Source organism: Microtus oregoni, unplaced genomic scaffold, assembly GCF_018167655.1.
Source record: "Microtus oregoni isolate MIOR12 unplaced genomic scaffold, Mior012 000021F_ref0000039, whole genome shotgun sequence".
Lineage (NCBI taxonomy): Eukaryota > Metazoa > Chordata > Mammalia > Rodentia > Cricetidae > Microtus > Microtus oregoni.
Genome location: NW_024543080.1, coordinates 9,007 through 124,038, shown reverse-complemented (window position 1 = coordinate 124,038; position 115,032 = coordinate 9,007). Strand labels below are relative to the sequence as shown.

The 115,032-nt window shown below is 43.9% G+C and overlaps 3 protein-coding genes and 1 non-coding gene across 9 annotated transcripts; 1 reads left to right on the top strand and 3 right to left on the bottom strand.

Annotated features, from left to right (window-relative positions):
• Positions 1–27,385: 27,385 nt before the first annotated feature.
• LOC121460927 (helicase POLQ-like) lies at positions 27,386–70,245 on the bottom strand. Of its 5 annotated transcripts, none has more exons than XM_041671613.1 (18): positions 69,914–70,245; positions 67,622–68,330; positions 65,793–65,971; positions 64,883–65,083; positions 64,465–64,537; positions 60,755–60,852; positions 57,904–58,002; positions 56,559–56,704; positions 53,541–53,780; positions 50,272–50,413; positions 50,032–50,136; positions 47,775–47,994; positions 42,462–42,619; positions 39,930–40,028; positions 35,915–36,088; positions 33,924–34,037; positions 33,193–33,327; positions 27,386–28,150 (listed from the first exon to the last, which is right to left on the bottom strand). In XM_041671613.1, exons 1-18 carry the CDS (start codon positions 70,091–70,093, stop codon positions 28,043–28,045), a joined length of 3,180 nt encoding a protein of 1,059 aa, XP_041527547.1. In that variant the 5' UTR covers positions 70,094–70,245; the 3' UTR covers positions 27,386–28,042. The 5 variants fall into 5 exon arrangements, 4 of the variants coding, with proteins under 4 accessions (XP_041527547.1, XP_041527548.1, XP_041527549.1 ...); XM_041671614.1 differs by having other exon boundaries at positions 35,915–36,085; XM_041671615.1 differs by lacking the exons at positions 60,755–60,852; positions 64,883–65,083; positions 65,793–65,971; positions 67,622–68,330; positions 69,914–70,245 and having other exon boundaries at positions 64,465–64,499.
• Positions 60,131–60,235, bottom strand: LOC121460985. Its single transcript, XR_005976130.1, has one exon. It is a non-coding gene; the product is annotated as a U6 spliceosomal RNA (small nuclear RNA).
• A 63-nt stretch (positions 70,246–70,308) lies between the features above and the next one.
• On the top strand, positions 70,309–76,124 carry LOC121460928 (28S ribosomal protein S18c, mitochondrial-like). The gene is made up of 6 exons (XM_041671618.1): positions 70,309–70,460; positions 71,172–71,227; positions 73,573–73,656; positions 74,523–74,580; positions 75,680–75,739; positions 76,013–76,124. Exons 1-6 carry the CDS (start codon positions 70,370–70,372, stop codon positions 76,087–76,089), a joined length of 426 nt encoding a protein of 141 aa, XP_041527552.1. The 5' UTR covers positions 70,309–70,369; the 3' UTR covers positions 76,090–76,124.
• A 1,850-nt stretch (positions 76,125–77,974) lies between these two features.
• Positions 77,975–92,741, bottom strand: LOC121460961 (BRCA1-A complex subunit Abraxas 1-like). Of its 2 annotated transcripts, XM_041671660.1 has the most exons (9): positions 92,631–92,741; positions 91,368–91,458; positions 90,596–90,632; positions 87,126–87,192; positions 84,043–84,236; positions 82,032–82,151; positions 81,835–81,919; positions 79,693–79,804; positions 77,975–79,369 (listed from the first exon to the last, which is right to left on the bottom strand). In XM_041671660.1, exons 1-9 carry the CDS (start codon positions 92,715–92,717, stop codon positions 78,945–78,947), a joined length of 1,218 nt encoding a protein of 405 aa, XP_041527594.1. In that variant the 5' UTR covers positions 92,718–92,741; the 3' UTR covers positions 77,975–78,944. The 2 variants fall into 2 exon arrangements, with proteins under 2 accessions (XP_041527594.1, XP_041527595.1); XM_041671661.1 differs by lacking the exon at positions 92,631–92,741 and having other exon boundaries at positions 87,126–87,175; positions 91,368–91,454.
• Between the last annotated feature and the right edge of the window lie 22,291 nt (positions 92,742–115,032).

The following is a 115,032-nucleotide window of genomic DNA, read 5'->3' as shown; positions in this document are numbered from 1 at the left end:
CTCCCTGCACTTTTAGACAACTGAAAGCCCTGAAAAACACCCTGAGAGCACCCTAACATGTTAGACTTGACTGCGTTTGCCAGCACTGTGATGTCGCTCAGTGCTCACCTCATCTGTGGGCTTATAAGGCTCTGGAAAGCAGAGATGGAGGTTGTGGTGTACCTATGCAGGGTAAGGTGATGGGTCTTTAGTGGGCATCAATTCGTACTTATTCAGGAAGCAAATGATACCAGAGACCTTAGAATTTTCTGTCAGATTGCACCACCAAAAAAAAGCAATAAATAAAAATGGATTGGTATGGAATGTGTATCTGTCCATCTGTCCATCCTTAGGCAATTTAAAAATTACATCACGGTTAATGCTGTGACCTGCATTGCGTTGGTATGCTATAGCTATGGGATACAAAAGGAGAAAAATTCCTGTTAGCAGCAAGCTGTCTGGAGTGTGTAACCCCATGTAATTGGGAAGCAGAAGATGGGGCCTTTTCCCACCTCTGTCATGACACAGATATCACATCTCACCCCCCCTTGCAGTGTCATGGGCTGAAGTCACACCAATTCCTTTGGAGTGTTTGGGTGTTTTGGAAAGGAGGCCACTGCAAGTTTTCCATGTCCTGCACTTGTGACATCCTGAGATGCGGGCAAGTAGGATCTATAGACATCGCTAATACGGGAACTGGGAAACAAACAGGAAACAGAGGACTACCGGCTGGTGGTGAGCTCTTGGTGGAGTTCAGTTCCGGCTCCAGACTCTAAGTTGATTTGTCCTGTTGTAGCAGAGGAAGATATGGTCATGTCCGGAGAAACTGCCACTTCAGAGACACTTTGTAACAGGACTCTCCCCGTAAGTGTAACAAGGTCAGGTCCATGTCACCTGGACTTCGATAAAGTCCCTACTAGCTCTCTAGCCCTCAGTAGGGTGTAGAATCTTGGACCAGTTGCCAATTATTTGGGGTTGTTTGTTTGTTTATTTGATTGGGTTTTCGAGACAGGGTTTCTCTGTGTAGCTCTGGAACTAGCTCTGTAGACTAGGCTAGGCATATGCCACCACCACCTGACAATTATTTTTGCTTTTGAGACACAGTTGTCTTGTCGTCATTGGCCTGAAACTTACTACATGACAAGGCTGGCCTGGGACTCTGCCTCCTGAGTGCTGGGATTAAAGGTGTGCACTGCCCTGTTAGGCTTTGTCTTAGACAAGTTTGGTTTTGGTTTTTTTTTTTTGTTTTGTTTTGTTTTGTTTTTTTAACTTTGAAGAGCTTCAAGTTCATCTGTCAGATGGCGGTATCAGGCATTCAAAGTTCATTTCTCTTTTTAATTGACTGAATTAACGACACACCTAGCTTCCCTCAGAACCTACGATGTGTCTTCAGATGAAAGAATTAAACACTATCTCCTTACTGATTTGAGTTTTGAGAGACAGGATTTGCTCTACAGCTCAGGCTAGCCTTGAACTTGTACTGATTTCCTACCTCTGCTCTGGAAAACTAAAATTACCGATGTGCGCCTCTTTGCCCAAATCTCTGTGCCCAATCTACCCCCAGGTAATCTTCACAATGGCTTTATAAAGCAGTTAAGATCCAGGTTCCAATTCCTAATTCTAAGTTTTCCTACCATCCCACCTAGATTTGTTGACTTGAAAAAAAATAAGATTTCACAGATCTTGGCTAGGCAGTAGTGGCGCATGCACTTTAGTCCCAGCACTCAGGAGGCAGGTACAGGTGAATCTCTGTGAGTTTGAGGCCAGCCTGGTCTACGGAGAGAGTTCAAGGACATCCAGGGCTACACAGAGAAACCCTGTCTTAAAAAACAAACAAAAAAGATTTTATAGATCTGCACTTCTCTGTAAACATAGCCAGAATCTCTGGAGCACTCGCTGTGCTGTTGCTGTCTTTTTAGTCGGTCCAAGCTGGCTTTGAACACTCTTTTTTTTTTTTTTTTTTTTTTTTTTTTTTTTTTTTTTCGAGACAGGGTTTCTCTGTGGCTTTGGAGCCTGTCCTGGAACTAGCTCTGTAGACCAGGCTGGTCTCAAACTCACAGAGATCCACCTGCCTCTGCCTCCCGAGTGCTGGGATTAAAGGCGTGCGCCACCATCGCCCGGCTGAACACTCTTTGTAGCTGACGATGACCTTGAACTTTTGGATTTTGTTTTGAAACAGGGTCTCACTGTCTGAGTTTAGCTGGCCTGGAACTTGCAGTATAGGCCAGGTTGGTCTCAGATTCATCCACCTGGCTCTGCCTCCCCAGTAACAGAACTGAAAATGTGTACCTGCCCAGCAACCTTAAATATCTGGCCCTCCTGTATCCACCTCTCAAGTGCTGGGATTACAGCGGTGTGCTACCAAGTCTGGCTTCTGTGGTGCTAGGATCAAACCTAGCAAGGCCCCCTGCATTTTAAGCAAGCATTCTACCAACTAAGCCACATCTCCAGCCTCTTCGGATGCTTTTTGTTAAGCTTCTACATGTACACATTGCTATAATGTATATTTTATACTATTTAATGATTCTCTCTGTGTGTCTGTAAGGAAAATGGGTACTAGAACCAGAAAATGAGCAAAGCCTGTGGAGCGAATGCATCATTAAGAAGAAATCAGCCACATACAATAAACAAGTAGGTATTTATTTATTTATTTATTTATTTATTATGTATACAACATTCTGACTCCATGTATGCCTGCAGGCCAGAAGAGGGCGCCAGATCTCATTACAGATGACTGTGAGCCACCATGTGGTTGCTGGGAATTGAACTCAGAACCTCTGAAAGAGCAGCCAGTGCTCTTAACCACTGAGCCATCTCTCCAGCCCACAAGTAGGCTTTTATATTGTAATCTAGGTAACCATTCAAAAGTCCCATGAAATAAGCTGAGTGGTTAAATTTGGACACCTGCCTCTGGGATGATAAAGGCTCTGGGAGATCCTACTAATTATACTCACGTCAAAAAAAAAAAAAGGTATAATTTGGGTTATTGAGTGGTACATTATTTATGGCAACGAAGGCTCTGTAAACAGCGTGAATGAAATAAACGTGGGGCAGAAAGAGCCCAGGAAATACATCAGGGGGGAGAAAGCAGGCTCACAGATGGCATAGTTAATCTGGGCTCTCTGCTGTGTTTGGGCCGAGGTCAGGTCACTTCAGGTAGACGTGAGCCATAAACTAAATGTGTAAGGTCCTGGTTCTGAATCCTGACAGCTGAAGGGTACACACACACACACACACACACACACACACCCTCACATACATACACACACACACACACACACACACCACTCACATGCACACACACCACACTCACGACAAAAGAATGCAGGAAGGAAGAAAGAGATAAGGGAAGGAAGGATAGTACTCTGAAGGTTGGCAGAAAGATTTCGTGAGTTGTTGGTTCCAGATTCTGAGTTACCTGAGGAGTTATTTGAGGCTATGCGGCGAACGGTGCTTGGCTGGAACTCAGTCCACTGAGGAGGTCTTGTACTGACTGACGTTTGCACTGCAATTTTGGATGGAGGGAATGTTGGAGAGGTCACTAGTGAGCTAGGTAACTGCATAGGTGCTGAACATTTTAATTTCTTAGCATATTGATTTTATTTATCTATGAAGGAGATGAGACAGGGTTTCTCTGTGTAGCTCCGGTTGTCCTAGAACTATACTGGCCTCGAACTCACAGAGATCCACCTGTCTCTGAGTTCTGGGATTAAAGACATGCACCAGTATCCCTGACATGAAGTTTGATTTTTAAGACTATTTGTGTGCATACGTGTGTATGAGAGCAAGCACACATATGTCACAGTGCATATGAGGAGCTCTGGGGAAAGCTTGGAGAGCCAGTCACCTCTCGGCTTTCAAACAGGGTCTTTGTTGTCTGCACTGTGTACATCAGGTTAGTTGGTCAAGAGCTCCCAGGTACCTTCCCGCCTCTGCCTCTCAGCTTGTAGGTGCGCTGATATTATAGACACGCAGCACCTGTGCCTGGAGTTCTATGAGTTCTGGAGGTCTGACCTCTAGTTCTCATTCCTAAGGGGTGAGAACTTTGCCCACTGAGTCACCTTCCAGGCCTGATGGAGTTTAATCATCATTTACGAAGAGGCGGGGTCTTTAAGAGGTGGCTGTGGAGGAATGGGGAGATGGTTCCACTGCTCAAGTGTGGAAATCTGATTTGACCCCAGAACTCACATAAAATATCCAAAGTGCAAGCTCCAGCACTAGGAGGCAGAGGCAGGGGGAATCTCTGAGTTTGAGGCCAGCTGACTCATAGAGAAAGTTCCAGGACAGCCAGAGGTATACAGAGAAACCATGTCTCGAAAAACAAAAGGCACGGCAAGTTGGGAAGACGGCTTGTTAGCCAGCAATTGAGAGTACTTGGCAAGCCTTGCCTCAGAACAAATGAACAAAAGATAGAGAAGTTGCTTGAGGAGCCACAGCAGAGCTTATCTTTTGACCTATGCACACATGTGCATGAATGCACTTGCACAAAGACACACGTACAGGTTATCTTCTGACCTATGCACACATGTGCATGAATGCACTTGCACATACACACACGTACAGGTTATCTTCTGACCTATGCACACATGTGCATGAATGCACTTGCACGTACACACACGTACAGGCACACACACAGTAGTGGTGATGTTATAGGAGTTGGATATTGTGGGAATGGGTTCTGTATAAGAGGATGCCCACCCCGCCTCTGCTTAAACCCCTCACTGTGGGGTGCTGCTGTAAGAAGGCTTCTGCCTGGCGCTCTCCTGTCGGTTCTGTTGAAATATGAGTGGCGGGGCTGCGTCCCTGGCACCCGGCCGCCCCCACGGCTAGCTTTACTCAAAATAATTACACGGAAACTGTATTCTTTTAAACACCGCTTGGCCCATTTCTATCTAGCCTCTTCTAGGCTAGCTCTCGCACCTGGACGAGCCCATTTCTAATAATCTGCTGTAGCCCACCAGCTGGCTTACCAGGAATGATCTTAACCTCTGTCTGTCTGGAGTGGGAGAATCATGGCGACTCTCTGACTCAGCTTCTTTCTCCCTGCATTCTGTTCTGTTTACTCCACCCACCTATGTTTTAACCTATGAGGGCCAAAGCAGTTTCTTTATTGCTTAACCAATGAAATCAACAGATTGATATATGACACTCTCACATCACGGTTCCGGCTCCAGAACAGGGAGAAATACATTTCCGTTCATTAGAGATGACCCGTCACGGGTGTTCTGTTAGAGCAGCACCCAGAAGACTCAGGTTGTCACAAATGTGCAGTCACTTGAATACTGTATTAGAACTTGTCATTATTTCATGCAGCGACTATAGTGATATCTTATTTGTGTTTTAATAAATAAAGCTTGCCTGAAAATCAGAGTTCAGAGCTAAGCCACTAGAGGCCAGAGAGTGGTGGCACACACCTTTAATCCCAGGACTCAAGGCCACCCTGAGCTACACAAGATTGAATCTGTCTGAAAGAGAAACAGCTCACACAAAGGTGATCCCGGTACTTGGGATCCCACACCTTTAGTCCCAGTACTAGGGAGATGGAGACAGGAGTGATATGATTGGGCAGAGAGAAATATAAGGCGGAAAGAGACAGCTGTGGACTGAGGGCTGGTGGAGAGCATTGCAGTCTGCAGTCAGGCTGAGGACAGGATCGCCCCTTTGTCTGTGCCTTGGTAGAGGTAAGATCTCTCTAATAGTTGACTGCTTTGCTTTTCTGATCTTCGGCTCGAAGGCCAATATCTGTCTCTGGGTTTTTATCGTTTGTGCTGCAGGCAACTAGAAACGGAAACCATTAGCGTTTGGAAACCCGAGTTGTTAGCGTCCCTCTTCTGCATCCCAGTGGAAGCCATCAGTGACGCCGATGGAGAGGGCTTTTCTTACACTGGCATATGCGTTAGCTTTCTGTATCTTTAACAAAGATGAGGTAAGTCAACTTAAGGGATGGCATGACTGCTGAGTGAGCAGGGACTCGCACCATCCAAGCCTGGAGATCTGAGTTCAGTCTCTGGGTCCACGTAAGGATAGGAGTAGGGAACCAGCTCCACAGCGTTGACCTCTAACCTCTCCATGTACTCTCTGGAGCATGTATACACATTAATAACAACAAAAACATTTTAAAATCAACAAAAAGGGAAGCATTTCCTTTGGCTCACATTCTTGGAGGTCCCAGGCCTCTTTTCTTTGGGCCAGGGGTGGCAGGCTATATGAAGGTGGCAGAGGGGGCATGGTATATCAAGGTGGCAGTGTGCTGCAGAGAGGCCCATTCAGCTTCCAGCTCATGTGGAAGAGAGGTGAAAATGAGAGAGTAGGTGCCCACACACCTTAGAGGGCATGCTTCCTGGCCTCAAGTCTCTCTCTCGGCCATGCTACCTAGAGTTTTCACCGCTTGCCACTGAAGCTGTAGGCCAGTGATCAGCTTATACACATGGACCCTTGGAGGACATTCCCCTCCTACGCCAGAAATGGGCAGAGCATGAGGTATTAGAATCCCAGCACTTGAGACAGGAGGATCAGGAGTTCGAGACTCAGCTACCTAGAGTTTGAGCCGCCTAGATATGAATACTTAGCTCAAAAGACAAAAGAGGAACTGGAGATATGGCTCAGTGTTTAAGAGAACCAGATGCTCTTCCAGAGGACCCAGGTTCAATTCCCCAAACCCACATGGCAGCTCATAACTGGCTGTAACTCCAGTCTCGGGGGAACTGACACCCTCACACAGATGTGAGTGCAGGCAAAAATACCAACGCACATAAAAATTTAATTATTTAAGAAAAAATACGATGCAACCAGGATCAGGTAGACATAATTATGAATAACATTAATGTTTTAAAGGAGGTCATTGGTATTGTAGCTGTTTTTCAAGGACCCTTGATTTCCAGAGCTGTCTGCTGAAGTGTTTGCAGGTAAACTATGAGATGTTTAGATAATCTTAGAGGGATGGGGCTCATTTGTTAAGTGTCTAGGTGGAAGCTCTGCCTCAGCCCCTTTCAAACCCTGCCCCTCAGAAAGCCCACCAAGGGTCAGCTCCTCTCCCAGAGATGCTCAAGGCCACACCTGATGGGGGAGAGTCTTCTGTTTTGTGTTAATTTTATTGGTTAAATAAAGAGACTGCCTTGACCCTTTAATAGGACATAAAATTAGGTAGGCGGAGTAAACAAAACAGAATGCTGGGAGAAAGAAGCTGAGTCAAGGAGTCGCCATGATTCTCCCACTCCAGACAGACGCAGGTTAAGATCTTTCCTGGTAAGCCAGCTTGTGGAGCTACACAGATTATCAGAAATGGGTTAGATCGATATGTAAGAGCTAGCCAATAAGAAACTGAAACTAATGGGCCAGGCAGTGTTTAAAAGAATACAGTTTCCATGTAATTATTTCGGGTATAAAGCTATCCGTGCGGGCGGCTGGGTGGCAGGACACAGCCCCACTGCTCCTAATTCAACACACACCTACAGGGTATTTAAGACCTGGCCCATAGACCTGCCACGTGCTCTCTCTCCTGCTTATCTGACTTCCCGAGAGTCACCTGGGAGTTGCTTCACTCTGCCCTGTAGGTGGAGACTTCTTGTTAATTTCCCAGTTGCCCAGACCCGAATAATCACACAGAAACTATATTAATTGCAACACTGTTTGGCCCATTTGCTCAGGCTTCTTATTAGCTAACTCATATATCTTAAATTAACTCATTTCTATTAATTTGTGTATTGCCACGAGGCTGTGGCCTACTGGTAAGTTTCCGGGGGCAGTGTCTTTCTCCTTCGGCAGATACATGGCATTTCTCTGCCTACTCTCTCTATATACCTCTGTCCTGATTTCCTGCCTGGCTTTACTCTGCTAAGCCATTGGCCAAAACAGCTTTATTTATTAACCAATAAAAGCAACACATATACAGAAGAACATCCCACATCACTGCTTTGCTTTGTCTATTAAATCTGGATTTATCAATTCAGTCTGATTTGGCTTATCGCATCAACAGAGGAACCCGCAAACAGGGCATCCAAAACTTATATTTAAGAAGTCCTGGGTTTGGTCCCCAGCCCTGCATGAATCCGGATGTCACAGTGTGCACCTAACCCCAGCATTTAGGAGATGGAAGCAAGAGGACCAGAAATTCAAAGTCACCCTAGTGACACAGTGAGTCTGAGGAAGTTAGTGACCCCAACTTTAAAAAAAAGATCATCAAGTTGTGCCATTGTGTGTCTGGATTCCTTCACTTTTTTTCATAGTGCTTTTAAGTTTTGCTTGTATGGTAGCATACAACTGGACTCCTGCTTCTTCTTATGGCTGAACAACACCCCTTCCATGACTATGCCACACTGGACCAGGAATAGAACCTGCCCTAGGTTCAATCCCAGCTTCTCAAACCAAAACTCAAAAAAACAAAAGCCCACCTTGGATTCCCTGCCTGCATGTGTTTGTCCATTCATCCACCGAGAGACAACTGTGTTTCCCTTTCTGGCGCTTACAAAGAATGTTCTTACAAAGATCTGCGCACAAACTTTGTATAGCAATATATTTTCCTTTGTTGGGGTTTATACTAAGGTGAGAAAATGGTGAGTCCTGTGATAATTCCACACTTAACTTGTGGAGGGACTTTGACCAAGCTGTCTTCTGTACTGGCTTTGTTTCCACCGGCAGGGTGGGAAGGATCCGTTTCACCACGTTTTCTCCAGCCTTGTTATTGCAGCCACTGTGACCGCTTTCTGCCTTCTTAGGTTCCCTGTGGTACTGAACACGAGCGTTTCCCATGGAAACAAGCTAAGGCGACTGAAGGCACCGGCAGAGCTTCATCGAAGTCCTTTCCTGAAGAATCGGAGACCAGTGCCCAACAAGTGAAGGAATTAGTGCCCCTTTGTGGGGTTGCTGGTGGGTGTCCAGGGCTGGTCATGAGTCTGGCACTCAGAATTTTCTTGTCTGTCTGTTTCCGAGACAGGGTCTTACTATACAGCCCTGGCTTTCCTGAAACTCACTATGTAGACCAGGCTGGCCTTGAGCTCACAGAGATCCACCTGCCTCTGCTTCTCCAGTGCTGGATGAAGGCCTGTGCCATCACATCCTGTTAGGTACTGGTTCTTAGATTGAAGGTTGGCGCATTGATGGTGCTACCCTGCTACCCTGAGACGAGAAAGGAGTGCTCTCTAGGAGGGGGGCATTATATAGCTAGTTCCAAGGAAAGGCAGGACTGGGAAAAGACACACTGTTGCTTCTAGTGGGTAACACATTAGGATTAAAGACAAGGAATGTATCAGCCTCTTAGCCTACCGTGGCCTCCAGTATCTCTTCTGGATCCAAGATTTAAACCGCTATGATGCACAGGAGCAGGAGAGAAGCATCCAAGCCCAGTCAGCATCATACTCGTTTATCGGCTGCTGTGATAAACACCATGACCAAAAGCAATTTCTAAGAGTGCATTTTAGTTTGCAGTTCTAGAGGCTAGAGGGCCTTTGCGGTGGGGAAGACGCTGCTGCGGGAGGCCTGCGAACAGGAAGCTGAGGGAGCACAATTCAGCTGTACACAGGAAACAGAGAGAGCGGGCGGGGAAAGGGTCGAAGCTGTGGCCCTTCCAAGTCCACCCCCAGAGACCACTTGCTCCAGCAAGGCTGAGCCACCCTCACGTTTTCTCTGTGGTAAAAAGGAGTTATTGCTGGGCGAAAAATTGCTAAGAAACTGTCAAAAATTTTGTTGTTGTTGGCTTGAGACAGGTTCTCCCTGCCTAGCCCTGCCTGTCCTGGAACTTACTCTGTAGACTAGGCTGAAATCACAGAGATCCACCAGTCTCTGCCCCTTAATGCTGGGAGTAAAGGCGTGCGCCACCACACCCAGCCCCAAAACAGCTCTTAAAGCATTACCGTTTTGTGTTTTGTTAGTTGGAAATATTTCAGCTATTCTGAGGGGTGCACGATCCTGCCTCACTGTGGTTTTAGCTTCCATGTCTCTGGTGACTAATGATGGCTCTATGTGCTTATTTACCATTTGAATGGGTGCCTTCAGAGCGTCTTTGACTATTCAATTTTTTTTTCTCATTGGACAGCATTTTAATGTGTGAAAGAATTATACATCCTTCAAGACTGGGAAAAAATACTAAATTCTATGAATCCAGATGAGAAAAAAAAGAGACAAAGAAATGCAAAATATATTGGCTTGGTGACTCATTCTAGGTGGGTGTCAGAGCACTGTGAGCCGACTTAAGAATGAGGTCCCAGCGAGGGGTCGCCATACATGCTAATAATCCTAACACTCCAGAGGCTAAAGTTCAAGGATCATGGGTTTGTCTTAGCTACAGAATGAGTTCAGGTCACAATGAACTGGACTGGGGTAGTAGCTCAGTGAGAGAGGGCTACCTAGTCTTAAGCCCCATGTTCCATCCCCAACACTATAGAAGAAAAAAGTGAGGAAGAGGACGAAGAGGAGGAGGGGAAATAAAAGAAAGACCAAATTAGGCTCGGAATGTGGACTAGGGTGACCGGTGATACAGTTGACTTTCCAGTCCCTAGGCGGCCCCTCCCACGGGAGAAGCACTGAGGTCATAGTTTACCATGGCATCGCAATACGAATGATGCAACACCAGCTGAGGGCTGGGGACGGAGCTCAGCCCGTGGAATATTTGTCTTTCATGCATGAATTTCTAGATTCCGTCTCAGACCCTGTCATGCTCAGGTTTTTCCCCTTTTGGCTTTTTGAGACAGTTTCTCTGTGCAGCCCTGACTGTTTTGGAACTCACCATGTAGACCAGGTTGGCCTAGAACTCACAGAGATCGACCTACCTCTGCCTCCCGAGTGCTGGGATTGAAGGTATGCGCCACCATCACCTGGCAACAGCTCATATTTTTTATTTTTTTGGTTTCTCGAGACAAGGTTTCTCCGTAGCTTTTGAAGCCTGTCCTGGAACTAGCTCTTGTAGACCAGGCTGGCCTCGAACTCACAGAGAGATCTGCCTGCCTCTGCCTCCCGAGTTCTGGGATTAAAGGTGTGCACCACCACCTGGCAACAGCTCATATTTTATGTTGAAGCATTACCAGTGAAGGTTTTGTTTGTTTATATAATAATGATGAAGAAAATCAAATATAATGAATGAATTAGTCTACCTGGAAATAGCCAAGAGGAGATACGTAGTTAATTAAAATTTTTAAAAATGTTGACATCGTCTGGACTTCCAATGTACTTAACATTGGCTTTTTAAGAGCATAAGAAATAATTAGGGTTTGAATAGTTTGAACGCTATTTTATTTACTATGGTAGTGTATATGGTCTGTGTCTCGAACTCACAGAGAGATCTGCCTGCCTCTGCCTCCCGAGTTCTGGGATTAAAGGTGTGCACCACCACCTGGCAACAGCTCATATTTTATGTTGAAGCATTACCAGTGAAGGTTTTGTGGCCATGTCATGTGAGTGGAGGGCAGAGGACAACTGGGGGACTGTATTTCCTCCAACTGAGGTCGTCAGGCCGTGTGACAAGGGCTTTACCCACTGCGGCATCTCCTTGTCCCCAACACTAACTTCTAAAGAGAAAATAACATTCCCTCTGCGAACACAGACTACCCACGAAGACACAGAAAAACACTTCTCTGTTGGGTCAGCTGTGAGGGGAGCAGGCATGTAAGGTAGGGCGCCAGGAGGGGCGTGCTTTCCAGACCTTCACACACTTCCTTCTGAGGGTCAGGTTTCTCATGGTTGGGGTCTCTGTCCTCAGCTCAGCCCTGACCTGAGCTAGGGATATATACATAAATTCATTTGCACACTTGCCCTTGCTGACCCTGGTGTCAGAGCTGATCAATGTGCCGTGGTCACCTTCCTGTGACATACGTTTGAAATGCCCATCAGTGCCTGCTCTCTCAACTCCGGCTTCAGTCTTGGCCCAGGCGCTGCTTTTGCATTATTTATCTGGCTATTTATTCCATCCAGATTCCTCCCCATAATCCCCGGGTGCAAATTAGAACTTTTGAAAACAGCCTCAAGTTTTCCAGTCACTGGGGTCCTATTTAGCCTCATTTACTGGAGTAAGACTCCCTTCAATGGTGCCCTGGTGGCTCCAGAAAATGGATGCCCCCTCTCAAACTGCCTATTTGCATCTTGAGCACAACTTGGCCATTGGACAACTTCCAGAGTTCTATTTTTATTTATCTCATATTATCTTGGTAGTTACTTCGATAACTTCTCAGAGTAACCAGATGGTATATTTGGATAAGCCACCCAGCCTCGGCTGTGAGCTATTCCAGGTGCCTATATGGGGATACACATCATATGCGGAGAGTACCGGCTTTAAATGGGAAGGTCATGATGTTCTGTGCAGACATAGCCATCACAATGTCTTTCTATTAAAGCCACAAAGTCTTGTGAGAAAATGGAAGGTAGGGATAGGAGAATGTGCTCAATGTACAATGTATCCTTGCATGAAAAGGAGGTTTTTACACTTACAGTCTTTGTTCCCTGCGGCATTGTTTCCTCCTCCACACAGTGTCTACCTTCTCTCACGCCTCACTTCCTTTTGCCTTGCTAAACCATTAGATTACATCCCTAAAGCTGGCCGCCAAGGTCCATTCCCTTATTTGAGCACTTCTTCTTCCTGAGACGACTACCAAGGTCCAGCAATGGAAGTATTGGAATCTAGCAATCCAAAGCCTCCTTTTGGCTACCCTAATTTAGCTGTCCAATCAAATTTAACCAACTCACTGTAACACGGTTTTCCCCTTTATCTTTATAAACTGCCGTTTGCCTCTGGGTATTGTAACATGAAATGGATACAGAAGACATTCCATACAACATAAAAGTGAATAAAATAAAATAAAGCAAATAATGGAAATGCTAGACAAAACACGCATAGAGATGAGTGCATTGTAATTTCTCCTTGATTATCTCAGGAACTTTTATTTTTCAGTGGAGATTTATAAATCCCATCATCCATTGAGCTTTAGAGCCTAGGCATTTGATAAGTCTATGGCAGACTGTGCTACCTGGAGGCACAGATCAGTCTCTGGCATCTAAGGAGCGTGCCAACAAATAGATAACACCACTGCCATCTACTAAATACTTGTGTCCAAAATTCACACAATGAACCCAAGTGCTCAAAGTCATCTGGAGGCCAGGGCTTCAGAAGGTGGGTAGGCCATGGAGGCAGAGTCCTCAGAAATGAGATTAGTGTTCTTACAAAATGTCCCCTAGGAGGGCTCTCCTCTTGTGAAATGTAGGGTTTTGTTGTTATTGTTCTTCTCAGACACAGTGATTTTTTTTGGGGGGGGGGGTGTTCAAGACACGGTTTCTCTGTAGCTTTGGAGCCTGTCCTGGAACTAGCGCTTGTAGACCAGGCTGGCCTCGAACTCACAGAGGAGGAAGGAGGAGGAGGAATAAGAGGAGGAGGAGGAAGAAGGAGGAGGAGGAAGAGAAAAGAGAGGAATAAGAGGAGGAGGAGGAGGAGGAGGAGGAGGAGGAGGAGGAGGAGGAGGAGGAAGGAAAAGGAGGAGGAGGCTGAAACTGGCTTGTTGCCTGCTTTTATTTTGTGGCAGAAATTAAAAATTTAACATTAATTTTGATGTTTAAGTGTCATTGACTTTTGGCACAATAAGAAACAGTTTCTTTAAAAAACAAGCCAACAGTCCTAAATATGAGCTCGGTGGACTTCTGTAGGTCTCCTTCATGTTTGAGAACAAGCTCACTGTCACCGCTTCGTAAAGGCTGTCCCAGCTCTCACAGAAAAGGGGTTAGAAATAACTTTGGGGCTGCAAAAGAGAGATCACCGCTCAATGGAGGTGTCTCAGCACCGCCAAACTTCAGAAGGGGGAACAGGAAGTCACTGGTTTGTACTCTAACACAGGTGGTGAGTGGGTTTTTTCCCCATTGGCCGGGACCGAGTGCAAAGGAAATGAAACAGGGAGGGGGAACCACTTTAATAGAGAATGTAGCAGAACCTTTGTGTAAACAAAGGTTTTATTGGGGGGGGGGACCATGGGTAAGGAAGATAAAAATACTTAAATTGCTTGTTGTAAACACAGGTTTTATAATATTTGATAGAAAAGACTCATTGATAGTTAATGTTTCTTACAAAGAGATAGTTTACTCTGGAGCCTAATTTAAGTGACCAGGAAACAGGGAGCTAGGTTACCCCATGTTCCACGTTCTACCATGGAAGCAGCTTCATGAAGTTTTTCAGTAACTGGACAAAGCCATAAATCAAGGCAGTGTAGAAATCCATCAGTGGGTACGTCTGTTGCGGAACATTCCTTTATACTGTGTGAAGATGTTTCACTGTGATCGGTTTAATAAAGAACTGAATGGCCATTGGCTAGGCCACACCTCCTAATCTTTTCAATAGTGCCACTCCCTGGTGACCAAATATTCAAATCTATGAGTCTATGGAGGGGAGGCCATGCTCACTCAAGCCGCCACCCCTGGGACAGGTCTCTCTCCCCTCGAAGGGGGAGCTGAGAGGCCTGTCTAGAACATATCTGACCAGCCTGGTCCATCCAACACGCCTCCCTGTGTTGCACGTGTATGTGTGCGTGCGTGTGTGCCTGCCTGCCTGTAAGCTCACACTGCCTGTGAAGGTCAGAGACCAACCTCGGGTGTCCGGGTGTCTGTCCTCAGGATCCGCCCACCTTTGGTTTCTCACCAAGGCAGCCGCTCCCTCTTTTCAGCTCTCATCAAGCCGACAGTGAAAACATGAAAGCGTGGCCGCTCTGCCACACACAGAAAGGTGTGAAGCTGCTGTTCTCATGAGCGACTTGCGACTGCGGCACTCTAAACCACAGATGCCACACTGGCCTTGCTCCCTCATGCAGGACCAATGATAGGAGCACAGTCGAGTGCATTGTAAACATGCATGTGTGTGAAGCAAACACAGGAAGAGCGCACGCTGGCGTCAGCATGAATTACTTCTGGATGGGGAAATTTTTAATCTTCTCTGTGTTCTGAATTTTTAGTGGGTGATTTTTTTCTCATCATAGTCATGCTTTTCTTCCATAATATTATTAAGTAAATGACAGAAGTCATTAAAGGAATAAGATGGGCAACATCTAACACCTTCTGGGTCACCCCCATTCTCTGTGTCCATTGTCTCCTCTGATACCTTTGTGTTTGCTACCCCTCTGCAAGCGCTGCTGGGCACTCAGCGTTTCTGTTCTCTGGCTGAGTGTAAGCAAAAAGAAAGGTAGTCTTCCCTTGGGGATTCTGGGTCTCTGCAAGGGGTCAACGCTTGCCTCCTCACCTGGAACTCATTTTTCTTGACTTGTTTGGCAGATGAACAGTTAATCACCACTTCATATAGCTAAGGGAATTATTTTATTAAGCAAAGCTGCTGCTAACAAAAGATAAAGGACTATATTTTTTTTCTTTTTTAGGAAAATCGATTGTGTTGGTTAGCTTTCCATTCCTGTAGCAAATACTTGGAACAATGAACTTACAAAAGTAATGGGACATGCGGGCATCAGTGCTAGCTACCAAGCCTCGTGTCTCCCACACGCTGGGAACATACTGTTTCGCTGATGTCATCAATTTGAGAGCTCATCCCTTCCTTTACTATTCATTGAGATAGGAGGTCTTGCGTTGTAGTCTAGGCTGACTTCTCTTGAGGAGCTGGTGCGTCTGGCCAGAGTTTGTTTTGAGTCATGGTTTTGGAGAGTTTGGCCCTTGAATGACTGATTGCTCCATTCCTTTGGGTCCTGTACCACACTATCCGGTCATAGCAGGAACACGTGATACAGAAAAATCTCTCATCTCAAGGCTACAAAGTCAAAGAGAGTGAGGAAAGGACCAGAGTTCTATGACTTCCTTTAAGGACAGACCTCCAGTGGCCCAGACACCCATAACTAGGTACCACTTCCCGATGGCTCCATTACCATCTCCATGCTGGAGATTAAGACTTTAACACGTGGGCCTTTGGGGAAACATTTAAGATCCTAACTATGCAGTTAGTAGAAAAATGTAAGGGAGAAGCAGAAGTATCTTTCAACTGTCACCTTAAGGAAATGTTCAACATCCTTAGTCGTCAGAGAAATGCAAATAAAAACAACTCTGAGATTCCATCTTACACCTGTAAGAATGGCCAAGATCAAAAACACTGATGACAACTTATGCTGGAGAGGTTGTGGTGAAAAGGGAACACTTCTGCATTGGTGGTGGGAATGCAAGCTGGTACAACCCCTTTGGATGTCAGTGTGGCAATTTCTCAGAAAATTAGGAAACAACCTTCCTCAAGTAATACCACTTTGGGGTATATATCCAAAGGATGCTCAATCGTGCCACAAGGACATGTGCTCAACTATGTTCATAGCAGCTTTGTTTGTCATAGCAGAACCTGGAAAAAACCTAAATGCCCCTCGACCAAAGAATGGATAAAGAAAATGTGGTACATTTACACAATGGAGTACTACACAGCAGAAAAAAATAACAACAGCTTGAATTTTGCAGGATAAATGGATGAAACTAGAAAACATTATTTTGAGTGAGTTAATCCACACAAAGAAAGACAATTATCACATGTACTTACACATAGGTGGTTTTTAAACATAAAGCAAAGAAAGTCAGCCTACAAACCACAATCCCAGAGAATTTAAACAGCAAGGAGGACACTAAGAGAGACTTACATAGATCTAATCTACATGGGAAGTAGAATAAGACAAGATCTCCTGAGTAAATTGAGAGCACGGGGACCTTGTGGGGGGTTTCAGTGGGGAGAGGAGAGGCAGGGAGGGGAGCAGAGAAAAATGTAGAGCTCAAATAATATCATGGAAAAAAACTGTCACAATGTTTACGGCTGGCACTCCGATGACAAAAAAAAAAAAATAAAAAGAGAAAAGCATGACAGATATTTTGAACACAGTTACTCTCACAGACAAAAGGGGGACTCCTCTCGTACAGTTTTATTTCTGAGGAGATATGTAAGTTTTTATGATGCCACTTCACCATCATAAAAACAATCCCAAAGAAAGCAGAATTGAGGTCAAAGAGCTCCAATTCCATGGGCGTGGTACTTGCACCTGCATGCACACGCCCCGCCCCCACATACAACATATAACTAAAACTAAAAATAAGTCTTAAAAAATAAAAAGGAGTTCGGCTAGGGTTGTATCTTAATCGATGGAATGCTTGCCGAGCAGACATGAGGCCCTGGGTTTGAAACGAGGCATAGTGTAAAAAACATAACCAGCCGGGTGGTAGTGACACGGGCCTTTAGTTCCAGCACTCGGGAAGCAAAAACAGGCAGATCTCTGTTCTGAACTCAAGACCAGCCTGGTCTACGGAGTGAGTGCCAGGACAACCAGGGCTACACAGAGAAACCCTGTCCTGGAAAACAAATAAAGAAAAACAAACACACCCCAAACAAACAAACAAAAAAATTTGTTTAAATCAAAACAATAAAACCTTAAAAAATAAAAAAAAAAGTGTCATCACCGGGCAGTGGTGGCGTGTGCCTTCAGTCCTAGCTCTTGGGAGGCAGACGCAGGTGGATCTCTGTGAGTTCAAGACCAGCCTGGTCTACCAAGCAAATTCCAGGGCAACCAGAACTGTTGAACAGATTAACCCTGTGACACTTACCCTTAATCCCTGCACTCAGGAGGCAGAGGCAGGTGAACCTGGGCTACAGCGTGAGTTGTAGGTCAGCCAGGACTATTTACAAGATCCTGTCTCAAAAAAAAAAAAAACAAAAAAAACAAAAAAAACAAAAAACCAAAAACAAAAAAACAAAACCAAAGACGAGAAAACAAAGAAAAGTTAGGTCTCCTGGTAACAAAATTTGAGTCCTCAACTGCTTACTGAAGCAGGAATTTTCCTTAAGCCCCCAGGGATGGAGGCCCTCATCCAGATGCCTGACCTTGGGAAAGGCCTCTGGGGAGCAGACACTACGCTACAGTTTTGTTTCCCCATCACACTGCACATTCTGATTTCTCTGTATTTAATAACTGACCTCTTGCCTTTCACGGCCTCCGGCTCTGGATCTGGATTGTAGGTTTTTTTCATCCTTGGAGTCAGGGGTGTCTGGAAAATCTCTAACTTTCCTGTTCTTGGTGTAATTAGGAGGGCACAATGGAATTCCTGGTTCCACGGGGGTGGGAATGTTTTTTTCTAAAGAATTATGTTGTTTAGAGAGGACACCATTGTACGCATTTTCATCCTTTACAAAGATATAAACAATCCCACAGAAAATTTCCCGAACGGAAAGGTATTAATAATGAGAATCGTTAAAAATGAAAGCAAAAGGGGGCTGGAGAAGTGTGGGCTGCAATGCTGAAATGCTGGACCGTTGTCAAACAGCCATGGTCGCCGTGAGGTCCTCACAAATGCTCCCTATGCAATCATCATAAGAGGGTGCTGGATCCCCTGGACCTAGAGTCACTGGTTGTGAGCTGCTATGCGGGTGCTGGGAATTGAACCTGGGTCCTCCAAAAGAGCCATCTCTGCAGCCCCGGGTCAGGGTTTCTGAGAGTCCTTCACAGCTCAGTCATGCATGACCCAGGGACCTAAGGTGCTAGACACCCGTGGTCATCACAGATTGGTCCGGGATGGTGGTTCCGAGTTTATTATCTCAGGACAACGAAATGACATAGACTCACAGGAGTCTGCAAAGCAGAAACAGGCGATATTAAGAATTGTTACAGGTCAGTGAGAGATTGCGGAAAAAGTGAGGGAAACGCCCAAGAGAGGAGGGATTTCAAGAGAGAAAAAAAGCCATCAGATTTCCTATGTCTAGGGGTTTTAAAAGTCATTTAAATTACATTCTCTCTATTTGTGTGTGTGTGTGTGTGTGTGTGTGTGTGTATACTTTGTATGTGCAGGTACACAAAGGCCAAGATATTTGTGAGGAAGTGTTAATCCCATAGGGTAAGAATAAGGGGAAACAGGAGAGTCTGGGACACAGTGTGTGGTGTGTGTCATCTGTCTTCTGCCTGCCCGTGTTGTCCCTAGAAAGGGAATCTACAGAGATTTCTCCTGGCTCAAGGAGATCTGAAGTGGCTTCATTTCTTAAGTCTCTCCTTTTGGCTAGATAAGAGAAACTCCTAGAAGACTTCTTCCAGCTTCTGCTGGATTTCATGTGTCTTCCAATTAAAATATCTTTTTATCAACTCTGGGATTCAAGGGGGGGTCCCCATCGGCTAAACCTGAATACCATTTGGAGAAGAAAGCCTGGAGACTGCAAATGTTCAGACACCAGACCATGCGCTTCAGAGAAGCTGGAATGGGTATGAGAACTAATAGCCTATTTAGTTCTCTTATAAATATGTATTTATGGTGTGTGTGTCTGTGTGTGGGTATGTACAGGAGTGAGGGTACCTTTAGAGGCAGAGGACATTGGAGCTGAAATTATGTGTTATAGGCAGTTGTAAGATGGGAGTGGGCAGGAACTGAGCCTGGGTCCTCAGGGACTGAGCCTGGGTCCTCCACAGGAGCATCAAGTCCTCTTAGCGACTGAATCATCTTCCCAGTCAGTAAAGAGTTAAGTTTTCGTAGCTTTAGACAGGGTCTCATGACATAGCCCTGGCTGACCTGGAACTTGCTATGTAGACAGGCTAGCCTCAAACTCAAAGGCCACCATGCCCAGTCCATCTCTTTTTCACGAGTCCTGTGTGACAGTTTTTCCACATGCCTCTTGTAAGAACCTCACGCAGAAGGACTCAGTGCCTACCACAAACAGCCACTCCTGACTAGACTCAACTCGAGTGGTAGGCATTGCCTGAGAAGCAAGAACAGCTGCTGCTACTTCCTCTTCTCTCCTCCTCTTCCCTTTCCTCTTTTTTCTTTTTAAATATGTGAGATCTCCACTGCCCCCAGTAACCACACATGTGAAATTCTCATGATGATTTAAGAGTTCTGGGTTAGGACTCATTCCTTCGAGGCCACTTGACTCACCAGGGAAACAACCACACAGAGGATCCAGGGTTTGTTCCAAGGCTGGGGGACCAACGCTCCTCACACAACAGACCCCGTTCTGGAGGAGTAGAAACCTGGAATGGTGTCGGAGGCCTCAGCTTTCTCTGTGGCCTGTATCAAACACGGGAAATCCAGACGGCCATTATTTGTGAATGAAACCATGGGTCCTGAAGGATCCATAGCCTGCAGTGATGCATTCGGAATAAATGTTGGGCAAGAGTGTCTCGGTGCTCAACGGGCAGGAAAGTCGCAGAGTGCTGGGATATCTCATTCTATAGGAAAGGGCAACAAACGTGTCCATGATAGGCCTGTGGGGAAGCCGACCATCCCTGAATCATGGGCTGATCACAGCTGCTGCAGGGCAGCCTCAGCAGCTGCCTGGGAATGACATTATTTTGGGGGACATAGGACCATTCTGCTTTTTTATATCTGTTTTCCGTGTATCAATGCCCTCCCTGTGTTTCTCTCAAGGACCTTCAGCCTCTGCAGGAACACACTCCTCCAGTCTGACCTCTCGACGAGGGGAGCATTTCACACGACATGACCATTATTAGGTGTTGATGTAAATCCTGAGAGCCCAGGCTCGGGAGGAGGCAGTGGCCCGGTTACTGGCAGCTGTTAGAGCCTCGTTTCTCTGCATTTTAGTTTCCCCAGCAGAGGGGCACAGACATTGCCAGCATTAACATTTAATTTTGATTTAGTAAGGCTGCACAGGCTGGGCCAGCTCAACACAGCCTGTTGCCTATCAAAGCTCAACCCCTCTTGAGGTTATTCTAAACTGCACCTGCTCTGGCCCAAGCGATGGGCAGAGGAAGGTTTTCAAGGTCACTTCAGTTTCTGAACGGTTCTGCGGAATTCTTGAAAGTGGAACCAAAGAGCTATGCCTGCCCCTAGAATAATTTCCAAATACAACTTCCCTGAGGTTGTATATACAGAGAAGAGCAAACCCTCAGTTAGCTATCCAGGCTGTGACGGAGAGAAAGCGATAAAACATCTGTCTTAGGATGTCATTTTAAACAGTGGTCTAGGCAAAACATCTGGCGCTCTATTGGAAGATGGCAAAGACTCTCTTGACAAACTTTGGACAGACCCTTTCCCAGTCTGTCTCAACTTGTGTCTAAAAGTGACACATGATTTTACACACCCCCATCCCCACTCACAAAAAAGCTTAACACAGTTTCTAAGCTCAAGGCTACACATTTAGGATGAACCCAGATCCTCTTTTTTTTTTTTTTAAAGAAATCTTATTTCCTTCTTTGGTTAAGTTTGCTTTATTTATTTATGGTTTATATAGGAGTGCTCTGCATATATGCCTACATGCCAGAAGAGGGCACCAGATCTCATAACAGATGGTTGTGAGCCACCACGTGGTTGTTGGGAATTGAACTTAGGCCCTCTGGAAGAGCAGCCAGTGCTCTTAACTGCGGAGCCACCTCTCCAGCTCCCAGCTCCTCTTAAAATGTCTGCATGACAAAGACTTCTGCAATTCTATTCCAGTTAAACCCGGTAGGAGATGAGCCTTAGAATGGCTTCTTTAGAAAAGCTTGCAGTTGTACATCCCTTTCTTCCACTCTGAGAGGCTGATCTTCACACACACACACACACACACACACACATACAGACACACACACATACAGACACACACACATACAGACACACACACATACACACACACACTCGTGTATGCACTCCCTCACACATGCACATGCAAACACACAGGCTCACGTTGTTGTTTTTAGGACCTCGGAGACTTTAGAAATGCCAGCATGCAGGGAACCAGCTCCTGCTCTCATCTCCTGTCCACAGGGCCTGATGGGGATGCTTCTCCCCCAGGGAAGTATCAGTTAACACACTGTTAACTGTGCCCAAGCCTCTACTTGTGCCTTACTCCCATAGGACGCCCCCCCCACACACAGAAGCTGCCACACGGAAGCTGAGTTGAGACCCCTGCTTGTTTTAAATCCCTTGCAATGGGGTTAGCACAGAACCCACTATTTGGTTCACATACAGTGTTTTCGCTAGTGCCCAGCTTTCCTCAACAGAGGGGTTCATCTAGAGAGACCACACTAAGAAGGCCGAGGTTGTGAACTTAATCTCCATATGGTCCTGCCTGTATTGTGCTCATACGTGCAGGCTCTCAGCTGTTTTGCAAATGGCTTTCATCGATCACAGGGGACACCAGATGAAAGGACAGAGATGGCTCAGCACAAACCATGCACCTTTTGGGTTTCTCGTGACTGTTTAAGAATCCGGTGTACAGATGGTGCGGCTCATTGCCCCTTTTGTGTACCTCAGCTGGGAGAGCACGTAGGCTCTCTCCCCTGCAGACACCTTTCTCGTGATTCGTCACAAATGCTCGACGTTCTCCTGCTTTTTCAGCATCTCTTTCATGGTCCAGCTCTTCCACAGATCCTTTCCGGGCACTCTGCCTATCGCTGCACCCAGTCTGGCTCACAAAGAACTTATCTTCCATGCTCTGACATACTCTGTTCACACCACAGCTTGCGGTTCATGGACTTGTGCTTTACTACATTTCAAGGAAATGAGGACAAGATAGCCCCCCTCTTTATTTGATGTTGTGGCCAGTATCAGGCTAACTGTACTGTGACTATCGTATTCAGTAAGATGCACTTAAATGTTTTCATTAGGTTCCAAGTGACCTTGACAAATTTCAACAACATTATGTTGAATCCCTTCATCAATTCAAGGGCAGACTCTAGACCTTTATTCTAATTTTCAAAATTCTTACCAGTTTAAACACTCAAATTAGTATGTGATTGTACTTTTTATAGGGATGTCCATTGCCTTTCAATTTTCCCCAGTTTATGTAATCATAAGAGTAATACATCTAACTACAAAACCTCCAGTTAATAAGGTTATAGTAGCTCCTGTGACTGCTGCCTCTCCTTCCTTCCTTTCTTCCTTTTTTCCTTCTTCTTTCCTCCTCCTCCTCCTCCTCCTCCTCCTCTTCCTCCTTCTTTTTCTTTTGTGACAGGGTTTCTCTGTAGCTTTGGAGACCATCCTGGAACTCACTCTGTAGACAAGACTGGCCTCAAACTCACAGGTATTCACCTGTCTCTGTCTCCCAAGTACTGGAATTAAAGGCAAGCACCACTACCATCTGGCTCTTTCCTTTTCTCAAGGGTCTCACAATGTCGCCTTAGCTGATTTGGAACTTGCTAATGTAGACCAAGCTGGCCTCAAACCACAGAAATTCTCCTGTCACCTGAGTTATGGTATTAATAGCACCACACCTGGCATTATTTTTATTTTTAAATTTTATGTGTGTGAGTGTTTTGCCTGCATGTATGTCTGTGTAGCCTATATATGCCTGGAGCCCATGTAGGACATAAGAGGGCATTGGATCCACTGAAACTGAAGTTACTAATGGTTGTGAGCTGCCATGTAGGTGCCGAGATTTGAACCCAGTTCTCGGGAATAGTAGCCAGTGCTCTTAACCACTGAGTCATCTCTCAGTTCAACAGTGGTTTCGTTACACATAAGTTTCTGTTGGCTTACTTTTCATAGCTTTATGAATATCTTTTTATAATAACGTACTTTCTGCCCATTTTAAAGAAGGGGGAATATCTTTGAGGAGATGGCCTGTACCAGATGGAAACCAGTCACTCAGAGGCCTGAAGAGTCCCTGCTTCAGGAGAGCAGCACCATAACAAAAGCTGTTGAGAATATGGTGGGGGTGAGGCGTACCCACTCCAAGCTGGTAGTCAAATTGGCAGTGCCATCCATGGGCATCGGCTTTGGAGGTGAGGTGTGTCCATTCCAAGCTGGTAGTCAAATTGGCAGTGCCAGCCACAGCCATGGGCATCAGCTTTGGAGGTGAGGTGTGTCCATTCCAAGCTGGTAGTCAAATTGGCAGTGCCATCCATGGGGTATCAGCTTTGGGTGTGAGAAATGCCCACTCCAAACTGGTAGTCAAATTGGCAGTGCCATCCATGGGGTATTGGCTTTGGAGGTATGAAAGATTCAAGGGTGAAGAGGTTGTAGATCTGTCTTCATGGTTTCAGAAGAAAGCTTCTGAGGCCAGGCAACATGTAACAGGGATGAAACCCCTGCAAGGCTGTGAGAGGCCATTGTGTGAAGCTGGGTTGGGGTGAGGATCCCAAGACACTAGGGATATCAGAGCTGAGAGAGCTGCATATAGCCAAGGAGAGCTGCATATAGCCAAGGAGAGCTGCATATAGCCAAGGAGAGCTGCATATAGCCAAGGAGAGCTGCATATAGCCAAGGAGAGCTGCATATAGCCAAGGAGAGCTGCATATAGCCAAGGAGAGCTGCATATAGCCAAGGAGAGCTGCATATAGCCAAGGAGAGCTGCATATAGCCAAGGAGAGCTGCATATAGCCAAGGAGAGCTGCATATAGCCAAGGAGAGCTGCATATAGCCAAGGAGAGCTAGATATAGCCAAGGAGAGCTGCATATAGCCAAGGAGAGCTGCATATAGGGAGTGGAACCAGCTCAGGAGAGGAGCTGTGTATATAGCAAGCAATATATAAATAACTAAAAAGACTGAACATCAAGAAAACAACCCAATTAAAAGTGGGGACTAAGCGTGAACTTCTCCAACGATGAAACACAATGGCCGAGAAACACTTAAAGAAACACTCCTCCATTGTCCGTGGGACTGTAACTATATAGTCACCATGGGAATCAGTGTAACAATTCCTTAGGGATCTAGTGTAAAAGGAGACTGTGCTTTCATTTCCTGGCTGCCCAGACTCGAATAATCACACAGAAACTCTATTAATTACAACACTGTTTGGCCAAAGGCTCAGGCATATTTCTTGCTAGTTCTTACATCTTAAATTAACCCATTTCTATTATTTTATATTTTACCATGAGGCTTGTGGTTTGTTACCTCACATCTTGCTTCTTGGGTGGCTACACGGCATCTGTCGAACTCTGCCTTCTTTCTCCCTGCATTCAGTCTAGCTATATTCTGCCCCACCATAGGTCAAAACAGCTTCTTCTTTAACCAATGGTAATAAAACATATTCACAGTATACAAAGGGGAATCCCATATCAACCTAGGGACAGATCTACCTCAAGCTCCCTCTGTGCCACTCTTGGACACACACCCAAAGGCCCCTGAACCTTACCACAGAGGTGCTTACTCAGCAGCTCATTGCTGCCCTATTCATAATTGCCAGGGATTGGAAACTAGATTCCCATTAACTGGTGAATTGATGATGAACTGTGATACATTTCATTGTGACAAGGTGACAATTCATACAACAGCATATTATTCAGCTATAGAAAAATGAAATTATGGGGAGTGGAGATAGTCTCCCATAGGAAACTGAGTTCATTCCCAGCATCCACACTAGGCAGCTCACAACTGCCTGTAACTCTAATTGTAGGGACATCCAACGCACTGGCGTCCGTGAGCACCTGCATGCACATGCAAGTACACGCAAGCATATAAGTAATGACAAAAATATATCTTCAAAAATGAAATTATAAATTCATAGGTAAATGGATGGTATGAATGGGAAGGATATTCCTTGATGCTTTGGAACAGGGGGTGACACCATAAAACTCTCCATATCTAAATTGCTATCTGAAAACTTGGCTTAAGTGGGTTAGCTTACTTTTCTGAACACTGAGGCAGTCTTTGTTCTAACATGATGGACTGACTTATGCATTTTCCCCCACCATGAAGCGTCACCTGTTTAAGAAGCTACAAATGGTGTCAGTCTAAGAGTAGCCTGAGACAGGAGAGGCGGCCAGCACTGATGGAGAAGCGTCTCTGCTTCCAGCTGCCCTTAGGCACGTCTGTGGCTGCCAAGAGTCTCAGGATCTGGTCAGTGAAGGGACTCTGGCCAGCTTGAGCAGGGCGAGCATGGCTTGACAGGCTTTCCTTGCCTTTCTCCCCCATCCCCCCCCCACCTTGCTACAGCTGTTAGATTACATTTTTAAAGCTATCCACTAAGACCTCTTCCCTTCTTTAGCCGCTTTTCTCCTCCTGAGGCTGACTACCACAATCAAAAACCCACTTTCAGCTCACTTAATTAACCTGTCCAATCGAAATTAAACACTTCATCCTAACACGGGGTTTTCCTTTGCACTTTATAAACTGCCCTTTGCCTATGGGCCATGTTGGTCTCCTCTCTATCCAGAGGTAGTCCTTTGTCCCTCTGGGACAAATATCCCTTCCCCTTCTCCCTCCTCTATCTCCTGTCTTTGTCTCTGATTCCTTGCCCTCTGTCCTTTTGGGGTAAATAAATCTCCTCTGTGCTGAGAACTCGGTCCTTTGAACAGTATTCTATAACAAGCGTGTGGGCACCGTTGTACTACACGGATCTGGATTTCTGTTTAGCAATTAGCGGTCAATGGCCTTGGAGGGGGCTTTAACCCTTGCTCACCCTTGCCATGGGGACAACAGCAGTACCTGCGTTACCGTTCTGGGATGTTGTTGGTTACTCTGCATGAGCAGCAGTTACTGTCACACAGTAAGTACTCTGTCAGTAAGTACAGTGCTGCCCTCTACCATGTTAGGACACAGAACATGGCTGTGAACCCCTCTGAAAACATTCCAATGCAAGTCGCTTAGGTAACCAGAACTGACCCTAACCATCCAGTGTTTGCAATGCTGGCTGCATTTTCCTTACCCTGAGCTTAGCTGCTAAAACCATTTCTAACCTTTATTTTTATTTATGTGTGGGGGTGTTTTGCCTGCAGATATGCCACGAATATTCAGTGTCCATGGAGACCAGACGGGGGCATCAGATCCCCTGGGGTCAGAGTTATGGGTGGTTGTGAGCTGCCATGTGGGTGCTGGGAACCGAAGCCCAGTCCTCTGCAGGGACAGCCAGTGCTCTTAGGCACCGAGTCCCTCTGCAGCTCCAGGTTAGCTATTTTTCACTACAATTCTGATAAAGGAAAGTTGTATTTAAAGTCATTCTTGGAAAGAAATCATTTCTGTTAATCTTGGTGTGTGGCTTTTTAAAAAGTTATTTGCAAGGTTTTTTTTAAATAATAAAGTTTATAAAATTAGAAAATAGGCCCTTCAAATTGTTAATCCGGTTCTTTTCCACAGACATTCTTCTGTGAGCTGTGGTGGATGCTGTGTGGTGCACACACATGATCAGTAAGAGGGTCATATGCTCTTAAAGCAGTAGCAAAAAAGAAAAAAAACAAAAGCCTGTAATACTTAGAGCAGAGGGCATCCTGTGGATGGGTATGGAGTACTTTCCTAGAGATCCCACGGGGGGGGGGGGCAAGCTCTGCTGACTGTGGTCCAATGTGACGAGAGAGATGAGAGAGACGGCTGGGCACACAACTCACCATCAGAGAAATCACACAGAAGTCTACATTAACTATAAACTGATTGGCCCATTAGCTCAGGCTTCTTATTAACTCTTATAGTTTATATTAGCCCATTATTCTTGTCTATGTTAGCCACGTGGCTCAGTACCTTATTTAGTTAGGCAGTCACATCTTCTTCTGTGGCTGGATCACAACTTCAGACTAGGATTCTTCCCAGAATTCTCCTGTTCCCAGAATTGATCTGCCTCTACTTCCTGTCTGGTTGTCCCACCTATACTTCCTGCCTGGCTACTGGCCAATCAGCGTTTATTTAAAATATAACTGACAGAATACAGACCATTGTCCCACACCAAGAGCATGTGGTTAGCCGGCACAAAACACTGGGGAAATGGTAGAAAAACAGTGAAAGATATTACCAGAAAGCTAGGCTGGGGTATGTAGAGGAAGACACAGTGCACAGAAGTGGAAGAAAATGGGTTATTAGTGGGCTGTTCCAGCAGTTACTGGTGATGGTAGAATCAGTCATCCAGAGGCCGCTCTTAGAGTTCATCCAGTCTTTAATGTATATATTTATATATTTCATTTATAGAGAATCTTCAATAATAAGACATATATATAATAAATAACTCAAATTTGAATACATACATCAGACAGCTTCATGGTTTTTTTGTTTTGTTTTTTTGAGACAGGGACTCCTGCAGCTCAGGCTGGCCTCCAGCTCTACATGCAGTTGAAGGTGACTTTTAATGTCCAGTCTCCTGCCTCTGTCTCCCAAGAGCTGGAATTACAGGTGTTCACCACCGTGCTAAATTATAATCCCTTTGGCCTTTTCTTCTTTCTTGATGGTACGGAGGGTTTAGCCCAGGGCCTTGGGCATGTGAGGCAAACGCCCTACCACAGAGAGGTATCCCCAGCACGGTCACGCCTTCTCGGTGTTGGAAGCCCCCAGCCCAGGGAGGTCGGCAGGCCATCTCAGCAGTTCTTCAGCTTCTTCCTGCAAAGTCTGTGCCTTCTCGTGCAGCAGCATCTGCAGTAAACACCCAGTCGTGAGGCCAAATGTACTTGGCTAGAGAGTTGCCAACATTGTATGTCTGCTAAAAACCCGAGCTTGACACATCAATATCCAACGTTAGAGCTAAAATAGTGGGACTGAAAAACAGCCACTTAAGAACAAGCGATTTCAGTAAATGAAGCTGAGGAATTCTGTTAAAAACCATTTTAGCTGACCAGTGTTCAGTGTACCAAAAAGAATGGCGCTTTCCTACACTAAGAGATTTGCTTCACAGAAGACCTGGGCACTTAAAACTTAATTTATAATCTATAAAATTTCAGAGAATTTTGCAAAAATTTAATTACCTCTTGAAACTGCTATCCTTTCATATATGTTCAATTAGATCTGGAAACTGTTATTTTACAGATATATTTTATTCTCATAATTTAGTGTGCTTTTAGAAGCCCATCAGTATTACAAAACAGATTTTTTTCCCTAAAGCTTCTAAAGTAAACAAAGTCTGATCTTTCTTCCCTTCATCTCCCCCCTGTCATTTTTCCCTCATGTATTTTTTGATTAATTACTTAGTTATTTAATGTGTATGGGTATTTTTGTTAGCATGCATTGCATGTGCATACACCATGTGTCCCTGGAGGTCAGAAGAGTTGGGTGGATCCCCTCGAACTGCTATTATAGAGGGTTGTGGTGGCTATGTGGGTGCAAGAAATATGAACCCAAGTCCTCTGGAAGAGCAGTCAGTGCTCTTAACCACTGAGCTACCTCTATACCCCCCCTCCCCCACCTTATACTTTGTGAGCTAGGACTTCACTATGTAGTCTAGGTTGGCCTCATATTTGTGATCTTCCTGCTTCAGGGCTCAGAACGTGCATGCTGCCATGTCTAGAAATAGGATAATTTAAAGACAGCGTGCAGGGAAGAGAGTATCCCAAGCACAGTGTGGAGGACATGTGCTGGTTTGCCTTAGTTCCCACACACAGGAGGCAGAGGCAGGGGAATCACTCCTTTAGTTCCCACACACAGGAGGCAGAGGCAGGGGAATCGCTCCTTTAGTTCCCACACACAAGAGGCAGAGGCAGGGGAATCACTCCTTTAGTTCCCACACACAAGAGGCAGAGGCAGGGGAATCACTCCTTTAGTTCCCACACACAGGAGGCAGAGGCAGGGGGATCACTCAGTTTCAAATCCAGCCAAAGTCACTGAGTCAAACAGCAAAACAAAATGGCATTTTAGAATATTTCAAGAAAAAATTTGATGAACAGTGACTTTTTTCTATTTTCTAAACATGAGAAATAAAATGTTGGGATTAGTTGCAGGTGGATTTTGTCTAGAGAGCAGAGAAATTTATTTGTAATGCTGCTTATAATAAAAAGCTTAGCAAAAACTTCATAAAGGGAAAAACCCTAAGAAACCAAGTGGAAATGAAAAAGAACACAGTGCTCTCTAATGAGATAAGGCAGAGCATTGCACAGGGAAATCAAAATATAAGCCAGGCTTTCCAGTATCTGAGGTAATGGTAACCATATAAATGTCCTATCGTATCTTCCAAAAACTACACAGATCGCCGGGTGGGGGTGGCACACACCTTTAATCCCAGCACTCTGGAGACAGGCAGGCAGGTCTCTGTGAATTCAAGGCCAACCTGGTTCACAAAGTGAGTTCCAGGACAGCTAGGACTACACAGAGACCCCATCTCAGAAAACAAAACACAACAAAAATAATACAACAACAAAAGAGAGAGAGAGAGAGAGAGAGAGAGAGAGAGAGAAGAAAAAAGAAAAGAAAAGAAAAGAAAAGAGGAAACTACACAGACCATAAACTGGGAGCAGTGGCGGTGGCGCAAGCCTTTAATCCTGGCACTCAGAGGATCTCCATCAGTTTGAGGCCAGCCTGGTCAATATAGAGAGTTCCTGGCCAGCCAGGGCTACACAGTGAGACCCTGTCTTTTTTTTTTTTTTTTTTTTTTTTTTTTTTTTTTTTTTTTTGGTTTTTCGAGACAGGGTTTCTCTGTGGTTTTGGAGCCTGTCCTGGAACTAACTCTGTAGACCAGGCTGGTCTCGAACTCACAGAGATCCGCCTGCCTCTGCCTCCCGAGTGCTGGGATTAAAGGCGTGGGCCACCACCACCCGGCGAGACCCTGTCTTAAAAACAACAAAGAACAAAACAAAACCGTACATAGATCAGCAACAATGATACAAAATCCATAGTATCACTGGATACAGAATGTTGCCATCCTCACACCCTGTGTCAGGAAGTAGAATGAGCTGGCTGGAAGGTGGGAGAGCTGGACTGAGTACTGGGGTAAGATGGAGCTGTGTCCGGAGAACTCAGGGTGCTGAAGGCAAGAGTACAGCCCCTGCAGACACCACTGGCTTCCTGGGATATGGTCAGCGCCACAGTCCTGGCTCAGTAAACCGCTGTATTTCTTTGGGTCGTGTTTATTTCTTCCTGCAAACACTTGGTGCACAGGTACTATCAACTGATTGTGTGCTAGGCAATATAAAGGAGATGACTGCAGGCTGTCCCTACCCGCCCAGGGACACCAGTCTACTGGACAGTCTGTCCCGCAGGCTGCCCCTACCTGCCCAGGGACACCAGTCTACTGGATAGTCTGTCCCGCAGGCTGCCCCTACCTGCCCAGGGACACCAGTCTACTGGACAGTCTGTCCCGCAGGCTGCCCCTACCCGCCCAGGGACACCAGTCTACTGGACAGTCTGTCCCGCAGGCTGCCCCTACCCGCCCAGGGACACCAGTCTACTGGACAGTCTGTCCCGCAGGCTGTCCCTACCCGCCCAGGGACACCAGTCTACTGGACAGTCTGTCCCGCAGGCTGCCCCTACCCGCCCAGGGACACCAGTCTACTGGACAGTCTGTCCCGCAGGCTGCCCCTACCTGCCCAGGGACACCAGTCTACTGGACAGTCTGTCCCGCAGGCTGCGTCTGTGAACCCCGAAACTGTCTCTCTCACACCACTGCAAATATCACTCGAGGCACTGAGCATCATTCAAAAGCTTGAGAAAGAGATATATTTTAAAAACAGTTCTCTTTCATATAATGACAATAACTGTCTTAGTTAGGGCTTCTTGGGGAGGAAAGGGCTTGTGGTAGTTTGAAAGAAAATGTCCCCTAAAGGGAGTGGCACCATAGAAGGTGTGACCTTGTTGGAGGAAGTGCGTCACTGTGCAGGTGGGCTTTGAGGTCTCCTTGGCCCAAGCTATGCTCAGTGCAACACACAGCGGCTTCTGCTGGCTTCAGATCAAGATGTAGAACTCTCAGTTCCTTTTCCAGAACCACGCCTGCCTGCATGCTGGCACGCCAATAACAGACTAAACCTCTCAACTGTGAGCTAGCCCCAGCTAAATGTTTTCCTTCTGAGAGTTGCTGCGGTCATGGTGTCTCGGCAGCAGAACACTAAATAAGGCAAAGCTTATTCAGCTTACACTTCACATCACTGTTCATCATTGAAGGAAGTCAGGACAGGAACTCCAACAGGGCAGGAATTTGGAAGCAGGAGCCAGGGTGCTGATTACTGGCTTGCTTTCCCTGGCCTGCTCAGCCTGCTTTTCTTTTCTTTTCTATTTATTTATTTATTTATTTATTTATTTATTTATTTATCTATTTATTTATTTATTTTGGTTTTTCGAGACAGGGTTACTCTGTGGAAGCAGGAGCCAGGGTGCTGATTACTGGCTTGCTTTCCCTGGCCTGCTCAGCCTGCTTTTCTTTTCTATTTATTTATTTATTTATTTATTTATTTATTTTGGTTTTTCGAGACAGGGTTACTCTGTGGTTTTGGAGACTGTCCTGGAACTAGCTCTTGTAGACCAGGCTGGTCTCGAACTCGCAGAGATCCGCCTGCCTCTGCCTCCCGAGTGCTGGTATTAAAGGCGTGCGCCACCACCGCCCGGCTATTTTTTTTTTAATTTATTTATTTATTAAAGATTTCTGTCTCTTCCCCACCACCGCCTCCCATTTCCCTCCTAGGCAGTTTGGATGCTCACCTTACTCAGCCTGCTTTTCTATAGAATCCAGGACCACCAGCCCAGGGATAAGACCATCCACAATAGACTGGGCTCTCCCTCCAATCACTAATTAAGAAAATGTGTTACAGCTGGATCTTATGGAGGCATTTCCTCAATTGAGGTTCCCTCCTTTCAGATAACTCTAGTTTGTGTGTCAAGCTGACAGAAGACCAATCAGCACAATTATGCAATAATGAGGTTGTAAAAGGCCAAGCAATTTATATAATTGTGACCAAGAAGGACATAACCCCAAATTGCTGTGTATGGCTTCACCCACACAAACAGAAGCACAATGGCAGTCTTGAAAAGAAAACTGAAGCCCGTGAACGGCTTAAAGAACTTAATATGGGAAAGAGAAAGTCTTGCCCAAAGGAAGGGCTGGCCTGCCTCTGAGGGGCAGACCGCCAGACGCAACGGGAGAAACGAGAAGAGGCAAATTAACCCCAACATATCGTGGTGACTTCAGTAATGCTAAAAGCACCAAAACCAACGAGAACCGATTCTTGCCAGCGAAGGAGTCTGCAAGCGGAGAGGCTGGATGCTGGGCACCTGAGGAGGACACTTCTGTGAGGAGGCTGTGTGGGGAAGCTGCATGGCTGCCCGGTCCCCCAGTGTGAATTTTTAGGTTGTCTCTCGCCTCTTCTCAGCACTCCTGTGTCAGCAACAGGTACAGTATCTGTACCTACAAATTCTGAGTATGTGGGGTTTTTTTAAAATTTACATTTGATGTGTCTGGATGTTTGCTGCATTTATTTATGTATGTCTGTGCACCGTGTGTGCGCAGTGCTCTTAGAGATCAGAAGGCATCAGATCCCATAGAACTAGAGCTACCAAGTGTAAGTTACCCTGCGGGTACTGGGAATCGAGCCTGCAGTCCTCTGGAAGAGCAGCAAGTGCTCTTAACCACTGAGCAATCTCTCCAGCCCCGAGCACGTTTTTGTAACTATGAACTATTCTATGACAAGCAATGCTTTGCTCTGATATCAGAAGCGTAAGGACAGTATGCTGTGGCATATTCTCACAGCTTGCTTGCTCACCTTTGCTGAGGAAACAATCTGCTTGGCCTGGCGTCTGGACAGATGCTCAATTGTCCTCACTAGCACGTCTGGATTGGCATTGGCTAAGTGCATTATACTCTTGTAACCTGCACCGTATAACTGTTTTGCTCGACCCTAAAGACATTAAAAAAAATTAATACTATGAGTATTTGTGACTATAAAAAAACTACATTCAACAGACAACAGATGAAGATACTAATGTAAATATGAAGAGACAACATGGCAGAGTACTGCAGAATATTAAGGATGTGTCTGGGAGTCTGATTTGACTCGGGAGTTTTCCACACAGTGGAAGTCATCAGGTGTGCTAAAAGTCTGCTCTCCGCGGCTGAGTGCATCTAAGCTGCCACCGCCACTGCCACCATTCCTCACTGATAAGAAACCCAGCTTCTTCAACCTTCCCCATGAAGACCAGCAGCGCTCCAGGAATCCCCGGGCTTTCCACACCGGACTGGGACCTCTGCACATGCAGTCTCAGGGACTGAGCGGCTTGTGGAGACCCCTGCTGTGGGACTACCCAGAGATGTCAGCCGATGTAACAAGTACCCTTTGTTGATATATATTGAGTCTATCAGTTCTGTTCCTCTATAGATCCCAGAGCGACAAAGCTCTTTCTATTCCCCATTCTGAAGCAGCCTTCACAAAATGGTAAAACCTAATCTTCCCATCAGTAAAAACAACCTGAGCTGGGGAACCAGAGCAAGGCTGACCTCTAAGACCCCGGTCACTTCCATGAGCGGGATTAGCTCTGCCTTCACACAGTAGGTCAGTTTCTTGGTAAGTTCTACCAACAGGGCTCTGTAAACCCAAAACTCCTCCAGCTCCTGAGAAAAGAAAGATACATCAAATGTTAAGCTGAGCAAGTTACCTCTAAGTTTTTTCTGAAGTTTGGGTGCAGCGAGGGAGAGGACCATCCCAAGCACAATGTCAAGGAGGGATGGTGGGCACCCTGGCAGCTCGATGAACTAGCTTTTGGGGGAGGAGGCATGGTGGGCACCCTGGCAGCTCGATGAACTAGCTTTTGGGGGAGGAAAAAGATTGAAAATAAAAAACCAAGTTATTTCTAATCAAAATCACAGGAAATGTACGGCTTTGTTTGTCAAGTGACTACAGTTTTTACCTCTGGGAATTATCCCAGAGACAGAGTTTTAATAAGGAAAAATTTAAATGCAGAATAATATTCAAGGAAACATTGTCTAAGCTAATAAAAACAAGAAATACGAATTGTGAGCATTAAACCTGGCTTGGAGGCATTAGTATCAATTGATCTTCTCCAGATGTACACTCAAGGTGGGGGAGTCGGCTCTGAGGGAGGTGCCTGCTGCACAAGCGTGAGGGCCCTCAGCACCCACGTGAAAGTCAAGTGCAGTGGGGGAGGTCTGTGACCCCAGCACCAAATGTCTGTGTGGATGTGTGGCCAAAATGGGGAGCTCCAGGTTCAGTGAAAGATCCATTTTTTGTGTTTTTCTATTACCCATTCTGTGTAATTTTTCTGCTAGAAGAAGTAACCTGAGCTGGGGAACCAGGACAAGAAGGAAGAAGGAGCAATTGAGAAAGACACCTCTGATGTTGACCTTTGACCTCCACATGCAATTGTGGCAAGTGCATACACATGCACCCAAACAGGCATGCATGCACATGCACACACATAGTGTGCACCCCAACACACGTTTAGTTTAGTGTACTACAAACTCATACACTAAATATGTTTGAAATGTTAATTTTAAAAGGCCCCTTTCTAGGCTGTGGGTATCACCATAAGAACATGTAATGTCACCCTGACATCACCGAGCAAGCAGCTGCTGCACTAACAGCAGAGCTAAAGGATGTTGGTGGAACCGCCAGACAACCAGTGCCGAGCTGCCTGGGGTGGGCCTTCCCGCTACACCGCTACACTGGAGGGCTTTCCCGCTACACCGGAGAGCCTTCACTAAGTTTCCACGATTATCTGTGGTTAAAAGCTGCCTTCACAGGTGGACACTGATATTTTTTTGTATCTGTGGAGGTTTCCTTTGTTTCCGAGTATGTGGTCAATTTTTGAGAAGGTTCCATGAGCTGCAGAGAAGAAGGTATATTCTTTCCTATTTGGGTGGAATGTTCTATAGATGTCTGTTAAGTCCATTTGCTTCATTACCTCCAATAATTCTCCTTAAGGAAATGCTACAGTTTTCTAGTTTCAAACTCATCTACTTCAAATGCATATATGAGTTTATTTATATACAAATATTAAGTATATGTATATGCAAAGCCCTATACTTGATGTGGATTCCTAGCCTGCCTGCCAGGCACTAGGACTGGCATATCACCGTGGCTGTTCAGAAAACACGGCACCGAATAATCCCACGGCAGCTAATGGTCACGGCTCACTTAACCCGCTCATCACTCATAGGTCACCATGTGGAAGCCGTGGGTTGTGATGGACAGCTTGAAACTATTAGCAGTGGCCCTGGGAACAGGCCAGCTCTGCACCTTCTACTGACTTAAGTGTTGTAGTAGACTCGGTAATTTCTGCACTAGCCCATAAGCTCACATGTAGTAATCTTGTAAACAGGCAGAAACAGAGAAATGCTTTCAATAATCCGCATGCTTTGAAATAACACAGTAACTCAGCAGAGAGGAAAGACTGACACCTGCTTTGCAAGCTTAATAACAGCGAAAATGAAAAGACCAGAAGTACATGTCACACACGTAAGTGAATTACCTCACAGAAGTGTAACACGCTGGATGAGAATGAGGCGGCTCCCGTGAGCAGGCTTTGTACGTGTCCTCGGGGCATATTAAATTTCTCAGACACACTCCAAACGTTGGTCTCTTTCAGCAAGGAATAAAGGACAAAAGACAGATAGAGCCTGTTGACGATGTTCTTGTCCACCTTCTAGAAAGACACAAGCGCATAAACTCAGTTGGTAGCTGGGCAAAAGGTCAGCAGGGACAGAATGAGCGCACAAAAGCATTGTGCCCTCTACCTCAGCTCCCCGATTTTTCTGTCCTAAGGAGATAAGGTAGAGGTTTCCAGTGAAACGCGCATGCTCTAACACCTAGACCCGTGACTGTGGCAGTCGGGAAGGGGACCTTTGCAGATGTTGTTAGCTCAGGACGTGTAAAGGACGCCATCCAGGATTCACCTTGGGGCCTGAACTGACTGGAATCCTTATAAAATGAGGAAAGGACAGAGACACAGAAGTCAATGAAGAGCGAGGCTCGGGTCAGAGATGTGCCGGTGAGCCTCGCGGCTGGGAGAGAGCAGGTGAGGATTCTTGCGGTCTACCCAGAAGTCAGCATTGCCCGTACCTTGATTTCAGATCTGGGGTCCTGAACTGCGAGGAACCGAGCCGCGGGCCTCACATACGCAAAGGCAGGGCTCTATGCTGAAGCCGGCTGCTTTCTGTTGTTTAACTCGCCCCGTGGTGTTAGAAAATGAACACGAAGGGGGAAGCAGGAGTGTGGGAGGCACGGGGGTCCCTGTGCTCACGGAAAAGCACTAGGGGAGCCAGGAATGTTCCAGACAACCCGCTGTTTAACCCGTGTGACACACAGAAGGCTGGGAGCAAATGTGCCTAACAGCCTGGTGACCTTAGTCATGCTTACTAATCGGGGGAACCCATCTTCCTGGGAGATGTCACACGTACTTTACAAGGGGCTTGATGTTATGTTGTGCATGCAGGATTGAGTTATGTATCACGAGGAACATTTTCACCAAATTGAGCAGTACTTAATTAAATATGACCACTCGGGGTCAGACTCTGAAAGCTTGAGCCAGTACTGCCTGCATGTGGAGCTGAACTCCCTTCCTGCCTCCCAGGGAATAGTACTCTGCTGGAAAGGGGGGCGACCTCCACACTGACCGCACTGTTTGCGTGTGGATGGAAGTAGACAAACACGCTGGCTAAACGGCGAGCTTGTCTATACTATCCACTGCAAGGAGATAGGCTATGGCTCACATGGTCGTGCCAGTCAGTGTCCCAAAGCGGAAACAGACACAGAAAACGACTTCTGTCTGATATTCTACTTTTGCCAGTGATGTTAGAGATCTGATTTTTTTTGTGCAAACAATTTCATCACTAGTATCAAGTTAACTTGGCAGGTGGTGTTGTACTCCTTGAATCGCAGCACTTGGGAGGCAGAGACAGGCAGATCTCTGTTAGTTTGAGGTCAGCTTGGTCTACAGAGTGAGTTCCAGGACAAGCTCCAAAGCTACAGAGAAACCCTGTCTTGAAAACTTAAACAATTTTACAGATGGACTTGGAAGATAAAAAAATAGTTGTAAAATATGTTATTTGAGCATGATGGTGTGCCTATAATCCTAGCACTTGGAGCCCAAGTTAGGAGGGTCATAACCTGAGTTACATAGCAAGTCCCTGTCCAAAAAGAAAAACATAAATAAGATACAGAAACGAACTTTGAGATAAACGCTACTGATCCATGGATTTTGAGTTACAGATCCAGCATGTATATAATGGGCCATCCTTTTAAAAGCATTAAGCTGAAGAAGTATATTCAATACTGGGCAGGCAAGATAGCTTTTTAATTTGTCATTTTTAATGTGCTTTTACCAGTAACTATAAATTGAGTAAATGGAGGCTTTGCTTAGAATGTAATTCCAAAGCCAGGAAAAACGAGAATTATTAAATGGTTGGATGGATGCTCTAATGACAATTTCAAGCGTTTGCAAGAAATGTCAATGATAAGGGGTGGGGCCACTGAGATGGCTTGGTGAACAAAGCTCTTGTACAAGCCTGACAGCATGAGCCCGAGCGCTGGGGCCACAGAAAGGGGAAAGGAACCAAGTCCACACTCCTGGACCTCCACATGAGTGCTGCGGGATGAATGTGCGCACACACACGCACAGTTTTAAAGGAGTAGGTGTGGGATGGAGCTTTGGCTTTTTCTTTTTCAGATTGTATTTATTTGTGTGTGTGACTGTGCATGACTGGGTGCAAGTGTGCCTTGGTGCACACGAGGAAGCCAGAGGACAGTTCTCTAAGGCTCTTGTTGTTTCTGGCACACTGTGTAGTCTAGGCTAAGGCTTTTCAGGGGACCCTGAGGACAGAACTCAGGCCGTGAGGCCAGTGTAGCAAGAATATTTTCCATTTTCCATGGAGCTGTTTTGCCTGCCCAACTTTCTTCTTCAATATGGAGAAATAAATTATGGTTTTTTTTAAAAGATTTATTTATTAGGCATACAATGTACTGCTGACAAGGAAGGTACCAGGTCTCATTACATTACAGATGGTTGCTGGGAATTGAACTCGGGACCTCTGGAAGAGCAGCCGGTGCTCCTACCCTCTGAGTCGTCTCTCCAGCCCCAATATAAATTATGTTTTAAGTAAATACCTTTTTCTTGGTTTTTGAGACCAGGTTTCTCTGTAGCCTTTGGCTATCCTGGAACTTGCTCTGTAGATAAGGTTGGCTTCGAACTTACTCACAGAGATCCACCTGCCTCAGTTCCCTACTGCTGATATTAAAGGCATGCGCCACCCCTCACCCATAAATACCATTTTCTTTAGAATTTGAAATAGTGATATGTCTAAACTATAAGTAAATAGATTATTAAATATTTAGTTATCACACAACAAACATTGACTATATATGAAAATGTAACAAAATTAAATTCTAGATTCAAATTTTCAAAGATATCTTATTCTAAGGAGATTTTGTATGTGGTATTATTTAGTAGTCTCCAATTAGTATGATTTTGATTTTCCTTTACATTTTTGAAGTTAATATAAAAGGTCTTTTTTTAAATGTAAAATTTTAAAAATTTTATTTAACTTTATTTTATGTGTATTGGTGTGAAGGTACCAAATCCCTTAGAACTGGAGTTAGAGACAGTTATGAGCTGCCATGTGGGTGCTGTGAATTGAACCCAGGTCCTCGGAAGAGCAGCCAGTGCTCTTTAGGACTCTCCAGCCCCAATATAAAAGTTTTTAAAGGAATATTTGTATTCGTCATTTCAAAAATCTAGCCATAGACAATTCCAAAGTAAAAGATCAAATCTGAACATTGTAAAGTCTGTCTGTCTGTCTTTTTCTCGTTTTTGTTTTGTTTTGTTTGTTTTTTTAGAACAGGGTTTCTCTGTGTAGTCCTGGCTGCCTTGCAACTCATTCTGTAGACCAGGCTGGCCTTGAACGCACAGAAATCTGCCTGCCTATCTCCAGGGAGCATTGGGAGCTTTTTGAGACCAATAAAATAACAACAACAACAACAACAAAATTCAGATTCCTCCTGTGCAGAATTTGTAACATCAGGTAGGACAGCTCATATAAAGTTTCTGGAAAATAACTTTATATTGGTGTGTTTAGGAGCTGGAAGCTAAGTGGCAGAATACTCACCTAGTCTGTGCAAGTATCTAGGTTTCAACAGCACCACACACACACACACACATACACACAAGCTACATATATAAATCTGTGTGCATAATATATATTACAAAACATTCATTTCAAATTGAACTTATATACAGTTATATGATATTGTGAAAATATTTTATAATAAGCCAAACAGATTAATAATTTTTGTTTTTATTTAAAGGCGGGGTCTCACTGTGTAGCTCTAGCTTGCCTGGAATGCACTGTGTAGACCAGGCTGACCTCGAATTCACAGAGATCTACCTACCTCTATCTCCCGCGTGCTAGGAAACAAAAGGATCAGGTCAGTAAAGGGGGTGATGCACTAATTTTGTTGAGCCCATTGTTAGGAGACAAGAGACGCCGCACCTTTCTGATGGCTTGTCCTGATGCCTTCTTCCCGATGAAGCTTTCTGAGACTCCAAGGAGAGCAGCTACATTCTGCTCTGCTGGACTGAGCTGACTAAACTACACAGAAAAGGAATAAAACACACACAAAAAATTGTAGCTTTACAAGTCTGTCATCTGAGCCAAATCCAGTATTAATTTTGAAGTCACATTTTCATAATTGTAATGGATAAGAAAAAAATGACACTTATTTACAAATATTACAAACTTTAAAAATATAAGATCAGAAGACAACATACTTTATAGAATTATCATCATAAGCAGAACAATATTTCATCAACACCAGACTATACATGATGGTGTATATGGTGGTTCCATAGAACTGCGCAGCCTAGAGATGTCACAGCTGTCTTGGTGTGTGAGCATGCTCTAATGACCGTCTTACTGCATTCCTCAGATCGCATCTCCATCCTTGGTGCTGGAGATGGCAAAGCACAGCCCCCTCCACATGTGGTTCCTGAGATGCAGGAAGCAATTCCCTCTATACAACCCAGTGGCAGCTAAATGAGCTTGTTACTTGAGGGCCAAGGAGAACACACCTACGGTCCCAAGGACTGCTTCTATGGTGTCTGCATACGCATTTGTCAGTGTTACAAATTCTGGTTATAGCAGTTCTACTAGTGCACTTGTTCTCCATGTTCTCTTTCTCTTTCCACACTAGTGGCGTCTGAAAATATGGATGTGCTGTACAATATGAGTCTTCTTGATCTGATAGAGCAGGCAGGCATTAAAGCTGTAAAGAAGGTCATGGGGGGGGGGGCTGGAGAGATGGCTCAGTGGTTAAGAGCACTGCCTGCTCTTCCAAAGGTCCTGAGTTCAATTCCCGGCAACCACATGGTGGCTCACAACCATCTGTAATGAGGTCTGGTGCCCTCTTCTGGCCTGCAGACATACACGCAGACAGAATATTGTATACATAATAAATAAATAAATAAATAAATATTTTTTTAAAAAAAAGAAGGTCATGGGGGAAAACCTGATTGATGAAAGAATTAGGGAAATTTGGGAAAAATGCAGAAATTGTTTTTTGCCTGACTATAAAACTTGGCAAAAGAATTATACTGAAACAGAAAAGAACTTGGCCATGATGAATAAGGTTTCTGAAGAACCTAGGACTTTATGGCCTTATATATCAAAATTGGAATTATGAGGCACAACAATGGGAAGGGTACGACAATGGAGTGAAACCCACTGAACTATGCTTCTGTAACTGCAGGTAGTTAGCCTCTGAGGTGAAAGCCTCAGAAGTTGTTGGATGATTAACTCAGCTAAGAATTAAGAATATAGTGGCTGGCATGGGGCTTGGGAACTGGGGAAATGTCATAGTAAATGATGATGATGTTCTGATTTCAAAGTATCTTTGTACTCCCTGTGAACTGCTCTGCCCAGGTAATGATTAACCTGTGGCAAGGAGAAAGAATCATTCTCCTCATGTAAAATTCACAATAAAAGACTGAGGTGTGAAGCTCGGGGTAGAAGAACCTGCCCTGCAGCTGTCAGCCTGTCAGCTTGCATCAGAAGCCTGGGCTCCTGTATGCATTTCACCTTCCAAACATCCCAGGTTCGAGACCCACTTCTCTGCTCGACAACCGTGGTAGCAAATGACTGTGCATGAAGACATGGCCACAGCACTTCTGAGGGACTGTGATTATGTTTAATATTAGAGTGAGCTACAAGAGGAAGAACAGGCACAGGGGCTTTGAAAAACCTGCATCATACAGTACCGCTTCAAAACTCATGCAATGACTAAGTGACTAACAACTATAGAAGTTAACTTCCTGAGATTAAAACGCTGAGGGCAGAGCAGGGCTTGGGGCTGTAGTTTCATGGTGGAACACACACTTATTATGTACAAGGCTTTGGGTTCAAGCTTTAAATGGGGGTAGAGGGGGAAGTCAGCAGCCATTTTTGCCTACTGTAATCCTGTGTGTTCATTCAGCCAATCTATGCACAGAAAAAATTCCTAACACCTTACCTACCAATTGATTTCATTACACATAGGGCTAGTTCTCCTGTGTTACTGGCTATAAAATAAATACTCTTTGTGAAGCTGGGAGAGAGTTCAGTTAGTGCAGTTCCTGCTGCACAGTGTGAGGGCCCGAGTTCAACCTCCAGAACCCATGTCAAAAGCCAGGCGTGGCGGCTGCTGAGCTCATCTGCCGGTCAGCCTAGACTAAGAGGGGAGCCACAGGTCCTACTGAGAGATCTGTCCAAATACCAAGGTGGATGGCTCCTGAGGAATGCACAAACATCCACACCTCCTGAGCACACACAGATAAATATTTAAAAGAACCCAACAGACATGTGTGTGTGTGTGCGCGAATATCGTAAGAGCCACAGTTTTGCATAATTGATATGTGATAGTCTAAATGAAGAGAGGCAGAAGCCCTGAAAGATGAAAGGTCTAATCCCAACGCTTCAATAGAGGAGAGGCAGTGGCTAACACTTGACAAAAGTCCAAAGTGGCCAGAGCTGAAAAGTCCTGTTTCTTACCTGCCTGAAGTACACCATCCAGTCAGGCTCAGACTGAGCAGCAAGGTCGTAGGGGGTTGTTAGGTAGACCAGATGGAGAAGACTTTCCAGTACAAGTCCTTCAAGACCTTTCTTCAGGTCTCTATACAGAATGTCACAATAGGCCAAATCAATGGCTCCTAAAGAAATACAAACACATCCAGGAATGACTGAATCTACTCTCAGCCACGTGTGTTGTGCCTGTTTGGCCCAGCACTCAGATGGCAGACTTGGATGGTGGGGGCAGGGGAAGACCAACCACAGCTACCCAGCACTCAGATGGCAGACTTGGATAGTGGGGCAGGGGAAGACCAACCACAGCTACCCAGCAGTCTGAGGCCTGACTGCCTCTCATGAGACCCAGTATCAAAAGTCAGTTTAGATTAGTTTGAATTTGAAAATATTCAATGTCTTAGAGTTTTAGTTTGTTCAATTTTAAAAAAACAATAAAACGTAACTGAGTCATAAACAAGAATACATTGAAGCTTTGTAAATTGGAATAATTCCTACATAAATAACATGAATGGATATGAAACATACACAGATATCTATGATATTGGTCTGTTTGTGCCTCTAGTATGTAATGAAATAAAAACAAACACTTTGAAAGATTGAAAATAACAAATACAAAGATTTGTTATTCTTGTTGGCTGAGGATCTCAGCCAAGGTCTCTTCTATGACTGCACTAGAGTTCAGGTCCTAACTTAAATCTTATGTAGCAGTTAAATAAATATGGGAACTTCAAATATTTGTAATGATTTTGGAGGTTATTTTAATACTATATACCAATTTTTAGACAATTCTGATATAACAACTCAATTTTTGGTAATCTAGCTAAAACCCGATTTCAATGTGGGCCCAAAGTAAGTTGAGATGAGCAGTCTATAAACCATGCGGTTGTTTATGATTAGAAAGATCATAACAATACAAGTGTTTATAAATAAAAGGTGATTAAATACTTTATGTTCTTATTACAGATGGCTACAGTATAAAAGGAACGTGAGCCTGGGGTCTTAGTACAGGCCCACATATAATCCCAGCTACCTGAAGGCTGAGAAAGGAGGATTGCAAATTCAAGGACTGCCTGGGTTACAGCTGACCAGCTAGTTTGGTCAACTTAGTGAAACCCAGTTTCATAAACAAAAGAGGGAGCTGGGGGTGTAGCTCAGAGGCAGTGTGCCTGTCTGTCTAACATGTGTGATGATGCCTTCAGAGGCAGTGTGTCTGTCTAACATGTGCAATGCCTGTCTTGGTGTGGGAGATCCTTCTGTATATATGTTGCTTTTATTGGTTAATGAATAAAGAAAAACTGCCTTGGCCTGTTGATAGGGCAGAACAGAACTAGGCAGGGAAAACTATACTGAATGCTGGGAGAAAGAAGACAGAGTCAAGGAGACGACATGTAGCCATTGCTGGGAACAGACGTGCCAGAACCTTGCAGGTAAGCCACAGCTACGTGGTGATATACAGATTAATAGAAATGGGTTAAATTAAGATGTAAGAGTTAGCCAAAAAGAACCTAGAGCTAATTGTCCAAGCAGTGATTTAATGAATAGTTTCTGTATAGTTAGAGTCTGAGCAGCCGGGGAAAAAAGAAGCAGCCTCCCTACAACAGACTGGCACTGCAACATGTGCCAGCTAAATCCACATAAAACCTGAGAGGGCTTGGAAAGGAATTCTAGACACTAAATAAAGTTTAGCTGCATCCCCCCCCCCCCCATGGGCTCTGTTTGCTGGCAACAGGCTCCTTTAAGAGAGGTCTTCCTGATTAGGCAGTAGTAGCAAAAGGAAAGAAAAGGTGCTGTTTCAAAATGGCAGCACAAACTGCTCTGGCTCTTTCAGGAGGCCAAGCACTTAAATGGCATTTGTGGACCTGGGTGCTTGTGTGCCCACTCAGGGTAAGGAGGAAAGTAGCTGAGACTATGCCCACGGCTCAGCACTCCCTGCCTGAGCAGGCAGTAAAATCAGGTCTACTAGGCATGCAAAAGGAGGAGAGTATGTTGGATTCCTGCTGCCACACACAGAGATATTTCCAGGCCACGCAGTACACTGCATGGCATATTTAACTATTATTCAGATAAAAAGGGTTTATATGCTGCATGCTCATTCTCAGAGTTAAAGTGGTGAGCACAGTTCCTACCTGGAAGTCCCAGAGCTGGCAGTAATGGTACTTCTGCCATATTGAAAGGAAGAGAGGCAGAGCCAGCATCCAGGGCCACTATGACCAAGCTGCTTACAATTTTAAAAGCTCTCTAGGACAGAAAAGGATTACAGATACACAATAGTACAGATTCAGACATAAAAGAACTCTAAACAAGTCACAGTGTTGGATAAATGTATGTAGTCTTGGGAGAGAGAAAAAAAGAGTAAAGAGACAGTAAATGTAATATAAAAGAGCACAGACAATCATAGATTAAATGAGTAAAGATAATAAAATAAATATTAAACCTTTATAAAAAGTAATAAGAAAAATAATCCATGTAAAGATGGAATATACACAGAGAGTTTGGATTATGTATATTATTGTGTTTTCTTTGAATTTTTTGACTGTGAAGGAGCTAAGTACAGAGGGATAGTTCATTGCATGGGATGCTAAGATAAACCAGCATAGATATTTTAAAGATATCATGACTTCAGCATTTGGGTTTAAGGATTTGTTGCTTCTTTTGTTTCTACAGAGGATGAAAACCTGTGGAATCCTTCCAGATTAATGTGGTTTGATAGACCAACACCCGCCCGAGGTCACTGTAAACACCCCCAAAAATTACTTCGTCCAACAAAAAGCAGGAATCAGTTTGGAGAGAACTACACCCAAATTTCCTAAATGATTGTTTATAAATGTTTGTTTACATTTAAAGGGGGATATGCTATAGAGATGGATACTTTGCACTGGTATGGATCTTGGTCTATTGATACAAATTTAAGGTCAATTTTATTATATGTATATTTCTGCTCTTGATTAAGGTATTGTGTTAGTGCAGCTCATTTAAAAATGTAATGTATATTTAAGAAATACAAATTAATCATTAGTCATCTATAATAGTCAAGCTTATAGTCATGTTAGGTTTTCTAGATATATAGAGATATATTTCAGTTAGATAGGCATTCTTCAAATCTTTCAGTGACCTTCAAAATATGGCATTTAAAATGTTTTGATAACTTAGACTTTTCATGACAATGAGACACATCTGCTCTTGGCAGCACCAATAACTTCAAAAGGAAGATGGGCACCAAAGAAGCTCCTTATGGAGTTTGCTAGTCACTTGGGCAAGAAACTGCTCTTGCCTGGACTGCCTGATGTTATGTTGTATGAACTGGACATGCAGGACCCACAGAGAAATGACTGCTGAACTTGCCTAAAGGTGAGATGGTCCTTTGGGGTTTCTGCTTCATGAAAGAGTCTGCCAGACATTTTGCAGGACGTAGAAAAAAGCAACTGATAGACTTTGCCATTACAAGGCAGAACAGATCTTGAAATTCCCTGCTTTGTGGAAAATTCTATGGGATACTACTGGTCTGTAGGCTGAAGATGGATGCTACAATGATATAGAAGAACTCTGGGTGACTGTCCAGGCAGCCAGATGTCTCTGTCAATTCTAGAGTTTTGGAAGTTGCTTACAATGCACTTCTTCTTTACTTAGGTAATATTATATCCTTCCGGAGTCTTTGATGGAGTTGAAGAATATATAATCATAGTTATAGTTTTCCCTAGTTATGACAAAAGATAAAGTAGATATAAATATTGTAACTGTAACTTTTGCTTGGTATCCATTTTGTTATATGTAATTTTACTATGTTAAAGTTAAAACCTTCCTTTTTATTTAAACAGAAAAGGGGAAATGGTGTGGGAAGTCCTTCTGTATATGTGTTGCTTTTATTGGTTAATAAAGAAGTTGCTTTCAGCCAATGGCTTAGCAGAGTATAGCCAGGCTGGAAGAGATATATAGAGAGTGGGCAGAGTCAAGGAGATGCCATGTAGCTGCCGCCAGGAACAGACAAGCTGGAACCTTGCCGGTAAGTCACAGCCACGTGGTGATATACAGATTAATAGAAATGGGTTAAATTAAGATGTAAGAGCTAGCCAGTAAGAAGCTAGAGCTAATAGCCCAGCAGTGATTTAATTAATACAGTTTCAGTGTGGTTATTTCGGGGCTGAGCAGCTGGGAATGAACAAGTGGCCTCTTACAAGACTAATGTGTGCTGCCTTGGCTTCACTGTATTTCATAAGCACAATTACATTAAAAAGCAAACAATGTACATATATATACATGTATCTATGTAGAAAAATACAGTCAGGCGCCACCTGCCAGGGACACGCTGCCCTTGCCTTGCATAAACATCCAAGAGATGGCTAACACCACCATTAAGTGTTGTGATCTTTTTGGACCACTGCAATGTATGTGGTCAGTGTAGGCTGACGTGTTATGTGGTGGGTGAATGTATTTGGAAGAGTAAATGTTGAATTGGGAACAGTGGGAGTTCCTGAGGAGTGGAAATGGGACAGGAGTATGGGACTTCTAATAACACAATCCTGACTTCTTGGGATAGTTTCCGTGTGTGTGTGTGTGTGTGTGTGTGTGTGTGTGTGTGTGTACACATGTGTGCCAGGGGATGAAGGGAGGTTCTTCAGTCATGCTCCACCTTACTGTATAAGACAGACTCTCTCACTGAGTCAGGAGCTCACTGGTTGGCTGGGCCAGTTTCCTCGGAAGCTCCAAGGACCTGCCTGCCTCTGCCTCCCTACCGCTGAGACTGCAGCCCTATGCCGCCATGCCTGGCTGTTTATGTGGGAATCTTAACTCAGGTCAGGTTTTATGCTTGCAGAGCAAAGACGTTACTGACTGAGTCATCTCACTAACCTCAGATTTTTTTTTAAACAGTACACATGTATTATTTTTCAATAAGTAAATTACAATATACTCATTAAGAAATAAATTCTTTGTTCAGATATAATCTATAAATTATGCAAAGAGCAAGTTCTAGAACAAGAGAAATTACTTAATTAAAAGCAAAAACTTAAGCCTATTTACAGCATATACTGAAAACTGAAGTAAAACACACAGAAAGGTGCTATTAGTAGCAGGTTTAAGTAGTGTGCCTCTGCGGGAGAAGACATGGCCATCTCCTTCTCTATACACTGCAATTACTTACAAGTCAAAATATTTCCTCATCTTCTGAAAGCTGAAAGTTTGTACGATTAACGTTTCTAATATGAAATCACAAATTCAATTTAAAGAAAGAAAACAACATAATTTTTATTGTTTCCAATGGATTCCTAGATTAGGTAAACTTACCCTTAAAAGAAGCGTGGCCCAGTTTTGTGATGTGGAAGCAACACTGTGCCTCCTCCGAGGCCCCGCAGCTGTCTCTTCGGAGAAGGCCTTTCTCTGTCAGGTAGCTAAGTGACTCGACGGTTATTTCCCAGAGACTCTTTTCTTTCAATAAAATCTTTTGCTGAACACCGAAAAATGTACTGTTCATAAACTGATATAAGTCACCAAGACTTGTTGCAATCTGAAAGAGTTCAGGACATCATTGGAAATTTTCCTTAGTTTAAGGAATGAGATTGTTCACTATTATTAAAGCTACTGGAAGAAAAAATTAACACAGAATCTACACAAAATCTACATCATTTAAAATTAACAAGGAAAACAGCAAAGGGAAAATACATCATCACGTTCACACCTGGTACACACATTTCTCATCATAACACTTTTAAAAAAAGAGAGGTCTACAAGAGCTAGTTCCAGGACAGGCTCCAAAACCACAGAGAAACCCTGTCTCGAAAAACCAAAAAAAAAAAAAGAATTGTTATTATTTTTTACTATTATTATTATTACTATTACTATTATATGTTTTGCTTTGTTTTGAGACAGGGTTTCTCTGTGTAGCCTTGGCTGTCCTGGAACTTACTATGTAGACAGGCTGGTTTTGAACTCAAGAGATTCACCTGTCTCTGTATCCTGACTGCTGGGATTAAAGGTGTGCACCACCACACCTGGTTCCTATTTCAGTATTTTTAGTTGCTGCCTGTGTGTGGTGAGGTCCGTGTGCAAGGGTACGGGTGCCTGTGGAGGCAGAGGTGCTGGATCCCCTAGAGCTGGAGCTACTGGTGCTTACAAATCGCCCAATGCGCTGGGAACCGGACATGGGTCCTCTGCAAGGACAGTACTGGCTCGTAACCTCGGCGCCGTCCTCCAGCCCCCAAATGCTGCAGTTTTTATATTACCTCCGAAGCTGTGCTGTTTGCCCTCCCCAGCTAGTTCCCCATTCCACTCAGACCCTTTTGGAACCCTCTCTTCAGCCACACTACTACTCAAGGAAACATCCTTCAGCTCCAAACACTGCATTCCTTGTCCTGCCCTTGGGCTCCTTGTCCCTCCACTCCTGTGTGTCATTCACAACTTACAGCAGTGACCCTAACACCCTTCACTTGGTATTCAGTCATAAACTCACTCTGAATTAGAATATACTTTAATTAGCTATTTTCACCAAAATCAGCATGTTATAGTAAGATATGATCGATCAATGGCTCTCTCTTACAAATCTGATGATATCTCAATGGGAATATTTAAGTAGTCATCTTATATTAAACCGATATAAGGGATAATAAAAATGTTATGGGCATTCATTTTTGTATTGCTTCTCTCCTTCCTTTTATTAACAATCACTGGTAATATCCGATCAAGCTCTAGCACACTCGGAAGATATCCTAGAACTGTGTCCAGTTTGTGATCACCAAAGGGCTTAAGCTCTGGTGTTTTGGATAAGATGCTCCCCATAGCCTCAGGTGTTTAGATACGGGGGTCTCTAGCTGGCAGTGCGGCTTGGGTGGGGCCTCGCTGGAGGAAGTATGTCAATGGGGGTGGGCTGTGATGGTTTAAATGCCACATCCATTCTCACTCAATCCCTCTTTGTCTTCTGCTTGTTTGAGATATGAGCTCTCAGCTTCCAGCTCCACGGACGTGTCTGTCACCTGCTGTATCCTGTCCCTACCATTATAGACCCTAACCGTCTACAGTATTTTTTTAAAACTGATTCATTTATTTTTATTTTAATTGCATTGGTGTTTGTCTGCATATATTTCTGAGTGAGGGTGTTGGGTCCCCTGGAAATGGAGTTATAGATAATTGTGAGTCAACATGTGGGTTCTGGGAACTGAACCCAGGTCCTCTGGGAGAACAGCCAGCTCTGATTCACTGAGCCACCTATCCAGTCCCAGATTTAGAGTTGTTTTTGTTTTTGTGGTTTGTTTTTTCAAGACAGAGTTTCCCTGTCTAACAGTCCTAGCTATCCTGGAACTAGCTCTTGTAGACTAGGCTAGTCTCGAACTCACAGAGATCTACCTGCGTCTGCCTCCCGAGTGCTGGGATTAAAGGTGTGCGCCACCACCGCCTGGCTAGATTTTTTTTTTTTTATGTCACAGATTGTTCCTGTTCACATTACATTAGAAGCTAACATTTTTTTATATTTTATAATTTGCCTGAACTTTGAAAAACTGCTGTTATCTCAGGTAATAGCTGTCATATTTAAGAAGACCTTTAAAAATACCTTCAAACTAATTAAAGACAGAAACAAAGTCTGGATTCCCCTGGTGAGCTCCTCAACAAGATGGCTGTAGCAGTTTTCCAGGGGTCCATTTATCAGCTCCAGGACCTACAAAGGTAAAGCAGGCGTATGTTTGCGCTGTTAGTTTTTAACAGATGGTTTCATGTGAGGGTAGGCCAATGACCAAGAAAGAAAAGGAAGAAAGACGGGGCAACAGCACAAGTTGGTCAGGTGGGACGTTACCTGCTGCTTGTCTTTTTCTTGCAATAGAAGAATACTCTCGCCAACTGTGTCAATCCCAGCGCGGCCAGCCCTGCCAATCATCTGCTTATACTGATTCCTCCTTAAGAATTCTCTCGCCACGTAGGGGGCTCTTAGGATGACTCTACGGATGGCACAAAATTAAAGGAATCCTCTATGTCAATGACACCACTTTTTAAACACAATCTATCTGTAACTAAATGTAATGACATGTCAGCTTTAGACAAAACTGCATTTAAGTAGATCTTTGATGTCCTAGGTTCTCGAGTATATCTTCTGCTTACTAAATATTTAACAACATCCTTCTTTTCTAATGAAAGAATCAGTTGAAGTTCAGTGAGTGGCTTATCTTAAGCCACGGGTTAGTACAAACCACAGCCATCCCTTGCACTCAAGTCTCTGGAGTTGTGAGGTCTATAGCAGTCTATAGCAGTGTTCGCCATAGTTTCTGGATTTTATACCTAGAACTGAAAGATTTGGCACACAATCTATGAATTGATATTATCTTAACTGTAAGGCATTGCAGATTTCAACTGGATTAGTCTACAAAAACAGCAGTTCCAATCCTGCCTAGGTATAAACAAGTCTGTAGTCAGCTTTCTTCTTCAAAGGGAATTGAAGAATCTGTCATCGCTTATAAATCATAAACCTTTATTTATAAGTCTCAACAGACTGTTAGGATTGATGAACACTTAAAGAAAACAAACATAAAAGAAGTAAGGAGAGCACCCAGAATCAGTGAATAAATGTCCACAGAAGATCCCAGAGGGACTCACAGCCCCTGGATTAAAGCAGACTGCTACAAGAAGTACAATACAAGAGAATACTTGGAAACTCACCTAAAATCCAAAGAGATAACAGAGGAACATAATTAAAAGAACAGTAAAAACTAACTTTGTATCTTCTGACAACTCCAGACATGTATACAGTGTATCGCCATTCTACATCATCCACTTCCACAGCCTCCTATCCCCTCCCAGGTGGGCTCACCTCCTACTTCTGTGTCTTAAAAATCTGGGTTTAGGTGGTACTGGGGTTTGAACCCAGGGTTTTCTTGGTGTTAGGCAAGCACTCTGACACTGACCTACCTCCCAGCCCACCAAGAAATCTGGATTTTACACAGAAGGTAGAACAGGAGTAGAAGTATGCAGATGAGGGCCAATAGCTTGAGGCACGTGTCAAGCCCGAGTCACAAGAGAAGACATTAAAGATGAAAGGGGGAAATGCAGATGCGACTACCAACAGTTCTAAGATGGAGAGGACCACCATGCTCAAGATGGAGCCACTCAGCAGGTGCCAAGCCCTCACTAAGAGACAGGTAAGCCGGCACTGTTGAAATCACACAATCAGGCTGCTTGGGTTCCAACCTTGGCTTTGAAACTCATTTATCTGATGTGACAATAAACTAGTTAATTACTTTATAGATTTTTAATTCCATAAAATGTCAGTCATAAATTGTGAGGGTTGAATAAATAAATGCATGTTTAGCAGTTAGGTGTGGGGAAGAGGGGGATAGTGATGTGGGACTAGGAGGAAATGATGTAGTGACTTTGATTAGGGTAATCACACACCATGAGGATTAGGCAAACGGGAAAGCCTAGAAGCTGTTGGAGGGGCTGGTCCCTGGACAAGGGTCCTTGCCTCTAAGGCTGACAACCTGAGTCCTATCCCCAGGTCCTGACCCACATGGCGGAAGGAGAGAACTGACTCCTGACTCGTCAAGGCTGTCCTCTGACCTCCACAGTCATGAGGAGACATACATGCTCCTCTACCCCACAATAGAAATAACAGCTGTGGGAAGGAGAAAACCAGAAAACCATACAGAAACAAGAAGCTGGCTCCATGCTGCATGGTAGCTCAGGCGTTAACCTCAGCACTTGAAAGCAAGGGCAGGAGGATTTCTGTGTGTTGAGCCAGGTCTACACAGTGTGGCCCTGTCTCTAAACAAACAAACAGATAACTATGAACATAGGTGACAGCACAGTCAGCGGCTATGACGCTGAGCCTGCCGTAAGTACACCAGCAGAAAAGAATGCTTCTTAACATTCAAGAAAATCTTGTGAAAATAAATTATTTGCTAGAAAACAAACAGTCATGAATTATAAAGAAGTCAGTTATACAGTTTTACAAGCTTGGTAATATATGAAGCAGTAACCGAGGCTCCGACCTTAAAAACCTATTGCATTTAGGCTGGGCAGTGGTGGCATTTGACTTTAATCCCAGAACTCAGGAGGCAGAGGCAGGCAGATCTCTGTGAGTTGGAGGCCAGCCTTGTCTACAAAGTGAGTTCCAGGACAGCCAGGGCTATTACAGAGAGAAACCTGTCTCAAAAAATAAAAATAATTAAAAAAAAAAAGCTATTGCATTTAGGCTGGGCAGTGGTGGCATATGACTTTAATCCCAGAACTCAGGAGGCAGAGGAGGAGAATCTGAGTTCCAGGACAGATAAAGCCTGTCTCAAAAAAACAAAACAAAACAACAACAAAGCCATTGAATTCAGCACCTCCCCTGCAGACTGGACGCAGGGCCTCATTCAGTCAGGTGATGGAGGAAGGTCATTGCATTGGTTAAATAAAAAGAAACTGCTTGGCCCTCATTGGTTCGAAGATAGGTGGGAGGAGTAAAAAGAACAGAACGCTGGGAGGAAGAGGAAGTGAGCTCAGACTCCACAGCTCTCCTCTCGGGAGCAGAGGCCTCAGAGAGACGCCATGCTCCTGGCTCCTGGGCAGACGCACGCGATGAAGCTCCGACCCAGGATGGACATAGGCTAGAATCTTCCCAGTAAGCGCACCTAGGGGCGCAACACAGATGATTAGAAATGGGCTAAATGAATATGTGAGAATTAGCCTAGAAGAGGCTAGATAGAAATGGGCCAAGCAGTGATTAAATGAATACAGTTTGTGTGTTGTTATTTCGGGCATAAGCTAGCCAGGCAGCCGGGGTGCTGGGGACTCAGTCCCGCCGCCCCTTATTACTACAGTCAGGCAGGGTTCTAACCACTAAACTGGCTTCCCAAACCAAGTCATGCCTCTAATTCCAGCACTAGGAAGGAAGCTGAGGGTGGAAGAATTCCCTCCAGTTAGAGGCCTGGGCTACAGAGACCCTACCTCACAAGATCAAGACACAAACAGAAAACACAAGAAAGAGGGCACAAGAGGGAGGGATCTAATACCAGGACATCCACTTTTTCATTAAAATGTTGAAGGAAACAAACCAAGTGGAGGAACGTGTTCGTGTCAGTGACACCCTACCTGCGAGCCGGTAGATTGACCCCCGCTGCCAGGGTGGATGTGCAGGTGAGAAGGCAGAGCACGCCTGTGGAGTAGGCCTCTTCCAGAAGCTTCCGTTCATCACTCGTTAGACCGCTGTGGTGATAGGCCACTCCGAAAGGGACGGTGCGCTTCAAGACAGGGCACACTTTGCCGTTGCCCATGTCCCTCAAGTTTTTAATCACTTCGGACTTTTCTTTTTCTCTGTGGTTTAGAAAGTCCCTAGAAAAAGAATCCCTTAGATATAAGAGCCTGGGACTAGAGAGAGGGCTCAGCAGTTAAGAACACTGACTGCTTTTCCAGAGGACCCAGGTTCAGTTCCCAGCACCCACACAGCAGCTCACAACCACCCGCAACTCTAGTTCCAGGGGATCTGACACCTTTTTGTGACCTCTGAAGGAATCAGGTATGTGCACAGTGCACGTGTGTGTGCATGCACATGTGTATATGCAAAGCACCCATAATCATAAAATAAATAAATCCTTAAAAGGAGGAACTATGAGTCCTTGAATTACAGTTAGGAAGTGCTTACCACTTTCTTCTAATACACCATGCTAACATCCCTTCTAGCTATGAACTCCTTTTATCAGTACAGGACAGAAAATGTCTTTCCTGTGGACAGGGTGTAGACACTGTCTCTACAAGGAGGCCGGAGTTGATGTCTGTGTTCTTCTCACCATTTTAACCTTGGTTTTTAGACAGAATCTCTCACTGAACCTGGACTCCATCCAGCAAGACTAGCCAGTGGGCTCGAGGAAGTCTCCTGTGTGAGCTCCAGGGAACCTGTGTGCGTGCTCCAGAGAGTCTCCTGTGTGTGCTCAGGGAGTCTCCTGTGTGTGCTCAGGGAGTCTCCTGTGTGTGCTCCAGGGAACCTCCTGTGTGTGCTCTGTGCTCCAGGGAACCTCCTGTGTGTGCTCCAGAGAGTTTCCTGTGTGTGCTCCAGGGAGCCTCCTGCATGTGCTCCAGAGAGTCTCCTGTGTGTGCTCCAGAGAGTCTCCTGTGTGTGCTCAGGGAGTCTCCTGTGTGTGCTCCAGGGAACCTGTGTGTGTGCTCCAGGGAACCTCCTGTGTATGCTCCAGAGAGTCTCCTGTGTGTGCTCCAGAGAGTCTCCTGTGTGTGCTCAGGGAGTCTCCTGTGTGTGCTCCAGGGAACCTCCTGTGTGTGCTCTGAGCTCCAGGGAACCTCCTGTGTGTGCTCCAGGGAGTCTTCTGCGTGTGCTCCAGGGAGGCCCCTATGTCTCTCCGTACTGGATTGTAGGTGGGTGCCACCATGCCTGGCGCTCACAAGGGTGCTAGGAATCCAAACTTGGGTTCTGTGAGCCATCTCCCCAGTCCCATAAAAGGTTCTTTTAATTCTTACTTTGCTAACCATTAGGACGGCTCTCCAAGTCTTTCTTCGGATCACAGAACCCAATGGAAACCTGATTAAAACTAAGGGAAAGTCAACTATCTATCCAAACATAACACCTTAGAGACAAGTTCAGAAGCTTTGGGGACTTCCTGGATTTTGGTCCTACACTTCCTATGAATCCATGGAACGGATACTGGTGTTAGACCCCTGCTCTAGACACTAGAATTATTTCCTCTACAATATATGTCTTTATGGGAGATGGTTTATCTTTTTTTTTGCATTTTTTTTAATTCATTTATTAAGGATTTCTGCCTCCTCCCCGCCACCACCTCCTGTTTCCCTCCCCCTCCCCCGATCAAGTCCCCCTCCCTCATCAGCTCGAAGAGCAATCAGGGTTCCCTGACCTGTGGGAAGTCCAAGGACCGCCCACCTCTATCCAGGTCTAGTAAGGTGAGCATCCAAACTGCCTAGGCTCCCCCAAAGCCAGTACGTGCAGTAGGATCAAAAACCCACTGTCATTGTTCTTGCGTTCTCAGAGATGGTTTATCTTAAAGCATAAATTTTTGCTCTGAAAATGGAAACATATCATATGACAAGACAATGTCTAAACACTAATACTTCAGAAACTTCAACAACAAATTTTTTTTTAGTGTTTGTGTGCTTGTGTGTGCACGCCTGTGCATGGGTGCAGGCAGGCATGGGGGACGTAGGTGCTGAATCCTCTGGGAGAACAGGAAGTGCTCTTAACCAGACATCATCTCTACAGCCCAATGCCCTGAGCTTGTTTGTTACATGTTTGTCTGTCTGTCACTATGCAGCCCTGGCTGTCCTGGAACTCACTATGTAGACTAACTAAGATGGACTCAGACTCACACAGGTCCTCCCGCCTCTGCCTTCTGAGTGCTGGGATTAAAGGCATGAGCTATCATGCCTGACCTTTTTCCCTTTAAATAATCAAAATCATCACTATAGAGGCAGACTATCAATCACTGAAATTTAACTTCTTGAATGTACCCTAAGCATTTTAGCATTGTACTACCCAGTAATGTTAACCCCCTAATTTTGACAGTCCATGCCAGTCAGATTGAGAGAGACCATAGAGAATGAGCAGATGAAAAATTCATGTCAGTAGTCATGACATAGCCTCAGGCCAGGGCCAAACAGGTATAGAAACTACACAGCAAACATGTGCAGGAAACAGAACTATCAGCACTTACAGCTGCCTTACACTTTCTCTGTGGATACAGCAGAGCTCATACTAAAAGAGCTCAAATTGCCAAACTAATACATTTCTAAAATTCATAGGAAATTATTTCTAGTGCCCACACAAGTTAAGAAAACAAGGACAGTGGTTATTAAAGAGAAGGTTCAGATGTAGACACGACCCGGCCTCGGAGCAATGGCGGTGATTATCCTGCCCCTGCTGCATGCAGCCTGCCTGCGACCCGGCGGGGTCATCACTCTTCTGTAACTGTAGAATATTTTACTTTAATGTGAATTTCAGTCAAACTTTCTTTAAGGTCAATTCCTTCAGAATCTAATAAAACAATACATGCTCTGTGAAGAGAATCATGATCAGCACAAACAGTGTATTATTTAGTCTGTGATTTATGACAAACATAGAAGAGATTTTTGTTTAAATTAACGTACTTGCTTAGAAATTTGCACAGCATTTCTGCTACATTCTCACAGTTCTTCTTGCTTGGGCAGAAAACCAGGCAGGAGTAGTTGGGGATAACTTCTGTCACCAACGCCACCAAGTGATCGGGATCCATCTTTTTCAGGGCATCAGAATACTGCAAAACAGGGAGCCATGCAGGTTGCAGTCACAAAAGCACATCTGTTTTCCTGTGTGACTTTTAAACTTCTCTATGTCTCATTATTAAAACAAGAAATGAAAGCTCTATAAAACATCAAGTGTTCAATTTTCTTCTTAGGTAATTAGTTAGGGACTTGGTTTGGGGGGGCACATTTAGTCTAAAAAGAGGGTTAAACAATTAAGAACGAAGGAAGTGAAAACAGTTCATGTTATTAATAATTCTGTTATGTGCCCACTTCCACCTGAGCAGAACAAAACGCCCAGAGGGAAATGAAGGCTGATGCCACCAACTGTCACAGAGCTGCACGAGGGACTTCTTTTGCCATTATGAATTGCATTCCACAGCACTTTCAGAAGTGAAAATATCGCAGTGAATTATGATAATTTGTAACACCATGCAGGAACACAAAGGACAAGAAATAAAAGGTTGGTCATTTAAAATCTCCTTAGACCCTTTGACTTTACCCTTTGACCAAGATACGGGTTTAGAATGTATCTCACAAAATTCTAAAAACACAGGTCTTTGAAATACTCCTCATGCCAGCTGTGAGCCCTTAGCATGCAAGCATGCTGCTTCTATACACCACTGTGTTAGTTAGACTATAAATTATCCTTTTGTTGTTGCTGGACGGATAACTTATCTACCGGATATGCCTCCAAATTTTCATGGTTCAGAAGCCAGGAAACATCTTACTGGTTCATTAGTCAGATGCAAACAATATAACAAGTATGTACTTCCTCAAAAATTCAGCAGTCATTTGAATCAAAAGTATTCTAGTTCTTAACTAACAGAAGAGCTCACTAACAGGATGTGTGCACAAGGTATTGTCTTTCACACTGGTGTAGGATAGCACACAGTCCTGTTCTAGAGTTTTCACACAGTATCGCGTAGGGCAACTTCACAGACACACGCCAAAGGGAGAAGCCCAGTATGATCTAACTAAAACCAGACTAGGTGAGCTCAGTGGGAGTGTGTGCCTTTGCACGACAGGAGCCTGGCTTGATCCCCAGCACTGCAAACAAAGAGGAAACAGGCTGCATTCAATCAGTAGCTGTTCTGTTATCCATGACAAATCAAGTACCAGACACCTTTCCCCAGACACAAACCAGCTAGACCCCTGTGAACCGAGGCACAAAGGAGGGGCGCCCGGACTGAAGGGTTCCAAACCAGCACACCTTGTAGTTAAGGAGGCGTGAGAAGGTCATGCCGTTCTCAGCTCGGCTGTCCACCTCGTAGATTGTGTCATTCACTTTCAGGTATTCTTTCAGCTCAACCTTGAATTAAAAGGAAATACACAATTAATATAAAATTTGTAGTTTGGAATTTAATAAAATATTTTAACAAAGGACACTACACAAAGGCCGCAGCTTTATGAGGATAGCGAAGACAGGCTTCAAATTAGACGTTCTGACTTTCTCCTTTCCCTTTACCTGTTTTCCTTTACATAAAAACAGGAATTAAGATCCCTGAAAAATTACTTTTGAATTAAATAGTGCATACTACTTAGTAGTGTATAGATAAAAGTAACTATCCGAAGGAAACCAGATCCTCTGTATTTGCTGCAAGAAGTGGGAATGAGAGGCTGGAGAGACGGCTCAGGGGTCTTGCTTGTTTGCTTGCGAGGACCCGAGTTTAGTTCTTGGCACCCGCTCCAGGGGTCTGAGGCCTTTTCTGGTCTCCACAGGCACCCACAAACACATGGCAGACATTTACTCAGACATATACACAGAAATAAAAATTAAGTAAATATCTAAAAACAAAAGTAGGAAGAAGTCATATGCTGGCATCTTCTCTTTTTCTGTTGTTTCTTAAGATCTACAACTTTCCGTGTGAGCCGTCAGTTCCAATCTGGAATGCCGCTGAAAGGCTGAGGACAGAAACAGTCTGCAAACACTTTCTTTCGGTGGGAAGATGCGTTGTGAGTGTGTGTGTACACACGTGTGCATGCGCGTGTGCGCCAGCACACTGGTGCACATGCATATGTATGTTCAAGTAAGTGCTCACACATGTGGGCGCCTGCATGAAATGAGAGGCAGAGCTCAGTGCTGCTCCTCAGGCACTGCCCATCTTATTTAAGATAGGGTCTCTCCCTGCCCTGAAGCTTACCAAGTAGGCCAGGTCGGCCGGCCGGCCATGGAACCCCAGTGACACTCCTGGATTACAAGACATGTGAGCGCGCCTGGCTTTTCTGCGTGGGTTCTGGGGTCCCTATGCTGGCAAGGCAAACACTTTATCACCAGGCTATCTCCCCAGCCTCAGTTTACCAGTTCTTAAGAGTACATTCTTAACTGTTTTTTTTTAAAGTGGGTTTTAAATTTGACATCTAAAGTCAGAAAATATTTCCCAGAAATTTTGATATTTGGTACAAATATAAAAACAACAAATTTCAAAATAATATTCAGTGACCCTCAACAGTTTCTTTCTAAAAACCTAGACACAGGACATCCACACGAATACCGCAAAGACAGCGTGTGGACATTACACAGTATCTTCAAGTAATTACGAATTAGACTTCTTACTTTAGTCAAGTATTTTGGGAATGTTGATATTAGGATTAAATTGAAATCCAGGTAGGCCACACAGGGCAGCGTTGTCTGTAATACAGTACTTGGGAGGTGGAGAAAGGAGGATCAAGAGTTCAAGGTCATCCTTTGCTAGATAACTAGGTCAAGGTCAGTCTGGAATATATATTGTTTCAAAACCAAGAAATTAAAAAAAATTGTTTTAATTAAATTATTTCAATTCTTAACTTACTTAAAAAGTGCCTAAAAGTTAGGCATTTGGAAATATTTTCAGAGCTTTTTTCCTTTACGGGCTCTTGGCCAGGTCAGCTCTGAGCTCAGGATGTAGCTCTGGCTCCTCTAAAGCTCAAGATGCTCCTGCCTCAGCCTCCTGTGTCTGTACCATCAAATCTGACTAAGGTAAGTTCTTTCTTTAAATTAAAAAAAATTATTTTAGAATCCACACAAAGGTACTCTATTTACATAATTGCTACTCCTTCTCTCCCCATTTTTCTCAAACTCATGACTTTTTTTTTCAATTATTGTTGTTCATACACAAAGCCTACTGAGTTCATTCAGTGTTACTGATATGCATAAGTATTTAGGGCTGAGCGCTTGGAGTGGGTCTCATCAGGGTGCTCATCCCTGAGAAGACTGACCCTCCCTCTCATTTTATTTATTTATGTGTGGGGGTGTTTTGTCGGCATGTTGTCTGTGCGCCACATGTGTGCAGTGTCTTTGGAGGCCAGAAGGTGGCACTGGGTCCCACGGAATTGAACCCAGGTCCCTGGAAGAGCATCCAGTGCTCTTAACTGCTAGGCCATCTCTCCAGCCCTGACTCTCCCTTTCAGCAGCCATTACTGGCAGAGGTTCTTCATTTGGGGTGGGGCCTTGTGAGACTAAAATTGTGGAACATTTACCCAATTTTCGTGTCATCCTTGCATGGGGGCCACGCTAATCACCTGTACTGTTCTGATTTTAATACATGTGTTGCTGGAGGGGGAACTAAGGTAAATTTCTTAACGTTGACAGTAGGTACAAACATATCTCACAAAACCTTACTCAGTTAAAACGATGACTTCAGATACTAAGATGTGAAACATAAAATGAGTTCTGGGAAAACTCATTCAATAAATGTTCATCGAGGGCCCACTGTCCAGTCACTGTTCCAGGTGCTCTGACTGCATTAGGAACTCCAGCCAAGATCCCTAGCAGCACAGCTGACATTCTCCGTAAGTAAACTACTAGCACACAGCTCTGGCGAGTAGGATTGTGCACCTTAAAGCTCACTATGTTCACTTTATTCCTTTTCCTTGTTTTTGTTTTGTTTTGTTTTTTGGTTTGTTTGTTTGTTTGAGACAGGGTTTCTCTATGAAGACCTAGTTCACAGAGATCTGACTGCTTCTGCCTCCTGAGTGCTGGCATCAAAGGTGTACATCACCACCCAACGCCCACCCCAGCCTGCCACCCTTATTTCTAAGGGGAATACAGATTAACCAATACCGTGCAAACCTTGGGTACATACTGGTCTGAACTGACTGGTGTAATACTCGGCTTTAAGGAACTCTTGCAGGTCTTGGACATTGTTTAACGTTGCACTCATTCCAATAATCTGAGTTGTTTCTAAAAAATCAAAATATTAAGAGTAATGTGTCATTTATGTCCTAAAGTAATTTTAGCTCACTTCACTGCCATTCTGAGAGTCTAGAAACAGGGAGCAGGGAGATGAGGGCATGTTGTTGGAGGCCGCTTGTTCATTCCTGGCAAGCTCAGACCCAAAATAATCATACAGAAATCTGTATTAATTAAATAACTGCTTGGCCAATCACTTAAGCATATTGCTAACTAGCTCTTACATCTAGAATTAACCCATTTCCATTATTTTATATTTTACCATGAGGCTCGTGGCCTACTGGCAAGGTTCCAGCTAAAAGCTCTGTGTATTTCCCCTCAGGTGGCTCTATGGCATCTCCTGATTCTTCCTACTCTCTGTATATATATCTCTTCCAGTATGGCTATGTTCTGTTAAGCCATTGGCCGAGAGCAGCTTCTTTATTCATTAACCAATAAAAACAACACATATAGAGAAGGACTTCCCACACCAAGCGTACAACCTGAGTGCCCTATAACCAAAACGTTTGGACCAAATGTTTCAGATTTGGGATCTTGTCAGATTCTGGAATATTTGCATATACATAAGGAAGAATCTTGATGTGACCTAGGTCCAACCACATGGTTTATTTGCTTCATATACACCTCACACCCAAGGTGACTTTTCACGCTGTTAGTGCACCTGCATTTTGACTGTGTCCCATCAAATGAGGGCAATAAAAACTTCCACTTGTGGTGTTATAACAGCGGTCAAAAAGTTTTAGCCCATTCTGGGTTTCTGATCTTCAGACTGCCAAGCGGTATATTGTCACAGTAAATAATCTGAGGCTCAAGGAACGAGACCTTTCAGGCAGTGCGAATGGACACTTTGTAAGACTTGTAAACCAGACAGTGGGTACAGCACACTGTGATGTGCATCTGACAGCTGCAGAGGACACAGGGCTCAATGAGTCCCAAACGCCTTTTAAAACAACATCAGAGTTTGATCATGTACTGCTGGCTGGCCTGGAACTCTCTGTAGCCCAGGATGGCTTCAAACTCCTGCCTCAGCCTACCAAGTGCTAGGAATACCAGTGTAAACTACTGTGCTCAGCTAGTCTCAAACTTTTGTGTCATATGAAAAGTCTCTTATGTTGTCAACATTAAAAAAATATTCTAAAAATCAGGCCTGGTGATGCTGACCATAATCCCAGCCTCTGAGAAATAGAAATAGGAGGACCAAGTGGTCAGGGCCAGCCTGAGCTACAGGAGACCATGTCTAAAAAATAAAAACACAAGGAAACAAATTAGCCAGGAAGCTCATAAAGCTAAATGACTTTCTAGACTTGGCTATTGATATAAAAACTAAAGCTAAGCCTTCTTAGCATGCTTCCTCATTGATTCTGCCTTATATCATGAAATGATCATCCAGGGCACTGTCCAAAGAGGACAAGATAGGCTACAAGCTGAATAAGCAAGCAGGGGAATGATCAAGAAAGCCTGTGCTATGCTGGGCGGTGGTGGTGCACACCTTTTTTGTTTTGTTTTTGTGTTTTGTTTTTTCGAAATAGGGTTTCTCTGTAGCTTTGGAGCCTGTCCTGGAACTAGCTCTTGTAGACTAAGCTGGCCTGGAACTCACAGAGATCCACCTGCCTCTGCCTCCCGAGTGCTGGGATTAAAGGCGTGTGCCACCACCTTTAATCCCAGCACTTGGTATTAAGAGCCTAGCTGTAAATTCAAGTCAGCCTGGTCTACGTAGTGACTTTCAGGACAGCCAAGGCTACACAGAGAAACCCTGACTCAAAAAAAACTAACAAAAAAAAAAAGAAAAAATGTCTGTGCTAGAAATAACAGGGTATAAGCTGGAAACATGGAGGTTAATAAAGGAGGCGAAAGGTAAAATTGTTACTGGGTTTATATTCGCAAATATCTTTTCATCTACACTAGATAAGTCAGGCTGAGAGGGGGAAGAGATGGAAAATCAAGATACAAAGAGTCAGCTAGAACCTGGTGCTTTCTGTGGCAGTCTGGCAGAAAAGGATGAGCTATCCCACTAAAGAGTCAGTGAAAGGGAGCAAGGAGAGGGCTTCAAACAGAGCCACAGGGTACACAGAGAAGAACTGGGTGCTGACAGATATCACAAGTGAAGGTCAGTGTCCCAGGGCTTGGGGCACTGCGACAGCGGGACCACTTGACCCTGGAAGTTTTAGGACACTCTAGGCAACACAGCCGGTAAGACGCTGGTTTAGCTATCTGCTAGTGAATGGTGATGGCAAGTTCAAAGTGAAGAAGAAAGGGTTTAAGGAAATAAACTTCAGGTGAGCTCAGCTGCTCATAAACATTCACGTAGCAGATTCTACTTGGAAAGGAAGTGTAACCTGGAAATACAGACTGAGTTATGAGCACATGGCAAGTCCTCAAACCCTGGAGGAAAGATGACAGCTAGCAGTGTAACCCTCCTGGCAGGTCGAAGATATTCTAAGGGGACTCTCACACGCCTCCTTTCTCGTCACACTACTGACATGACTACTGTTCTTGAGGAAAGGTAACGTTCCTAGGGTTCTCATGCTGACGTAAAGGAAAGGCCGGGGACAGGAGCTTGTCTCCTAGAAAGATTCCACATTTCTGACAGCTTGTCAGCCACCCTGCAGGAAAGACTGAAGCTGAGACAAGGGTTAGCCAGGGACAGGCAGGACTACACCCTGGCCAGGACTGCTGGTTAGCTAAAGCTCTGGCCTTTATGACTGCCCAGGCACGGCCCTGTCACTCTCACTGAAATATAAGTCTGACGCCAGCCGGAACTGTTCTGCTCACCCAGGGACCTCAGGCACTGGGAAAAGTGACAGGAAAGTAGCAGCTGTTCGATAACTTAAAGATTGCAGAGGGCTACGATCTACCTAAAAGCAATCACTTTCACAATTTAAAAACCTCTTCTTGGGGGCAAAGGTGTTTCTCGGTGTTTGAGTGTGTTTGAGCAGACACACCGGCCCATAAGACCTTATGAGATGACATTTACAGCTTTCCAGATACAAGGTAAACACGCAACACCACATCAATAAACAGAGATAATTAGGGTATTTCATGCATAATTTAAAGACCACTGGATGTTGCAAAATAGTTCCTTAAAATCTTCTCAACTATATTTTGCCAGGTGTGGTGGTGCACACCCTAGTATCAGCACTCAGAAGGCAAAGGCAGGCTGTGACTGGGAGGCCACCTTGTCTACACAGCAGGTTCCAGGCCAGCTAGAGCTATACAGTGAGACCCTGTCTTACCAACAAACAGACAAGGTAGGAAGCTGGCAGCGATGGTGCCGAGGGCAATGGTGGCAGCAAATCCTATCCAGGGCTATGTGAAGCCACAGTGAAGGTTCCACACATTCTCAGGGAACCCTCATAACCATCCCACCAGGCAGGCGCCATCACAATCTCCATTTTACAGCCAGAAGCGCGGAGGCTGCTGCTGTGGCTGAATCCAGAGCAGGCAGTTGGGAAACAGGTCCGCTTCCAACACCTTCGCAAGTCTCACCCAGCTACTCTCACAAGAGAGATGCATAAGCTGACGAGCTAAGGCATGAGCCTCAAGTGCCTTGCTGTGGGTTATAGAATCGAGTGACAGAATTAAGTCATCTAAGTCAGTACTTACTGCTAGTGTAGAGCACTTTCGCTAGGGTCATCTCCAGGATGGCGCCACGGCTCCCTTCCCCGATCATGTGCAACTATGACATTAAAGGGGGTGGGGAGGAAAGCAGTCAGTGCTCACATATGTTCATAGAAAGCATGGCTACTTTGCGCAGAATGAACAGGTATTGGATATTACAACTAATACACGCTTAGATGTGGAGCAGCATCCTGACACGTTTGAGATTTGGTAAGTACCACTATAAAATGTCTCTGCAGACCCACCCTCATGGTTCAAGATACATTTGCCTGAGACCAGATATAAGACAGTCCCGCAAGGCACATCTCCTCTTGTGTTCTCTGTATATTAATTACTGAGAAGATCCAAACCGCAGCAAGGATAATGAGTGCAGGATGTCAGTATAATAAATATGTCAACCAACCTCATCGATGACAACCAGACCCAGAGAGCTGATCCGTCCGGTTTCAATCAAGGCGTTTACCAGGCTATGCCCTTTCTCGATAGTGGCGATATACAGCGATCTCTTTTCCCTCCTTTTAGTCGGAGGAAACTTTCCTTTGCTTCCAGCATATTCTTCAACAAAGAAACCAAGTTCTACACCAAAACTTGATAAACTGGCAATCTAGAATTGTAGTTAAATAAACAAAAACACAAATCAGAGATGGAGTTGAAAGAATTCAGAGGAACTCCCTTGATGTAAAGTCGTCCCCTTGGTGGGCCCAGTTTAGAAACACCTATTTAGGAACTGGTGCAACATGAGACGGTGATCTTTACAAAATAAACACATAACAACTTTTTATTTAGTCTATGTGTATGGGCGTTTGGTCTACATGTAAATCTGTGCTCCGTGTGCATGCAGTGCCAGAGGCCAAAGAGGGTGATGAATTCCTTGGTACTAGAGTTACAGATGATTCTGAGCCACCATGTGGGTGCTCTGAATCAAACCCAGGACCCCTGGAAGAGTAGTCAGGGCTTTTAACCATTTTTCCAGCCTTAGTATTTACAACTTTAAAAGTATATAATGCAAAAATAATTTCACTTGTCTCCTCTTATATTAAAAAACCCATCAGACTGACTCATTTATTCTGATAAGGTAATGAGTTAGTTTCTGCTTGAAAAAGCAGGCTAAATATTGATGGGGCATTTAAGATACAGTTCATACCACCAACTTAGCAAAAAAAAAACTATATACAATTAATAGTTGAAAGTAATTAAGTACTGTGTTACTCCTGTACATCCTAAAAATAATCAGTAATAGTTAATACATTTATGCTAGTTTTTAGATCTTAAAACGTCATATTAGAAAATAACAATTGTTTAAACACACACACCTTTTCTTGGACAATTGCCACATATGGAAGAATCATTAAAACATCCTTCTGTCGGCAGAGCAGTTCTTGTAGCATTAAAATCTCAGCCACAAGAGTTTTTCCACCACTTGTTGGCAAGGAATATATTAAATTTTTTCTTTTTTGCACAGAACTTAATGTGAGACAAGTATGCTGCCAGTCTGTAGAATTCAAAGAAAAACAGCAGAGATTATTGTCCCCTTCAATATTCTCAAGAATTTTTCTGAGACAAAATCATTGTGGCGGTCTTCATGAGGACAAATACAGTTCTCACAGAGGGCAAAAGGCCAGTCCTGAATGAACCCAGCAGATCTGAGTTCAGCCCTTGTCACCCTAAGATACAGGAGCCAAATTCCAACAGAGCAGACATGGGCAGAGAAGGGCAGTCTAAGAACCTGTGTTCATTCTGAAATCATCCTGTGTTCTACAAGAGCGTGTAGGCTTCCCTCCCTCACTTACTCAAGAGCTTCTTAGGCAGAAATAGAGGGGAAAGAAAAGAAAATCCACAAGATCTTGCCCAAACCAGAAAAGCCTGCAATCAGCGCTTCTGGACTTGATCTTTGAGTGATCCAAACGTCATTTAAATAGGACTACCTGAATCATAAAAGGCTTCAGTTACTGACTGGCGCACCCAGGGTCTCTGGGAGAGAACCAAATCCCACCAGTTGTCCTCTGACCTCCAGATGCATGCCAGGGCACACGTATCTACATACATACACACCCAAGCACATAGAACAAACAAATGGGAAAAAAGTTAAAAACTATTTACACACCTAATATACAGTTTAAGAAAACTCATCCCAAATTTAATTTAAAGGGCTTCAATATACTATTTTAAGAATTAACGGCCCAGGCCAGGCGGTGGTGGCACACGCCTTTAATCCCAGCACTAGGGAGGCAGAGGCAAGGCAGATCTCTGTGAGTTCGAGCCTGGTCTACAAAGCGAGTTCCAGGACAGCCAGGGCTGTTACAAAGAACCTTGTCTCAAACAAACAAACAAACAAACAGCAGAGAAGAAGAGAGTGTTGGTGTACATTTAATCCCTGTATTTGGGAGGCAAGGGCAGGCAGATTGCAGTGAATTCCAGGCCAGCCTCGTCAAAACAAATTTCCAAGACAGCCAGGGCTACACAGTGAGGCCTCACCTCAAAATAAGACATTATTAAAACAGTCCATTTAAGATCCTGAGCAGTCAAACCACTAAATTCTGCTAGAGAATTCAGATGCAGCCAATACCAATGAAACAATAAAAGAATGAAGGGGAGAAGAAAAAGGCGAGAAGCAGAGTGGGAAGGATGAAAACTCAGCGGTGTGGCCACAGCAGAACGTGAGGCTGCTCTGGATCAGATCTGGGCTTGGATTCCTTCGTCTCTGCAACTTAAGTGAAGGCACAGAAGGGAGGGGACCGAAGACTAGAAGACTACCTAGGCAAGAGGCACAGCAGGATGTCTGGCTTGAGGACGGTGAGGAAGGAAGTCTGTGACAGCAGGCTTAACACAACTGACATTCTGGCCATTCCAGATGAGAAACAGAACCAAGTCAGAACCAAGGAATCACCTGCTTCCACTGGTTTGAATTAATGTTATAATATGATTTTTTTTTTTTTTTTGGTTTTTCGAGACAGGGTTTCTCTGTGGTTTTGGAGCCTGCCCTGGAACTAGCTCTTGTAGACCAGGCTGGTCTTGAACTCACAGAGATCCGCCTGCCTCTGCCTCCCAAGTGCTGGGATTGAAGGCGTGCGCCACCACCGCCTGGCTTGTTATAATATGACTTGAATTATAAATTCGGTTTTCATTTTATAAAAAGCATTACCATATAGTTTTTTGATTCCTTTCAACTGAGCATAAAGGTCTCTCACTTTGCTGGGTAGAGAATAAAAAGGACCAAGATCATCCGACGGTGACTCCATTGCCTTCCTAGCAACACTGATCTCCTCAGATAGGAGGGTCTCTTTGAGGTGTTTACTCCTGGAAAACACCGGTGTTTGGGCTGTGGCATTCCCAGCCATGGCACTTTTCAGGTGGTCTGCAATACTCTTCCTCCTGCTCGTCTCTGAAGAAGCTCTGGCTTCAGAGAGGTCATCATTTGTCTGCGGTAGCTCTTGATGGCTAAAGGCCGGTTCCTCATTCAGCGATTTATGTGAGTTCCCATCTCTTTCCTTAGCAGATTGATCGCCCAAATCATTTGATGAGTTCTGTATACGTTCAAAATATAAAATCTGAGAAGAAGGCACATCAAACAAAAGATCACTGTCAGGTTCAGGCCCAGCAGGGCCATCTGCAGCACTCTGGTTCTTTATGTGTTGGTTAGTTTCAGGGTCAGCAGAGCTGCTCACAGCGAAGACAGGGAGTTTGTTTTCCATGCTTTCTGAACAAAGACCTTTGGTGGCCGAGTCTGTGACAAGCTCCCTGTGCTCGGGCAGTTGTGTATATTTTTGTTCCAGGTCCTCAACTTGAGCTAAAAAGGAATTTTCTGTAAAGCTATCATAGCCATTAAACATGTCCTCTTCACTGTCGTTCTCCTGAAAGGGAAACAAAAATACATAAAGAGTTCCATCCTTCATAAAGAATAAAAAGTGTTCCGGCAAATCAAATATATCACTATATGCAAATTATCCTCTGAATACATTATCACCAGATAAAAGAAACAATCAAGCCCAGAGACTTGAACTGACTTGCCTAAGAGTGCTGCTGGAGGGGGTTGGAGAGATGGCTCAGAGATTAAGAGCACTGGCTACTCTTCCAGAGGTCCTGAGTTCAATTCCCAGCAACCACATGGTGGCTCACAACCATCTATGAGATCTGGTGCCCTCTTCTGGTGGGCAGGCGTACTTGCAGACAGAACATTGTATACATAATAAATAAATAAATTTAAAAAAAAAGAGTGCTGCTGGATTATTATGGGATATCAGGATGCCAGGACAGGATCTCACATAACAGAGGTACAAAGTTTTGAACCTCCCACCTCTGCCTCCTGAGTGCTGGGACTCAAACCCAGGGCTTTATGCACACTAGGTAAGCATTCTACCAACTCAGCTATGCCCCCAGCTCAGCCCAAGGGGTGATACTATACTTTTAAATTATTTAGGCCTGCTCCTTGCTCCACTGCAGAGCCCAAACTCCCAGTCTTTGGAATTTAAAATTTTTTTACTTTATTTTATAAAGCTTTGCCTCCACGTATGTCTGTATAAGTGTTGGGTTCCCAGGAACTGGAGTTATAGACAGTTGTGAACTATCATGTGGGTACTGGGAATTGAACCTGGGTACTCTGGAAGAGCAGCCAGTGCTCTTAAACACTGAGCCATCTCTCCAGTCCCAGGGATTTTAATTCCTAAACCCGTGCTAAAGCACTGAGAAATGAAAGAATGGTAGACATCTATAAGGTTGTGAATTTAATAAATACTTTTGGAAATCCCTACCCAGACACTAAAGTAGAGGTTGGCCTGTTACAAAATCATGGTTGTACCACTAGACACTACAAGCAAATTCTTTTCTGAACTTGGAATTGTGACAAGAGAATGCACTCTCATGTGGGGTGGCTTGTTGAACAGAAAAGATAAAAACTGGGAGCTAATAATTATTTATTAGAGTTAGAACTTGGGCTTCTCAACGTCCTGGGGCCTGGTTTAATAAAGTAACCAGCATGTCAGAGGTCACCAATAAAAAGTTTTATTGGTAAAGTAGAAATGAGTCATTTTGAAGGCTGGCCTTCTATCTGTCAGAGCAGTTAACTGCCCCATGAATACTTTTTATGACAAGGATAGTGTATTTGTGTGTTTGTGTGTGTGCGTATGTGTGTATAACAGGGATGGTGTGTGTGTGTGTGTGTGTGTGTGTGTGTGTGTACGTCTCACATCCACTTAAAGGTTTAAGGCAGTGTCTCCCCAAGTGTAAACAAGGATGACGATGAGAAGCGCACAGGAAGGCTGCTCATCTAACCGGTCAACCGTGTGCACCTGGGAGGTTTCGAGCCCCCTCCCCTCGCAGCGGTGCCCGGTGCAGGGGACGCGGGTCGGTCCTGCAGCCCTCGGTGATGACGGGACCGGGCTCTGCAGCCCTCGGTGATGACGGAACCGGGCTCTGCGGGGAATCAGCGGGGCTGTACCTGGGCGGGCTCCTGGCTCCCGGTTTTGCGCCGCCGCCTCCCGGCCGCCCCTTCGTCCTCCAGGTCCTCGGAGGGCTGGAGCTCGGCCGGGGCGGGGGCGACGCAGAGGCTCTCTATGCTGCCGCGGTTCCTTTTGCGAACAGACACCCGCCTGCGGATGTGGGGACCGCCGTCCTCCATGGCTAGGGCAGAGAGCCGGGCCGCCCGGGGTGCAGACTCAAGCCTCTGCCACCGCTCGGATGCTCTCCATCTCCCCGCGGCGCGGTCTGATATCACGTGACATCCGGCCCGCGGAGGGCGGGAACAGAAAGGTGCCCTTTTGTCGCGCTGAAATCCCGGGCGCGCCTGCACCCGGAACCTTTGCGTAGAAGCCTCGGGGCCCGCGGGGGAAGACTACCGGGAAAGGACCTGTCGGGCCGATTAGGGAAAGGAAAGGAAGAGGAAGGGCGAAGAATCATGACGGCTCTGGTGGTGATGTGCAGTGGTGTAGGGAGGAAAAGCTTGACCACGGCTGCAGTCTGCCTCGCGGATCGCGGAGCTCACACGGGTAAAGTCTGCAGCAGAGCCTTGCGGCCGCAGTCGGCTTCTGGTTGTCGATGGCGTCTTTGCTCTTAGCGACTTGACTTTTCTACACTGTAACTAGCTCTAAGAGGGGTGGGAAGCTCGAGTCGCCTGAGTCTGGTTTCTCACAGCTAAGCAAGCAGTCCTTTGAGGTGTAGTCAACTCGTTACTTTTAATTTTTGTTTCTGTTTTTCTCTGTCAGTAAATTGAATCGTTTTCTTGTATTCCCTTTGGGATGGCAGTGCCTTTCTGTTGCTCCTGGACATACTTGCATTGCAAGCTGGTAACTGTAGAAAGGGGGAAGGTTTTATAGGAGAGAAAATATGTATGTTCAAAGCCTTGGGAATCATTTTAAGTTCTCTTGTGCCCCAAATCTAACAGGATGTTAACCAATCACTGAGTAAAAAGATTATGAAACCTTTATTTTATATTATACGGGTGTTTTGTTTGTTTGAGACAGTATCTCACTATTATGTAGTTTTGGCTGTCCTGGAACTGAGTATGTAGACCAGGCTGCCTTGAACTCACAGAGATTCACCTGCCTTTGCCTACCACGTGCTGGGATTAAAGGTGTGCACCACCATGCCCGGCACTATATCGTGCCTTTTGATTCTGTAGCCCATTTAAAGACATAAGTCTTTGTTAGATATTAAGTGAATGAAAATAATTGGGTCATTGCATTTCTGTTTACTTACAGTGCTGTGGAGAAGAAGTTGTGCACAGTATAAACAGGTAGCCAGCAATGAGGATCTGGTAAGATTCCTTTTTATTTTATTTTTTTAATTTTTTTTTAAGATTTATTTATTTATTTATCTATCTATTTATTTATTACATATACAGTGTTCTGCTTGCATGTATGGTTGCAGGCCAGAAGAGGGCACCAGATCTCATTATAGATGGTTGTGAGCCACCATGTGGTTGCTGGGAATTGAACTCAGGACCTCTGGAAGAGCAGTCAGTGCTCTTAACCTCTGAGCCATCTCTCCAGCCCCCTCCTTTTTATTTTTTTAAAGAAAATATTTATTGTTTTTATTACATTGGGGGGTGGGAGCTGTGGAAGCCAGAGAGGGCATTAGATCCTCTGGAGCTAGAATTAGAGGTGGTTGTGAGCCACTGGATGTGGGTGCTGGGATCCTAAGCCCTGTCAGTAAGAACAGCAAGTGTGTTTAACCACAGACACCCATCCAGCCCCAGATTTTTTTCCCCTTATATTACTAAGCCATTTCCAAATTTGGCCTAGTTTTTTATATTTTACCTGTTTGGAATTCAATTATAGGACAAAGCAAAATAATGTTTACTTTGAGTTTGGAAAGTCTAACTTACTGACTATGGTCACTTGGGTTTTGAAGGGAATCCTAGATTTTGGGGGGATTCTGTAATACATATTTTTCTTTGTAGATATTAAAGGATATGATTTGAGAATTTCTAAACATAGCTTGGGTAGATAGAATAATTGTAGATAATAGAATTATGGAACAGCATTATTTTTATCTAATTTATCAGTTTTGACAGGCTACCTTGATAAAAGATACAATTAAAGTTATTTTGTTTTGTTTTCTTCAAGACAGGTTTTCTTTGTGTAGTCCTGGCTGTCCTGGAACTAACTTTGTAGACCAGGCTGGTCTTGAACTCATAGAGACCCACCCACCTCTGCCTCACACCAAACTAGTTTAGGACATTTAATCAGCTGCTTCTAAACTGTAGGTGTATTTTTATGGGTTTAAAGTATGAACATGGATGTGGGCACCCAATCACACCATGCAAGTACTTAGCTAGAGTTGAGGAGAAATATAGCTTATATCTCAACTGATTATAAATTGGATTAAGAAAACTCAAGGCAAACTAGATGTGGTGCACACATATTGTACTAGCACTTAGAATGCCGAAGTGGAAGGATCTTTTGAGTTCAAGGTCACCCTGGGTTACAGCAACAACAACAAAACCTTTTTGGCCTTTTGGCTAAGATCAAATGTTAAAAAAGAAAAGCGGGCTGGAGAGATGGCTCAGCGGTTAAGAGCATTGCTTGCTCTTCCTAACGTCCTGAGTTCAATTCTCAGCAACCACATGGTGGCTTACAACCATCTGTAATGAGGTCTGATGCCCTCTTCTGGCCATCAGGCATACACACACGCAGACAGAATATACATACTAAATACATAATAAATAAATAAATAAATAAATAATTTTTTATTTAAAAAAACAAGAAAGAAAAACAGCAAGTATACAAAAAAATAAATTATGTACTGTAAACACCAAGGAATGTGTCAAAGCAGATGAGTGTCTGCCTTAGTCATCTAAGTCATACATCATGCTTAAAAATAATAAAGGAAATTTACTCTTGTATCTAGGTCATAAATCCTAATGTGACTAATGCAAAGTATGTATCTTTTCCACAGAAAACGCACACAGTCATACTCATTTGTCACAGTTAAGGAAGGTTATAGATTTCAGAGCCATGTCTGAATTAAGACCCTGTGCCGGGGTGTTGTCATGCAAACTGTAATATTTCAGCATTTGGAAGGCTGATACGGAAGGGTGGGGAGTGTGAGGCTACCATATGCTGCACACTAAGCTGTAGGACAGCTGAGGTTACAAAGTGAGACCCTATTTCAAGAAACCAAACCACAACAGCAAAGGACCATGGAACAGGAACAGAAAAGGCACTGTGACGAGGAAGGAAGAGTGTGGAAGGACAGGGACAAAAGAGCATCGCAGGACACACATGTTGTGTTAGTCCTATTGTAAAAGCAGGAAAAGATTCTTGGGAATAAAGAAGGGACCAGTAAGCGGGAGAGGCAGCTTGAGTGAGAGCTGTAGAAGGTAAATAAGAACAAAGTATAAATCATACACACACATGCATATATACAGAAATGTCATCACAAGCACATGTGATGTATACAGAAATGTATATCATTTATCAGCGTGCTGATCTTGGAAGTCCTCTTCTGCATAAATGATTCTTCATTGCAGTAATTCCTCTTTAGCCAGGTTGACCCAAAATAAAGTACCTGTGTAAAGAGATTCCAAGTGTAGCTGTAGCTTTATCTTTTCTGTCTGTCTTAACACATTTTCATCATGAGACTGTTCTTTTATCCTAGCCAATCCCGATGGAAAACCCCTATAAGGAGCCCCTTAAGAGGTGTGTCTTGTGCGAGAAACGTGTGGATTATAAGAATGTACAGGTGAGTGTTGGTTGGCCTCTGTGGTACTTGACTAGAATTCTGTTCTGTTCATTTGCTCAGACGATCTTGTCACTGTCATCAGGCTTTCTGTAGGACGGATTGAGCAGCCTCATGACATCAGATCTGGTTTTAATGCCCTATGTTATCTCTATTCAGCTCAGAGCCCCTTGCTCCCCTCAGTCATATGATTTGGCTAAGTCCCTTTGCTCTGTTGTGCACAGTGGCTCACTGCACTTTGGGGTTTGGGCAGAGCTGTCCTGTGAAGCTGACCTTTGCAGTTCACTATCATATTATATTGCTTTAGATAGTTTTTCCTTACGCTTTCAGCAAATTAGAAGTAACGGATGTGGGGGAAGTGAATGAAATGAGAAGTATTCTTACAGTAGTGTAAATGACAGCTGCCTCAGGAGGAGGAATTGCAAGAAATTCTAAGAACTACAATGCAGCAGATATTTGGGGGGGAGCCAAGGCTAGTGCCTTGTAGCTAGAAAGTGTTATTAAACTCTTCAAGAAGAAGATGTGCCCTAGTCTGTGTCCCGAAGAACTCACTTGATCACCTGTTGTGACCAGCGAAGTATCCAGTCCTGGCTGTGAGCAGCAGTGTTAGGGCTGTGGGAGTTGGTCGCCATGGCACCTAACAGAAAGTGTGCCTTGGTCTTACTAAGTTTCTGATACATTAGACGTTAACTTTTTAAAAAATGCCTTGTTGCTACAAGGTATTTTAGTTCATGTTATTAACTTTGTCTGAAACGTAGTAAATGTTTACATAACTTGAAGGTTATTTCTAAAACCTTTTTAAATTTACATATTCAGGGTTGAATAACAAATACACTAACATTTTTCCCTTTCAAATGTAACCCCCACAGCTTTTGTCCCAGTTTATCTCTCCATTTACCGGATGCATTTACGGACGGCACATAACAGGTACTTTCTTAATCTTAGAGATGTAAGTGTAGATAAGAATCACACTGGTCACTGGTCGCTTCTGTTATCTTAGGAGACTGGCAGTTTTCCGTCATGCTGAGTCAGTGTTAGGCCAGCTCTACAGGGACTGGAGTGGGATCCTTAGGGGAGGATTTACCTTCAGTGCAAGCAGCAGTTGCCTCCTTTACTCCCAGCTAACTTCAGGATGACAACATACAGAAATTTGGGCTTAAGCGAGAACTGTATCTTTGTCTAGACAGGTGGTCCAGCAGTTAAGTTTGCATACACTTCTTACAGAAGACTGGAGTTAAATTCCCAGCACCCACATCAGGTGTCTTGTAACATCTGGGACTCCAGCTCCAGGGAATGCACATGTCTTTCTTCTGCAGGCACCTGAACTCATGTGCACATATCCCACCACCATTAAAGATAGTAAAACTAGCTGAGTGGTGGTGGTGCACGCCTTTAATCCTAGCACTTGGGAGGCAGAGGCAGGCGGATCTCTGTGAGTTTGAGGCCAGCCTGGTCTACAAGAGCTAGTTCCAGGACAGACTCCAAAACTACAGAGAAACCCTGTCTCGAAAAACCAAAAAGGAAAAAAAAAAGATAGTACAACTAAATCTCTTTTAAAATTACTATTCCTAGACTAAACAGTGTCAGCAGCTGATGGCGCTATCCAGACTGTCATTTGCTTTTTGTTTATTTGTTTACATAGGGCCACATGGTTGTCACTGAGTTACAGTTAACAGAATCGAGTGTATGACAGACCAAATGATTCACAAAAGATTTTTTAACTTTTTTTTTAATATTTATTTATTTATTATGTATACAATGTTCTGTCTGTGTGTATGCCTGCAGGCCAGAAGAGGGCACTAGACCTCATTACAGATGGTTGTGAGCCACCATGTGGTTGCTGGAAATTCAATTTAGGACCTTTGGAAGAATAGGCAATGCTCTTAACCACTGAGCCATCTCTCCAGCCCCATTTTTTAACTTTCTTAACAGAAAAATACTTAGCCAGTATTCATCTTAGAAAACTGTTGTGAACGTAATGCGAGCATTTTCTGACGTGTAAGAAAGTGCCTGTTGTGTTTCACAGGTCTTTGTGGGAAGAAACAGAAAGAAATAACGAAAGCCATTAAGAGAGCTCAGAAAATGGGTAAGTCCACCTGCGCAAATGAACGGAACTAGTTAAGACTTTACTCATGGGGGCAGGAGAGATGGCTCAGCGGTTAAGAGCATTGACTCTTCTTCCAGAGGTCCTGAGTTCAATTCCCAGCAACCACATGGTGGCTCACAACCATCTATAATGAACTCTGGTGCCCTCTTCTGGGGTGCAGGTAGAATACTGTATATGCAATAAATAATCTTTTAAAAAAAAAAAAAGACTTTACTCATGAACTTTGTGAAAAACTTGAATATCTCTTTACAGGGTTTATGCCAGTTATGTACAAGGATCCGGCATATCTCAAAGACCCTAAAGTGTGTAACATCAGGTACCGGGAATAAACTGCGAAGTTACTGCCAATAAATCTGGAAGTGAACATGTTGGCACTGACGGAGCTGCTTTGAGTAAAAGTGTCTTTCAAGGGATTAGGAGGGATGGGATGTACCCTTCCACACCATGAGTGTGCTCTGGGCACACTGCTTGAGATGGTAATGTTACCTTGTACACTTTGGTAAAAGTGGTACCTCATGGTGTCGCACCTTCTTTATATGGTACCTTTGATTATGGAAGGGGCAGGCTTCTATTAGAATTCCACTTAAGCCCAGATTCCATTTTAGGGGATTGGTTATAGAAAGGTAGTGTTTATGAATCCCATGTAACTGGCTGTGGAATTCAACTTGCTTTGGAGCCATTCTGTGGTTTTGTGTGCACATGTGCACAGGAGTGTATGGAGGCTACAAGTTGACATCGGGTTTTTTTTCTCAATGTAACGCCACCTTTTTTTTTGTAAAACAATTATTCACTGATTTGTGTGTGCCTGCCATGAGGGTACATGTGGAGGCCAGAGGTCATTGTCTAGGCATTATTTCTGTCCTTCCAGCCATGAGTTCTGGTGACAGAACCCAGGTCTCCGGGCTTAGCACAAGTATTTCAACCCACCAAGCCATTGTGCTGACCCGTTTACCTCATGGTCTGAGTCCAGGCCTGAGACCAGGTCTCCCTGGAGTTCACTTAGACTGACCAGCTGACTCCCAAACCCCAGGGACCCTCTTCCCTCCACATTCTCAGTGCTGCGACTCCACGTGCACACCACTGTGCCAGGCTTAACCAAAACCGTGCTCTTGGCTCTTCAGTCACTCATCTCCTTTGACCACACACATGCCCATGCCCTTTATTTTAATGGAGTTGTTGGGGTTCCAAACACAAGTCCTCATGCTTATTGGCACCTTTGCTGACCTATCTCCTAGAGTTGTTTGCTAACTAGTCAATGTTAATTGCACCTGACTGTCAGAGTTCTCATTGCAGAGGTGCACACAGGGAATGATAGTAGGCTAGTCCCTGCGAGACAAACTGTTCCTGGACCACTGTTCTGTACACGGGCAGATGGCACGCAGTCTGCTTTCAGTCGTCTGTGATGATAGGAGGACCTGTTGACAACTATGGCTCTTGTCCTGTGCTGTACAGTACTACATCACCAGAAAATCACCCCAGCAAGCTGTACAAATCATCCCCTGGGTAATGGGTGGCTTCACAACAACCCCATAGAATTAATGCATATCAACACCCAAGTCAAAGTGTTACTGCTACATAGAATCATGTCTTAAGTAGTTTCTCCAGGCAGCAACAAGTGGAGAACAAGGGTAAAGTGTGTTCAGTGTTAACATGCACTGAGTAGAACATAGGTAATGTGTGTGCACTTCACTGAACAGGTGAAAAAGACGAACACATCTGCAAGGACAGTTTTGTTTGTCCCTTCTGAGATGGAGGCAGAGTTACCAGTTCGTGGGCTCAAGCAGTCATCTGGCCTGAGGTGGGAACTGCATGAAGATGCAGAGATTTATCTCGATTCTTCTGTGTTTGTCTGTGTATCCTGGCTGTCCTGAAACTCACACTGTAGACCAGGCTGACCTTGAACTCAAAGAGGTCAGCCCTGCCTCTGGCAGCTCTGGGATTAAAGGCTGTGCTATCACCACCACCCAGCAGCGCAGATTGATTTTGTTTATTTCTGTGTGTGAGAGAGAAAGAGAGAGAGACAGAGAACACATTCTTGGAAGCTGGAAGGACATTGGATCCCCTGGAGCTGGAGTTACAGATGGTTGTGAACTGCCTAATGTAGGTGCTGAGAACCAAATTCAGTCCTCTGAAGTGCCTCAAGCACTCTTAATTGCTGGGCTCTCTCTTCAGTAAGAATCTTAATGAAGTAGATAAAAAACAAGACTTAAAAACTTTAGAATTTTATTAAATTTATTTGTGGGGGTTTCATGATTATGCCACAGTGAAGGTATGTGTGGAAGTCAGAAGAAATTGTGGAAGACGGCTCGTTCCTTCCGCTGAGGGAGTCCCAAGAATCCAACTAAGGTTGTCAGTCTTCACTGCAGATGTCTGTGCCAGCCGAGCCAGCTCCCAGGCCTGATTTTGCAAACTTCTGGGCTCTTTTCTGTGTTGTGAAACAAGGCTAGTTTCTCTTTTCCAATTTGAAGAATGTTGTAGTTTAAAAGAATGCATCTTTAAGTCTCCCTTGATAACTCGGGGAAGCTGAAAGGTTACTCTGAAATAAAAGCATCTTAGCTGGGTGTGGTGGCATGCGTTCTTAATCCCAACACCTGGGAGGCCGAGGCAGGCAGATGTTTGTTAGTTTGAGGACAGCCAGAACTACATAGAGACCTTGTCTCAACAAACAAACAAACAAACAAACAAACAAACCAAAAACCCATCTGGACTACAGCTCAGTGGTAGAGAAGCTGCCTACCGTTCACATGGCCCTGCATCGATTTCTGCACCACAAAGGTTTCTAAAAAGTACTTCAGATGTGGATGGACAGAGGCCAAGCCACTAGAAAGGGGTCAGGAGATGGGAGAAAAAGAATCTGCAGGGACGAGGAAGGCAACAGAACATGGGATATAAAGGGGAAGGGAGAATTCCTACAGGGAAGGCACAATGAGAAGAGGCTGGGAAGCGAGGGAGGTTGCAGCTGAGTGGAACATGTACACATTCACAGAGCATATACAATGTATGAAATATAAATAGTAATTTCTAAAATACTTTATAAAACATCATTATTACAAACGGTTGAGTAGTAAAAATACCATATTCCCCTACAGTGCAGTAAAACATGAACTTCTCATGTGTTACTCCAGTAGCAGACAGTAAAATAGTGTCTGAACCTCAGTCAGGTAAAAATATCATCTAGCAAGAATCAAAATGTGGGAGAGCGAGGGTATTCAGTGTCCTCTTCCGGGCTTCCCATCTCTGTGTCTATATCTGGGCTGCTTGAGGACGTTTTGTTTTGGTGACTGCTTTGGGACTCTATCACAGGTCTGCTTTCTGTCTCCTGCAGCCGTGGTTTCTTCCCAGGCCACTGGTCTTGTGTGTCTACATCTTTACGCTTAGTTATCTGGGCTTCAGGCAGTGGACTAGCGTCAGGGCTGTGAATATACTCCACCATTAGGGTCAGCTTATCCACATCAAGATGGTGCTTCATGCTACATCCACTTTGAGAAATATGTCTATTTTTCAAAGAAATAACACAAGAATGAAGAACCTCAGACTCTGGAAAAAAGGTTCGTAAAGCTTGACAAAGAAGAATGTTCTCCTGGGGGTTGTTTTGGACATTCTTCTCTCCTAAAGAAAATAAGAAAGAGCTTAACGTTAGTTTTACAAACTTATGATTAGCTGTAAAGTAAAAACTATTCCAAAAGACAGATGATTCAGAATAAGAATGATGTAACACTAGATTCCTGTCCTGTGCCACTCTATTCTAAGAGAAAAGCAGTCTTGTACCTTTTTATCCGACACACCCACACCCACTACAGTAGCGTGTTCACCGTTTGGGATGGTTACGAGCACAGTGTCATCACTACTTGTAATCCCAGTCCATCGGGTCATTGGTCAGGACCACGGCTCATGCAATGCCAAGCTAGCGTCTGCAGTGTTCATCTGCTTACCTGCTGCTTTAATCCGGGCTTGCTGCTCTTTTCTAACTTCTTTTAATCGGTTTACATCCATCATTAGTCTCTCTACTTCCCGTTCACTTTGTTCAACTTTGTGGCATATACTCTGCACAATAAAACAGTGCACAGATGAAAACATTCCAGGTTATACTAATGAGGCTTTACAATATAACATTCTCAGACTGTAGAATACCCTTAACCTTTTGTGTAAACCACCTCCATAACAAGCATTTGATGATAACAGCATGCACTGTGGATGTGTTAGCTTTCCATTTGTTTGTGGACCAGCTATTTCCTTGATAAAATTCATTTTGAAATATATATATATATTGGGCTGAGGATAGAGCTCATTACCCAGAATGTGTGTAGCCCGGGGTTCAAGTCCCAGCATGTGCCCCACCCGACAGCTGAGATACATAACTGATTTACATTTATGACGTGGAAGGATTAGCAGTTAAAGATTATCCTTATCTATAGGGAGTTCAAGGCCAACCTGGGCAACACAAGAACCTGTGTCATAAAACCAAAAAACAAACAAAAAACCAACGATAACATAAAAAGTGGCTATGTCTTAAGGAAATTATGGAAGATTATAATTTCTATAAGAGTTATTTTCAAAGTTTCTGTGTTATTTATTCATTAAATAAATTAGTATATAGGGGGTCAGAGAGATGACTCAGCAATTAAGAATGCCTGAGTTAGGTTTCCAACACCCACATGGCAGCTTAAAACTGTTTGTAACTCTAGATACAGGGGAACAAATGCTCTCTGTGGGTCTCCAAGGGCACTGGACACACACACACTGTACACAAAGGCATGAAGGAAAAAACTAATCACATCAAAATAAATAAATCTTTAAAAATTAGTATAGCCAGGCAGTGGTGGCACATGCCTTTAATCCCAGCATTCGGGAGGCAGAGACAGGGATCTCTGAGTTCTAGGCAGCCTGGTCTACAGAACTAGTTCCAGGACGGCCAGGGCTGTTACACAGAGAAACCTTGTCTCAAAAAACCAATGTATATATGTCAGTAGTATACAAAGTGTGTTAATCTTTTTTTTTCCTTTACTATGTTGTACTAACAAGTATGGCTACCATAAAAATAGACTTTAGATATCCAACTGAGAAAAACAACTGACTGATGTTCCAATTTTGAACTCGTGATTTTGTGATTTATTAGAGAAAGCCTCGTGTGTTCCAGGCTGGCCTCAGACTTAGTATGCAGCCAAGGATGACCCTGAAGATCTTCCTGCCTTTACCTCCCCAGTTCTGCAATTACAGATGTACACATCGTAGTCCTGGGGACCAAACTCAGAGCTCTGTGAATTCTAGGCAAGTGTTCTACCAGCTGAACACAGTGCTTGCTTTAAGCAGTACTCCCTAAGGACTTTTCCTAGCAGTGACTGAGCATGGTGAGGACGTTACTACATGCCTTTGGAACAGTATGCAATACTTCTGGGTCATTTTGTTCAATTAAGTATTTAACTTTTTTCTTCCTTTAAGAAGGGCAGGCACAGTGATGCCTTCCTGTAATCCTCATGCTAGGGTCAAGCAGGATCCTGGGTCAGGGCTATGCTCAGGGAAGCTCCCACAGAATGGTACAACCTGAGGCTCCTTCTGACTCTGGGGTCAGATTCTGCTGCAGTCCTCAATCCCCTTCGATTTTTACATTGGTCCAATGACTCTCTTGCACTTGGGATCCATTTATGACTCTACAGTGACCTGCACTGTGCCGTAAGACTATAATGCTGTAGTGATGGTTGTGCTTCTAAATCTGCTTCCTCTTCATCTTCAAGAAGACTATGGGGGCTGAGCCTCATGGCACACACCTTTAATTCCAGCATTGGGGGGCAGAGACAGGAGCTCTGTAAGTTCAAGGACAGCTTGGCCTACTACATAGCAAGTCCCAGGACAGCCAGGGCTTCATAGTGAGATCATTTTTGAAAAAAAAAAAAAAAGAAGAAGAAGAAGAAAAGAAATAGCTACAGCCAGTATAATGAGAGCAAACTTAAGCTTGCATCTTATCCCCAGAGTCTCTATTAGGAAGTCAAAGGAGTACAACATATACTCAAAAAATGTTAACAATTCATGCGATCTACTGACGTGAACGAACTCTGAAGTGGTCCTGAAGTAGTTACCTTTAATTCTTCTTGTACTGCAGAGTACATTTCATTTATCTTATGCACCTCCTTCAGCGATCCATCTTCGTTAAAAAACTGAGAACTGTGAAAGCAAAGATGGTTTCCTTGGCTAAGTGTATAGAACTGTAGAAGGAAAGGGGAATCCTCCAGCTCCACAGGGTTCCCTTAGTGTCTACTGTCTAGATGAGCCTCACCTGTGTGCTCTCACGGCTCTGCTAAAGCCAGGGGATGTACAGGAAGCGGATTCTGTTTTATAACCCAGTTGATCAGACATTCCCAGGTTGGCAAGCACCAAAGGCACCCTATGAAAAAGCCTGAGGGGGAAAGTTTAAAACAGGGTAAGATAACACCTGCCACCAGAGCAGGCTGCTGTCCTAATAGTATCAGTAAAAACAGCCCCATCATTATTTAGCAAGATAGAATTTTCCTAGATGAGCTAAGTTGAAGCAACTAGATTTTTGTTTTTTAATATTAGGTATATGAGTGTTTTGTCCACATGTATATCCACGTGCCACTAGTGTCCTCGGAGGCCAGAAAAGTGTCCATCTTCCTGAAACTGGAGCTCAGGTGGTTGGGTATGAGCTGCCATGTGGGTGCTGGGAATTGAACTGGAGTCCTTTGGAGAGCAGGCAGTGTTCTTAACTGCTGAGCCCTCTCCAGCTCCTGTCACTCAGAAGCAGAGTTTGAGGCTGATGAGGTCTACAGAGGGAGCTCCAGGACAATCAGGGCTGCACTTTCTCAAAAAACAAAACAAAAGTCATGACGTACACAGCATAAAAAGCTGCATGGACAGTTTAGCAGCTGTCTCACCTGGTCGTGTGCATGCAAGCAAGGATGAAGCTGCCCCGAAGGCCGTGGCAGGCAACACAGGTGACGCCTGAGCTTTCTGTTGCTGTCATTTATTATGATATATGTATGTTTATCATGTTTGTGTGTTCAGAGGACAGTGTCAGAAGTTGGTTCTTTTCCTCTAATGAAGGTTCTGGGATAGAACCCAGGTCTTCAGGCTTGTGGAATAAACACTTTTACCAGCTGGGTCATTTCACTGGTCTTTTTTTCTTTTCTTTTCTTTTTTTTTTTTTTTGATTCATGGTTTTAAGTAGTTCAACTTCCATTAAAACTCTATGTAGCTGAGCATAACCTTGAACTCGTAATCCTGCTCTCACTGGAGATCAGGGATTATGGAAATTTACCATCATGCCTGCCTGAGACCTTAAAGGACGGAGAAAGAAAGGAAAAGAAATTTTGTTAGAGATGAAGCTCAGTGGTAGAGCCACTCTTGTCTGGTGTAAATCTCACACTGTGTCTCTGTGTCTCCTCAGTTCACCAAAAAGGCAGAACAGGTTAACCTCCCTAGTCCAGGGTTTGAAATGTGAGGTAGGGTCTTATGTAAACTGACTCAAACTCTCAATCCTCCTGCTTCACTTATTGGGACTCTAAGTTTGCACCACCAGACAGTAAAATGTGTCTGGAAATGCTAAGGTTGTGGGTTCATCTACCCATTCCTTTTCTTTCTTTTGTTTTCTTTTTGGTGTTTCAAGACAGGATTTCTCTGTGGCTTTGGAGCCTGTCCTAGAACTAGCTCTTGTAGACCAGGCTGGTCTTGAACTCACAGAGATCCGCCTGCCTCTGCCTCCTGAGTGTTGGGATTAAAGGTGTGCACCACCACCGCCCAGCTTAACTTAATTCTTATATTCCCAGAGAATGTAGTTTATAATACCCAAGCGGACTGCTTGGACTCACTGTGGCAGAACAGCAAGAAGCCCTGTCTCTGAAGAAGCTGTACAGGCCACACTTACATACGTACATACGACAACACTTCCAGTTCTAGCACACAGGAGTCCAAGCCATGGCTGCACTGGGCTTCCCCTTCCTTGCCTAGCCTTTGTTTTTTTGTTTTGTTTTTTTTTTTTTTGTTTTTCGAGACAGGGTTTCTCTGTGGCTTTGGAGCCTGTCCTGGAACTAGCTCTGTAGACCAGGCTGGTCTCGAACTCACAGAGATCCGCCTGCCTCTGCCTCCCAAGTGCTGGGATTAAAGGCGTGCGCCACCACCGCCCGGCTAGCCTTTGTTTTCTCATCTATTACTTCCTTTGCTGTTACTATGACGCCTTATGTAACATTGTAAGAAAAAACTTAGAGCCACAAAACACTACAAAAAAAATTTAAAAATTTATCTTAAAATAGTCAGGACCAACCAATGCTTACCCCTTTTGAGGTTTATATAAGGCATGTTCCAGGCAGTGAGTGGAGCAGCTTTCTGTTGTTATACTTGGTGTTAACAGCAGAAAAACAAGCTCTGGGCTTGAAAGATGCGTCTGTAAGTTTCTGTGCAACAACTGCTCTCTTAACGTCATTACCTGATCCGAGTGACGACGGAATTTGTACCAGCCCAGCACAGTCTGGGGAGAATACAGGAAAATGAATGTATGTTGGTTACAATAACTACATGTCTCCTTGCAGTCTAGCAATGAAACCATGGTCTTAAGCAGCAGCTGCAGTTGTACCCAGTGGCTCTGGCACACACAGGACTGGGACCGCAGGACTGTGCTTAGCCTGGGCACACAACAAAACTAAAAAAAAACCCTGCCACAGCCTTTTTTGTTTTTTGGAGGCAGGATTTCTCTGTAGCCCTAGCTGTCCTAGAACTCGCTCTGTAAACCAGGCCTGCCTAAACTGGGATTAAAGGTATCACCACTAAGCCTGGCGAAACCTACAGGACTTAAAATGGCTTTTCCAACTGTTGGTAAAGTTTGGGTTATACATAAAATAAGTCAGGGATATACTTAGTTATAAACTTTACTTTTGTAAACAAATGGACATAGTACTTTATACTTAGCAAGAAGAAAAAAAGACCCCCAGTTCCTACTCTAAGTAAACAACAAAGTGAAACATTTGCTCTCGTGTAGTCACTGTGTTAGAGAGATGGCTCAGTGGTTAAGAGCACTGGCTCTTCTTCCAGAGGACTGGGGTTCAATTCCCAGCATCCACATGGTATCATTTAACTGCCTATAATTCTACCTCCAGGGGATCTCACACAGACATAATGCACGCAAAACACCAATGTACATAAAATAAAAATAAATCATTTTTAGAAAAAGAATTTATATGAAGGAAACACCAATGTCTCTGTTTCACATAACAGGAATCAATGCCTGTAATCACATTCATGTCCTATGCACACCCTTGGTTTGTAAATGTTAGGCTGTTTAAAATTATTTGAAGGGGACTGGAGAGATGACTGGGTGGTTAAGAACACTGACTGCCCTTCCAGAGGACCTGGGATCAATTCCCAGCACCCACATGACAGCTCATAAATGTATATAAATCCAGTCCCTGGGCGATCTGACACCTTTACAACATTACACATAAAATAAGTTTTAAAAATAAATAAATAGTGGCTGGAGAGATGGCTCTGAGGTTAAGAGTACTGCGTGTTCTTCCAAATAGACCTGGGTTGAATTCCCAGCACCCACATGGCAGCCACACTGTCTGCAACTCCAGTTCCATGAGACCTGACACCCTCACACAAACAAGCAGACAAGTGAAAAAACTATGTTCAGAAAATAAAAATAAATAAATAAAATTATATTAAGATCATTTGAAAGGATCTTGTAATCTGTAGCATGCAAAAATTCATGATTAACAGTAATAACTATTTTAAACTAGAAAATAATTCTCATTACCTTATAGTAATTATAATAAAAAATAACCAGTATATATTATACATTAAGATTAAGAATTAGAAATGGCTCCTGTAAATATAATTCAGCATTTGGAAGGCTGAGGAGTATAACAAGTTCAAAGACATAGTGGGCTACATAATGAGGCTATGTCTCAAAAACAAGACACATTCTTTTTAAAGGAAAACATTCCCTAAATAATCAACATAAGAAATGTATAAACTGCTGTGTGTGCGCACAGGTGGCCATGGGAGTGTGGCAGTCAGAGGACAGCTTGTGAGGGTCAGTTCTCTCCCTCTTCCTATCACGAGTCAAAGGGATTGACCTCAGCCAGCCAGGTTAGTGACAGGTGCCTTTGATTGCTAGCAACAAATGTAAGTTTTTAAAGTCCAACCATTTCCTTTCAAAACATTTTTACACTTACGTATTTGTGTGTGCGTGCGTGTGTGCGTGCACGTATGTTTGTACATAAGTGTTCTACCCATGGGGAGACCAGAGGACAGCACATTGTTCTCTCTCTCCCCCCACCATCTATGGTTTCCACAGACTGATCTCAGATTGTCAGACTAGGGAACTGAACCCAGGACTGAGGCAGGCAATCAGCAGAGCTGCATCCACAGCCTATGTCAGGATCTCACTGCTTCCCTAGGTGGGTCTCAAACTTGGAATCCTCCCATCTTGGATTTCCACATACTTAGCATAACATGTATACACCCAGTATCTAAAAGAAACTTCTATTATTAAATCTACTTTCATTCTAAAATCAGAGACATGTGCCAGCATCCCCAGTAACCAAAACTTTTCATGAAATCTACTTTTATACTCACAAACATAAAATTTTTAAGACAAAAATGCATATCTTGGAAAAAGTTGGGGGGCATTCTGACTGTTCAGTAACTTTTATCTGAATATCAAGTACATGGAGGATTTAAATGTAATTGCTGTATAGATAACTGTCTCTGCATTTATATAAAATAATAACCGCAAAGCCAGGCTTTGACATACACCTGAAGTCCCAGTCCCTTACTACAGAGGGACTTACTACAGTTTGAGACCAGAAGACAAAACAAAGAGTGCAGCTATGTGAAAATAAAAAAACCATTTCTATTATGTTCTAGAATATAATATATATATATATGTATGTATGTATATATATAATCAGACTGGAAAAAGCTGTGGTTAAACAATGTACCACAGAAGAAGTCAGTGTAAATCCAAGCAGTCAAGGAAATAGATGGATACTTTCTTCCATTTTATTTTATATGCATGAGTGTTCTGCCAGCTCGTATGTCTGTGTACCATGTGCATGCATGTGTTCACACAGGGCATCAGAAGGGATCATATCTCCTGGGACGAGATTTACACCTAGTTAAGATTCCATGTGGGTGCTGGGAACTGAATGCAAGTCCTCTGGAAGAGCAGCCAGTGAGTGCCCCAAGGTGGATACTTTCAATGACTGGTTTTGCTTTCAGAGAAACACTGCCGGACTTTCTGGGAAGAATAAGTCTCCCACATGCTCTAATGAACACCACTAAGGCTTCTGTAAAAGTACTATGTTTTTAGGAGTGTAAAATAGTGCAAACAGTGCCAATAAAGAAAAGGTAATACCTTTTTGACATTTGAAAGAATTTTCTTCAGTGCGTGTTCGTTTACTTCACCTAAAGAATTATAAAAGCTATAAAAATCAAAATTAAAGAGATTTCAATAAGCTAGACATCTGGGCAGCTTTACTAGCACTTTAAGTTTTAGTTACCCAACCCACGCTATATAACCAAATGCATATCTCCTTCCCTAAAAGAAATAGTAGAGAAAATTAAAAATTAAATTGTAGAAACACTAGATCCACAAGCAAAAACAACATAAAATAGAAAAACTTCTAGGTTTGAGTTTGTCTATCATATTTTTAAACTAAACAGAACAGTAAACTATTCATTAAATACAAGTATCAAAAGCTAATCCACAGTTCACTTATTAATAACTGATAACCCCTAATATAATATATAATGAGTAACAAAGAATAGTACGAAAAGGATAACTTGTTCATCGCTAACTCCAAAAGCTGTGTTTAGGGAATCTGGAAGATGGAGGAGCTAACTCCAAAAGCTGTGTGTTTAGGGTATCTGGAAGATGGAGGAGCTAACTCCAAAAGCTGTGTTTAGGGAATCTGGAAGATGGAGCTAACTCCAAAAGCTGTGTGTTTAGGGTATCTGGAAGACTGAGGAAGGGAGGGTAAATCTGGCTTAGTCCAGTGGTTTTTGTAGTTGCTATATAACCAAATGCATATCTCCTTCCCTAAAAGAAATAGTAGAGAAAATTAAAAATTAAATTGTAGAAACACTAGATCCACAAGCAAAAACAACATAAAATAGAAAAACTTCTAGGTTTGAGTTTGTCTATCATATTTTTAAACTAAACAGAACAGTAAACTATATATTTCTATATCTTCCAAGATATAGAAAAAATAATTCTAAACAATCTAAACATTTACTTCTATCTTTGCTTTCTTCCTGCAAGGGAGACTCCAAGTCATACTTCCTTCCCTATGGTAAAAGCCAGAGGTTGACACTGTTTTCCTGGGTCACTCTCCCCCTGATTTCTTGACAAGGTCTCTCTCACTGAACCTGGAGCTCATAGATTCGGCTAGTTGGTGGCCAGTGACCTCTAGGGATCTTCCTGTCACCCCTCCTTGCCCTACCCTCTGACACTAGGGTTATATGCATGGAGCTTTTACATGGTTGCTGGGGATCCAAAGCCAGGTCTTCATTCTTGTGAGCCATCTCCTTAATCCTAGTCCTTTTTATCATTAAGATGAACAATATTTCTTTTTATAATGCTGAAATACTAAACAAAATCCTATAGGATTTTATAGGTTTCTTTAAAAAAAACAACTGGAAATCCTCAAGTATACATTGGAAATATTTATTTACATAAAACTGACCAACGATATTCTACTTGGCAACATTTTTAAGCTTAGGTTGGGGGTATAGGTCTATAAATCCAACGACTCAGCAGGTTAAGGCAGGAGGACTCCAGTTCCGCCTAAGCAACAACAGCAACTCTAAGGCCAGAAACTTAGTAAGACAATGTCTCAAAGAAAGAAATAAACACACAACTGTGATTACAGGTTAACCTAGCAGGAGTAAAGCCCTTGGTCCAATCTCCAGTACCACAAAGAAACAACAACAAAAACTAACCTCCATTAAAAATGTTTTAATAGGCTGAGGGGTAGCTGGGTTCACTGAAGGACATCTGCTATGACATGTGTGACTTGGATAAAGACTGAAATCATGGCAGGTCCAGAAACCGATGCCCAGTTCCTGGGTTCAATCCCCAGAGAGGTGGACAGGGAGGAAGAAAAGGAGAGAGGAGATAAAAGAGGAAGAAAAAGATTTTTAATGCTGTCTAACATGGCCCACTTCTAAGCATCTCAACCTGATGCCTAAGGCAGTAAGGCCTCAGGGTAAATAAGCATAGGCTAACAGTATAGGCGCGTGAGAACACCGATTTTATGTCAAGTTGTATTATACGGAAACATAGTAAGTCAGGTGTGGTGGCACGTGCCTATAATCCAACACTTGAAAGGCAGAGACAGAGAATCTGAAGTTTTAGGCTTGCGTGGGCTACATATTGAGACTCTGTGTTGCCTCCCAACTCTCCAAAAGGATATACAGTAAAGAATTCATACCTAAGTGCCAAATTTTTAAGATAGGTTTCATTGACCTATTTTCAAGGACCTTCTAGACTTCTTAGAGGAGCACAGAATCAGAGTGGCGATATAGTTAGTGCCGAGCTACTACAGTTCATCTGTACACGGCCAGTCAAGACATGCCAAGTCTTCCTCACTGTCCCTACAACCCTTAGAAATAAACATTTTAAGAAGGGCTGTATAAAAACAATTCACAGGGTTATATTTTGATAACGTTTGTAGTAAATTATAAAGCTGGCTATTAATGCCTATCTAACTTGGACTTCAAAAGATGTCAGCAGAAGACTTAGTTTTAAATATATTCATCAATATGACTTATAAGGGGGAAGCATCAACATGACAGGTTGTTAGAAAGCCTGGAGCCTACGGCTGGGGCTTAGCAGAAACTCGCTCAGCATGCGTGAGGCCAAGTCGCACCCCAACACCACACACACAAGCCATTAAAAGGAAATGCCATGTCTTCTAGTTTTGTCCTACTGTTAAGTCAGTGGTTCCCAACTTTCCTAATGCCACCCTTTAATACAGTTCTTCATGTTGTGGTGACCCCAACCACAAAATTATTTTGTTGCTATTTCATAACTGAATTTTACTACTATTATGAATCATAATGTAAATACCTGTGTTTTCCAATGATCATTCAACCCCCAAAGGGGTTGTAACCCACAGGTTGAGAACCACTACATGAAGTAGCTCTGTGTTTTCCACTAATTGTGAACTTTGGCCTATCGTGGTTTTAACTGAAGATGAACAGTAAGTAACTTCATGAATGAGATATATCCAGATAGCTCATGTCCTCTTTACCTTCAACTTAAGAGCTGACAAGATCCAGACATTAGTGGATCAGGTGGTAACAAAAGGAGAAACAATTAACAAATTGGAATCAAAAGATAGAAAAGTGGGGCAGTGGTGGTGCACGCCTTTAATCCCAGCAGTAGAGAGGCAGGCAGGTGAGTCTCTGAGAGTTTGAGGTCAGCCTAGTCTGCAGAGTAAGTTCCAGGAAAGCTGGGGCTACAGAGAAACCCTGTCTTGAAAAACAAAGAACAACAACAACAACAAGAAAAAAAAAAAGGAAAACAATCTATTATTGACATCTAAGTACATGTCAGTTGTGAATTTATAATATGAAATGAGAGGATCGGGTGTAAGAAGAAAACACAATCCTCTAACTAAACTGGCTTTTCAGCGGCAGGGAAAGCAGCTGAAGGTAATACAAGCACTGAATTATAGACAGGCGCACTAGTGCACCTTAAACAGACAACAAACCTCCTTCCATTCGTGACTGAGACACTGTTAGTTGTTCAAATTATTTAACGTGCAAAGAATAATTTCCATAATGGGTGACTCGCTTGTTTTTACTGATGCTGTTACTCACCTAAAAAGCCGGTAGCATGGAATGTATTTCTGAATGTCTAGAAAGAAAGGATTTAGGTTATAAGTGCAGTAATCGTTTGCCCATGCTGCGAGAGGAATCACGTGACTCCCCAGAGACACAGGGCTAAAAATCCTACCTGGAACTACATGTTATATTCACTAGCCAAAGACAAACATGTAGGACCCAAGTGTTGATCCTCCTGCCTCCACCTTCTAAGTGTGGGGTTACAAGTATGTACCACTATACCCACTCATTTTTTTTTTGCAGTGCTTTAAAAAAATATTTAGGGTATATAGTTTAACAGTTTAAACACACACACACACACAGGCTAGAGAGATGGCTCAGTGGTTAAGAGAACTGCCTGCTCCTCCAACAATCCTGAGTTCAATTCCCAGCAACCACATGGAGGCTCACAACCATCTGTAATGAGATCTGGTGCCCTCTTCTGGCCTGCAGGCATACATACAGACAGAATACAGAGAATACTGTATACATAATAAATAAATAAATAAATAAATAAATAAATCTTTAAAAAAAGCGCGCGTGCACACACGCACAGCACACAGGCAAGATGGCTCATCAGGGAAAGGCACTTGCTGAAAAGCTTGACCAACTCAGTTCAATCCCTGGAACCCACATGATGGAAGGAGAGAAACGACCCCCCTCCCCCACAGTTACACATGACATGGGTATCCCCCATAACAATTAAAGTGTTACAAAAAGAGCAGTGCCATTTATAACTACCCAAACCATACAGAACTAAGTGACTCACCAATTGTATAAACAACTTTAACACTATCCATTTGTGAATCAGTAATGCTATTCTTGGCTTCACCTTTCACTTCACCGAGAAGAAAACCTTCCTATAAGAATAAAAATAAGAAGCCGTATATGAAACACACTGGAGAGGATTACTGTTCTGTTTCCGAATCATCTTTTCTCAGCATTTTACAGTGGATACACGTGAGGGTAGCTGGGAAAGGCTGTACGGAGAAGAAAGCCCTGACTTTAAACAGATGGGTCATAATTTGGGAAGGCAGAGCTAGAAGCACTTAGCAGTCCAAAGCAGAAAAACTGAGAGCCTGTCTAAGGGCCCAGCAGAGCGGTTCGTCGTGGAGGACTAACGACAGCCGTCACTGTACAACCCTTATTACTAGCACTGTGTGGGAAGCAGCTCTAGACACCCGAGCCCTTACACTTTGGAAAGAAGGCACAGCACTTCACACGCCCTTCTCGACACTGCTCAGTACTCTGGCCTGTTTCAGTGCAGTCCCCAAAGCGCCTTTATATAGTTTTAGTTTCTTTCAATATGTTACCAAGAATTTATTGCAAGATGCTACTTCCCGACCTCAAAGTTTTAAAGTGAGTGTTTTTGTTTGTTTTGTATTTGAGTCAGGGTTTCTCTGTGTAGCCCTGGCTGTCCTGGATCTTGCTCTGCAGACCAGGCTGGCCTTGGAACACAGAGATCCACCTGCTTCTGCTTCCCGAGTGCTGGGAATAAAGGCACGCGCCACCACCGCCCAGTTTACAGTGAGATTTTTAGATCTCCTAAATTTTAAAAACAGGCTTCTAATTTTTTTTCCACTTTGACTCAGTGGCTTCGAAAGTAAGCAAAAGTTTAACGATGCATTTACGCATGTGACCCTGGACAAATCTGCATTTGTAACAGAAAGCGGCACAGAAAGTAGCTGGGCCGTCCACTCTCAGGAAGGGTTGGGGCAGCCACCCTGAGCCCCAGAACCCACACCGGCCAACCCCCTGCGGCTGACAGCCGTGGCCGTCCTCACGGTCCTAGCCGCGCACCGCCGGCGGGGCACGGCGCGGGGATCCCTCGCGAAGCAGCGGGTAGTGAGCACGGAAAGCGGCAGGATCTCCCGCGCCGAGCCGCAGGCCGCCGGGAACTGCACCCCTAAACTTGACCAGGTCGGAAGGGCCTGGATGAGAGCCGGGGAGGGCGCCCCGGTCCGCGAGCCCGCACGGCCAGCAGGAGCTGAGGGCAGGGGCGGCTGGGACGACAGCCGCACGCCCGGCTCACCGTGTCCGAGTCGGTGTTGAGATGCTGGAAGGTGAGCGCGCCAAACACGAAACCAGACAGCACCCCCAGCGTGCTCTCGCCCTCCATTCCGCCGGCTCAGGCGCTGCCGCCACTACCGCGGCACGTGACGGGAGGCCCGAGGGCGGGGCATGAGGGGCGGGGCCTGGGGCGGGGGTGGCGCCTGCGCACGGGAGCGCGTGTTTTGGAGGGAGTGCGAGTGTCCTCTAGCTCAGGGAGGACAATTCTTGGATCAGCTTGGCTGAAATACCGGCATGCAGGCAAAATCCTATTTATGGGTAGTTTAAGGCAATTAATGGTTGTAAGAATAAGAATTGCTTGGCAATATTTTAATATCACAGATATGTCCCATCTTGGTTTTCTAACTGTATTATATTACACTATTGAAACTTAGAAGACCAATAGTCAGTTGGGAGGGGGGGCTTTCTTAGGTTATTCCAGCTGTGTTGCATTCTTCTGTATATGCGTGTGTGTTTTTAACATTATGAGAGTTTAATGCATGTGGCGCGCGAACTGTACCGAGGGGGTAACACAGACGCAGGTGTTACAATTGGAGACACCTCTGGGATATCAGGAATTACAATTAATAAAGTTTCTGCATGGTTATTTCAGGGCTGAGAAGCTGGGAAATAACAAGTGGCCTTCTGCCAACACTGCAGGACACCCCCCCCCCACCGCCCCTTATTGTTCTCTCTCTCTCTCTCTCTCTCTCTCTCTCTCTCTCTCTCTCTGTTTTTTTGTTTGTTTGTTTGTTTGGTTGGTTGGTTGGGTTTTTTTGAGACAGGTTTCTCCCTGTAGCATTGGAGCCTGTCCCGGCACTAGCTCTTGAAGACCAGGCTGGCCTCAAACTCATGGAGATGCGCCTGCCTCTGACTCCCGAGTGCTGAGGTTAAAGGCTTGTACCACCACTGCCCAGCTGACCCCTCTCTAGGGGAAGTATTAGCTAATGGAGAAAATTAAATTACACAAAGTTGCTGACTGCAGCCCATTCCCCCACCTGTAGTCATATAGAAAATGTTGACCACCCAACTTCTCCTGTCAGCTGGGTAATATTTCAAACAGCCCCTGAGGTTAGCAAAGGGTCAGCAGATGTCTAGAGGACGTAACCAGAGGGCTGTTGCTATCCCCCCTTAGATAACAATAGCCTATCAGGAACTAACAGCTGAACTTTACCTAATTTGGCCAATTATGATATAGGATACATAATTTTGCATTTTGAAACTGTAATCTTGTGAGTGTTTTGTAGTTTTTGTCTTTACAAACCCCTTACAATAGTAGACAGGGTCCTTCTCCCTCCATCTGCTGTTTCAGACTGGGAGGCAGAGTACCCGAGCTAGCCTGTACTTAATAAACGAAACCTTGTTTTTGCATTCGGAAGTGTGGCTCTGTGTTAGTCTTCTTGGGGGTCCTAGGACTTGGGTACAACAGCAGTACATCTCATATGTATCGTGTATATTATTATACATTATATATATATGTGTGTGTGTGTGTGTGTGTCGCTGTCACATTTAATTTTCAGAAAAGTAGTATGTGTATCTAAAGAACTACATGGACAGGGGTCAAGGTTGATTGTGATGGCAGAGGAATAAAAATAAGAGTCCTAGCTGACGAAGGTCCCACTCAGGATGTAGTTTTCCTAACCCTTAACCTCTGCACTTCCTTTCCCTCCTTGTGCAAGAGTTTTCATTTACCTCAGTTCCCTGACGTGGAATTGGAGGGGTGGGGATAGTTTTCTAGTCTTCTCAGAAGAGTAACTCTTAAATAAACCTTTGCTCCAGCTCTCATTCCTGCAGCACTGGCTTCTGTGTGGAGCAGGTGAGCTTGGATCCGGTAACATTTCTGCTGGACTTTGCATTGGGTGCTTTCCTATGTCTCTGATAAAACGCCATGGCCAAGACATCTTCCAGATGGATGAGTTCTTCTGTTACAAAAGGACAACATCAGGAAGTGCAATGAAATGTTGAAAAACCAAAGTTCCTCCATCTTGTCCTTTGCCTCCATCTTGTGTTTTGTGTAAGCAAGTTTCTGTAAAAATGTTCCAGTCCTCAGAAATGGCTAGGGGCAAAAGTAACAGGGTAGCCTTCTTGAACGTACAGATAACCGTAGAATGTCCCTACCTGAAGGTCAGCCAATAAGAAATCTTGACAAGCAGGTGAGGGTGAGGTTTGAAATTAAAAATTCCTGAAAAATCCCTAGACATGAGCCAATCAGGATTGAACCCATTGCCCCAAACCCTGCTAATGTAACTTTCCTGGGTTTTGCCTTCCAAATAATGCTGTCTAGAAGGGTGGGGTACCACTTCTCGCTGCCACGCTGACGAGGTCCAGGCTGGCTGGTAATTGCTTTTGCATTTCGGTGAGTCAGTCTCCCTGGTGGTCTTTTGGGGTCCCCAAGGACTGGGCATAACAACATGACCAGTTGAACTAATCTGAAGGTCTTTCCGGCACTGGAAACACTGATGTAACTCACCATTTTGGGTAAAGCAGCCTGAATTAATTCCTGTGCAGGGCCTGGGGGTGAGGGTGATGCTCTTCAGATTCACCTGGGCCCTTGATGTTTGACAGAAAAGAATGTCTGCATGGGATAGAGTGAAGCAAATTTAGTGGTTAAGAAGAATGGCAAGAAAAACCTGAACCATCAAATATGAACATCACAAGAAGAATGCACCTAAGTACCTTGGTGGTTGCCATATTTGACTTTGGGGCTTTGAAACAAATTAGTCCAAAGCCGGGTTTAGAGATTAGGGGAAGTATAGCCTGGTAAACTTATTTTTCTTGCCTGCAGAATTTTGTCCTTGGAGAGACTTTCCTAACTCATCGTGAAAGCTTGCTGCTGGAGTGCAGGAGCGTTGGGGCAGCTTCAGCTAAAAGCATTGACTCTTCACTAGGACAACTGGAGGCAGGGTGAAAGCTTGGCATTTCTGCTTTTATTTCGTGTCTGTCTCCTTTACTCGGAAGGCACAGAGGTAAATCTCATTGCCATTAAGCTTTTTTTTTTGAGTCACCTTGGATTTGAGGGACAGCAAAACTTCACAGGTCCGAAGAACACAACCTCATCACAGAAAAGGACAGTTATATCTATAAAGGCAGGAGCTCCTCTGGCCACAGACCTAATTGTTTCTCAACAACCGTCTTTTCTTCCTTAAATGAAAAGACTTCTTGAGACCTCTTTGTGGGATTGGAGGTGAAACCAGGTCAGGAAGACCAGGTCTGCTCAGTTATGAATACATCTTGCCTCTGGGCTAGGTCTTCCTCTATTTAAACCTAAATCTACCCTGAAGATGAACTCGGAGTGATCAAACTCATATGTTTCCTTGCCCAATGGTGCCACACTGAATCATCTCTTCTTTCTGCTCTTCACCTTGTGTATGTGGTACTTACGTGGTGTGTTGGGGTGGATGGGCAAATCTAGTCTTCCAGGGTTGCTAGAGAACATATATCTGCCCTAAAAACTCTGGTTCCACTATGAGAGATATAATGTTGAGCAAATGGATCCTTGTTTGTGTATGAGTCACAAGGAGGTAGATAAAAGGGTTCTGCAGTCAAAGAGTATCTTGGTAAATGTTGGGTCCAGGGGGCGTCACACAAAGATGGGGACAGACCAGAAGCAAACTTTATTCCAGAAACCAGAATCCAGGAAAAAGATAAATAAAATAAAATAAAATAAAAAAGCTCCATGGGACACAAAAAGCTAATCAGCTAGCTGAGACCACAGCCAGAGATGGATTTTAAGGCTGTGGCAGAGGCCGGTTTCTGAACCCACCTTTTTATACTAGGGGCACCAAGCATTAGGTCTGAACAAAGGAATTTTTACAACCTCAAGGTAAAACTCAGATACAGATTTTCTTACTTAACAATCTCCATTAACAGAGTTTCTTAGTTAAACTAGTGTTTATACTTAATCAATTGTCTTTCTTGGTACTTCCAGGTGGTGTTTACTGAAGCCCTGTGCTCTCCCCTTTGATGCTGCCAGTTTCACATAGCATGGATAATGCATAACCCAGAGGCCATAGATCTCTTTCCTAAAAGTTGACTCAGCTCATATCCATAGGCTAGCTGTCAGTTTGCAGAGAGATGCTTTGGCCTTGTAAACAAAGCTATGGGTTGTAAAGTGAAACAACACACTATTATTAGTTAATCCTCAAGCTGCTGAGAAAGCTGCTGACAGTCTCTTCTCATTCTCCTAGACTTATAACTTTATATTTTCTTATTTCTACATTCTTATCTTTGGAATCTACATTTTTATATTCTTATTCTCGGACCCTTCAGTGATCAGGGGCTTAAGGAATGCCACAAAGTAACACCAAAAAAACAAACCTCATGCAAGAGATTTATTGGGGATGCGGGAACACAAAATGGCTGTCTCTACGCTGGGATGGAAAGAAATTTTGGGTGACTGTCCAAGCAGTGAGATGTCTCTATCAATTCTGGAGTTTGGAAGTTGCTTACAATGCACTTCCTGTTTACTTAGGTAATATTATATCCTTCTGGAGTCTTTGATGGAGTGGAAGAATAGATAGTTATAATTATAGTTTTCTTTAGTTATGACAAAAGATAAAGTAAATATAAATGCTGTAACTGTAATTCTTGCTTGATATCTGTCTTGTTATATGTAATTTTACTATGTTAAAGTTAAAACCTTCCTTTTTATTTAAACAGAAAGAGGAAATGGTGTGGGAAGTCCTTCTGTATAAGTGTTGCTTTTATTGGTTAATAAAGAAGCTGCTTTCAACCAATGGCTTAACAGAGTATAGCCAGGCTGGGAGATATATATATAAAGGAGGCATAGTCAATGAGAAGCCATGGAGCCTCCAGAGGAGAAAGTAGGACTCTCAGCTCCTCCAGCACCATGTCTGCCCACATGCTGACATGGCCTGCCATGATGATAATGGACTGAACCTTTTAAACTGTAAACCACCACCTCAATTAAGTGTTTTCCATTATAAGAATTGCTGTGGGCAGGGTAATGTTGGCGCACACCTTCAATCCCAGCACTAGGGAGGCAGAGGCAGGTGGATCTCCATGAGTTTGAGGCCAGCCTGGTCTGCAGAGTGAGTTCAATGACAGGCTCCAAAGCTGCAGAGAAACCCTGTCTCGAAAAAACAAACAAACAAAAAGATTTATATCTGGGTCAGGTGTCGTGGTTTACACCTTAATCTAGCCCTGGGCAGGCAGAGGCAGGCAGATCTCTGAGTTCAGAGTAGCCTGGCTTATAGAGTATGTTCCAGGACAGCCAGAGCTGTATAGAAAAACCCTGTTTTGAACTCCCCTCCTTGCCTCTCCTCTCCCCCCCTTCAGCCCTCCCCTAAGGTCCCCATGTTCCCAATTTACTCAGGAGATCTGTTGCGGGAGGTCCTCCCACTCCTCCAGCCTATCACCGCTGAGGTACCAGCCCATTGGGGCATGGTTTCTCTCCCTTTAAAAAAGCGGCCACTTCCCTCTCCTCTCTCTCTTCACTTCCTGCTCCGCCTGCGACTAGACTCTTTTCCTGGTTGCGTAGAGGGCTGTTGCCTGGGACAGTGATCTGTAAGTTTTTTCCCCTTTTAATAAATACCACCCTATTAATCATAATCCCAAATTGGTGTGGCATTGTTTGTGACTTACGCCTTCATTTTGGCGCCCAACGTACTAATAATGAACAGAAGAATATGGTACTCCTAAGAACGATTGAATCTTTACGTACTAATAATGAACAGAAGAATATGGCACTCCTAAGAACGATAGAATCTTTACAAACTAATAATGAACAACTAATTGACAGGATTAAAATTATTGAAAATCAGAGGTTATCTGAACAAGTGGATACTATGACAGACAAAATTGATTCCATAGGGGCTGGAGAGATGGCTCAGTGGTTAAGAGCATTGCCTGCTCTTCCAAAGGTCCTGAGTTCAATTCCCAGCAACCACATGGTGGCTCACAACCAACTGTAATGAGGTCCGGCGCCCTCTTCTGGCCTGCAGACATACACACAGACAGAATATTGTATACATAATAAATAAATAAATATTTAAAAAAAATTGATTCCATATCCAAGGGTATTAGAAAGTTACCTGAAAGGGTTCAGGCTGTTGAATTTGACCTTCAGACTTTATCACAAAGTTTTGATAAGGTAACAGACAGAATGTACCTCCAAGATGGGAATCTACATGATATACAAGAAAAGTTTAAGGAGGACATGGTATCTTTGAAGAAAAAAATTAAAGCTTTGGAATCACAGGTGCAGAATGGGGACCAAAAAATTGATACCTCAATGAAATCACTGGAAATATATACAGGTCAGGAGATTCAGGATTTAAGAGAGACAATGATAAAAAGATTTGAAAAGATTGGAGAAATTATTGCAACTGGTGAACAGAGTAAGGAGGCACAAGGACAGGATACAATGCCTCCACCAGCTATTAGAACTGGCTTACCCAGGGTTCTAGTGACAAACCCTATACTTAATTCTGACAAAGCGTCAACTTCTAAAGGCTCAAAGGGAGTCAGAGAAGCTAGATGGACGCCAATAGCAATGAATGATCTAAAAGAAATTAAGCAAGCTGTTGTTAATTTTGGCTTGCACAATGCATATGTAAAGGAAATGATAAGGACTTGGGCTTCTAATGCTAGAGCTACTCCCCATGATTTCCATCAGTTAGTGTCTGCAGTTTTAGATAATGGACCTTCCTTGATGTTTGGAATTTATTTCAGAGAAGAATCCAAACATATGGAACAGCAAGGAAGAGCAAAAGGTATTGAGGTTTCCCAAGATCAAATTCTTGGTGCAGGAGAATATGCTGATCCACAGGTCCAAGCTCTTTATGACGATGAAGTACTGTGTCTATGTCACCAAGCAGCTTTAAATGCTTGGAATAGGATACAAGATCCAGAAAAAAGGGTTGAATCATATACCAGAATTAGGCAGGGACAGAGAGAACCCTTTATTGACTTTTTGCAAAGATTAATTAAGGCTCTGGACATAGGGGTAACAGACCCAGAACCTAGACAAATACTTCTTGAATCTCTAGCTTTTGAGAATGCAAACATAGAATGCAAAAAGATAATTGGGCCTTTAAAGTCTAGATCAGCACCTATGGATGAATGGATTCAGCATACGATGAATGTTGAGACGTTTAGCTATAATGATGAATCTTGGGTAGGAGAAGCGATTTCCAAAGCAATGAGGAGACATCAAACTGCCAGGTGTTTTAATTGTGGTAAATTAGGACATTTGCAAAGGAATTGCAGGCAAAGAATTTCTAGGAATAATATCTCTTCTGGGAATGACAAAAATAGGAGACCTCGGCCTTCAGGTATATGTAGGAGATGCGGTAAAGGCAGGCATTGGTCCAACGAATGTAGGTCAACAACAGACAGACGGGGCAATCCGATATCATCGGGAAACTCCTTGGGGGGCCTCTCGCAGGCCCCCAAGCCAACAGTGGCCCAGTCATTCTCAGTCACAGTGGAGAACGTGCCTCACCAAGAAAATTAAAAGCTCCAATTTCTGCTGTAAAAAGTAATACTGGTCTAAATAATGAATTACGTGTGGAGGATGAGTCAAAAAACCCAATAGGACAGAGTAAACGTATATTTTGGCAGACTTCTATTAATGATCAAAGACCAAAGCTAAGAGTCTGTATAAATGGCACTTTTATTGAAGGCTTATTAGACACAGGTGCGGATGTAAGTATCATTACCCCAAAATCTTGGCATCCGAATTGGCCTCTTCAAAAGGTAGATGTTCAGTTCCTGGGAATTGGAACCCTATCTCGTGTAAAACAAAGCACAAGATGGGTTGAATGCATAGGGCCCGAAGGGCAAATAGGAAGACTAAGGCCATGTATAGCCAATATTGCCATAAATTTATGGGGCTGTGACCTGCTACAGCAATGGGATACCCATATTAACATTCCTGTATTTCCAGGAACTCATAATTCTGGGAAGGATATGATGAGGCATTATGGAAAAAGGTCACCAGCCATTCAGTCTGTACAAGAACATACAGCAAATACCAAACCTTTAGAGGTACCAACGGCCCTACCTTTAAAATGGCTAACTGAGAAGCCAATATGGACCAAACAATGGCCTGTAGCTGAAGATAAACTACAGGCATTGGAACAGCTGGTGCAAGAGCAACAAGATGCTCACCATATTGAAGAATCAACCAGCCCTTGGAATTCTCCTGTGTTTGTTGTAAAAAAGAAATCTGATAAATGGAGAATGGTGACAGATCTAAGAGCTGTCAACAAATAATTCAACCTATGGGCCCACTACAATCTGGAATTCCTTTGCCTTCTCTGTTACCAAAAGGATGGCCTCTTATAGTTATTGATTTGAAAGATTGTTTTTTCACTATACCGTTACAAGAAAAGGATAGAGAAATATTTGCCTTCACAGTGCCTACTTATAATAATTCTCAGCCTAATAGGAGATATCAATGGACTGTCCTCCCACAGGGTATGCTCAATAGTCCTACACTGTGCCAATATTTTGTAAGTAAGCCATTGGAAATAATTCGTAAACAATTCCCCAAGTCCATCATTTATCATTACATGGATGACATCTTATTATCTGATTCAAATAAAGATACTTTAGAAAGGATGTTTAAAGAAGTAAAGAAAGTCTTGCCTAGGTGGGGATTACAAATTGCCCCTGAAAAGATTCAAAGAGGAAATTCTATTAATTACCTAGGTTACAGAATAGGGTTAGAGAAAATTAAAACGCAAAAGGCACAAATTAGGAGAGACCGGTTAAAGACTCTTAATGACTTCCAAAGATTGTTAGGAGACATTTCCAGTCTACGACCAGCTGTTGGGATAACACCTGATCTAATAGTTCATTTAAACAAAACCTTAGATGGTGATAAAGATTTAAATAGTCCAAGAGAACTGACAGCTGAAGCAGAAAAGGAACTGACAATGATTGAGGAAAAATTACAGGAGGTACATGTGGATAGGGTGAACCCAAATCTTAGCTGCATCCTAGTCATATTGCCTTCCAGAATTTCTCCTACAGGGATTCTAATGCAGAGGGAAGATATTATTTTCGAATGGATATTTATACCTAATAAACCAAATAAAAAATTAAAAACTTATGTGAAAAAAGTCTCTAAATTAATTATAAAAGGTAAGCTGAGACTTCGTCAACTAGCAGGTATAGACCCAGCAAAAATTATAGTGCCTTTTACTACTGAAGAAATACAAAAGTTATGGGAAGACAATGAACCGTGGCAAAGAGCTTGTGCTAACTTTTTGGGAGAAATTAATAGCAACTATCCCAAAAGTGATAGACTTAATCTCATAAAAAGAACTTCTTGGATTCTTCCTAGAATTGTACGTGATGCTCCAATAACTGGAGCCTGTACGTTCTATACTGATGCAAATAAATCAGGGAAAGCAGGTTACAAGTCAGATGAATTGAGTAAGGTGGAACAAAGCCCTTATAATTCTGTCCAGAAGGCAGAATTATATGCCATTCTTATGGTGCTAAGGGATTTTAAAGAACCTCTTAATATAGTTACAGATTCACAATATGCAGAAAGAGTTATCTTGCATATTGAAACCGCTGAATTTATACCAGATGACACAGAGTTGACTTCATTGTTTTTCCAGGTACAAGACATAATCAGGAACAGGCTTTGTCCAATGTACATAACACACATCCGGTCCCATACAGGTCTGCCTGGTCCTCTAGCCCAAGGCAATGCTGAGATTGATCAATTATTGATTGGAAGTGTGTTGCAGGCCTCGGAATTTCATAAGAAGCATCATGTCAATAGTAAAGACCTAAAAAAAAGAATTTTCCATTACTTGGCAACAAGCTAAGGACATTATAAAGAGATGTCCTACTTGTTCTTTCTATAATCAAACACCGTTGCCTGCAGGGAGTAACCCAAAGGGTACTAAGAGAAATGAAATCTGGCAGATGGATGTGTTCCACTTTATGGAATTTGGTAAATTAAAATATGTACACCACACCATAGACACGTATTCAGGTTTTCAATGGGCTACTGCCCTGAGCTCAGAAAAGGCTGATTCAGTAATCACACATTTATTGGAAGTTATGGCCATCATGGGTATACCTGCACACATAAAGACAGATAATGGTCCAGCATATGTATCTAAGAAAATGAAACGCTTTTTTGATTATTATAATATAAAACACATTACAGGTATACCAAATAATCCTACAGGTCAGGCAGTTATAGAAAGATCAAATCGTACTATAAAGGATATGCTGAACAAACAGAAAGGGACCGAAAATACCCCCAGAAATAGATTACATAATGCTTTATTAACCTTGAATTTTCTTAACGCTAATGAGAAAGGAACGACAGCAGCAGAAAGACATTGGATAATGGAAAAGTCTGCTGAACTAAATCAACCGATTTATTTCAAAGATGTGCTGACCTCTCAATGGAAGCCAGGAGATGTGCTACGTTGGGGAAGGGGTTTTGCTCTTGTTTCTACAGGAGAAGAAAAATTGTGGATACCATCAAAATTAATAAAGTTTCGATTTAAAGAGGAGAAACCTCTTGGAAAGGAAAAATGACAACTCATCCATAACGATGATATTCATACAGGTGGTAAGAAAAACATATAAAATGGGGGCAGGGTTCTGTTCTTATCTCCACAGGAAAACACTCATCTTTGAGAAATTCAAGGGACCCTGGATGTTTGGATACTGACAGATGGAAAATTACCTGCCCAATAGGAAATATCAAGACAACTGAATGGGTTATGTAAGTAATATTAAACCATATTTCTAAATTTATAAAACTGGTTTTGAAGTTGGACTCTGACTCAGTCCCTCTCCAATTCCAAGCCTGTTATTAAGAGAAAAACCCAGAGTTTCTGGAGTTTCTGTCTCATGTCAAGAGCCATGATATGGGACAAAAAGAAATATGAGTTTAAAAAACATCTTTGCTTTTCTTCATATCTATCATACTTTTCATTGAATATATCTATCATGTCTTTCATTGAATATATATATATATATGTCTATATATGTCTATATGATTAATGTTTAAGTTTTTCATAATGAACAATGAGTTTTTCCTGAAGTGACATTTGAAGTTTCCAGGAAGAAGATGTGGCCCCATAACAACAACTCCACCTGGTTGATATGACGTCATGATACTCATAGCGCTACTACAAGACCTGCTTTTGGTACCAGCTGCACAAGACAGTTCCAACTTGGTTAGCTGAAATGGTGCACATCTTATACAACATTTTGGCCAGACCTGCACAAAATACTCAGAGACTATTGGCAATTTTAAAAGACATTGATCTTGAAATTTAACCACATTTCACTTTCACAGGATCCCCCAGAAAGAACGTCGCCCCCATGACAGCTGGAAGTAATTCTAGAGGACGACGTCCCCTTTCCCAATAAAGTTTGCCCTTGGGTTTAGGGACATCATTTAGGGGTTGATTATAATTAGTATACGATTGAGGGTTGGGGGAGGAATTTTATACGCTCAGGGATCATTTTAAAAAAAAAAGAGGGATGATGGGATAATAGATTTGTAATTGTGAGTTACTGTTTTTAGACAAATACATTGGTATAGATTCTTGTATATTGATACAAAGTTAAATTATATTGACTATTGTACGCATGCATGTTTCTACCTCTGTTTAAAACATTTTTTATGTATTGACATATATTGTATTGATATATATATATATATATTGTATATATTTACCATATTGCAGTGTACATTTCTACCTCTGTTTAAGATACTTATATAATGATTGTGTATTGATATATATTTACCTACTGCAATGTATATTTGTACATTGTTTATATTTGGAGGTCATTGTCCTCATTTGTTTCACAGTCGTTTATTGTCTTAGTCTTTAAGTTAGATAGATATTGAGAATTATATAGACTAATAGTCATCTAAGTTTGTCATTTATAATAGACTAATCAGGTTCTTTAGATATATAGAGATTATCCTCAGTATAGATAGATAATCTTCAACTTCTTCAAAGAGCTCTAGAAAATGGTCTTTAATCTAACTCAGAGTTTTGTGGTAGTGAGACACAATTGCTCCTGGCAACACCACTCTATTCCCGAGAGAATGTTGAGCACCAAAGACACTCCACCTGGAGCCTTCTTTTTGGCAGAACTGGCCTTGGGGCAAAGAAATGCCCATACCTCAACGACTGACAAAGATACAGAGCGTGCATCAATGGATAAAACAGGGCTGTCATATCCTGCCAAGACAGGGTAAGATAGTTTTGAAAAGTTGCTTGCCTTTGAAAATGGTATGTCAGTTATGTTAGGCCTTAGCCAAAGTTGGTTGCTTCAACGCTGCTAACGTGATTTTGGGTGATTGCCCAGGTAGCCAGTTGTCTCTGTGATTTGTTGCATGTTTTGGAAGTTGTTTTACTAAACTTCCTAATTACCCAGGTAACATTATTTCCCTTCTCAGATCTTTGATGGGGTTGCAGACTATATAAATGTAGTTACTTTCTCTCATGACTTGGCCAAGTTATTTATTATACAAGACCTAAGCTAGTTAGAATAGGATATTTGTACTTATTGTATATAATTTCATAGTAGGTTTAGAACTCTCTTATTTAAACAAAAGGGGGAGGTGTTGCGGGAGGTCCTCCCACTCCTCCAGCCTATCACCGCTGAGGTACCAGCCCATTGGGGCGTGGTTTCTCTCCCTTTAAAAAAGCGGCCACTTCCCTCTCCTCTCTCTCTTCACTTCCTGCTCCGCCTGCGACTAGACTCCTTTCCTGGTTGCGTAGAGGGCTGTTGCCTGGGACAGTGATCTGTAAGTTTTTTTCCCCTTTTAATAAATACCACCCTATTAATCATAATCCCAAATTGGTGTGGCATTGTTTGTGACTTACGCCTTCAGAGATCTTGTCTTTTTCTACTTCCCATGTAGATTAGATCTATGTAAGTCTCTCTTAGTGTCCTCATTATTGTCTAAATTCTCTGGGATTGTGGTTTGTAGGCTGGCTTTCTTTGCTTTATGTTTAAAAACCACCTATGAGTGAGTACATGTGATAATTGTCTTTCTGTGTCTGGGTTACCTCACTCAAAATAATGTTTTCTAGCTCCATCCATTTTCCTGCAAAATTCAAGCTGTCATTATTTTTTTCTGCTGTGTAGTACTCCATTGTGTAAATGTACCACATTTTCCTTATTCATTCTTCAGTCGAGGGGCATATAGGTTGTTTCCAGATTCGGGCTGTGACAAACAATGTTGCTATGAACATAGTTGAGCACATGTCCTTCTGGCACGATTGAGCATCCTTTGGATATATACCCAAAAGTGATATTATTGGGTCTTGAAGAAGGTTGTTTCCTAATTTTTGAGAAATCACCACACTGGCATCCAAAGAGATTGTACCAGCTTGCACTCCCACCAGCAATGCAGAAGTGTTCCCTTTATCCTGCAACCTCTCCAGCATAAGTTCTTATCAGTGTTTTTGATCTTGGCCATTCTTACAGGTGTAAGATGGAATCTCAGAGTTGTTTTGATTTGCATTTCTCTGATGACTAAGGATGTTGAACATTTCCTTAAGTGTCTTTCAGCCATTTTAGATTCCTCTGTTGAGAGTTCTCTGTTTAGGTCTGTACTCCAGTTTTTTATTGGATTATTTGTTCTTATGATGACCAATTTCTTGAGTTCTTTGTATATTTTGGAGATCAATCCTCTGTCTGATGTGGGGTTGGTGAAGATCTTTTCCCCTTCTGTAGGTTGACCATGTCCTTTGCTTTACAGAAATTTTTCAGTTTTAAGAGGTCCCATTTATTAATTGTTTCTCTCAGTGTCTGTGCTGCTGGGGTTATATTTAGGAAATTGTCTCCTGTACCAATGCGTTCAAGTGTACTTCCCACTTTCTCTTCTATAAGGTTCATTCAATGTGGCTGGCTTTATGTTGAGGTCTTTGATCCAATTATACTTGAGTTTTGTGCATGGTGATAGATGTGGGTCTATTTTCATTTTTCTACATGTTGATATCCAGTTATGCCAGCACCACTTGTTAAATATGCTTTCCTTTTTCCGTTTGATATTTTTTGCTTCTTTATCAAAGATCAGGTGTTAGACGATGTGTGGATTGATTTCCGGGTCTTCCATTCGGTTCCATTGGTCCTCCTGTCTGTTCTTATGCCAATACCAGGCTGCTTTCAGTACTGTAGCTCTGTAGTAGAGTTTGAAGTCCGAGATTGTGTCGCCTCCAGAAGTTCTTTTATTGTATATGACTTGAGTGAGAGCCTCCCCATTTTGGGGGTCTTTTATTTAGGGGCTAATCTGGGATTGGCGAACACCCTCTGTTATGGTTTTGGTCCCTTTAAGAGACAAGCCACACCCATTCCCCCTCCCCATCCGCTGAGGCAGGCTGATCTTCAGCTTCCGGCCAGAGCTCGCTCTCTTTTCCATCTTCCTCTCGGAGAGGCAGCAGCTTTGCTTCTGCCTCTCTCCCCACTTCTGTGCTTCCCCCTTCTCTGTCTCTTTCTCCTCTTCTCTCTCTCTCTCTCTCTCTCTCTCTCTCTCTCTCCCTCTCTCTCTGTCCCCCCCTTCACCCTTCCTCCTCCATAACCCCCTGAATAAACATTCAACCTCACCCTGCATGTCATGTCTATCCATGTTTCTGTCTTCTGCCCGCCCGCCATGTATCTCCCTGCCTGGGACCAGCCATTGCTCAGGGACCAGCAGCCATCTCTGCCTGGGGCCCGCTATCTGCCGCCACATGGCCCACCACCACCGCTTGGGCTGCCGCTCTGGGACCGGCAGCCATTTCTGCCTGGGACTGGCTGCTCCCAGGGCCCGCTGCCTGCCACCACATGGCCCGCCGCCACCATTTGGGATTTACAGCATTTCTGCTGCCTACTGCCGCGGGGATCTTGCAGCATTTTTTTAAAAAAGAACAACATCCTCACCTCCGAAGACCCACTTGGAGGTGAGACATTGTCTGTGTCTTTGTGTTCCCATGCCGTGCTGGCTGAATTCAGGTTCTGCACTTTCAGTTTTGCAGTTGCTCGGGAGGAGATGGAGGGAGTGATCAACAGACATGCTAGGAGATCACCAGCTGCTGCCCTGGGAGACATCCTGGGAGGTGAGGAGGGACCCCAGGGACGTCTGGGAGATTCCCCTCTGGGTGCTGGTGAGGATATGGAAGTTCTTCTAGATTGGAGGAACTATACGCCCTCCTGGCTGTCTGTATTTCTGGAGTGGTTTTGTCTGTCTAGGTGGAGACGGACATTTGTTAGCCTTTGTTTGTGTGTCTTTGGTCTTTGTTTTGTCTTACTTGTGACTTTGATGATGGGACAGACTGTGAAATTGACTCTGGATCATTGGACTGAAGTTATAGCTAGAGCACACAACTTGTCAGTTGAGATTAAGAAAGGTCCATGAAAGACTTTACTTTTTGTTCCTCGGAGTGGCCAGTGCTTGATGTTGCCTGGCCTCCAGAGGGCACCTTTGATTTAATCATTATTTTTGAAATTAAAGCTATTGATTTTCAGGAAGGACCAGGATCCCATCCTGATCAACAACCATACATTCTGTATGGCAAGATTTGGTCCAGGATCCCCCACCTTGGATTAAGCCCTGGTTGCACGGATGGAAGCCAGGTTCCCGAGCCCTGGCTCTCCCAGAGCCGGAGCACAAACCGAAACCTGTAGCTCCGAGGTCTGAAAATTTGCCCAAGAACCAACCTTCAGCTCCTCCTGAAATCTATCCCAAGATTGAGCAGCCACCTGAATGGCCGAGCCCCCCACCATTCCATTACCCACTGCCCCAGATGCCTGATCCTGGTGCTAGGGGCAGCACTGGGGGATGGGTGGAGAGGGCTGTGACAGGCACTGAAGTCTGCATCCTCAGAGTCCTGCACAGGGTCCTGGAGGACCAGATTCAACAATGGCGTTGCTACTGCACGTCTATGGGCCTCCAGTGGACTCACCCCACCTCCAACCCCTCCAGTACTTTAATACAGCAGCAGGTAGGGAGCGGCTGACAGTCTATTGCCGGGATCTCATGGCAGGTCTCTGAGGGGCCGCAAGATGCCCCACTAATTTGGCCAAGGTAAGGGAGGTTCTTCAGGGGCCGGCTGAACCGCCATCTGTGTTTCTTGAATGTTTAATGGAGGCTTACCGGCATTATACTCCCTTTGACCCAACCTCTGAGGGTCAGCAAGCGGCGGTAGCTATGGCCTTCATAGGACAGTCAGCATCAGATATTAAGAAAAAGTTTTACAGTGGTTAGAAGGGTTGCAGGATTATACCTTGCAGGATTTGGTTAAGGAAGCAGAGAAATTGTTTCATAAGCGAGAGATGGAGGAAGAGAAGCGAGAGAGGGGGGCAGGAGGCAGAGGAAAGAGAGGACTGGAGGGATGGAAGACAAGAGAGAAATTTGACTAGAATTTTGGCCGCAGTAGTAGGAGAGAAAGGGAAGACAGAACCTAGACAGATAGAACCTGGGCAACAGAAGACCAAAGATGAGTGAAGATGGACAGAGGCACCCCTTGGACAAAGACCAATATGCTTATTGCAAAGAAAGAAAAAGGACATTGGGCCAGAGAATGCCCAAAGAAGAAAGGAAGGGCCACTAAGGTACTGACCCTTGAAGAAGATGATTAGAGGGGATGGGGCTCAGACCCCCTCCCCAAGCCTAGGGTAACCCTGACTGTGGAGGGGACCCCTATGCCTTTTCTAATGGACACAGGGGCTGAGCACTCTGTGCTGAAACAACCATTGGAGAAGCTAAAGAATACAAAGACTATAGTAATTGGAACAACCGGACAGAAACAATATCCGTGGACCACCTTACGAACTGTAGATTTGGGGAGAGGACAAGTGACTCATTCCTTCCTGGTTTTCCCTGAGTGTCCCACGCCTTAACAAAGTTAAAGGCCCAGATCAGTTTTACTTGAACTGGGCAGGAGGTGATCAAAGCCTTTTGTGACTGAACGAGTGACCTTCACTACCCCTGCTGTCCTCAATCCCGCTACCCTCCTGCCTGAGACTGATGACTCCTCACCTACCCATCACTGCGCTGACATTCTGGCAGAAGAAGCTGGTACCCGAAATGATCTGAAGGATCAGCTTTGGCCCGGGAGTCCAAACTGGTATACAGACGGTAGCAGTTTCATGGTTGAAGGTAAACAGAAGGCAGGGGCAGCAGTGGTGGATGGGAAGCAAGTGATCTGGGCCAGTAGCCTCCCGGAAGGGACGTCGGCCCCGAAAGCCGAACTTGTGGCTTTGATACAAGCTGTACCGATGGCAGAGGGGAAGTCTATCAACATCTACACTGACAGCAGGTGTACATCTGCCACTGCCCATATACACGGGGCAATATACAGACAGAGAGGACTGTTGACATCTGCAGGAAAAGACATAAAAAATAAGGAAGAAATTTTGGCCTCCTCAAGGTCATACATTTGCCAAAGAAGGTGGCCATCATACACTGTCCAGGACACCAAAAAGCTCGAGATTCTGCGGCTAAAGGAAATCAGATGGCAGACCTAACCACTAAACAGGCGGCCCAAGGAGCAATGATCCTGGCAGTCAAAGAGCCTAAAGATTATCATGACATCAGTGAAACCAACTTTAGATACACCCCCGAGGACCATCAAGCTATGGGAAAATTATGACTGGTAAAGGAAGCCCCATATGGGGCAGTAGAGACAGAAGGAGGAAAACTAGTCCTCCCACGAAAAGAAGAACACAAGTATTTTACCAACTTACACTACTCACTTGGGGGCCAAGAAACTAAAAGATGTAGTTAGGTCCTCCGACTATTATGTTATAGGACTCTCTGACTTGGCAGAAGTAGTCAAAAGCTGCAAGGCCTGTGCTATGACTAATGCAGGACACTCCATATATCCTCCTGGGAAGAGGCTCAGGGGCGACAGGCCTGGGGCCTACTGGAAGGTAGATTTTACAGAAATTAAGCCAGCCAGATATAGATACTTTTTCAGGCTGGGTAGAAGCTTTTCCTACCAGGGCTGAGATAGCCAATGTGTATGTTTCACTCTGGTGTCTTCCCTCATTCCTCCAGCGTCTCTTGACTCCTTTGGGAGCTAAAGAGATGGTTCAGTGGTTAAGAGCACTTGCTGCCCTTCCAGACGACCTGAGTTCCAGCACATACATAGCGGCTCACAACCGCCTGTAACTCCAGCCTCAGAGGATCCTCTTCAAGCCTCTGAGTGCACCAGGCACAGACATACATGCAGGCAAAACACCTATACACATAAAAAGAAATACACTTGTCTAAAAACTGTAAATTGCTTTCAGAGGACTCAGGAGGTTTGTTCATAGTTAGACATTGCCTCTGGGGAGGCTGATGCAAGAGGATCAGCAGAGTCCCAGACTTCAAAACCCAGCGTGGTAAACATAGAGGTACATTCATTTTAGTTTCATCTCTGTTGCCATGGATAAAACAAACAAATAAAAACAAACAAACAAAAAACCTCTCTGTGTTGCGGGTCTAGTGGCACAACTTTAATTCCAGCAGAGGCAGTGATCTCTGAGTTCAAGGTGTACAGACTGAGTTTCAGGACAGCAAGGACTGCACAGAGAAACCCTGTCTGGGATGAAACAAAACAAACAAAACCACAAAAACACTTTGACGAAAAGCAACTTGGGGGAGGAAGGAATTTCCGTAAGCTTACAAGTTATAGCCCATCACTGAAGGACAAGTTATAGCCCATCACTGAAGGACAAGTTATAGCCCATCACTGAAGGACGGCAGGGCAGCGGCTTGAGGCAGAAACACTGCTTGTTGCTTGCTTGCTGATCTGGGTAACTCCTCCCTTCTTAGGTCATGGTGAAAGCTAACTGGGACACCATCTCAAGAGAAAAGTTAATTACAAACCGAATTGTTCCTAGGCCCCATGGATAAATTGAATCATAATCATTGGGGATGATGCCCAAACATTAAGAATTTTTCAATATACAATAATGGGAATCTTAAGTTCTTTTTTTTTTCTTTTTTTCCTCCTTTTTCTTTCTTTCTTTTTGTTTTTTCAAGACAGTGTTTTTGTGTGTAGCTTTGGAGCCTGTCCTGAAATTTGGTTTGTAGACCAGACTGGCCTCAAACTCACAGAGATCCGCCTGCCTCTGCCTCCTGTGTGCTGGGATTAAAGAGGCATGCGCCACTACCACCTGGCAAGTTTTATTTTATTATTATTATTTACTTTATATGTATCAATGGTTTGCCTACGTTAGGTCAGTGTACCAAGTGCTTTTATATTGCTCTTGGAGGCCAGGAGAGGGCGTCAGATTCCTTGGAGTTTGAGTTACAGACAAATAGTTGTGAGCTGCCATGTGGGTGTTGAGAATTAAACCTGAGTCTTCTGGAAGAGCAGCCAGTAGTCTCCAGTACCAAGTTCAGTTTTATAAATAACTGCTTTATGGGAAATTATAGGTGGTTTTACTACCGAAACTTATGAATGAATAATCTCAGAGCGTGATGAGTAAACTTGGACAAGTCTTAGTTCCACACTCCATAGACAATGTAAGTCAGCTCTGTGATGGACCAGACTAAGGGAAGGAAGATTCTTTTCTGACTCCATGGCAGGTCTTTCTTTGAAGCCCACGGACAGGTTTGCCCACTTAATGGAGAGCCAGCCTGATGGTTCACGAGGTTGGCTGGGAAGTGGGCTGCGGGGTTTTAAATGCTGCCATCTGGACTGACTGTCCTTCCTCCCAAATCTGTCTGTCTGTGCCGCTGTAGGTCCCTCCAGAGAGTGTCCCTCTCTTCTTCCCGCCAGCCTTTAACTGGGAGAGTGAGTCAGGCTGACTTCAAACAGGCTCCCGTGATTTCTGACGATTTCTGACGCTGGCACCTGGTGGGTGTGGTGAGCCTACCCGAGATAACAAACAAAAACACTTTGTAAGCTGCGCCAAAGTGACTCCTACTTGTCATTACCCGGGTTCATCCTGCTAGACATCACAAAGAAAAGTGGGCACTCAGCAGAACTAGAGCCGTGCCCCACAGCGAGTGTATGTTCTAGAAACTTGCTAAGGAGCTTTACACCGCTGAGGCGTTGGCTTTTCCCATTTCCCTGGCACCACTGGGAATGCAAACATCAGTTATCACTCCTTGAAAATTAAACTGCTATACGTGAAAGTGGAGGTACCTAGCTTTGTTTTCATTTCCTTCTCTAGCCCTGGGTAGAGAGCTGGCAGTCTGAGCTGCCCAAAAAGAGACAAGAGGATCAGTTATCTCTGTGTTGTGTAAATTTCCTAAGAAATTAAACATTCCATCCTGCAGGGAAGCTCCTTAAGCAGAAAGGTAAAGAGCTCAAAATAGCTTCAGAAAACCCTCCAAGACCCACCAGAGCGACCAGACCCCTCCCTTCCAGGGTAAGCGGTAATCTGAGAGTGGCTTCCAGAAGAGCAGAGCCAAGCGGCAAGATTCTGAGACCTGATCAGCTTCCGGTCTGATGGGAAGAGGTTTAGACCCACTGAGGCGCCTGGAAAGGACGCTCTCCAGGTTCCCAGTTCTGTGAGCTGTTTCCCGTGCTGGGGTGAGTTTTGGTGATACAGCCATCTTTGAGTCATTTCTGCCCCTGTACATAACCCCTCACCCATGCCCTCACAAGTAACCCCAATAAAGCTCATGGTCCACCGAGCGGAACTTTGGTGTTATCTGCACTTTGGTCTGTGGTGGACTCCCTGTCCGGGGTGTCTTGAAACACCTCCTAATGAGATAACATATTTTTCCTTCCTGAAGCCTCCTTTTCAGGACAGCCCCTTGCAGCTGCTGTCACAACATCTGCCACAAAGCCTACCCACTTCTTAAGTTACACAGAAAGTGTGGATTTCCCCCCTCCCCGCTCCCTGCCAGAGCCCAGGCAGCTTCCCAGTGGTCTCTCTTCACCTCTCCTTCCACTGGCTGACTGCTCATCAATCTCCATTACAAGTGGCATTGTCTTTTCTCTTCCTCTTCCATTTCTCTGCTCTTGGCCATTGCCAAGATTTAGAACTTGCCTGTCCTGTTTCCTTTTTGTTTGTTTGTTTTGTTTTTGCTTGAGCTCTAAGGAATTGCACTCAAGCTTCCTTTCTTCTATCTTTACAAAACAATTTTAACTTTATTGTGTATTTGAGGCTTTTGTCAGTAGCACGGGCATGCCTGGTGCAGGTGAAGGCCAGAGGAGGGCATCAGGTCCCCTAGGACTGGAATCCCAGTATCCACAGGATACTGGGAATTAATCGGAGACCTCTGGAAGAGCAGCCTGTGCTCTTAACCACTGAGCCATCTCTCCGGCCCCTTTCTTTTATTAATGAAACTAACAATCTTAAAAGGGAACCCCAGTTTTCTTTGTAAGGAAATGTTGCCCATGTCGAGGCTGAATTTTAAGGCATTTGAGCTGCATCTTAGTAAAGCCGCCACACTTTAAAGGATGGATTTCAAACACTCAAGCAGCAACAGTTCCTTCAGCATCTCGCATCTGAACAAATACTTCATGGTTAACTAAGGGGTGTAGAAATTTCTGAAGTGTCCACAGAACCCTGTGAAGCTGGATGGGTAGCACACACCGGAAATTCTAAAGCCTCAATGGTGATTTGGGGTCAGAGGCAGGAGATTCCCTGCAAGTTCACAAGCTAGCTCGCCTAACATCCACAGTAGAGAACAGCAAGTCCTCGAACCCCCACATGTGCTGTGGTGCTCACGTGACCTCATTTGTACACCTGTACACTCAGACACAAGACTGAAAAGGAAACAAAGATCATTTCTGGTAGTGAGAATAGTATTCTGAATCCTTCTTAGGTTGACTGCATCTTAACAGCAAGCTACCACTGACCTGTTTGTGTGTCTGACAGCAACAGACTGAGTCACCCTTGCAAGGTAGGATAGTATTTGCCAAGACCAACAGAATCTCCGGTAAGGGTCCTGGAGCACACATAAACATGGAACCTAGGGTGACTGTCGCTGTGATGAAACATCGTGACCAAAAGCAATTTGGAGAGGAACGAGTGAGTTTATGTGGCTTACACATCCTAAATCACCATCCACTGTCTCATCAATCTCTAATTAAGAAAATGCCCTGCAGGCTTGTCTGTCGACAGCCTGGTTTTATGGAGGCATTCTCTTAATTGGGTTCCCTCCTCTCAGATGACTCCAGCTTGTGTCAAGTGACTATAAAACTAGCCAACATACCTTCCCAGACACTGTTTTAGCTGTGGGGAGTCTGTAGTCACCTCTGCAGCAGCACTCTGAACCCAGGCTTTGCATCACCTTTCTTGGAGAATTTGAGCTACCGAAATTGCAGCTCCTGGGAGATGGGTGGGCACTGGTGAGTCTGAGGACCAGGCGGCTATGTGTTGTTTACCACCCACAAGTTGCCCTTGGTAAACGGTAAATGGTATTTCCACCAACACGAACAGTCATGTTCTCCATTGGTGGTGCCTTTGCAGTTTGAGGGCAG

Excerpts from the sequence above, each read along its gene's own strand:
- LOC121460928 (XM_041671618.1), top strand. The coding sequence starts at position 70,370 with ATGACGGCTCTGGTGGTGATGTGCAGTGGTGTAGGGAGGAAAAGCTTG. Across the intron at positions 73,657-74,522 it reads TGGATTATAAGAATGTACAG|CTTTTGTCCCAGTTTATCTC; the intron begins GTGAGTGTTGGT and ends TAACCCCCACAG. Across the intron at positions 75,740-76,012 it reads TAAGAGAGCTCAGAAAATGG|GGTTTATGCCAGTTATGTAC; the intron begins GTAAGTCCACCT and ends ATCTCTTTACAG.
- LOC121460927 (XM_041671613.1), bottom strand. The coding sequence starts at position 70,093 with ATGGAGGACGGCGGTCCCCACATCCGCAGGCGGGTGTCTGTTCGCAAA. Across the intron at positions 65,972-67,621 it reads AGGAATCAAAAAACTATATG|ACTGGCAGCATACTTGTCTC; the intron begins GTAATGCTTTTT and ends TGAATTCTACAG. Across the intron at positions 50,137-50,271 it reads AAGAAAAAGACAAGCAGCAG|GTCCTGGAGCTGATAAATGG; the intron begins GTAACGTCCCAC and ends TTACCTTTGTAG.
- LOC121460961 (XM_041671660.1), bottom strand. The coding sequence starts at position 92,717 with ATGGAGGGCGAGAGCACGCTGGGGGTGCTGTCTGGTTTCGTGTTTGGC. Across the intron at positions 90,633-91,367 it reads TAAAGTTGTTTATACAATTG|ACATTCAGAAATACATTCCA; the intron begins GTGAGTCACTTA and ends CTTTCTTTCTAG. Across the intron at positions 79,370-79,692 it reads AGCCCGGATTAAAGCAGCAG|GAGAGAAGAATGTCCAAAAC; the intron begins GTAAGCAGATGA and ends TATTTTCTTTAG.